This window comes from Paralichthys olivaceus, chromosome 9, assembly GCF_024713975.1.
Source record: "Paralichthys olivaceus isolate ysfri-2021 chromosome 9, ASM2471397v2, whole genome shotgun sequence".
Classification (NCBI taxonomy): domain Eukaryota; kingdom Metazoa; phylum Chordata; class Actinopteri; order Pleuronectiformes; family Paralichthyidae; genus Paralichthys; species Paralichthys olivaceus.
In genome coordinates this window covers 12829724-12969044 of record NC_091101.1, presented here as the reverse complement: position 1 = coordinate 12969044, position 139321 = coordinate 12829724, and the positions used below count along the sequence as shown (strand labels likewise).

General features: G+C 41.8%; 15 protein-coding genes across 23 annotated transcripts in view; 5 read left to right on the top strand and 10 right to left on the bottom strand.

Annotated features, from left to right (window-relative positions):
- The first annotated feature begins 8375 nt into the window (after positions 1-8375).
- LOC109640762 (alpha-1A adrenergic receptor-like) lies at positions 8376-19151 on the top strand. Its single transcript, XM_020104976.2, has 2 exons — positions 8376-9650; positions 17948-19151. Exons 1-2 carry the CDS (start codon positions 8669-8671, stop codon positions 18511-18513), a joined length of 1548 nt encoding a protein of 515 aa, XP_019960535.1. The 5' UTR covers positions 8376-8668; the 3' UTR covers positions 18514-19151.
- A 2830-nt stretch (positions 19152-21981) lies between these two features.
- On the top strand, positions 21982-22969 carry LOC109645699 (gastrotropin-like). The gene is made up of 4 exons (XM_020111365.2): positions 21982-22147; positions 22242-22402; positions 22489-22578; positions 22704-22969. Exons 1-4 carry the CDS (start codon positions 22081-22083, stop codon positions 22761-22763), a joined length of 378 nt encoding a protein of 125 aa, XP_019966924.1. The 5' UTR covers positions 21982-22080; the 3' UTR covers positions 22764-22969.
- Positions 22970-23900: 931 nt separating this feature from the next.
- LOC109645797 (gastrotropin-like) lies at positions 23901-24737 on the bottom strand. The gene is made up of 4 exons (XM_020111483.2): positions 24599-24737; positions 24357-24520; positions 24164-24253; positions 23901-24013 (listed from the first exon to the last, which is right to left on the bottom strand). The coding sequence occupies exons 1-4, from the start codon at positions 24663-24665 to the stop codon at positions 23960-23962; spliced, it is 375 nt and encodes a 124-aa protein (XP_019967042.2). The 5' UTR covers positions 24666-24737; the 3' UTR covers positions 23901-23959.
- Positions 24738-29150: 4413 nt separating this feature from the next.
- On the bottom strand, positions 29151-46695 carry ccnjl (cyclin J-like). Of its 4 annotated transcripts, none has more exons than XM_020107058.2 (6): positions 46311-46695; positions 45576-45687; positions 41669-41879; positions 33967-34266; positions 33696-33855; positions 29151-33191 (listed from the first exon to the last, which is right to left on the bottom strand). In XM_020107058.2, the coding sequence occupies exons 2-6, from the start codon at positions 45651-45653 to the stop codon at positions 32669-32671; spliced, it is 1272 nt and encodes a 423-aa protein (XP_019962617.1). In that variant the 5' UTR covers positions 45654-45687; positions 46311-46695; the 3' UTR covers positions 29151-32668. The 4 variants fall into 4 exon arrangements, with proteins under 4 accessions (XP_019962617.1, XP_019962700.1, XP_069387649.1 ...); XM_020107141.2 differs by having other exon boundaries at positions 45576-45684; XM_069531548.1 differs by having other exon boundaries at positions 46355-46691.
- Positions 46696-47773: 1078 nt separating this feature from the next.
- Positions 47774-50453, bottom strand: c1qtnf2 (C1q and TNF related 2). Its single transcript, XM_020109350.2, has 3 exons — positions 50266-50453; positions 49700-49957; positions 47774-49234 (listed from the first exon to the last, which is right to left on the bottom strand). Exons 2-3 carry the CDS (start codon positions 49947-49949, stop codon positions 48594-48596), a joined length of 891 nt encoding a protein of 296 aa, XP_019964909.1. The 5' UTR covers positions 49950-49957; positions 50266-50453; the 3' UTR covers positions 47774-48593.
- A 555-nt stretch (positions 50454-51008) lies between these two features.
- Positions 51009-56534, bottom strand: slu7 (SLU7 homolog, splicing factor). The gene is made up of 15 exons (XM_020104853.2): positions 56350-56534; positions 55967-56123; positions 55296-55449; positions 55128-55208; positions 54823-54987; positions 54387-54452; positions 54155-54286; positions 53906-54003; positions 53758-53825; positions 53298-53437; positions 52435-52596; positions 52243-52344; positions 52076-52153; positions 51670-51792; positions 51009-51578 (listed from the first exon to the last, which is right to left on the bottom strand). The coding sequence occupies exons 2-15, from the start codon at positions 56113-56115 to the stop codon at positions 51399-51401; spliced, it is 1698 nt and encodes a 565-aa protein (XP_019960412.1). The 5' UTR covers positions 56116-56123; positions 56350-56534; the 3' UTR covers positions 51009-51398.
- A 937-nt stretch (positions 56535-57471) lies between these two features.
- nsd1a (nuclear receptor binding SET domain protein 1a) lies at positions 57472-71893 on the bottom strand. Of its 4 annotated transcripts, none has more exons than XM_069531965.1 (23): positions 71427-71893; positions 70077-70939; positions 69701-69842; positions 69414-69586; positions 67510-69334; positions 67295-67419; positions 66789-67008; positions 66107-66210; positions 65930-65986; positions 65619-65831; positions 65443-65535; positions 65225-65348; positions 64917-65114; positions 63729-63908; positions 61601-61757; positions 61304-61509; positions 61108-61220; positions 60746-61015; positions 60499-60615; positions 60153-60294; positions 59959-60065; positions 59651-59846; positions 57472-59046 (listed from the first exon to the last, which is right to left on the bottom strand). In XM_069531965.1, exons 2-23 carry the CDS (start codon positions 70920-70922, stop codon positions 58205-58207), a joined length of 6450 nt encoding a protein of 2149 aa, XP_069388066.1. In that variant the 5' UTR covers positions 70923-70939; positions 71427-71893; the 3' UTR covers positions 57472-58204. The 4 variants fall into 4 exon arrangements, with proteins under 4 accessions (XP_069388066.1, XP_069388062.1, XP_069388064.1 ...); XM_069531961.1 differs by having other exon boundaries at positions 69414-69592; positions 71427-71845; XM_069531963.1 differs by having other exon boundaries at positions 66107-66204; positions 69414-69592; positions 71427-71845.
- A 937-nt stretch (positions 71894-72830) lies between these two features.
- LOC109647149 (UPF0461 protein C5orf24 homolog) lies at positions 72831-74779 on the bottom strand. Its single transcript, XM_020112931.2, has 2 exons — positions 74533-74779; positions 72831-74257 (listed from the first exon to the last, which is right to left on the bottom strand). The coding sequence occupies exon 2, from the start codon at positions 74252-74254 to the stop codon at positions 73586-73588; it is 669 nt and encodes a 222-aa protein (XP_019968490.1). The 5' UTR covers positions 74255-74257; positions 74533-74779; the 3' UTR covers positions 72831-73585.
- Positions 74780-75056: 277 nt separating this feature from the next.
- Positions 75057-78212, bottom strand: atp5po (ATP synthase peripheral stalk subunit OSCP). The gene is made up of 7 exons (XM_069531967.1): positions 78103-78212; positions 77769-77819; positions 77561-77671; positions 76406-76535; positions 75705-75817; positions 75484-75570; positions 75057-75326 (listed from the first exon to the last, which is right to left on the bottom strand). The coding sequence occupies exons 1-7, from the start codon at positions 78127-78129 to the stop codon at positions 75216-75218; spliced, it is 630 nt and encodes a 209-aa protein (XP_069388068.1). The 5' UTR covers positions 78130-78212; the 3' UTR covers positions 75057-75215.
- Positions 78213-79631: 1419 nt separating this feature from the next.
- On the top strand, positions 79632-83567 carry LOC109643848 (serine/threonine-protein phosphatase 2A catalytic subunit alpha isoform-like). The gene is made up of 7 exons (XM_020109122.2): positions 79632-79980; positions 80335-80544; positions 80938-81111; positions 81212-81301; positions 81730-81891; positions 81985-82103; positions 82217-83567. The coding sequence occupies exons 1-7, from the start codon at positions 79879-79881 to the stop codon at positions 82287-82289; spliced, it is 930 nt and encodes a 309-aa protein (XP_019964681.1). The 5' UTR covers positions 79632-79878; the 3' UTR covers positions 82290-83567.
- Positions 83489-93094, top strand: sfxn1 (sideroflexin 1). Its single transcript, XM_020108783.2, has 11 exons — positions 83489-83840; positions 85561-85730; positions 85810-85980; positions 86325-86423; positions 86539-86614; positions 86913-86998; positions 87100-87227; positions 87382-87431; positions 88213-88262; positions 90262-90309; positions 90483-93094. The coding sequence occupies exons 2-11, from the start codon at positions 85567-85569 to the stop codon at positions 90577-90579; spliced, it is 969 nt and encodes a 322-aa protein (XP_019964342.2). The 5' UTR covers positions 83489-83840; positions 85561-85566; the 3' UTR covers positions 90580-93094.
- A 75-nt stretch (positions 93095-93169) lies between these two features.
- Positions 93170-107479, bottom strand: atp7a (ATPase copper transporting alpha). 2 transcript variants are annotated; one of them, XM_069531966.1, is made up of 24 exons: positions 107204-107479; positions 106066-106196; positions 104300-104795; positions 103003-103779; positions 102564-102767; positions 102303-102466; positions 101896-102057; positions 101725-101801; positions 101320-101542; positions 100636-100869; positions 100416-100507; positions 100049-100176; positions 99371-99525; positions 99146-99280; positions 98724-98918; positions 98346-98528; positions 98013-98226; positions 97728-97874; positions 97444-97586; positions 96573-96776; positions 96055-96172; positions 95840-95942; positions 94884-95158; positions 93170-94566 (listed from the first exon to the last, which is right to left on the bottom strand). In XM_069531966.1, exons 2-23 carry the CDS (start codon positions 106183-106185, stop codon positions 94888-94890), a joined length of 4545 nt encoding a protein of 1514 aa, XP_069388067.1. In that variant the 5' UTR covers positions 106186-106196; positions 107204-107479; the 3' UTR covers positions 93170-94566; positions 94884-94887. The 2 variants fall into 2 exon arrangements, with proteins under 2 accessions (XP_069388067.1, XP_019958417.2); XM_020102858.2 differs by having other exon boundaries at positions 93170-95158.
- Positions 107480-108278: 799 nt separating this feature from the next.
- On the top strand, positions 108279-113832 carry fbxl3l (F-box and leucine-rich repeat protein 3, like). Its single transcript, XM_020106827.2, has 5 exons — positions 108279-108747; positions 109977-110345; positions 110623-110745; positions 110942-111113; positions 111877-113832. Exons 2-5 carry the CDS (start codon positions 109986-109988, stop codon positions 112518-112520), a joined length of 1299 nt encoding a protein of 432 aa, XP_019962386.2. The 5' UTR covers positions 108279-108747; positions 109977-109985; the 3' UTR covers positions 112521-113832.
- A 457-nt stretch (positions 113833-114289) lies between these two features.
- On the bottom strand, positions 114290-130676 carry atp10b (ATPase phospholipid transporting 10B). Its single transcript, XM_020103094.2, has 21 exons — positions 130079-130676; positions 126673-126877; positions 126246-126331; positions 125834-125940; positions 124861-124992; positions 124508-124635; positions 123930-124182; positions 123440-123639; positions 122292-122447; positions 121308-121824; positions 121074-121174; positions 120860-120986; positions 120575-120759; positions 118779-119046; positions 118318-118394; positions 118113-118238; positions 117824-118024; positions 117393-117473; positions 117176-117280; positions 116754-116941; positions 114290-115204 (listed from the first exon to the last, which is right to left on the bottom strand). The coding sequence occupies exons 1-21, from the start codon at positions 130486-130488 to the stop codon at positions 114898-114900; spliced, it is 3960 nt and encodes a 1319-aa protein (XP_019958653.2). The 5' UTR covers positions 130489-130676; the 3' UTR covers positions 114290-114897.
- Positions 130677-134901: 4225 nt separating this feature from the next.
- The window catches only part of gabrb2a (gamma-aminobutyric acid type A receptor subunit beta2a), a 30745-nt gene continuing 26325 nt past the window's right edge, over positions 134902-139321 (bottom strand). The window contains exons 6-10 of one of the 2 annotated variants that reach the window (XM_069532187.1): positions 139223-139321; positions 138792-138944; positions 137121-137365; positions 136518-136658; positions 134902-135404 (exon numbers count right to left, since the gene is read on the bottom strand). The exon at positions 139223-139321 is cut by the window's right edge and continues 39 nt beyond it. In XM_069532187.1, coding sequence (XP_069388288.1) covers positions 135048-135404; positions 136518-136658; positions 137121-137365; positions 138792-138944; positions 139223-139321 — 995 coding nt within the window. In that variant the 3' untranslated portion in view covers positions 134902-135047. The remainder of the gene's footprint in view (positions 135405-136517; positions 136659-137120; positions 137366-138791; positions 138945-139222) is intronic. The other variant, XM_069532188.1, reaches the window with a different exon arrangement.

Sequence of the window (139321 nt, the reverse complement as noted above, 5' to 3'; positions counted from 1 at the left end):
ATATTTTGAGTGCATCATTTGAATGAGTGGCTTTCACTAATTCATTTAACTCTGGCGGCACAGCCCCAAGTTTAGATTTATTTTGTTGCACAACATTGATCAAAATACAGAGATGTGCTTATTGTTCACCAATCAACTCACAAACATCTGCATTCTCCATTTTTTTCTCTTTTCATTTTCTTGATGAGCTTCAACACAAGACTTGAACTTGAACTGAATTTGACTGTTTGTCAATAAAGAAAATAAGTCCATGATTGTTGAAACTTCAATCACATCAGCTTAAGGTTTGGTGTCAAAGAAAGATGAACAAAGAAAGTTGAAATGCTATAATTTATCTGCTCTCTTCTTATTCTCATGTCAGTAGTGGAGTATTTTAGTTTGTCAGCTCTGTTTGTTCCACAAAGTACACACTCTAACACACACACTCCCAGGCGTACGTCTCCGTACTACACACTCTTTTATTACAACCTGTGCCAAATGTGACAATCAATCTTCAGTTATAAAGACAGAAAGCTGCTCAAACACACACACACACACACACACACACACACACAAACACACACACACACACACACACACATTCCTTTGAATAAAGCCACAAAATTTCACCAATTGCTGCTTACTTCCAGGTGGAATAAGATGGCGTTCAAAAAGATTGAAATGTAAAGTTATGGGCAGCTCAGCAGAGTCTTGAATGTCGAACCAAATTACTGAGTGAGGTTGCCACCAACATGCAATCTGATGGAGCCAACAATGATGGAGGTAACAACCTGTCACTGGGGGCTGCAGGGCTAACAACCTACCGCCTCCAGACGAAAGGTGACAATCTTCCAAAAACCTCTGCCTCATCAGAGACTACACATCCACTGAGTCGGTCACAAAAAACTGACAGTTTTACGAGGTATTTTGTGTCGGATCGGACACTTTATCGCCACGATCCTGCCGGGCAAACGCTAAAGACATAACAAGTCTCACTTTCCCCCAAAAAACCTCTAAGGCAATCATGTAATGGTTAAGGCTCACCACACTGCTAAAGTGTCAGCTCAGCAGCTTGCTGCAAATGTATAGCCTGGGCCTGTGCCAGGCCATTTCCAGCCTCAAGCATCAGTGGCCAAGAATCCCCTTTGATGAGAACACGTCCTACAACCCCAACTGCACACACACACACACACACATACACCCATGCACGCACATCCCTGTCCCATTACTGTTTTTTTGTCTATGTCAAACAACCTGTGCTTACAGACTGGTTCCGCAGCCATGAGCATTTCTGATGGGGTCAGCCAGGAACCATACGAGAGCTTTATCAAATTTAAGTGGTGCGTCCCTACCCTCACTGCTTCCAACTCCTTGTTGTCAATTATAAATAGTGGCTGGGGAAGTGCTGGACTTGCAGTTTCCCCACTGAGGGAGGGAATCATCTTTTTGCCAGCTGTTCATTTCCAGCAAGGCAGGTATCACATCAATGTGCGGCAGTAAATGCCCCATAGCATGGTGTATGTAACAGTACAGGCAGCCATCGTGACAGAGTGGGCAGATATGATAACTTGTCCGGGATGGGCAGTGATGTAAGGAGGGGGGAAGCAGACAAACTGAAAGCCAGAGAGAGGCTGAGTTAAAAGATGTGTTTCAAGCCATATCCCACAAGATAATCTCAATCATGCCTCAGGCTTGTAACAGAAAAGAGAAAGACTATTCATCTGCTCTTTTGTGCAGCCAAAACAGTTTGGTCTCCTCTAGCACACTGGCAGTCGAGCAGCATTGATGAAATCCATTTTCTTCTTTTTCATTACTCTTTACTGAGTGATGTGTGCTGCTGAGCCTCCCCCAAGCTGTCATGTAATCACCAGGATCGAGTTGTCCTTAAATAATTGTAGCACTCTGGTCCAAGATCCACAAGCACAACAGTCATTTTCATATTGTTCAAACCCGTAAGATTCGGATTGGAGAAAATCTAATTACATGATCCGATCAGACAGATGTAGTCACTGTGTCAACAAGACTGTTGCTGCCCATTTTTAAGTTTGAATGTGTATCCAAGCATTTCCAGAGGGAGGTCATATTACAGTGTAATCAACACATAACAACAACCCACAACTGAGAACAATAATGGAAGAAACTACAGGAACAGATTTACAATGAAATACATCATTATTAAAAGTACAATATAACGTTGGCTGGTAGGGGTCTCTCAATCAAGACGATAACAAAAGACATAGTAGGATGACATTGTGAATAAAATGTGAGTACACAAGTGAACAACATAAATAATATATGTCTATTTCTTTTTTTGACATTTTAATGTAAAACTTTTACTTATCTAGTGAAATACTGTAAAAGGGGGATAAGAAAACTAAGAAAGTGAGAAACCAATGCATGACCCTCCCCCCACCGTGGTTCACAGCAGTTAATGTGAAAAACACTTGTGTCTGGTTTATCCACAAGATTACCAAAAGCATAAAAACTCTATTCAGCTGATTATTATGGTAACAAAACTGCTCCTGCTGAAAAAACAATTCATCTCTCTCTGATATTTAAAATCAAATATCCTTATTATCACTGCACTCGCTCATAGGGAGGACAGGGAATGAGAAATGTAAAAAAACTGTGTGGTTGCTGTTCACATGCAGAGAAATTCAAAAGAATTAAAGGGATAAAGAAGTTGAGAAGGTAGTTCACGCATTATCAAGTATATTAAATGATAGCCGTGTACATGATATCCACTGACTCACATTTCCATTTGCAGCAGAGCACATTTACAGATGAGTATAAGCAGCTTCATAAAATATTAGCAATATGCTAAAATCAGCAGTCTGACTTGTGGTGAAATGAGGGGAAATAGTTTCTATTCATCTCATCTACATTTCAGCTGAAAGGCTTTGGGCTTCTTCCACAGCAATTTACCATCGCAATAATCAGCCCAGTGCTTTGGAATCTATCAGAGCTGCCAGACGAAGACAACTACGTCCATGGGAATGAAAAATTCTAACATACAAGGTTATTGAAATTTTTGTTTAATGCAAAAGACACAAATAAAGCAGCGTTGGTAACTGGTCAGTCGCTTTGAATTCAGGGATGTTGCCCAGCAATTCCCAGCAATTCCCAGAGGAGATTTTAACGTCACTTCTCGTTTTCAGAGACGATCTTTGGAGACTTGGACGGCTATATGGCTTTCTTGTCCAAGATATTTCATGATATCCCAAATACGAACCATTAAGCAGGAGTCCAATGTCTGTTGTCTGGGAAACAAAAATATTAGCTCGGCTTCTGTCTGCCTCCGTCTGGTGTCTGTGTTGTGGTCTTGGGGAAATGTGCAACCAGGTGGCTGAGCCTGTCACATCCATGAGCTGAGGTGTGAATCGTGAGCTCGCTCAGAGGAAACCAGATGGGATCTCCCTTGTTTTTACAGGGGAGAGGCAGGAATTTGAAGACTGAAGGGAACATAGTCGAAGTATAACACGTATGGAAAGTTTTATATATCAGCAGTAACCTGATATTAATAAATGTTTTTTAAGGTGATATTCATCAGATTGTAAAAATAAAATGAAAATACAAATTAATTTAAACGGTTCTGTCCATTTAGGGGCAGCACAAGAAGCACAACAACGAGTGGTTATCGCATTATAAAGTTAAACATATAATAAGTAACAATTCTTATTTTATCTTATTATAAAATGTCTAAAAGCCAGTCAGCTGTTTTTATCCTTCCATTGTTTGTATTGGTCGCTCATAATGGATCATGATCATTCATTGACGTTTGCTCTGTATCGTGGAAACTTTTTTAATACTTTACCTCATCCATTAACACGATCTACGCCTCAATTGCTTCAGGTAGATTTTCATCTGCAATAGTGGTATAGACAACAACTCCCATGATCCTACGCTGCTTCGTGACATCATCGAACAAGGGCTTTTGTTTTGCTATTGTTTTGATTGAGAGCCCCCTAGTGGCCAAAGTTACATAATGTACGTTTCAAAAGTCAAACACAAATGTAAACAGAGGTTTATTTACAGAACGGTGATATCAAATTTCAAAGAAGTTGATTGGTCAGTGGGCAGGGCTTTTATACTGGTTAGTTTACATGGTGATTTACCCCGATAAGCGGAAATCCTGCTTCGTAGTACAGGCCCCTGGTTTGATGACACTGTGAGGGATCATGGGAGATGTAATCCTCAATCCTCCCCCAACAAACCATGTGGTTCCCTGCATATTTTTCTTGCCAACTAGGTGTTTGGGGGAATGTCAGAAACTTAGAAGCTGAAAAAAAGGAATGGTTAACTTTACCGATGAGAGATTTGTTCTCTTATGTAAATGCAGGTAACACACATGGAGGCTATTTTTACAAACACACTTGAAATGAAACTTCCTTCTGGTGAGGGATAGCAAATGTGCAACGTATCCTGTTATTCTCTCCAAGACAAGTGCCTGAACGTATTGAGAGAAACAAACCTGGAAGAGCTAATTGTGTTCTCTATCTTTCTATCTTGGCTCCTTGAGTCTATTTATGGTCCTGACAAAATTGTAATAATGAACTAAGTAGATACGCCAGAGTTGCGGCATATTATGCAGCATTGTCCATGTATGGTGTGGGAGAAGCTACAGCCTGCACGTCCAGGTGGGCCACCATAGATTGGGTTTGTGTGGGCTTCGCAGTCAGCTTGTGCTTCTCTGCCTATTGATGGAATAAAACCATAACCAAAACCAGGAGTTTTACTTTAACATGTGAAAGCTTAAACTTATATAAAGTGTTGAGGTACTTTTTAGCAGAGAACTTTACTTTGACACTTTGATATTGCTGTATTGTTATTATTATAAGTAGTATTAGTATTAACATTAATATTAGTATTACAGTTGTCGTTAGCATTATTAGTAGTAGAAGTATTACTACTGCTATTAACTGGTGTTGCAATCATCATTACATCTATAAGTATCACTATTACTACACAACAAGTTACACAACCTTTAATGGTCTCTCCCTCTTTCTTCCCCCCCTCTTTTACACCTCTCCTCTCTCTACCATTTCTCTCCACCATTCCTCTACTCTCTTCCTAACCAATCGAGGCAGAGACACAGAGTCTGACTCCTCTAGTTTCTCCCTGTTGGGGGAGAAAAAAGGGACTTTTTTCACCACCGTTTTTCTCACCAAGTGTTTGCTCATTGTGGGAACTTCTCAGTTTCTCTACAGAGACCTAACTTTAAAGTATCTTGAGATAATGTATGCTGTTGGCTATACCAATACAACTGAATTGAATTTCGAATTATCTTTATCTAAGGATCTGAAAACAACACCGGTTGATTATCATGTGCTTCAGAGCTGATGATCAGTCAACCCTGTCTAAAGCTCAGTCAATTCATTTATTCATTTTACCACAGATCAAGCTGCTCTTACATCCGTCTCGTTTGTTCAGTGTGGTAATAAATGCATTTGTCTCCCTTGTTGAACTGAATAATGCTGAACATGTGGAGTCAATGAGCAGAGTATAACCGTGACCGGACCAGACTGAGCCCAGGCCTTGAACAGGAGCACAAGGTCAAACTTCTCACCTCTTAACTCTTTGCAGCAGGAAAAATATTTAACCCAGTTGACTGAACTCAGACAGTTTAATGCAGAAGATCTGGCCAGATAAAATGACATTAACAGATGTTTTCTACCATGATGAGATATGACAGAGGGAAACAAAAACTTCAGCTGTCATTTGACTCCTTAGAAAATATCTCACAGAAATGGGATCGTACAAAGAATAAACACATTTCTGGCATTACTAAAACAAAATAAGCAAAATTTGGAAATATCTTTATCTACCGCTTAGGGAAAAAACATCTTCTTTCTTATTCCCAGATTAATGTTAAAATGGATAAAGATAATAACAAATCACTGCTTAAAACCTGGAGCGATGTCTTCAAAAAGAAATTGCTCCACGTCTTATGTAATTTAAGATTTAAGATTGCATTCCCTGCCAAGAAGAAAAGTTGATCCTTTTGAATTTAAGGCAAATCCCCACCACTGAAGCGGACTGACAGACGGTGGACGCTCCTGCTCAAGTTGAGTTTCCACAGAGGGATCTAAGACTGTTCAGAGCACTTGGCAGCACGCTAAGCAGAAGCTTTTATGTTATTAGAAATCTCAATCTATTCAATCAAATGAAATGGGTAGTGAAAGGCAGTTCATCGCAGCACTGATGTCCAGACACAAATATGAACTGAGATAATTCCAGGAGGTTCATCTTTTAAGAAAGATGCACATAATACCTGAGTGTGGACATGCCTGTGTAAGGATTGAGACACAGTAAAGGAATGCGTCACATTTCAGGGATTTCTTGATTTACAGCTGGACGTCCCACTGAGCTCTTGAGAATCTAATGGTGTATTTGAAATAATGCAATAATAACTCAAACACAACAGCAATCACATCAGAGCTGAATTATCCAGTTCTTTTTTAATGCTGTCTAACTGTTGACCAATACTGACTTGATGTGTCCATAAAGCTATAAATAGCTATATATCATATATATTATATATGTTTTTTGTGTAGTTTTTTCAGCAGTACTCCAGGTATGACCAAACAACATCACTCAACACATGCAGAACACATCCTTAACCTAGCAAATAGAGACGTTTGTCTTCATTTTCGTACAGTACAGCTTTGGAAAGCAACACCACTGGTGATTCTTGCTACCTCAGCCACGGAGGTTGTGTTTTCACCTGCGTATTGTTAATGGTTTATTTTTGAGCATGATCACATTAAACTACTGAACCAATTTCCACCACACTAGGTGGAAGGATGGGGCCTGGACCTGAGAGGAGCCTTTTATATTTTGGGGCAGATATGGTTTAAGGGGCATATTATTTTCTGTTTCTTTTTTAACTATGTTTAATGACAAATAAATCATCTCTGTTTTTAGCAGACCACTCTCTTTTTCCTTTTACATGTCTGTTGTAAGAACTTCATGTGTAGGATTGTTCAACCTCAAAGTTGATATGTGCAGTTGTCCATTTAAATGGGACTGGGACTGTTTTTCTTACAGACCATTCAAGTTGCCCTATCCAAAACTACTGTCTGCTCTCACTTCTCTGTTTGCCTTGTGAGTTTTATGGAAATCAATACTGGTTAAATAATTTGAATTTCAAGAGTGGAAGCTGTTGAATGAATGTGAAGATGCCATTGAATTTATGATAGCGTTGCTTTTATCGTATCAGGTACATCATCAGTGATCAACGACAAACACAAAGAACAACACATTTACTCTGTGAATATTTTTTAGACAGACTTTCTCAATTTTGAGTTGCTTGAGTGACTGTGTTTGACAGAATGAAACTGTCAAGGATGAGAAATAATAATAAATAAAAAAGTAAAGCCTTGCAGTTTTGGTCGGATAAAAAATATGATGCATGAACAAAAGAAGAGGAGCTTAATATTAAAGAATGAAGAATAAATATTCAGAGCAAATAGTCTACATTTAACATGCTGATGTAAAATACACTCATTCAAATTCAACATCCCAGACCTTCATGGTTGAAACTGTCTGAGGAGAAAGAGATTATGTTTCTAACAAAATGTTGCAAATCTCAAATGTGCAGTGTAGTGGGTAAATAAAATCACTCTCAAAGAGTTTTAAAGATTCCTAATAAAACTGAATTTCTTCTTTTTAAGTCAATAATAAAAGTTGCCCCTGGATTTGTTTTTTCCAAGCATTGGTAGACCAATGTTACATCATAAGAAAGTTAAAATGCTCTTGAACAGGAGGAACCACAGTTTTAGGAGGAATGTCCATGTGTCTGAACTCAGCCCATTAAATCAGTCCAAAAGCTCAAGTCCAAAATGAGATTACTTAGAGGAACTCCTGTGCTTTACCATAATAGGAATGTACTTCAGGAGAAATACCTGTTTTAGGAGGGGCCATTTTTTTTATTTGATTTTCTTTTCTACTTATACCTTTTTGGCTTCAAGGTTTATGTTGCCTGAGCACATCATTTAAATCGTTAAATAGTTTCAAGAACCTCACAGAAGAACCTGGGTAGATCCTATTTCAAGGTTTATTTACACTGGAACATACTGTTTCTGGCAAAGCATACCTTCAGTTGAGTTTTGGTATTAACCTGTTTTTTCTCCTGCCAGTAAAGCCTCTTTTAAGGGACCTCAAGCTAAAGGAAAATACAGTTAATGTGCTTTTGGCAGAAAAGTAAGTGGATTCAAATTGTCCTGTCATTAACCCTCCCACAGAGAGGGAAATACAAATACAAAAGACCAGTCAGGCGCTTCTCCTAAAACCTTCTCCATCTCGCAAAGTTGCGCGTAAAATGTGACTGTGGAGTCACTGTAATGTAATGACGCGTCATCTGCGCTTCATAGGCTCGTATCGGAGTATGTTCAGTCAGTGTATGGCAGAGCTGTTGGAGGTGGAGAGGCGAGGAGGCAGGGGACGACTGCTGCTACCCCCTCACATCTCCTCTGAGCCCACAGGAGAGTGGAGGGAGAGGGACTACATGGGGACCGCTCGGCTGCTCAGTGCGCGGATTTCACCATAAACCACTGATTTGGAAATGCGAAGTTAAACCATGCAGACCTGCGCCATATAGATCAAGTTTATTTATGTTGGGTGAAGCTCTTCGTGTGAGTTGCAGTTCCAAGTCATCTGAAACCTGCTATGGAGGACCTCTTGAGTCAAAATGAGTCTGAGCACTGACAATGTCACAGCATTATGGAAAAATAGTTCTTCGTCGGAACTCGACGGGACTCCGGGCTTCTTCTCCCAGGTCAACTCCACCAACGGCTCCAGGGGAAACCACACGGAGCCCAGTGAGGTGGACCTCACCCGGGCCATCCCGCTCGCTTTGGTGCTGGGGGCTTTCATCGTGTTCGCCATCGCGGGCAACATCCTCGTCATCCTCTCGGTTGTGTGCAACAGGCACCTGCGCACCCCGACGAACTACTTCATCATCAACCTGGCCATCGCGGACCTGCTGCTGGGCACCACGGTGCTGCCGGTGTCCGCCACCCTGGAGATCCTAGACTACTGGGTGTTCGGCAGGATCTTCTGTGACATTTGGGCGGCGGTGGACGTGCTGTGCTGCACCGCGTCCATCATGAGCCTGTGCGTAATATCCATCGACCGGTACATCGGGGTGAGCCACCCGCTGCAGTACCCGGGCATCGTGACGGAAAAGCGGGCTCTGCTGGCCATGCTCGGCGTGTGGGTGCTGTCGGTGGTCATCTCCATCGGGCCTCTGCTTGGCTGGAAGCAGCCGCCGTCTCCGGACGACACGAGGTGCCCCATCACCGAGGAGCCGTTTTACGTGCTCTTCTCCTCGCTCGGTTCCTTTTACATTCCGCTCATCGTCATACTGGTCATGTACTTTCGAGTGTACATAGTCGCCAAACGAACCACTAAGAACCTGGAGGCAGGTGTGATGCGTGAGAGGATGAACTCCAGCGAGCTGACCCTCAGGATCCACAAGGGGTCCCAGGTGCAGGAGCAGGATCCCGGAGCCTCTTCTGGCGCCGGCAAGGGCCGAGCGCACCAAGCGAGGAGTTCCCTGACGGTGAAACTTCTGAAATTTTCCCGGGAGAAGAAAGCAGCAAAAACTTTGGGAGTCGTGGTCGGCATGTTTACGCTCTGCTGGCTGCCTTTCTTTCTCGCCTTACCCATAGGTAGGTTCCGTGGATCCGTTCTTATAATGAGTCTGATATTCTGTCAATAATGAAACTAATGTTTGGCCATTTGTAAAAACCTCTTTCCTCACAGCCCACTCCATTAAAATAACATTCAACTAGTTTTAGGGCATCTTGCAGAAAATATATGACAGTCCGGATGTCTGTATAGAAATTAATCTGAGGCAGTGAAAGACTGCTGCAGGACTTGTAAATCATATCTATAGCTGACACTAGGAAAGTCTCCTGGGCAACATTTACTTCTCTGAACTGACACCAAATCTCTGTGTGGGCTTTGATATACTGGAGTGGTGGTTTTATCCTGCAGGGATACAAAAATTACATCAGCCATATATTATTGCAGCATTCAATTTGCTTTGGTATTTCCCCGTCTTCACAGAGTCTGTGATTGTAATTAAGTTAGTTTTGCAGCATAGTTTTACTACGCAGATTTTAAAATTGGATCAACTGTGAGATTTTACAGTTCTGCACCATTTACTCAGTAAATCCAAAACACTGCTGACTGTGTAGTCTGTGAATCCAGGTCCCATAATAAGGGAGAGTCTGAGGAAGAATTTTTCTCAAGCTTATCCAAACATTATTAGTGTTATTGTTGCATTAGTAACTGAGTCACAGTTCATCTCTCCCGATGTAACAAACACACTGTTTGCCAAGTGAGGACAAGGTGGCCTTTCCCCTGTCAGTTAATCCAGAGGCCTGTAGGCAGGGACACTTTTAGATTTTTGGGGGCCCTAAGCAAAATCTTGCTTAGGGGTGGCCTCATTATTTCATTTTCATGAATACACATTGCAAAGTAAATTTAAATGAGACTTTAAATAACACATTATACCTCAGATTACAAATCTTTCTATGAGTGATGTTATGATAAATGATTTTATTTCAGCTACCATGACATAATCAGCTATTGTCACAAATGCTAACAAACATTATTCTCCGTTTACATACTGTTGGTATAAATACGAATTTACGAAAATCAAATTAGAAATGAGTGTAAAATAACCAAGCAATATGGCAATGTTATTATGTAGGACTTGGGATAATAAGGACATTGTTATATGTGAGCCACATTCTGAGCTGTTAGCCAATTGGAAGCGCAAGTGGGAGGAGCACCTCAGATGAGGTGACGTCAAATTTGACCTTGCAGAAAGCAGATGATAAAGTAGAGTATGATTTACCTGAATTATATAGTTTATGTATATTTTAAGATGTTCAATTTGTGACAGTGGGCAGTACCAGCTCTTCTTCTCTACTCCCTTTCTCCATCCCTTCATCCTGTCTTTTCATTTTCATCTGTGTCAGTGAAGAAAGTAGGAACAGGGACAGTGTCATGTGTGTTTGCAATAATAAAATATAATGGCCCCCTTAGGGCTAATCTATAAGAAATACAATACATGTACACTATATAATATATAATGAAAATAAACATATATAGGGGTTCCTTATTTTAAAAATGCAAATCAATCATTGTGACAAATTGAGATGAAAGGAAAGTATTTCAGATTTTTTTTTAAAAGTTTATTAGTCTGACATTGGTTGGATGTAACTGATGTTAGCTTGCTGTGTAGTTAGTTTTGACTCAAGTGAAACTAGCCAGCATCATGGTGCATAGCCTGTACCTAAATCTATTGGTCAGATAATGTCTGCAAAATAGACTTATTTCAATTTCCAAACTTGAATATGTACACCCCTGGAAGGAAACATGATGGTACATCAGGGCCCCTTGGCGATCACAGGGCTGTATGCACATGGTTAGTGTGCATTTAGCGAGAGCTCTGCTCCCGGTCCAGGCTCCCTGACGCCACTATTCCTGGCAAGTATTCAACACTCCACTGACATGGCTGTTTAAAAACCTGCAGAGAAAATTTAAATCAAAATGGCTGTGCCATGCTGTATTGCGGGGAGGAAGTTAAGAAAACATAAAGTCTTTATCTAGTGATGAAGGTTGGACGAAATGGGCTTAATGAACTACAAGCATGGCTGCAGTATTTCAGATCAAGGTTTTCCTGATTGCCACAATAACTTGTGGCACTGTGTGTTGTGACTGCAAATGAATATGAGTGTGTGTTAGACCCTGACTGTTTGCATTTTCCGTGGACACATGGGAATGTGTTTATGCCTCTGGCTCTAAATTGCAGCTCATCACATCCTCACATGGTCATACACACATTAGTACATGAGGCAGGATCACTGTACAGTGTCACATAGCAAGAATAACTCAGTGTTATTCTCAGACAACATTTGCAATTTTCCAAATTGTGATTTGCCGAGTTCTCAAACAGCAGGGGTTTAGGAGGGGCCGGTTTATGTAAGATTAATTAACAAAGTGCCAAGAAAGCTCCCGAGGTTACGTTTCTTTGTTCAACCTCTGCTGTAGCATACTAATGTACCATAACCTTACTGCATTTTTATTTTTTTCAATTTGTCAGTGGAATTGGAGATGCATTCAAGTGCCAGTGTGTAAGATTTAGGTGAAAGGGATCTATTGGCAGAAATTAAATATAAAATGTTTGTTTCATCTCAATTGTCCGAATGAAGTTTTCTTTACCCTAGAACAGTTCCTTTATATTTAAATACTTTATATTTACACAGGGAGCAGGTCCTCCTACTGAGGCCGCCATGTTTTTTTACGGTAGCCCAAACTGGACAAACTAAACACCTTTTGAGTTTTTATGGCAACTGAAGGCTACCACAGGGGAGGGTGAGGTGAGGGGTATTCAGCTGCAACATGCACCACTAGATGTCACTACATTCTACACACTGAACCACAAAGAAGGAAAAATATGCAAACAAGTTGAACAGTGATCTGGCGACAATGCAGCATTTGTACATCCACGATATCAGAGCAGGACACTGACACTGCTCTCACACTGAAGCCCCCTCTCATTCAAAAGGGGGTTTGCAGAAAACACTGTTGTTTCTTAGTGTTCGTGCCCCTGCTCACTGCTGTGACTAACGTCTGAACTGAGCAGCCTGAGAGGGCAGCGGCACTCTCCTCATGTTGCTCCCTCAGCATCCATTAGCCTCCACCCACAGAGTGGGATTTCCTGCCTCACACTTGTTATTACTCTGCTACTTCCTCTGCATACTGTCACTAATATGTAAAATGGGAGTTTCTGTGTGTGTGCTGGTGACGGTTGTTGTGTTTGGTTTGTGTGTGTAGTATTAATGTGTGTTCATGTGCATGTATGCACGTGTGGTCATATATGTTTTCAGTGATTGTGTCAGTGATGCTGCAGCTGAAAAAATTAAAATGAAAGTTATGCTGCCAGTAAGAGCCACTCACAGCATATGCAGTTTAAAGAAACATGTGAACTCTCACCTTCACAATCATCAATCTCATCAAACTGATTTGAATGCCATGAATACCTTGTTTTTGTATATTAATGAAAGCATGCAGCCACCGGTCCCACAGAATGAGTAAATATTTTTCAGGTTTTGAGTTTCATCATGTCTCCTTTTAAGCATTTAAGTTGGAGTAAAGAAATATATAGACACTCCACTCACATTACATCAATGATTTTAAGTCAGTTGGGTTTTTTTTGTTGACAAAAAGCAGCCCAAACACACACACACACAGCACTGTCCACCTTGACAGTTGAATATTATTTTGTCACTTTTTTGTCAATACAATCAATACAACTAAACCATAGGTTATTTCACAACACATTCACATTATGAAAAAGTGGCTCCATTAACACTGTGATAATAAGAGACGAGTGCAGACAGTGGACATACAGGCTTTTTGAGAAGCGGAAACTTTCCAGTTAATTATAGCAACCAAACACCACCATTGACACTTTGATTAAGCTCTCAAACCACGTCAAGCAGATCTCTATTAGTCTCTATTAGTACATTAAGTAAGGTGGTAAATATAATATATATGAGAATACTGTAAATGTGGTCAGTTTCTCAGTCCAAAATGTTTTCTTATCCCATTATAAAATATATGCAGATATCACAATAGTGGATTTTATTCATGTGTTCTCACAGAGCAGCTAAAGATAGTTAAAGCTATAAGATAAGTCCAAACATGCGTATTGTGCTTGTACGGTAACCTGATATTGACAATGTGAAATGTTTATTTTTGGTCTATAGTGGAGTCAAATTGGTAACTTAAGCTGTTTTCAAACATGATCTTTGAGAACAGGGCCCACAAATTTTCTGGAGTTTGTCTTTGACATGTGAAAAATGCAGCAGTAGGTTTTCTGGATCAGACGCATTCACAGCAACAGGTAAATGTCCGGAACGTTTAGGGAAAGGGTGGCGTCACATCCACCCCAGCTCTGACCCTTATCACCAAAAGCTCTCAAATCTTATTGTCTTTCCATTTGACATCAGCGTCTTCTACATGTTTGGTGCCTATTTTTCATCCTAAGATATTTGTATTGTTTTAGTTTTTTTTTTAGTTTTGCTCCCATCCAGTGTTAGAAACGTCATCAACACTCCTACTCGCTCGCTGTGAATTGTTTTGGACGTTTTCCTGCTTTATTCTCACATGGGCTCACTTGGACATTTTCCAGACATTCTACAAGGAGGCTGACAGGAAAAGTTGTGTAAATCCCCAGCATCAACTGACTCTGACATCTGATCACTGGAACAAGCAGTTGAAGTTTTTCATAACTTATTTTTTAATTAACAATTAATCTGCTGATTGCTGGAGCGAATATTCGTGTTTCAGACGCTGGTATCAGTCAGTGTTTTTAATTGAAACATTTTATTTATTGTCTTTTCCTTCGTTCTCATCTCTTAACTCAACCAAAGGAAATCATTAGTGCTCGGGGGATGCAGCGTGTTATTTCACTGCACACATTTTCCCGCGGCTCTTTAACACCCAGCACAGCCACTAATGTCCTGTGAAGGGCTCACATTTAGCAACTGGTGCAGGAAGTGAGCTCAAATGTGAGAGAAACCAACACTTGGAGGTGTTAACCAATTGTTTCCATGTATGTGTTTTCTGGAAGAGATACTGCGAAAGTGTGAATGTGTGCTTGCTGTGTGTATGGGGCTTTTTTTGTGGTTACACTGAGCTGGTCAGAGCTTGTGCCCTGGGGGTAATTGAAATAGTTTTTGAAGGGGGAAAATAATGAGAGTGCTAAGTGTCAAAGCAATGGAAGACAGAGTAAGTGGCAGAGCTGAGCTCGAGGGGCCATAGGGCAGCGGGGGTGAGCGCCAGGGACCCTGCGACGTCAACCCAATTTTCCTAAAAATAGCTTCATGCTATGGTTTCATTGAAAGCAATCTGCAAGGGTAATAACACTTCTGTCCTTTTAGATCAAGACATATTAATCATATTTATAGCTGTACTATGAAACAGTGTGTGTGTGTGTGTGTGTGTGTGTGTGTGTGTGTGTGTGTGTGTGTGTGTGTGTGTGTGTGTGTGTGTGTGTGTGTGTGTGTGTGCTCGTTCTACATGGCACAGAATAGGTATTGCTTCTTCCAACAGTGACAATAACAGGATGCCTTGCTTAGTTAAGATGTTCCTGCTTTCGACGGTGAGATGTGCATGTGTGTACGTGTGTACGTGTGTGTGTGCGTCCTCAGGAAGCAGGTACAAACATTTCTCTGAGCAGAAGCGGTGAGACCACCAACAATAACCCTCTCAACGTTATCTCCACACCTTTGTCTTTCAGCCAAGACCTTTGCATCCTCTGGTATTTATACTATGGGCTTTCAACATAAACACTCTTCACGGGACAAAAATGGAGCACATTCACACAGGAGCAAAACATACAAACGTGCCATATCTGTCGACAGGGAGCTGTTGTCACTCCGATTTCCTGCTCTTTTATCTGGTGCTGGTGTCGAAAACAGGCACTTTTTGTTCTGTGTGGGGGTCTCCAGCTGTTCAGGGACCTTTCCTGGGAGCCAGGTAGAGCAACACAGCTGTGTTTGTTCTAGCAAAGTCTGAATGCCATGTTATAGATAGATAGATAGATATATAGATAGATAGATAGATAGATAGATAGAGAGAGAGAGAGAGAGAGAGAGAGATAGGTGGGTGGGGGGGCGGACAGACGGGCGGACAGACGGGCGGACAGACGGACAGATAGATAGATATTATTATTATTATTATTATCTCTGTTATTATATATCATGGGAAATAGAATAACTTTGACTGTTTGCTCGATGTAATCTACAATTTTGTGGGAAATCTTGAAGATGTCTTTCACTTTTTGAAATAGTTCATGTACAAAATATTTAGAAGATTAATGAAGTTATTATTATTTTTTACTGCCACCACAGACAGGCAGACAAATGGTGAGTCTAGAATTACCACGTTTAAGTTCCACCTTTTTCTGACATCATACAGTTATGTAATCACTTTAAAGTGGCTCTCCAGAAGAGAAAATAACATGATGTGAAAATACCAGCCACTGAGAAGAGGCCCATTCATCTACAGTACAGGAGGCCAAGACACAACCAGACAGTGGCTGTCTATAGTTTTCTCTCACAGTCTGGCAGCTCGAGCACACACACACACACACACACACACACACAGCTGTATCTCTGCCATTTAGGAGCCACTGAGTTAAATGAACATGTGTTTTTATCATGTTGTCGCACAACCATCTTCATTTAGGTTAACCAAGTGAGTTTAGAATGTCTGTGTGGTACATCTAAGCACAAGCAGGGGCTATTTGAGTGCGAGCACATGGTTTTGATGGAAAACATCACAAAATACTCTAACACAAAGATGGTAAAAAAAACCTCATAAGTTGTAGATATAAAGACAAGCTTTGTTTTGTGGCATCAAACAGAAACAGTGATTATTTTAAAAATTATTTTCTGCTAATAACTTTGAAGAAACCCCAGTCCCTGTCTGCAACATTCCCCCCAAGGCTATAAACGATACAATGCACCTTGTACCGCTTACGATAATTGTTAAAGCTTGTGATCTGATATTCATAAGGAGCGGCAGCGTCTGTGAGCTCATAATATTTTAACAGAGGTAATTTCACACTTGAAATCCTGAGATTAGCATCCTCAGTCTTTTCAGGAACGTGAGATTAATTTACGAATGTTGGTTGGTGTCAAGAAACACAATTCTACTTACATCTGCCCATGCACACAAACACACAGTCCTTCTTTCTTTCATTATTTTATTCTTCAACACTAATATCACAGTTGCTTAATAATCCCTTTTATCCTCAGGCCTCCCTCTCACCTCATTAGCTTATTAGATGTTCTTCTTCTAATTCAGCTCGGCCGCAGTCGTAGAAAAAGGCACCACATGGACGGATTAATGCAGCTAAGCAACTAAACTCCCTCTTTAGTTTATCCGACAAATCTATTTGCAGATATTTTGCAGTGTTGTTATTTCTTGTCTCTAATTCCTACTCTGAATCTATTTGTACACACATGTTCAGCTGTGTAGCAGTATACTTGTTTCTGCACCATCTTCCATGCAGAGGTGCTGGAAAGAAAAGCTTGCTGTGGTGGTGGAACTTCCATAACCTCTCAGAAAATATGCTGCCACTTAATTTTCCAAGTTCAGCATCTCAGCTTTTCTTATTCGTCGCACGGTTTATTCATTCATTGAAATGAACTGTGAAAGGACAGCTAGACGTGCCTTTTGAAAAGGAAGCACTTTATCTGCTCATGAAGACGCTCTCAAGGTCTTTGCTTTAATGATGAACAATGTGTGGAGCTGACTGCTTCACATCACTGTGTTACCCTGTTATGCTTGGTAAATGCTGCCACCTACTGGATAAAATCAATCACTGACAGAATCAATAGGCTGGACTGATATGACACTGCCCTGATGAAGCACATTAAATCCAGATTATTCATCTATGTCAAGTATTTCCAACACTATATAACCATTTACAGCTTGTAGCAAGTGGCATTGATATTATTGTCAAACTTTAGGCATAAGAGCAGAAAAGCATATTTCTCAAAATGTTGAAGTATTGCTTTAAAGGTTCAATGTGTAAGATTTAGTTGAAAGGGATCTATTGGCAGAAATTCAATATAAAATAACCTTAGTGATGTTTTCACTAGTGTGTTTCATCTCAATTGTACAAATTGTTGTTTTCTTTACCACAGAATTGGGCCTTTATATTTAAAAACTTTACTCCACGCCATGTTTTTTACAGTAGCCCGGACTGGACAAACTAAACACCTTTTGAGGGGAGGGGAGGGTGAGGTGAAGATATTCAGCTGGATGACACTAAATTCTACACACTGAACCTTTAAGGAGTTCATTTGAGTTGTCACGAAGCTGGACATTAACCTTTGATTCATTATTTCCCCTCGCTCCACTCTCCTGTCTCCAGGGGCCTTTAATGTGAACCTGCGCCCACCTGAACTCCTCTTCAAAGTCACCTTCTGGCTGGGCTATTTCAACAGCTGCCTGAACCCCATCATCTACCCCTGCTACAATCGTGAGTTCAAGATGGCCTTCATTCGAATCCTGAGGTGCCAGTGTCACCAGCGCAAACGTCCCGGCTGGAGGGCCTACAACTACCGCTCCTCCAACTTAAGCTCCTCTGGAAACTCGCGCAAAGGCTCAGCTGACCACAACTCCAGCTGCTTGAACGGCAGCCTGCGCACTCTGCCGTCCTCTGCCAGTCCGAGCCCAAGTTACCTGAGCAAGGGCCTGCAGCCCTGCCCAGAGGGGGAGACACTGTACATCTGGGGGGAGACCACCCCGACTCCCTCCACGCCTAATCTGCTGCCCGGCAGCGCTGCAGACCGCCAGCAGAGAGCACAGAGGGGGGAGGTGAGAGGAGGTAAACAGGCCGAGGAGACCACCGGTGGGGTTTTTTCTTTCTCCTTTGGGAAGAACCGAGATAAGAGGGGGCTCAACCAGGACAGTACCGTGCCGGAGGACAAGGTGTGACTGCTGGGCCTCAATGAGCTGTGACTCGTTCAGCCCTTGTTGGGATTAAAGTCTCCCACACTGTGTGGATGTAGAATTTTACACAGGTTTGCTGTTTATGGTCCATCCATCAGTGAATTTTCTTTATCATTAGTGGTCAATGTTAGGTGAAGATAACTAAGTATTGACTATGCTGCTGTGTCACAGGTATTTTCTTCTATTTTTCTGTGTCTGTGGTTGACATATGGGTTTCTTTATTTTAGACAGTAAGAAATTAAAGACAGATCATCAAAACCACTGTTGGGACTGGAGAGACAGCGGTGCATGCAATCTGATTAAACAAAAACATCATCCAAAGGAAAAGGGACTTCATTCCAGAAAAGAACTGTAACACAACATTGTCAGCTCTGTAAAAATAATGGACATGACAAAAATAAAAAAACTGACTGTAAAATGTGTGATGAGACCAATGATGACCTTTGCTGTTCAGTCACTTGATATTTTCATGGTATGTTGTGTGAATATAGTATAACCTGGTTTATCTGTTGTGCGCACAATCATCAAACGTCATCGTATTTGTATATTGGATTTTCAAACCATTCTGAATATCAATATTGGGAATGTGATTAATACGTAAATAAACTTAAATAAGACTCAAACTCTTAATCTCTCTCTATACTTTCTGGATGTGAAAAAAAAAACTTGCATCATAATTTATTCCCTTAAGTGACTGATTTTATTTTTATGCTACCAAATCACACTTTGCACAGTAAGGTGAAGACATCACAAAATTATAGAAAAGTGAGAGAGAGAGAGAAAGAGACGGAGAGAGAGAGACAGAGAGAGAGAGAGAGAGACCAGGAACAGTTGTTGTATAAAATAAGTGAGTGATATTTATAGATGAAATTATGTTATTAATGAGAGCAGCACCAATTTATAAGATAACAATAATTGTTAAGTTATGTCAGAACTGGATCCTGCCAGAGATACATTAAGAAGTCAGACAGAGACAGCGAGAGAGAGAGAGAGAGAGAGAGAGTCAGTGACATGTACTAAAATTGATTGATTGAGTGAATTGATGGGTTCATCAGACTCCAGCGTGTCTGACTCCAGATCAGAAGGTTGTGTCTGGTACAAGTCAGTATCTGGATCTAAAGTGCTGATCCAAGCTATGAAACCAACCCTGACGAACAGAAGAACATGCAACTCCAAATCATTGGTTTGTGTATTTCCATCACATCATGAGCAACTTCCTGAACTGAGGTTCATTTCTCATCTTTAATGTTGACTCCACCTGAAGACCTGACACTGTAAGCATTTAGGTCTTGTCGGTTTATGTGATCCAGGCTCTTCTGCACGTTCCAGAAATATTTGGAACATACATTTATTTGGTTAGTTTCTTAGAAGCAGAGAGTTCATCCAGTCTGTGTTGCATAAAGTGAATAAACAGCAGGTTTCTTTGACAGATAAAGGAGTTCAGGATGTGCAGAATGGTTCTGTGGGGCAGGGTTGCCAACACTTGAATATATATAGAGAGCATTTATTTTCAAAACATGCATTTATTTTCTATTACACATTGAGCTGGAAGGGAGATGACTGACCTGATAAGGTCCAAACCTCCATTCAGAGGAGAGCACTTTGTCTTACAGCAGTTTATACAAATGTTTTCCTTCTACGTATGTTTCAGTTTACATTTTGGGATGAGGTGGCTACTGCAGTGCAAGGTGAAAGAGCAGTCAGCGAGCAACATCTCACACAGGCTTAGATTTCTGTATGTAAGACTCCAAAAAGAAGCAATGAACAGTTCAATCTCCCAACCAATCAGTGATTCAATTCTCCTTCTGCCCACCCATGTCCTCCTGGTAAGAATTCATTTCAGCCTGTTTTCAATAGCTCTATAGCTGTTCACCTGTTTCTGCTCCTCAAGATTCAAGATGTCCACACCGGGCGGCCATACAGTATAATGGTGTGAAAAACTGAATACTTATATATATATATATATATATATATATATATATAAAGATATATAAAAAAGATGAAAAATGAACCTCAGTTCAGGAAGTTGCTCATGATGTGATGGAAATACACAAACCAATGATTTGGAGTTGCATGTGCTTCTGTTCGTCAGGGTTGGTTTCATAGCTTGGATCAGCACTTTAGATCCAGATACTGACTTGTACCAGACACAACCTTGTGATATATATATATATATATATATATCTGTGTGTGTGTGTCTGTTCTTGTACATATATCTTTGTGAGTACCATTTTGAGACTAGAACCTATGGAGTGAGGAACTTTTTGGAAAAGTGAGGGCGACTGTTTCCTGGTTAAGACTTGGTTTTAGGGCTGGTGATAGAATTAGGTTGTGGTTAGGGTAAGACATGTAGTTGTGAGTTACACTAACGGTTATGGAATGCATTATGCCACTGAGTGTCCTCACTAAGATAGATGTACGAACATGTGTGCGTGTGTGTGTGTGTATGCTGAGAAGGAGGAGAAAAAATTAGAGTATGAGAGATGGTGAGAGAGATAAAAAAGACTTGGAGAAAAACAGATGAGGATGAGACTGTGCAAAGAGACAAGAGGAGACATGAAGAGGAGCAGCGATGTCTATCTATAGTTATGAGGGCCAATTCTGGTTCAATACCATCATTGTGAGGACATTTTGATGTGAGAACATTTTGGCTGCTCTTCACAAATTAAATTGGCTTTTTGAGGGGTAAGACTTGGTTTTAGGGTTAGGTTAGGGTTAGGGTTAGAATAGGGTTAGGGTTAGGGTTAGGGTTAGAATAGGTTAGGGTTAGGTTAGGGTTAGGGTTAGAATACGTTTAGGTTAGGGTTAGGTTAGGGTTAGGTTAGGGTTAGGGTTAGGATTAGAATACATTTAGGTTAGGGTTAGGGTTAGGGTTAGGGTTATATAGAGAGACATGCGTGTGTGTGTGTGATTTTCCCATTTGGCTGTAATCCACTTTTCATTCATTTATTAAAGTAACATACCAGCAGCAACAGCCTGTGTTTCTGCTGCCACTAACCGTGACATTGACAGACAGAAGAACTCTGGCACATAGTTCAAATACTAATTACTAGAGAACATACCGTAATTCACCTCGTTGTGGTTGTGGTGTACCGGTTGTGGTTCAGTAGTTGATTTTGTCTTGTTAGTTCAGACAGTTCTCGAGAAGAAACTTTCAAAGCCTCAAACTTCAGTGGCTCGCTGCAGTACATGGATTTTCATCCCTGAACCTCACAGGTGGAAAAAAGAGTTCACTATAGCTGAACATACATCAGCCCTGTGGGCTGAGCATTTTACTATATAATACAAGTCTAAACATGAAGAGGAAATCTTATCACATGACAGAAGTGCTGGAAGAACCTGAAAGGTACAGGGGCAGGGAAATACCTCTTGGTCCTATTAGATCAGTGTATTTAAAACAAGGTGACAAACTGTGAAAAACATTGCTGGCATTTCTCACACGAGGGGTGAGGTGCAACAAAAGGAGGAGAGTTTGGCAGTGAGTAATAACTGAAGGCCACTCCTCTCTTCTTATTGAACTCCTTCACTCTGTAACTCCTCTCTTTCACCATCATGGCGTTCACTGGGAAATATGAGCTGGAGAGTCAGGAGAACTACGAGGAGTTTCTGGAAGCTTTGGGTATTATGAGTGTTTTTTTGCAGATAAACGTTAGTTGTCATTCATTTAAGTTTGTTGACTGTTTTCATTTGGAATTTCGCCCACTCTGTGACAGGGCTTCTCAGCGCCAAGACCGACCACAAAGTGGTGACGGACGTGGTTCAGGACGGGAACCACTTCATCTGGACGCAAACCATCCCCAACTGGACCTGGTCCAATAGCTTCACTATTGACCAGGAGTGTGAGCTGGAGACGATGAAGGGCTCCAAATTCAAGGTAAGTTCATGACAGACGAGTTTTCATATATACCCAACCTGCACCACTAGTTTTCCTCTGTGACCTTTTCACCTTGTGACCTTTAGGCCACAGTCACTATGGCAGACAACAAGATTGCAATAGAGTTTCCTCAGTACAGCTTGACAGCAGAGCTGAGTGAAGATAAACTAGTGATGGTAAGAGTAACAGTCGCTCAAACTGTGAACACCACAATACTAATTTCATGTAACCTTAATGTGACCCAAATACAGGCTGCTGTTTGTTATATTTTCACTTTATCTTCCCCACACATGCTCTGTAGACTTGCATAACTCCAGGAGAGAAGGGTGTGACTTTCAAAAGAGTCAGCAAACGGATCTAAGGTTGCGAGACTCAACATGCAGCGGTGGAAAAGAGGCTGCGGGAGGCAGAGGAACACATCATGAAAATGCCTTCACCAGTTTAAAATAATCACTTCACCATGTGTATCAAGGAGCAAGTGGGATTTTCTTGTGCATTCTTTCACTTTTAGCTAAAGAACTGTAAAAGAAATGTTAAAAAATAAATAAAATAAACTATGCTGTGTTATCTGCTGTATTTCTATAGACCCTTCACTTGCAACAGTATTCCTCTTTGATTCAATAAAAATAAAGATAATAATGAATAAAACCTGTATTTCAGTGCAGTAATGACATTTTCTGAAAATTGGTTTCAGCTCAGTGATATTGAATTGATGATATTTCTTCTTAACTTAAACACATAAACACAAACAAAGGTTTAAACATGCCTCATATACCAGTTACTCAATCTGAACATTTATATATTAACAATGCCTGAGCAAAGATAATTTATTGTTATAATTATTATTTAATCTCTCTAAAGCCAATTAAGGAGGTAATGTTTTTACCTGTGTCTGTTTGTTGGTTGGTTTGCTGGTAAGTGAGATGATGCAATAACTACTGGACGGAATTTCACTTGGTAGAAGGATGTGGTACGAGTCAGGCAGGATGCAGATCAGAGGGCGGATTGTAGCAGAGGGATGAGTAGATCAAAAACTGTGAAAAGAGCTCCCATAAACTGTCCAACTTGCAATCTGTGATTTATTATGCTGCAAAGATTCGGTAATAGACTTTTATCAGGCAAACCCTTTCTTATTTAGCATTTTCACAGTTTTCCCATGAGGTATATTTAGGGAAGTGATATCTATGAGTGTGTGAAATGTGGTGCAGCTTGTTTGAATTTAAGAGAACTGTTGGGCCTTGGCCAAGGTAATGCTCTCTACTGAGTGTCATTCTAGTTCAAACTATTTTGGTCTAACTGGAATTAGCAGGGTTGCCAGTAGCAACTAAAAAATGTGTTTCTTAAAACTAGTGTCTTATAAAGCTTTTCTCATTCAGTGCTAATGAGCTTTAATGAGATCTACAGTTAACATAGATGAATTAAAGCAGCTGCCTGTGAATAGAGAGGCAAAGTTAACCCATCTCTGAAATTGTGCTGTTGAAAGAAAACAACAAACGCATTTTATTGTTGAGAGTTAATGATTTATTGTCTTATAATTTAATGAGATCTTAATTTGACTCATTTTGTTTTCTTGCTAATCATCTTGGTGGCTACTGCACCCACAGCTTGGACCTTAAATGAGAGAAAACACAAAGATGTTCTCAAAAGGCTTCGTCACACACACACACACACACACACACACACACACACACACACATACACAAACACACACGGACAAACACACATTCACCACTACACCAGCGTAAAGTCGTATGTGCTCACCTCGACGAGCTTGTCATTGACCACCTCAGCAGTGTAAAGGAATTTGGGAAACTGAATCTTCAATTTACCTCCCTCCAGAGTGACAGTGGTCTGAAAATTCAAAATGCATCATCGATCAAACTGCAGGTGGAAAAGCCAGTGTTTAGATGTTTAAAATAACTGCTTATACATTGGAAAATGACAATGAACTGACCTTGAATTTCTCGCCATCCACAGTTTGCAGCTCCGACTCCTTCCCAATGGTGAATTTGTTGTACCAGGTTTTATCCTTCACGGATTTAGTCACGCTGAACTCGTCATTCTGATAGATCTCTGTTATGATTTCCTCATTTCCTTGGTTTTTCGGGATATTAATTCCTACAGAGAAAATACACCATTGTTATCACATTTTAACCAATTCATCTTGCAAATGTTATCTAAATACAGGTTTCTCACCAAGAGCTTCCAAGAACTCCTCGTAGTTCTCGGTGCTCTCCAGCACATACTTCCCTGTAAAAGCCATAACGAATGTTCTCTGCTGACACTCAAACTAAATAACAGACCTGATCCTCTTTATATGCTGCATTTGTTCAACAGAACACGCTAATTTTCTGGCTGGGCCATTTCCATGTTTTCCCTCTTCAATCAAATGAATTTAAATGCCTGCCGGCCTGCAGTCAGAGTTTCACCTGTTGTGCCACTTAGTAGCAGAATGTTTCCATATGCATTTATATGTGGATTATTAAGAAGCACCAGCCTGTTCCTCAAGAGACTCAAGTACCGCAAAGTTACCATTTTAGCAGACAGCCATTATTCTTCGAGGGGTAGCCAATCCCCTCTGACACTGTGCCAGTGGTGGGATACAAATTAACATTCACACCTACGGACAGTTAAATTTACTCTACACTCAATCGTCTGTGGGAGGAAGCTGGAGTATTTCCATGCAGACACAGACAGAACACCCAAACTCTACACTGTACCACCGTGCTGCTAATTTACCAGGATGATTGGTTTCCATATTGACTGTGACAAAGTGACAATGAAAAATAAACTGATATGATCCAGCTCCATGTGTCTCCATTAGATTCAAGTTTTTAGTCAACCAGAAGGTGGGACTGAGAGGGAAACTCAAAATCTACCTGACCTGTCTAATATGTGAAGCAGATGCCAGCAACCATCTACATTATGTGGGTTATGTCCAAAACCTGCCCCATCTCTGTTTGTACTTTTTTGACACAAGTTCCATTGGTTGTGATATAGGCCCTCTTGTATAAATGTTATTTTGGGGTTATCTTCTGTTTCACTTGTTTCCAGTCTCCCTGCTCATTTACAGAAAATGGAAAATGGAAGTAATAAGTGGAAGTAGGTAATATCTCCATCTTACAACCAGCGCGATCAAAACTGTGATTGTACAAAAATCTGATACACCCTTAAAGGCCCCATAAAGAAAATGAAAAATACCTGGGACACATTAATGAACTATATGAATTGTTTCGCTGATTCAGAACTATGAAGTCACACCTCGACAGTTGATCTGGTTTAACAACTGTGTGCATATTTCTTATATCATATCAAATCTATTCTGTGGAGAATATCTAATCAGATAGTTGGTGTTACTGGCTTGTTTTTGATTTAAAAGATCTACCAGAATTAATGCATTAGGTCCAAATAATATTTACCTAATACCAGACAAACATAGCACGCCTCTCCATCATGTGGCTTGTTCTTTAAAATGTAACTGAGCTAATATCTGTCGATGATATTGGACGTTTCTCAGCATTATGAAGCCAGACATTAATGGCCGCAGGCGCAGGAGGCGAACAGGGCCGGGCCCACACGGCAGAATATATTTCAATAAATATTTGATCAAGGAGAAATCTGCCTCGGGAGGTTTTCTGGTGTCATGAAGCTAATATCATGAACACCTGTGTAAACTAGGCCTGGGAGAAAAACTGCCACTATCCTCCATTTATTTCAATAATTAAAAAACAATGAAAAAAATAACTTGACGAAACACGTGATATGTAGTGAAATGAAATGGCTGTTAGATTATCAGGCTAACATGTTCGTAAGCATTTCAGACAGGACAGTTTACATGTATGTGAACAGAGTAAATAAAAAACACAGTTTTAAGTCTATTTTAGTAAGAATTCCCTTTAATCATCATATTTGAATTTGATAACTTCTACAGCTGATCGTGTGTAACTCTGGTAAATCCACTAGTGTTTCACATCCTCCCCTCTGTCTCTGTTTCTGAAGAAGAGCGGCACTACTCCACTGTCACCACTGAGAGGCGTCATCGCTCCTCTGTAAAACACCTCTTCACATCCATCTGTTACTGTGGATCTGTTGGATCCAGTCTAAACTGCTAGAATCTCCAGTTTATACTGATTTATGATATAGTTCAAAGTCTAACTCACTTTTCTGTGTAACCTGAGCTTTTGTTGGATATTCACGCAAGAGAAAATGAAGTGTTCATCAAATGACCTGAATGTCTATTGTTTCATAAAACAAGGGTTTTCTGAGGTTTTAATGATTTTTAACATGTGACATCACACATCACAAAAAGGAGGGTGGTCGTTCTTTCTGTCATTCATTCTCCTGAGGACTGAATCTGGATTTTAATGACACAGACCTTTTTAAAGCTGATAATCAGTAAGTACAAGAAGTTGCAGACTAAAGAAACCAATGATAACAAGGATACTGTTAAATCCACTTAAAACTGTTTCCTTCAAATTATTTGATAAATGCCTTTTTAAATCAGAGACCTAAACCAATATCAAACATACATGTTACAGTTTTTATCATTAGATACCATATTATGTAAATTATAATGTCACAATGCTGTCGACAGGAACTGTATCAATAAAACAAAAATTTGTATTTTTATCTATTTGATCATTTAAGTTGACATGAGGTGATAAAGTACAGCTTCAATTTCATGGTGAGAAATTGTTCCAATTATACTAAAATAAATTAATCAGAGGATATTTGAGTATGAAAATTTCTAATTGAACTGAATTTTTAAAGCACAGAAATATTTTATTCATGTTCCAAGTGGATGTAAATGATGAAAAAGCTCTAAAAACCTGTTATGGGGCCCGAGGCAAAAATAAACTGCCAGGTTTCTTTTAACCCCCGATTCCTTTGACTAAGTGTTGTTGTGTGTGTTGCTGTGTGGTCATTTAATTGACTAATTAATTTAGGAGAATGTGCCACATAAGCACAAAACTGAAATAAGAAATCCTGAGACTTGGGAAATAAGGAAATAAAGCAGCAGCCACACAAGAACCTTGCACCAAAAAAAAATCAAAAAGGGAAAAAGAAAAGACGACAAACATGAATCCAGCCACATATTGGAGTAATTACTGAGTGTAAACGAAAGCTTACGTCTTAAGTTTATATATTAATTTACACTCAGCAGCCCGATCCCAAAGATAATGTTGTAGGTTGAGGCACATGCAGCAAGACCCCCACCACAAACACAAATTGAGCAGCCCACCCTGCACCCCCCACTCAACAGTATTCCAAATTCTTCCCCGAGGACACATTTGAAGGAAGCCAACAGCCTGCGACTTCAGCTCCACATACAAAAGCTTACAGGAGTGAGAGAACGATCCATTATTAAAGTGACGGCCCTGAGCACTGGAGCCTCCCTCCACCTCCTCCCTTTACAGATGGGCCACTGAACATTGGAGATCTTAAAGAACCCCCTTCTCTCAACATCTCAACATCAATACATGTTTGTACCAAATATTGTTTAAATCGTACAAATGCTATGCATGAGAAGCCACTGCCAAATCATTCTATAATCTACAATCACGTTAATTACATTTGGAAGTGGCCCATGTGGAGGAAAATTGTGTTTTAAGATATTCATCAACCAAGGAGGTAATGTTTTCATCTGTGTTTGTAGGTAAACAAGATTAGAATACTGGACTTTCTTTTCTATGAAACTTCATGGAAGGATGTGGTATAGGTCGGGGGAACCCCATTCAATATTGGTGCAGATCCAGGACCTTTTTCATCTCTCTTACTGTAACATATTGAGATATTTTCACATTTTGGTTGATTTTTCAGATTATAACTTACCGTAATGAAAAAAAAGTTTATGGGACTGATATTTATGAGTTTGTGGAAAATGGTACAGATCCAACTATAAATCTGGATCAATTGAATTTAAATGTGGTTTCATGGGGGACTGTTGGGCCTTGGTGGAGGAATGTGCTCTACTGAGTAACATTCTAGTTTGTTTGTCAGCAGGTTTACACAAAAAACACTTAATCAATTTCCATGAAATTTGTAAGATTTTCTGATAATGTCACTGATTTCCCTCAGGAATAATTCATGGATCTCTATGGAAAGAAATCAGACTTGTTTAGGGGACAGTCGTCTGTAAGTGTGTGTAATTTGGTGCAGCTTGATTGAATTCCGGGCCTTGTTGGAGGTATGTGCTCTACTGAGTGCTAGTTCAGAATAATGCTGATTAAAGATCTGTGAGCTGGGTTGCATGTGATTATACTAAAGATTTTCAACTCAATTCATAACAGAACAAATATTCTGTTGCATGGGAGAGAACAGAGCTCAGCTCAGAAATTTCTAAGAGTCCACTGTGCTGTGTCTAACACAAGGAGGGTGGTCTGTTTGCAAGAATTTTAATGAACTGTGTGTGAGCGAGAGCCTCATCGTCACTGAATAGATTTCTATATATCAAAATGCCATAAGACATAGAAAGCCCTGACTGAGCTGTGCAGGCGGAGTTAAGAAGCAGAAGAGAGACTTGAACTTGTTTCTCAAACATTGAATAATAACTTTGTCTTCAGGCTGAAAGATGCCACCTCTGGTTATAATATTCAAAGAGATTGGTGATGAAAGATGAAATAGTAGTTTCCATAGCATGTGGTCACAGCTGGAGGTTTGTTTGCTGGGTTTTATCTCTGGGGCCAACAGCAGCCATCATTTTCCAGAAAGCTGCAGGCACGTGAGAAGAAAACACACCCCTCAGAAACTCAGTTCACTGGTGTGGTTTATTTTTCCATGGCACATTATGATGAAGGAATTCATTCTATCATTCTGTGTCACATAAAACAAGACTACAGATTGGCAAAAAATCATACAAAAATATTAATTGGGTGTTTGTGGTGTCATTTCATTACTATCACATTAGACAAGTGTTGGTTTTTTGGTGTGGGTGACATCAGCACCTTTCGTGGAAGGAAAAATGCCCAGTAAATCTCTAGCTAAAACACAAAAGCATTCAGTAATAACTATCACTTAAAGAAAGTTGCTGCAATATGCAACATATTCATTGTGTTCAGAGCCCTCTGCCCTATAGAGGAAACCAAGCTACAGCAAGTCAAATCACACAATTGTCAAAAATAACTTAGAAAAAGATGAACCAGTGGTGCACACGAGACAGTGATGGCTGTGGTCAGTTTAAACAGGAAAACAAAAACAACTTATTGCACCGTTGACACCTCAGTGAGAAGTTGCTCATGGATGATCAGGAAAAGAGCAAGTTGAACTCTGAAGAAAGAAAAACTAGTTAACACCAACAGCATTTGTCAAGAGAATCGGAAAAAGCTTTAACTAAGGTACAAGGAAAACAAAGGGAATGTAAAAAAAAATGCAACAAAACTATACAGAATAGTTAGCAAAACAAAGGCATAGTATCTCTGTTCATATCACTGGAAAAGCAGATTAGCACGTCCTTTTCAGTGTTGAGAAAACAAACACATCTGGCTGTAAAACATCTGGCGATTCATGATAAAACCACTCGGAGTGTCGCATGGTTGAGTGGGCTTCATGAAGCGTTATCTAAGAGATGCACATGTCTGACTGTGAATGGCAGCTGCTGAGGACAAGGCTGTGATGTCTCGAGTCTACAACGTAAACAGTTTGAAACGTCAGTCAACTTCAGAACATTTCAAATGTGAGTAAAGAGAAGTCTGTGAGAAATTGTAACAAATATAAAAAAAAAATTGTTTCTTCCAGAACAAGCAAAAAAAACACAGAGCAGGTGCTGGTTTCCACTCAGTCTCCAGCTGAAATGGTGAATTGATTAACTGAGAAAAAAATATATCAAATTATTTAATTTGAATTTTACAGAGCCCGTTATTAATAACTGAAAAAATAACTGAAATATTCCTAAACTTTGCTTCCTTCCAATCAGATTGATGTACAGAACCAGCTACAGCTTTATTTACCAAAACGAGCAGAAATCCAATCAGGAGTGAACCCTTGGTCTCTATGCACAGCAGAAAGTAAGACGAGAGGGCAGCGCCAAAAAAAACTCCACAAATATTCAATAGCATCACTGCTGTCCAGTGTAGTCTCCAAATCAATACGCACACAAATGGTCTCCTCCCGGTCAGACTACAACTCCCACTTTGGAAAAGAGAAATAAATCTGTAGCTTGTTGTGTATTTTACTCTGAATGGAAGGAAGCTGAGCTTGTGTTTTAAGGACTTTTGGTGTTTTTAAGTTATGAATCCGTAACATCAGAATCTGTAAATATCTTTACCACCGTCAACCAACTCCTGTACTTTCATTTCCACACAGAAACATAACAAGCCGAAATGCACTGTGGTCTGACAGATATCACATGTGCACCGGAATCTTTCGCAGCATTAAACATTTTTTTGGGACGTCTCTGCACAGGGTCTCTTGAATTTTTAATTCTTGCTGAATCCACCTCAGATGAGAAAATTTCTGCTTTGTCAAATATGCTAGTGAATTAATATGTTTGAGATTTTGACCGTTTAATCAAGATAATAACCATCGATGCAAGCAACGGTTTGTTACGGCCCTACTTCAGTTAATGACATCCAGGAACCTGGGATGGTCATTCAAAGTATTGCCATGGTAACTAGTGAGCTACTGGCACCGGGAATCTGGATGTGTTTATGCTCTAACAGGAAGTGGACGAGTGAGGATTGCAGCTTTAGAAATCTTGGAAGCAATTACGGACGACTGGCTACAGACGTTTTCGTGTTAACGCAGCGAGCACAAGGTTGTTCCACAGCCATGCAAAGCGCACCATTTTGAGTAGTCAGCAGTGTATGGTCCAGTGATGAAGAAGGGGGACATTTCAGACCCCACAGATGCTGCAGGAGCATCTGCTTTAAAGCATACGAGTACAGAGTAATGAGAGGGCTGTGAATTCAGCCATACAACCTGAGCCTGAAAATACAATTACTATGAACAGGTACAAAAAATATTATTAACAAATGGGATTTTTCTATGTTGGTATAAAAAAAGCTACACTACTTCAAACAAAATGAATAATACAAATAAAAAAATCAAGAAAAAACAACAAGTCGTTATAAATAAAAGCTATGGCATGTTTCAATGGCATCATATTCAAGTAATCTTGTTAAAGTCCCTGATACTTAGTGGTTCATGTAAACATTGGAGTCATTAACACAGACACAGAACCAACAGGTCATAAGAAGGCAGCAGCAATTCATATGTACAATACACAACCAAAGTCCACGTCTCCTTCACCGCGCTGGTCCAGTCACATCTGTTTGTGTTCAACTCTTTGAGCGGCGGATGTTGGAGATATTCAAACTTTAGTATGACAAAGCCTGCAGCTTCAAGCCAGCCACATTATCACGCAGGTGTGTGATGGCTCTGCCACAAGGCTCGACTTTGGAGGTGGGAGAGAAGAGATGACAATGACAGTGAGGAGAGGAACGAGAAAGAAGAAGAAAAAAAAAATTACACCGCAGGCATTTTTCGAGCAGCGGACGTCACCTGCTGTGAACAAAACAATGAATTCTTCATCTCCTCTGAGGTCTTGTGTGGTGAGGAATTCCCAGAGGGGCCCTTCAGCTCTAACAGAGCTTGCGGACATTAGATCAATGTTTGCTGAAATTAATGACACGCAACCTAAAAATGTCAGTAACATGCATAGTCTTGTTTCTTGCAAAGTCAGCAACAAGCCTCTGTTTCTTCTTCCATCGCCTCTAAATGAAGGCTCAAAATAAAATTCCAGCCAATTTTTCTCTCTGAATTTGGAAAATTTTTGGGATGAGAAAAATGAAGAAAAGAAAACATGTTCAGCAGCAAGATATCCTTATCCCAGATACTGCTGCTCTGTGCACTTCTAAAATTGGCTCAGCTATCACACAACTGAGCACAGGCACTGAATGAGGTGGGTGTTCGATCACACTGCTGCTTTCATCTCATTCACAGTGATGACAGTCTACAATAACAGATTTAGAAAACCAGTTCAGAGTGTGGCAATTACATTGTTGCAATGCCTCAGTATTTCATGAGTCAGTGGAGCGTTTGTCACGACAGTGTGATGACTTCCACCGGGTCCCTCTTGCCTTTGGACCTCTGCTTGCGTTTGAGGCGTGTCTGTGAGATGGGCGGGGGGGCTGGACATGCTGATGGTGTTGCGGTGGCGACGGAGAGAGGAAGGAGGTCTGTGAGTGGATGTTTCAGGGTAGGGAGCTGGGTTGAAAGCACAGAAGTGCACTCCCGCGGTGGTTTGCGATCTCTCTCCGTCTCCTGGCGTCACCTGTCAAAGCAGCCAGCTGCAAAGGTGTGATGAGCTCCCAGGTAGCCCCCAGTGTAGGCCATACTCAGACAGTGCCGTGGCTCACCTGCGAGAGCCATCTGTACAGAAATCGGGCCCTGGAGTGGAAGCGCACGTGTAACCGGCTGAAGACCTGAGGTCAGGCTTGGGTAAGAGGGGAACCCACTGCCAGGAGTTATGGAGGGAGCCCCAGTTAGCAAACCCATCCTGTGGCCTTGAAGGAAATCCTGAGACATGTTCACCACGGGCCCCAGAGCCTGGGAGTCAGCGAGCGCTTGCAGATGGGATAGGGACGGGGAATGCTGGGAGAGGTGTGGGAAGCCATCAGGTTGAAAGAGCAGCTGCGGTGTGGAAGAGGTGGAGGACGAGGAGGAGGCAGGTCTCTGGATGGCTGACATTGGAGAGAGGTGAGAGGTCTGGGGATGAGACTGCAGGGAGGAGGGACGGTGGGGAGGAGTGGATTTGGTTTTGTTGGCTTCCTTTACGTCGTTGTCATGAGCACTGTGGAGGGGAGAGGCACAAACATTTCAGTCATCATCAAGAAGATGAAAAATAAATACTGTATATTTGGTGATGAATATCAACTAATCCCATTATTGTATTGTAGGGAGAAAACTAGACGTGTGAACACATCAGGGACATTTTCCTAGTGCTCTGATAAATCCATTAACAGGAGCAGAGATCAGTGTAAACCAACCCTTTTTACTCCCACACAATTAGTCTGAACATGTCCAAACAAATATACTTATAGAGGAGCAGACAAACAAACACACACTGCCTCCCGCTGCACAAAAAATGTCCAACTTAATTACAGCTGTTAAATACACAGCACATTATTGCACACAGTGTAATAAGCCTCTATGTCTTATAATGCAAAACCATGGCAACAAAAATACAGAGAGAAAGTGGCCTTAATGTCATCTACACTATGAGGGGCTCATCTGCCAGTCTGGCTTTCTGTTTGATTTATTTTCTCTATAAGTGTGTGCCTTGTGTATCTCTTACAGCAGCATAAGTTCAATGCACTGTGTGAGGTGGTCCCAGGTGTAGCCTGTTAGCAGATGCAGAGCTGTCGTCCAGCTTGGGGAAATCTGCAGGCAAATGCGAGAGGCTGCCACGCATGCAGCAGCCACCTGAGATGGTCGGAAACTCAGGAAGGCGTGATCTAGAAGAATCCAGAGACAAGAGTTTTATAAATCCTTTTGTCAAACTTACATCACACGCAGATCTGTTCATGAACAAACAAAGCAGTGTCACCCTCCACCTCTAGACCCACCTTGCAGTGAGACTTCCAGAAAGTAGTGAGTGTATTTGTCCATGAAAGCCTTGGTCTTGGAGAGGGAGGATAGCGGCCAGCCGTTGTACAGGTCACCCTCCTGCACAGAGGCATGGAGGTAGAAGTCAATAAAGTGGGCGGGTGTGGGCATGCACAGATTCCAGCCAAAGGTCTCCAGCAGCAGCAGCTCCATTTTGATCAGATCCTTCTTGTTGAGAACCAGATTCAGGCTGCACATGAAACCCAGAGAGTTCAGCTGCTCCAGTTTGGGAACCCGGTCCTCTTTCTCCTCAAATTTACCTGGAAACAAAAACATACAGCAGATTTTAGAGTTTACGGCAAATTTAACCGTACAAACAGTATCACAGCAGCAGAATGGGAGGTCATTGATTTCAACTGTATAATCAGTTTGAAACTCCTGAGCGATTTATTGTGCTCTTTTGAATCAATGTCTTGAATTTGAAAAATTCATTCATTGTAGAGTAAATTGTTAGATTTTTCACCATTTCCTAAAAATTGAAAGACTGCACAATCATTGAAAATATAACCTATCGACAATTGTCATTTTAATTGACATTTAAAATAATTATTAATTGCATCTGATTTGTTATTCAGATGAATTCTGGAAATCATATTACCATGTCGGACTAACTAATCAGCGAGATGTCAATCAGTAAAATAGTCAGTTACCTTAAAGGTCCACATGATGTTTTCAGTAGTTCGTTTCATCTAAATTGTATGAATTGTAGTTTTCTTTACCCCAGAAAAGGTCCTTTATATTTAAACACTTTATATTTACATGGAGGGGGTCCTCTCTACGGAGGTCGCCATGTTTTTTACATTAGTCCAGACTGGACAAACTAAACACCTTTTGAGTTTTTATAACAACTGAAGCTACCACAGGTTCTTTTTCATGTTTGGAAGGAGAGGGTGAGGTGAGGGGTGTTCAGCTGCAACATGCAACTTCAACACTAGATATCACAAAATTCTACACACTGAACCTTTAAGAGATTCACGACCCTGAAAACTGATAATAACATTCTCAAGTTAAAATGCCAGCTAAAAATGCCATAATTTTAAAGACAGATGTACAACCCAAACATCTGTACAGAAATTCTTGAATTGCTTTATTTCTATTTTACAATAAATAATATCTGCAGCCACATGCAGAAGGTTTATGGTCAGCTCTTGAGAGCCTGCTTCCACAGAAACTAACAAGTGCCTGCTAAGCATTAGCAATTAAGTTGACTATTACTGAACATCTGGCCATAAAGCTAAGCCATTACACTAACAAGCCTTGGGAAGCATTTCTATAGGCTTACAGAGCACAGGCTCTTACTGTGGATTACACAAGCCTGACTATTTTCTATGAAAAAGCGAGTAATCTCAATCCCTGAGATTTCTGTCCCTCTCACTTACTCCACATCCTCGCAGACATTACAGCAGTACCATTAGAGAGCCCCCTCCCCAATCGCCATCCCAAGACATACTTTCCATAGCAACAGCCCTGAGGCCTCAGGGGTCTATGTGGCCAATGAAGAGGGGTGACTCTGCTTTTAATCCACAGGTTCAACAGGCCCCTGCTCAGACTTTAAGAATGAGGGCGAAGAGCTGGGTGTCACGTTACACTGATAGAGGCTTTGCTCTGAAGCATGTGCCTTAACTGCTCACAGCTTCAAGTAGGAAGAAGTTGGAAAACAGTGTAGACTTACAATGGACCTGATTCAATCCCAGAACTGTAGCTCCACAGTTCCTGAATTGTTCAGAGTAATATTAATACAGGAGAATGCAATATTCATACATAGACATTTTTAATAAAATACCGGAAAATCATTAAGGGGACTTGTGTTCAGGGCCCCCTTGAAAACCAGATGATACATCAAGGGGTTAATCCTAATAAATAAAAAGCTTCAAATCATATTTGAAGTGTTAAGTTTTATCTTTGATCAAGGCCCAATTTATATGTACGGAGCTCAACATTTCACCGTTGAAAAATAAATATATCAATGCACCTGGCCCGATAGAGTTTCAAAATGAGCTGAAACATATTATGGATGTTTCTGTCTAGCTTCTGGTTAGACAGGGAAAACACACCTGATACAAACAAAGCAACACGTGAACATACAAATAAGCTCATACACACTGCTTCCAGCTGACAAAGAGCCACTCAATGGTTGTTGTAGAATTACTTGAGATTATATCCTCAGGCAAGGATTGAAAAGTTATGTATTGGCTTTGTCAAAATAAAATTCCAGCTGGGAAAAACAACAACCCTCTGTTGGGGAAATGCTTGGCCTCCAATCTAAAACCATGGCAACTAAATGTTATAAATAGGCCCTGTATTAACTTATCCTAACTATAGTTAGAAGTGGATCCTTCAAACGACGACTGTCTGACATGCCACATCTATTGTGGTTGTCTTTGATGGACCTCTTTTACCTCTTTATGCCTACGTCTCAGTGAGGGGGGCATCTTCCTACCAAGTGCGAGTTTTATCACAGATGTTGTGACCTGCCATTAAACAGAGCAGGAGAGGGGGAATGGTTGAGAGAGCATGAGGGGAGGGGAGGGGGAGATCTGCAGCCCAACAGGCTAGAGGGGTAATTAGCAGAGAGGCAGTAATGGCGTCTCTCAGACAGAACAGGAAGCACAGTGAAACAAGGCTGTTTAGGGCTCGTTGCACGGCCCAGTCCACACTTACCCCATTCTCTCACCCTCATATCCTCTGGATCAGGCCTCTGTCTGCTCCGAGACTGCTGTGTCCACACAGACGCTGCCATAAAAAGCCATCAATGCCCCCAATCTCCACACAACCCTAGCCTTTTTTGATCTTAAGGAGACAGTGGAAGTCAATCTCCTCATTATGCTCTGTGATTACTCCTTTGGTTTACTACTGTGGGTGCCTGTGCGCATGAGAGACATGGGATGCCCAACAGCTTTGAAAAAATGAAAAACAACCAACAGAAATTCAGTAGGCGTCTGAGCCACAAAGCGGTTTAACTCACTGTAAAAGAACTGACTCCAGTGCACATCACAGCCAGTGACAAAACAGTGCTCTCATTCATTTGAATGAGATGCCACAGCAGGAGAGCAGCCACAGAGGCCTATTAAAAACAAAACATATGGCCAAGAAAACAAAAATCATCCTGCTTCTACTTTGATACTTTTTCTGCAGCAAAATCAAACATCATCCAGTGTCAGTTGAATGTTTCAGACACAGGTGCTGATTGTGACTGAAACTTGGCATCATCATCATTATTATTGTTGTTATTCATATTATTATTTATTGATCTGTTTAAATCAGTTAATTGTTTGGACTAAAATATATATGTAAAATTCTGAAAAATACTCCCAACTGTTTTGACTATAATAGGGTAATTTAAGAGTGTTGGTCTGAGAAACTGATGAACATTTATTATTTTCCATTTTTGCTTTTGAAAAAAACTTTAAATTATTAATTTCCAGAGATACTGTCAGTGTTTTTTTTCTTGATTTTTTCATCTCTAGTGCTAATTTAAAACGTGAAAAACTAGAGTGCATTGAAATCTGAATTATTTTTAGAATTTAACTCTTTGTCTCAAAGTTGTATAATCCCATTTCAAAAAATTGCAAAACCTCCTTCAGTGTAATTAATCCGGACTTGATATGTATTCTATCTATCGCCCTGTAGCAACATGCAAACACCTTTTGCTGTTGTCCTTCTGAACGTGAATGGTAAATTCCTCTCGTGTGAGTTCAGCCTACCTGGAATGCAGGCAACTCGATGATCCTATCTGAAGTCAGCGAGCGGTGATGATGGACACAAAAAAAAAAAACAGCCTCGCTTTTTATCTTTAATCTACACCAGCAATCCTCTCCATGTACTGTCACTACAGGATGCTCAACCATTCTCACAGCAGCCACAGGCGATGGTGGTGAGAAAAGATGGGGTAAAAAGTGAGGGGTTACAGGTCAGGGGTTAGGGAGAGGTAAGGCTGGGATACAGCGCCTCCTCCCAGGTGTGCTGCTTAGGGAAGGAGGTGAGGGTGGGGGGTGGTTAAGAGCAATAGGGGCCAGTAGGAAACCTGAGAGGTGCGTTCTCACAAAGAGACAAAGAACCGTGTTTCTGCTGATCTCACAACACAGTGATTCTAGTTCATGTGTCAGGTCTGTGTTGTCAGACAGTTTCATAATCCCAAAAGAAGTAAATATGCATATATATTTATTTCTAATGTTTTTCAAACTGTTTTTTATCTTAATATCATCTTTTAACATTGATTGAGATTTAAGAGTAAGTTAAGATTTAAAAGGAAAAAAACTTTTTCTTTTTTATCTTTCACTTTACAGCTAATAGAGGAATTTCCTTGTTAAACTCTTTTATTTACTGGTTCATCTTTCATTGGGAGTGTGAAATCAGTCACAGCTCCATCACAGAATCTCCCTGGCCCTGGCAGCTCACGCATTGTAAGCCCAGGCTGACCCTTGACCCTTGATGCTAATGCCTGGGTGACCAGGGACAATCCTAGAAACCTGGCCCTGTGTGTGTGTGTGTGTGTGTGTGTGTGTGTGTGTGTGTGTGTGTGTGTGTGTGTGTGTGTGTGTGTGTGTGTGTGTGCATGGGGCAATGTATGGGCTCTTGCCATACAGGTGATGATGGCTGACACGGGGTATGTGAACAAACAGAGCCTCATGCATTACACAACAAAACACTAAATATTACTACATTTTGAGATGTGTGCCACAGTTTGTGCACAACTACACAACAGCTCCCCAACATAAAAAGATAAACTGGTGCTTTAGAAGCATTTGATAATAATTTATGATACCCACATGTCCACACCCATCTCTGCATAATTTCATTAATGTTGAGGGCTGCACATGACAACAGTTCCATCAGAATTACTGTCAAACCTGAGATGGGCATAAAAGTGGGAGTGGGTTCCCTATTCATCTACATTTCAGGGCACCCTGCAGAGTGGTTCACTTCTAATATGTCCCATTTTGCAGGCCACCTCTTCTCCCTCCCCTTCTACCCTGTTTAACATCAGCAGCCGACCTGGCTTTGAAGTACCGCTCCACTCATTTCCCAACCCCCCAGGGATGTGGGGCTGCTTTTACTGGCTGCCCTGTCCCAGGACTGGCTCTCTCCGCCTGTCCCTGACAAGGTGAGAGAACGAAGAGGAAAAACAGCCAGCAGCTAAACGCAGAAAGACCAGAACCCAGTCGGTTCAATGGCTGTGCGGTGGTGAAACATTGTCCATTCAAATAGGAAATGGATTAGACTTGAATGTGTATATTAATTAGGGTGATCAGGAGGGAAAGAAATCCATAGGTTTATCGCAAGGTTGCCACGGCAACCATCTCCTAATTTAGCAATGCTAGCTTACAGCAAGTCTCTACCACGAACACACAAACACACGCCTGCACACTCAACCTCCAGCCCTCAGTTTCTGCTCCCCTCCCCCTCTCTGGGAAGCGTCTGGCTGGTTGTCCTGCTTGCATTGACAGGCTTTTGTTTGAGGCCTGACTCGGAGAGCATATGGCAGGTGCCCCTCAGCACACAATCCCCCCCCTACCCCCAGGCTCTGAGGCCTATGTAAGTGTACTGTTTAGTGACTGAGCTTCTTGTGCGTTTCACAGGATGCTCTTTTTTGTTTTAGAGACACTTCGTTGGATCAGGTTCACTGAACAAAATAGAAGAAATCCAGCATGAATAATAAGTAACAGTGGAGACATGACAAATTAGATTGCTAGAGCATCTAACGTTCATTATCGAGATCCATAGACCAAACCTCACTAAATACATAAATACATTAGGAAGTGTTGCAACAACAACAAAAATCCATAGCACTCTTGTGCTGGCAGGCAGCAGAGACACATCGACAATGTCATTTACCATAACAAATAGCTGCAATATGCAGAGGTCTGTCTTCAGGGAGCAAGATCTGTCAGGAAGACTGATGTGATCACTGCATGACTTCATGGAATGTAACACAATAGAAACTTAAGTTAGTGGAGTGATTTCAAATGGTAATATGCAGTGTTTAAGAAGCTTACACTACATTTTTCAGGATTTTGCTTTCCTTGAAAAAATTGGGTTCTCTGGAATTAAGTGAGGTCTCTTAATAAGTACCTGACAGTCAATAACACTTGGTCCCTGTGGGTTTGAAAAACTGACAAAAATCTTCCTCTTGCAAATGAAAAGGAGCTCATCCACGAACAAACACATGCACACACAAGCATCCACAAAAACACACAGCCACAATGGAGTAACAGGATTAAGCAGTGACTGCTGAGAGGCACAAAAGAGGTGGCGATTAATTAACCGAGTGCAGAAGCTAGAAATATTTGAAGAAAGACAATGTATGTGCCTGTCAAAGGAAGGCAGAGGAATCTGGGGAGGCCGTTCAATAACTAGGCCAGATTCCAAAGCACCTCAGGACAGATAAAAACCCAAGACAACTTTGAATCAAACACCCTTTCAAGCCTTCATCAATCATGGCAGAGACTCCCTAGAGTCCTGGAGGAGTCAGAGGCAGGAGAGCAAAGAGGAGTGAGCCAAACTAACCGAACGCCACAATCAAAAGATTCAACAAAAAAACAGGATTAATACAGGAGAGTTAAAGAAGAACCTCTGTCCAGGTTAGGTTGAAAATAATTATATCACTCCATGAGTCAACTCTAAAAGCTATTCTTGGATCCTCGTGAGATTTCTTTTAAATAAAACCTCTTTCAAGTGTCATATTCAAATCTATCGCACCACAGAGACTACTCTGATTGCAAAGATGGCCTGTGTGCGTCTACACGTGCACACGCTGAGCCCTCCCAAGTGAGCAGACCCTGTTCCAGACTAACACTTTGACGTTATCATTAGTCTAATTACCCATGATGCCAAGGGCTGCATTAACGCACAGAAAACCTCTGTCGGTTAATCATGCGACAGACACAGAGACACTAATAACTAACACGCAACCCGCACCATGCATCAGCCAGACAATGATTCACACACCTGCTTTTGCAATAAAGCATTTTTCTGTTTCGCAGCAGAGAAGCATAGTTACTAGTCATCGCTGCAAACCAGTGTGAAATTCATACAGAAACACTGTTAGCTTGGGAAAAACAGCTTTGAGTACAGAACAACAACAACCAATCGAAACTGGCTTAAAAACAAAGAAGCATATTAAAATACAATGTTTCAACTCGACTGGTTTATATCCGTAAAATGCTTTTCGCAGGGACAGTCATTTAAATGATTACGCTGGTGTTTTCTTTAAGTATTTTCATAAACCAAATCCTATGAAAAGATCTCACTGAACAAGTTCTTCCAACGATCAATATTTTCAGACTTCCCCGAATGGTATATTCATCCCACCACATTGCTAACAAGGAGTCTTTTTAACACTAACGTTGCAGCATTAGCAGTGTAGCCGGAAGAGAAAATCATCATGGTCTCTAACGTGTAACTCAAATTAACCTTGTTAGGGGCCTTGTGGCATATGTGTATGAACCACAGCCACGGCTCCTTTTTTAGCTCAGTGTATTTATATTTCAGCTCTTCTACATTTACAGGTTATGATATAACCTACCTCTGAACTATAGTTTCCAAAGATACACTTTCAACACGTCTCAGAACAAAAAGGAAAATGAAGAGTTTGTAGAAAAGTGTAAAACAGAAACGTAGATGGATTCAAGGAAGAAGTTGGAAGGGTGTTTATGGACTTACTGGCTAGGAGCAAACAGGAGAGGGCGATCACATAGAGCTGCTTGACGGCCACATCATAGTGGTCCATGAACAAGTCCAGCAGGTAGACGGCCAGGTGGCGTGCTGTAGGACATAGCTGATATCGATTACTGAGGATGGCCAGCAAGTCCGCGAAGTACCGTCGCATGCCAATCTGCGGAGAGTGAGCCCGGTACACCGGTAACTTCAGCTCCTGGAGAGAGAGAAGAGAAGATGAATGAGAGGGGATGTAAATGACGGCAATGGGGGGGGGGGGGGCTGGGTGGGCAGGAAGCAGCGATGAAGAAACACAGGGGCTGTAAAAAATATGCATAATAATAGTAAGCAATGCACCTCTCCTGCTGACTGTGTTTAACTGCTTTCAGGAGAAGGTGCTGAGGTCTGAAATACTCATGTGAGGTATAAATCTAAATTTAACACAAAAAGAACTCATTTTATTCACCATCGCTGCATAGAACTGGAGCTAATCTGGGTCATTGCAGGGGTCTCGATGGGCTGAGGGAGGTGGTGGGGTGTGTGTGTGTGTGTGGTTTTTAGAGGGGGGGTATGGAGGTTGAGTAGTAGATAGGATTAGGTTTCACCCCTAGCACATCTCCTATTCATGTTCAATTAGCTGCATGTGTTTCAAAGTGGAAGGAAGATACTCGAGGGCATTAGCATTGAATCGGCCTCTCTCCAATCAGCTACAGAGAACAGGAGAGCACATGGCTCCGGTTTCAAAATCTGCCTCAGAGCGTGAAACAATGTACACCGAACTTACTCTGCACTAACTTTCCTCAGATCTTAAGCCGCTAAACCCAGAAAATGTTTTTGTTTTCAAAAATGTTTTTTTAAATGATGTGTTTTTGTGAATCTGAGTAAAAACAAGGGCTTTTGGATTTAATACGAGATTGAGGATTGCAGGATTAATCTCCTTTAGATCAAACAGTGAGGGGTCCTTATATCAGTGGAGTAATACAGATACACACACACACACATCGCGTTAGGGCTGTTGTTTAGGAACATCCCTCCCTTTAGCCTCTGAAAATCTCAATATTGGTTTAAAGCCTGAAACCTCACAGACACACATGCTACAGTTAGTATTCTGTGTAACATAAAATTCACTGTGAGGGTAACACTATTTATTTTGAACGCAACTGAGACAACAAGGATGCTCAGACTGACACTTCAATTGAATCCCAAAAATAAACAATACCCCCCCTCCCAAATCCACATATAGCAGCTCCACCCCCGGTGCCACAACCAACCACACCACCCAGTCCTCCCCAAACTCTCCTCTCCTCCCACTGCTTCAGATTCTGCCTCTGGTCCATCTGTCTGTCTCGGGGTACAAGGGCAGCGGGAGGAGGGGGCTGCTGCCGAAGTCTGGAGGGGCTCCAGGGGGTGGGTGGGTGGGTGGAGAGGTGCCTTTGTGGGGGACCCGCACCATAATTAAGGATTCCACAGCTGCCTCTGCCTGATTTGCATGTCTGATAATTTGCCACATGCTACACACCACCACTATCTCCCACATCAGGGCATTATCACTGCAGCAAACGTCATTAAGGCTAGAGGAGACTGTGGGGGAGCAGGCACCACGCAGGAAATGTTAACACTGAAACCCATTTCACCCTTCTTCTCAATTCCACAGAAGCCGAGGTGACCAAGAGACCAGAACCCAAAGCCATTTTTAAATTCCCGATGAAGAGAAAAGAGATTTTTCACATTTCACAGGAAAAGAAAATGTTGAGTTAAATTCAATTTTGGAATGTTTACTCGTATCATGAACTGCACTGGACCTGCAATAACTTTCACTGTCCTCTCTCATCTCATGTACATCATTTTGAATTACCTTAAAGAAATGAGCCCTGCTTAATGGTCCTAATTTTCTTCCAATCAACAAACCAATTAATTAACTTTATCATCACATAATAAAAATCCATGGCCGTGCTAGATTATGAGTCCTTGAAACCAAATATTTCAGACTTTAGTGGAATAACAAGATGCTCTGCTGTCACCATAAGGACGTAAAAGTCAGCATGTGGCAGAAGTATCTGAGGTATGATTAAAAAAAATTATATAATGTCAAAAAGCTTCAGTTACCTTCTTTATATTGCATCTTAAATTAAAACGATATCTATAAACAGGGAATCGCTTGAAAAGGTCTGTTAGACTGAATATAGTTGTATAGTCAGTTGTGTCTTCTACCAGTTCCTAAATAAAAACAACAAATCTTATCTATCTCTCTAATTAGTCTCTGGCATTTCTCACTTCAACACATGTATCGGATTTCTCTCTTTTCTAACTTTCGCAGAATTCACATGAGGACATTTCATTACAGAGCGTTAACTGCAGCGAGCCTGTTGCTCAGGATTTAAACGGAACTGCTGATATACAGAGATCAAACCCTGACATTAGACTGACGCTATCACACTCTTTCATTACGGCATATGAGGAAAGAGTGGGTGTGTTGTTTAGTTTCAATCTCTGCGTACAGATCCTCACTCTAACTGACAGCTCTCTCTGAGTCAGACACTGTCCAGCATGAGCACAAACTGTGTGTAAGTGAATGAATCATTGTGAAGCTCACAAATATCTGATTCACTACGGTCCTCTTTCTCCACATAGATACACATAACGTCTCTCGCACGTTCAGGCGCCTGACATCTCAAACCTGATCTGTATTCAGCTCCCCATGTGCTGAGCTGGCAGCAGAGCCTCAGCTAGAAGATGCCAGTCAAGTGACAGATGTCTCCATTAAAAAGGGGACACACAGGAAGAAATATGATCATGCTTGGAGGTTAATTAAGACATTCTCAATTAATGAGCCTTAACTCCTCCATGTAATCTAATTTAGACCATGTTTAAATAGACAACAGGCCCGTGTAATTATTTTTACTTCCCAACTTTTAATACACTGTGTGGTATATGTGGAACAGAGATGTCCTGTCCTGATTGCCTTATTCATTTTTCTTGATTAATCATAAAAATGTAAGAAAACATGAAAAGCCATCCGCAACTTCTGTTGGTAGATTAATAATAAATCTGAAAATAGGATTACGATTCGATTAATTTTATAATCATCATATTATTTTCTGGATTAAATAAATTAAAATGAACACAATCTTCTCAGAGCCCATTATGAATTTAACAAACGTCCAAAACCCAAAGAAATTTGATTTATTTTAATATAAGAATAATTAAAATAGTAATAGTAATAAATCCTTTTTCCTTTTGACTTGAAATCAACAATCTCAGTGTAGATGTAGTTTATTACTGCAGTTTATTTGTTGTTGACGATTTAACACACAAATTACTGGATGAATTACCAGAAAACTAGGCCGAAGGATGCTGTGGGGGTCAGGGAGGACTGAAGCTATAATTAAGTGATTAATCCACTCACCATTTAGCTCGGTCTAGTTTGGGTCCACAATAATATACGATACAGCAGCAAAACAATGATTATTATGTTGGTGTTGGGTAAAGATTGACATACTGTAAATCAACGGCTTTTTATTTCATGTGACTCCGTTTTTGTCTCACACACGGACATGAAAACATGTTAAAATTGTGAACACATAACAACAGTCTCCACAGTCAAATGGAGCAGTGCTCAACACTAGGGCTGGACAACATGGCCAACAATGATAAAGATACAAATGTTCATATCAATCGATTTGGATAATTATCGTGATAAATGTCACATTATTATTTTTTTAAGTTTAAAGGCGTATTTTAGCTCCTATGGTCCTTACAGGCAGAGAATGAATTTAAAAACTGTAGATCAATAAAGTGTTCCTCATTGAGCATAACACATGAGAAATACATCAACATATATTGAACTATTGTTATACTGCAGTTGTTGAAAGTGATATAGAGATAACCACTGTAGTTTAATCACCAGCCTCACCTTGATGCGGAGGGACTGATGGATATCTGCAGCTAGCTGTCCTTTCCACCATTGCAGCTCCCTCTCCATCTTTCCCATCCAGAGGAGAGTTCAAGAGTCAACTTGTTACCTGCTGAGACACACGAGTCCAAAACAAGACACAGATCAGACACTTGAGCTCAGTGACGAAGAGAAATGTGAGGATTGTTAGAGAATGAAGAGAAAACCAAAGTGAAATAAAGTTTTTTTATGAAATGGCTCATTAAAAATGTTTTTATTTTATTTCATTAGCTCTATGCTTGTGTGTGTTTTGTTGGTTGGAGCAAGGCTGCAGTTTGAAGCAGGTCATTTGAAAGAAATCTAGAGGTTTTGACAAAGTTTGCTAACATGTCGCTGATCTCACACAGGTCTGTTTGGCCGCATAGGCCATTTTCTCTGCTCGGGAATTTAAATGGCTCAGTTGAATGAGTCGCTGGACCACGCTACTGCTCCGATGAATCAATGCAGCTTCTCTCTGAAGCCACTTTCACACGATTGTTCACATTTACTAACAAACCCAACCCAATCCCATGAAGGTTATCATTCACAAGGCGCCTGCAGCACGAGACAAACAGTGAGGCTACACAACTTAACTGTCCTCACACACACACACAAACACAGAGAGTCGCCTCGCTTCAGAACAAAAACACACACCGACATAAAACCTCACAACCTCCCCACAAACACTCAGCTCATCCCCGCTACAGCTCAGCGAACCTGCTCAACTTTGCACCGCCGCGGTCCACACATGTGCCGCTCACCGCTCCGACGGGAATGTCCCCCCAGACCCTTTGTCTCAGTCCGACATCCTGAATGAGCGAACTCCACCTCGGCTCAACTTTGAGACGAACCTCCCGGTTTTAAATGCAAACTTAAAACCCGCTGGCAAGTTCGCCGAGCCGCTGCCACCACAGAGTCCCGGCGACGAGCGTCGGGTCGAGCCGTCTCCCCCAAACTGTTGACACTTTTTTCCCCGAGAGCTCGCGCTCCGCCGCTTCCTCTCCGCTGGCTCCGCGGTAACACAGTCGCCTCCTCGGCTGCACCAGCTGCTGCTGCTGCTGCTGCTGCTGCGGAGAGACCAGGCTCCTGCGCCTCGACGTGAAGGTCCCTCCTCCAGCCTGGGAGTTGTAGTCCTTTACAGGTCAGCGACGAACTACAAACACCCACACGCTGCTTCAGTGAACGAATTGAATGGTACAATACTAAACTACACACGTTTAAAAACAATAGAGTGTAGGTCGCAAGAAATATAATAATATAACATGCATCATAGGAAATCACTGAAGCCTATTGCTGCCACTTGAGAATAAGGAAACAACGGATCAGTGTCATATTAACATACGATGACTTATTATAAGAATATAAAACGTTTCACATTATATTGTGATAACCTGATTAAATAATTTCAACATGGTATCTCGTAAAAACATTTTCACTTTCAAACATAAAACTCTTCATGTTATAATGTGATAACTTATTGTTAAAACATGAAACCTTTCACATTAAGATGTTATAACTTAGTATAAAAACAGAAACTGTTTCACGTAAAATGTAATAAAATGACTTATTGTTGAAACACAAATGTTTTCATGCAAAAACATATAACTTTTTACAATAAAATGCAATAACTGTTAAAACATTAAACATTTTATGTGAAATTGTGATTAGTGTTAATTTTGAAACAATAAGTTATCACATTATAACATGATTTATTTTACATTATAATGTGATATTGAATATTTTTCTTTTTCCAGCATTGCAGCTATAGGCTTCTAGAGACAATATGCCTTTTGGGGGGACCAGGCCATTGGTTAATTAGCTTTCCAGCAGTGATGGAAGTGAACATAATCGTGGAGTTGGGACCAACTTTCTGAGCTGTATTTGATTTCTATTGTTAAAATGTGTGTGTTCAGTTGTTAGATGAGTAAAGAATTTAGATTAAGTTTAGTTCAACAAGAAAATTCAACCATTCATTGTTTTTAACAAGTCAAATTATTTACTTGTTACAGGCTTTACATTCCAGACAAATCATGTACATTTAAATAACAGCTTTGACTGTATTGTGTAAATTTTGTTTTCATTTTTACTATTACTGTTGTAGGTTTTATCCTGTTTTCATTTAGTTTTTTACTTGGGACCTAAACTATCAATAGTTTTTACCATACAATACCAAGCACCTGTGGGAAACATTTGACAGATTGATTGATTAATGCTAGGGATCATCAACTAAATGGACCTCAACCCGACCACACTCTTTTTACTAGACTGGCTATGAAATGAAAGGGAATAAAATGCAGAAAGGAAGGTAACAACTACAAACAGAATAAAATAAGACCAAAACGATATATTTACCATTTCTCATGTCATGCAATGATTGATTCTTATCTGAGTGGAATATTGTAAAGTAGGAGAATGATTTTGTCACAACCCTCCTGCTTCCACAAATGTGACACAGAATCGTAAGTATCCAAGTATCCAAATAATGAATAAATTCATTTTGTTGGACTGCAAACTGTCGTTGGACTGGAAATCCTTGGCATTGGGGAACAGGAGAAGCCATCTTTCAGTTATGCTCAGGTTTCCCCCGAGACCAGGATATAAACATTTTACTGATTTTAGTTTTATTCTTGTGAATTAAAACATGGCTGCATCACAGACTATGGTTCTGTGCCACCATTAAAACTCTTGGCAGTTTCACAGCTCCTGTAAACTGCATTAATCTAATGAAAAAAGCATTTTTTAATAATCAAGTTACTTCTTGGATTAATTTGTGAAAAGATCTTTTGTCAGAATTGTGATTTCACGAGTGATACGTCATTGCTTAGTGGTTTCCCAAACGTAGTTGCGTTTCCTCTGTCCTCGTGTGCCCCCTAGTGTCAGAACAAAACTTCAACACTTCACTGAGACCTTCAGCAGGGGACCTATTTTCCAAAATAGAAATAAAGTCAATAAAAACAGTTCATTATGAAATAAAGGTAAAGATTTTTCAGGTTTACAGGGTTAACTGTCATCCTTAGCATTTGCTTTGCTGTCAGCTTTATTGAGAAAGTCCTGGTCCGCATAGATTAGAAAGCCAGTGAAGGTGCTATCTGTCCAGAAAGGGTCAAAGAAGAGTCCGTTCTGTTCTGAGTAGAAGATCTGCAGCCAGACCTGGTCTCCCTGCAGCAGGTGGAGAACCGTAGAGCCAGATGCCACATCGTGGTTTCCTGTGTTTGCATCAAAAGTCTTGATCTTGTATTGTCCATTGTGCACCAGCCCGATGGCCAGGTGTTTACTTGCCAAAGTGATATCATAAGTGAAATAATAGACTCCAGGGATAATGCAGACAAATTTCCCACTGCTGACATTGTAGTGATTTCCTTCGTTCAGCAGGATCCGGCTGAAGCGGATGGGCAATCGCTCTTTGGGGTAGCTCTTTGTCATGGCCACGGAGAAGGCTGAACGGGCCGCTCTATCACAGTTGCAGCCTCCAGGGGCCCCTTCCTGGCCCACGTCACCCAGCTCTCCCTTTGGTCCTCGTTTTCCAGCCAGCCCTGGTGTTCCACGAAGCCCCTTCAGACCACGGGGTCCAGCCTTGCCGATAAAACCTTCCCGGCCTTTTAAACCAGGTTTCCCTGGGTTCCCAGTCCTTCCTGGATCCCCTGACAATCATGACAAAATTATGACAAATCAATGTTATTTGCACATTTTACTCACCACAAATATTCAATATGAATTTCCTAACAGAGATTAATAAAGTACTTCTGGTTCTGATTCTGATATAAAAATTCAAAGAATCATCAGTCATCAGTCAAAATGTGTAGCATGATAAGAACATGTTGCTTCCTATCATTAAAGTGGACCTGACTGCCAGTGTAAAATCATGATTTTATATTTTTGGAAAGAAAATTTAATATATTAAATAACTACAAAATGAATGTTATGAATAGTTTTTTCTTTCTGTTAGTTTTGGTCAGTTTTTCACACAAAGAACCACATCTCACATTGTGGATGTTGGAGATTGGGCTCTAATGGGGTGCATCATAGAGAACAGATATTCTTCTTGATTAAAGAAAATGAAAGAACTGATTCAAACACTACGATAAAAAAAATGAGTGGATCACTACCTCTAGCTCCCTTTTCTGCCTTTTCTCCATCCTTCCCATCAGGCCCATCCTTCCCAGGCGGCCCCATGGGACCCATGGCCCCTGGTGATCCATGGGCTCCTGGGTTCCCCGCAGGCCCCACTGGACCTGGCAGACTGCAAACCAGCTGGGAGGAGTGGATTGTGATGTTGCGACCTTTCTTGGATGAGGAATTTGTTGACTGGGGGACGACAACTGACAGCAAACAGAGGAACACACACATCTGGAGCATGTTGGTCACTGTGGAGTCACGACAGGAACAGGGAAAGTCATCGTTTATAACAAGAGATTTGGTTTGGGTGTCGTGTGCCAGTCACAATCACATAATGCAAGTGTGAATCAAAAACCCACATACACAGTATCCACAGCTGTAATCCAGTGTACTAACAGTTATCTTAATTAAGTTTAATAAGTTTTTTCATGCAATGACTGCATGCTTACAGAGCAAAATGATATGTTCCATCACGCAGGATTCAAAAAGGCAAAGAATGCAACATGTTATAACGCAGGGATCGCACCAGACAAAAAAACACAGATAAATAACTCACCAGTTTAGAAATTATGAGCCAATCACCATCAAAGTCCTTTCTCTGTATGTGAGAACACAGGCGTTCCTACATGACCTTCCAGTATCGGCTTGAGATAAGTATCTGAGAGAAGCACTGCAGAGTAACGTGCAGCCACAGTCCACAACATCCGCCCTGTTTAAGCAAGTACACTGCCAGAAAATGTTTTCACCATGATGTCATTGTATTCATGTCAGTGCAACTGTATTGCACAGCTGAAGCATCAAACTCATACTTGAGAAAAATAAATGGTACATATCAGACATTATGAAACATTAATCGTTAAACTTACAAGTGCAAAGGACAGCACGATGGTCTGCAGGAGTGTATGAAATGTGTTTGTGTTTATCTCAGGGATGCAGAGCCAAGAAAAGAGACATTAAAATGTTCCAGCTGTTGGGTGAGGCAGTGCCGAGTTCACGCGAGCGGAAATTACATCAGCGCTTCTCATGTTGCAGGTTTCTATGAGACGATACTGGCAAATTAACACACAAAACTATTCCCAGCGCTTCTTATATGTCTTGAAAATACAGAATATTTATCTTTAAGTTTCATAGAAGGAACATTTGAAATATATTAAAGAAACGATAGCAGAAAATATGTTTAAATATTAAAGATCAGTGATCTCCAAAGGCCTGGAAAGAATATTCAAAATGAGCACATTTACAGTGGTGTTGATAAGTGTACATTGTCCCTTGAAAACAATGACTTCTTTCATGACACAATGTAGTCAAATATATTTTATTTATAAAAATGCATTAATCCCAGTTAAAGTAATTCCTGAAATTAGCGTGAGGGTGGCTCTGCTTTGTTTTGGACTGAAATGTGTTTAAAAGTTGTTACATTTGTTTTCCATTGAACTGAATAAGTACAAAGAAAAGTACACATATTTACTGTCCTCTGTACACTGTCCTCTGACCCCCAGTGCCTTCAAATACAAAAATGAAATAGCAACACTTTTACACAATTTCTGTAGCATTTACACCCAGAGAGAAGTCTCCTGCTTAAAGTTACAAGTTGAAGGTTTAACGAATCCGAGACTTTCATTTCACCGAGCAACTGCTCTGGTAGAGTCCATGGGGAGAGTCTAGGAGAGTCACCCGGAAAGGAGGCGTTTAATGTCCAAGGAAGGATGCCATGGGATCATCTGGCCGGCAGCGCTTCATGCGGAAGGCCTCCAGCTCCTCCTCGGTGGGCGCCTTCACTTCCTGCAGGCTGGTGTACGGCCTCTTCCTCTCATCGATCTGCATAATTGCATCTATGTGCTTTCTATGCTTGTCCTCTGCTTCGAGGGCCTAACACAGAGAAAGATGTTGGAGGTCAGTCGCAGGAAAGAGCCAAAAGAGACACACACACACAGATGAACACAGACTTGTGTATTTTTACCTTCTTCAACTTCTCCTTCTTCTTCTCTTCGTCCTCTGAATCGCTGCTGTCAGAGCTGCGCTTCTTGTTCTTTTTGCTCTTCTTTTTCTTCTTTTTCTCTTTCATCATCTTATCACGATGCATCTGGTGAAAATACATGTATTTAATTATGATAATAATTATACATTACAATAACGGTGCAGTTTAGGTAGTTAATTTACTACATGCTGCACCTTAATGGATATTTATTTTACTATTTATATTTATTTATGAGAGTGCTTATTTAGTTTTTTTACTTTTGGTAAAAATGACACAGCCAGAGTTGGATAAAAACCAATAAAACCTGAGTTTTGTTTTCTGTTCCTTGTTTCTAATGTACCATTACACTCCTACATATAAGGAGATCTAAGTTTACGGCATCACTTACCTCCAGCAGAGTCTTGGGCTCTTCTTCCTCCTGTGGTTCAGTCAGACCCTCTTCAAATGGAACACAGTCTGTGCTGTTCTGTAGTTTTTTAAGAAAACCAGTTTAGGTTACAAAACGATCTTTAAAAAATGTTACAGATAAAGCGAGTGTGAAAAAATATTACTTACTACAGTAATTCCAGTCTCTCCTGTGCAGTAACTTTGTTTAACCATGGAGTGACAACACTTGTAGCCCCAGTAGCCGTCCTTCCAGTAAGAGCCCCAAATACACTAAACAAACACAAGAGCTTCTTTAGAATACATGGTGAATACAATGAAGGCAAAATTAGCAAAAGCCTTAGTCCATCCTGTCGCTCTCACCGTGTGGTTGTTGATAAGCACGTCCTCCTCGTACTTGGAGCGGACGACAGCCTTCTCTAGTCCTTTCAGTACAGCGCCGTGACGAGAGTACTCCACATAGTCCTCTGTCTGGGCCAGAAGCAGCTCCCGTGGTGGAGCGTTCAAGTGTTCTTGACCTCCATACTGATCGTCACACACAAAAGCACAAACACAATTAAGTCATCATACACCATTAGGGCTTAAAGAAATGTACTGAAATGTTTAGAGGTTAGCCTTCAACAGTAGTCCTACATCACATCAGATAAATGGACCCAAACTGTCACAGGCATTTCGTTTATAAATGCTTGTTAGCAAAAATATGGTTTGAGAGGTGTTTGTGAGTTTACGGTACAACAGACCAAAGAAAGGGACTCAAATCAGATAAATCTGCAACTGAGGTGAAATTGTGGAACAATATAAAATATGAAATTTTGCTTTTTATATTTAAAAGAATAATTTACAAATCTATTTTTGCAGACTACAAGTGTTAATTATTTTCCTTCGTTTATTTCTGGTGGGCAGATTCATTTGATAAGATTACAGACAAGCACATATGAACATTTGCTATAGTGAGGCCCATTTTAAATGAAAGTGTTTAAAAAAATTAATATGATGTGAAGTGTCTGTGCATTTCAAAACATAAAACACATGTGAGATTATGAGATGTCTGCTTCCATAATTGTCTGATATGCAAGTTTGACATTAAAATTTGTGGTACATAATGAAACCCAGATTTCATATTAGACCCTTATCCAACAACATGTGCGATTCCTTTCTCACAAAGTGTGCGGGCCTTTAGTTACCAGCCCGGTGGTTTAAAACAGAAGTTGATATCAGGTATTCACCTTCTCCAAGATGCTCTCCCGCTGTTGCTCCTTAAAGTCCTCTTTTTTGTCTTTGAAGGACAAGTGGAGAAGCTCCAGCTTGGTGGGGTCGGCCTGCAGATGAACCTCCGATCCTCTCTCGTAGGCCTCCCAGGCAAACACTGTCACAAGATGAGGCATTGACAATCACTATGGGTACATGTTGCATCTCTACACGTAAAATATCAATCCTCAATTACATTCATTTGTCACAAAGGATTGATAACCAATATTTAAGGAATCACTGCTAATTTTTAAAATATATATATATTTCAGCCAATATATCGAATTAGATTTTTTTTACTCCCTATCATCAGCATCGGCCCCAAAAAATCAGTCAGGGTCTAAATTACATACTTGGCATTCTTCTTGTAATGTCAGTGTTGAAGAGAGTGTAGATGGAGAGGAGTTGAAGTGGCTGCTAAGTGTCTCAGTGACTTACATTGCGTTTGAGCCATGGTGATTGTGTCCCCACTGTAGCGAGCAAAGTTGTCTCCAGCATACCCCACTCTGTCAGACACAGCAGGAAAGGTTTACAATGTGAGCCAATGAGAGGTGAGTGATCAGGAAACATTGTGTCAGTAACTTACTCATCAGGGTTCATGCCAGTGTTGGAGTACGGGTTCTCTCTCATAGCTCGAGTCTTGGGATCATAGTAGGCTGAGTTTGGATCCAGATTCCTCAGGTACTGTGAGAGATAGACATGAGTTCAGATTATTAACGAATAACGTTCCCTTGACACTCACTTAAATCGACATCTTTAAATGTGGACATTACAAGTGACCGAAGGACTCCTGTATGAAAGTGAAATACTAGTTCAGCAATCATGTGACTCTTACTTTAGCTGTGTCTTCTCTGATACGCAGATTCCTGACAGTAATTCTTCTTTTGGAGTCAAAGTTCTGACCAGGCATGTCAATGTCATCTGCATATTTATCTTCATCCTCATCCTCGCTGTCATGTTCCCACTCCTGCAGAAAAGGGATTAAAATTGTTAGTTTCCCAGGCAAGAGATTGCATTTAACTCTCGTCAATATAATCCCGTCCAACTACAATCTGGAAAAAACTTACAGTTTGGTCCAGTTTTCCAGACGCCAACTCATCCTGAAGTTTCTGTGCCTTCAGAGTCCTTTTGGCCTGAAAGACAAAGACAAATACAAACTCAGTATCATCTAGTAGTTGACAAATAAACAACAGCACCAAAATATAATGTTTTGAACCCCATTGTGCCGTCACACCTGATATATGTCACAGTGCCTGTAACTGAGCCTCGGTTCTGACTTGAGTTTGCCCACTGTAAACGTTGGATTTGTGTTTGTCAGATATCAATTTTATTGACATATACATCAATAAAATGTTTAGTTTAAAAGTTGCCTTGTCTCTAATTTGAATGTTTCAACACAAGAGCATGCTTGAAAGTTGGCAGAGATCTACGGTGTTCTCAACAAATCGAAGAAACAAATGCTCTACAGTTAAACCAGATTGAATTAACCACTGGTCTACTCACCAGGTCTACTTTGGCGTACTCTTCCACAATGCGCTGGTGTTCCTCGGGGTCGTAACCGTTCCAGCGATCCCTCTTCCCATCGTAGTCCAAATCAAGCAGGACCTGAGAGTGTTCATCTGGAGCTATTCCGGTGCCCGTGTACCTCGCTCCAACTTTTCTGGGACGCTGACGACACAAAAATTAAGGTCAGAGGTTATCGTTTATGTATGCAGATACAACATTCTAGAATTGTGCTGAATAAAACAAGTGAAGGTTAGTCTGTGCTGGAAGATAGGAAGAGATGACAATTGCTTTGGTTCCTTTACCTCCAAGCAGTCTTTCTTTTTATGCGTCATGGCACCACAGTTTTCACAAGCTCCTTTACGAAATTTAGTGGTCAAAGCATTCTGTGTGGAGACACACAATGAAGTTATTAATCTTACAGTTAAATTGTTGCAGCCACATGAAAGCTACTCATGTTTATTCATTCTCACCTCCTGCACTCCTCTCTTATACCACTCTCCAATGTTTGAGTATTGCGCCTCTTCTTCAGCCTGTGGTCTCTGATGCTTTAAAGTGGGCCTTTTAGACGGGTCGATGTACCATGGCACTGATGAAATGTACTGTGGGATGTGAGGGTTAATGTCCCTGGAGAGACAAAGCAGCACAAGCGTTCCACATGACTGAACAGTAGCTTCACAGTAAATATTGTATGAAAGTGTGTGAACGCGAACGTCCTAGTGAAACAGCAGGAGTGTTTAAAGTCTGTGGTCTTACACCCACACATGCATATTAAGACAAAAAGTTGACGACACATGCGCTGCGAAAAGTCACTGCACAATGAAACTAAAAAAGTGATGAACCTGGCTGGAGTTCAATGCTGTTTTATGGACTGCAGCAAATAATAAGAGCTAACACCGATATATTCAAGTACAACCTGGGTGCTGACGTGAATGCTTTTTACCTTCATAGCTGCTCCATCAAAACTCATACAGATAGGGGGGGGGGGGGGTCTAACGAAAGATGCAGTCGTGTTTCCTCGGGGTAAGTGTAGGTTCTGGTGTTAAAGGGTGCTTGGCACGTGAGAATATTGTAATGTCCAGATGCGACGCATGTAGGAACTCATCCATTTCTCCTCTCACTTTCTGTCCAGACACACACTTACTTGCCCTCCTCGTCCACCTCAGCTGGAGCGTTTCCCAGCTTCCTCTGCTCCTCCAGCTCCTTCTTCTTCCTCCAGTCCTCCCTGGTCATCTTCTTGGGCTCATCCAGGCCCACGATGCCCTCCGGGGTGGTGCTGGGCTGCTCGGTCATGACTGAACCTGCCACCACGAGTACACACAGAGTCACATGATCAACACTGAGAAGTGCTCGTCAGAAACATGATCTGTCTGGGGAATAGTCACTCTCCTGTCCTTTAACTCATGTTCACTCAGCATCGTGTGCATTTTGTTCACATACATAGAAGCTAAAACTGACCTAGCGGTTACCATTAAGCTAACCTAGCTGTTGACTCGTTATATATTGAAGTATTTAACAGCTTGTTACCTTAGTACGATCCACCACAGATATGAATATTTCAAACGTTGATTTTCCCCTTGTAAAGGTGAAGCTTTCCTCCGTAGCTTTTCAATCTCGTCGCTTGTGTTTTGACTAACGCATCTCCGTCGCCATTTTACACTCGACTACAGCTACGTCACGTCCTTTCTTCCTCTGCGGTGTCGCAATTAGGACTGTAGGACACAGCGACATCTAGAGGACGCAGGTGTTCCCACCATTCATATTTTTAATCTTTTATGCCTATATTTCTACCTTTACCTGAAGCAGTTGTAACAAACACAATTTCCCCCTGGGATCAATGAAGTATTTCTGATTCTGATATATCAATAGATAGTGTGGCACTGTGTGTGTTTGTGTACTTACATCTTGGTGAGGGCCGGATACTTTATTGTGTGAAGACGTTTTGGCCATGGTTTCTGGTTAGTACTAAGACTAGGTATATAAAATAAAATGGCTCAGGGAAGGAGGGAGGGAATGCATTATACTAATGAGTGTGCTCACTAAAATAAAAGTACAAGAATGTGTGCATGTGTTTTCACTGTCCTCCAGGCCCTGTCTAGAAGAGTGTGCCTGCATCAAAACATAGCCTGATTCTTTTTCTTTTGTGTGACAGACTACAGCTCGCTTTAATCATGTTTTACAGACTTCATCAAGTTGTATAATGTGCATCATGTAAAAGGACTGATAAATATACAATCTAGTTCACATAAAGCACCAGTCTATCAAAAGGGTTAATTTCTATTTCCTTCATCCAGACCTGGTAATTGTCTTGTTTAATGTGTGTGATTTCATGGTTTATAATCAAACACTGTGTGAGATCAGCAGAAAATACAGAGTAAAGAAGTTAAAAACCTTCAAGTCTCAGGTGGTTCCCAGCCATAAAAACTCAACCCTTCTGATATTTGACAGGGAAAGAAAGGAAAGAAAATCAAAAATCAATAATTAACCAAGTAACCTTTATACTCACTACATCCTGAGTACTGATACAGCTTGTTTACCTATTCACAGTATGAACACTAAAATATGACAGTAATTAGTTTATGATACATTGACTCCAAGATATCTTCTGCCATGTGTGACTGTAAAGAGAAGAAAATACTGGATACAGAGTGAATAAGTACTTTGATTTTATTCTAATTAGGATAATGGAACAGCAGTGATGGGTGTGAAACCAATGTTAGTGATGCATATTTAGGGTTTTGCCATTTTGTGGCATCATTTCATTTCTCTGCGATCCTGAGCTGCCTGTGTGGAGAGAAACAAGGATGAATTCATAGAATCTGTTAATCAATTAAAAGAAAACAGAAGAAAAGATTATCATCTTGACAATAATCATTTCAGTTGCGATGACTCCAGTGGGTTTATTTCTGTATTCCTCAGACACAGCAAACAGCCATCGTCATGTTTAACCGTAACATGAACCAGTGAGAACTCCATTTCTTTTATCACTTGTAATTAGAGAGACATGGTGAAGACAGTAACAACAACATGAGATGCCCTTACGGTGACAGTTTGGTCAGGTGAAAACTTCTCACCTTTTTTCTTACATTTCAAACATTTTTTTAAAAAAGGCAAAAAATGTAAACAATAGAATAAAAGATCATAACAGCACCAGACACAAATAAACATATCAACAGAAGTATAAAGAGACCAGGATCAGTCCTCGAGCCTCAGCACCAGTACACATCCACACGAGAGTCCAGCGGTGGATGAGAAGGCATGGTTGTACCAGAGTGAAGGCAGTGTTGCGTTCAAGTAGGTACCAAAATATCAAACTCTTTGTCCTTGAAATGTTTACTGAGAGTTTTTTTACAAGTAATTAAAAAGGAATGGATGGACTGTGTCATTTATCATCGTCCTCCACTCTCCCCCACTCTTCAAAGTCCTCCCCCTCCACCTCTCCATCATCATCTTCATCCACATAACCCCCCCAAGTGTCAAACACGTCCCCTCCTTCATCATCATCCTCCTCCTCCCTCTCCTCCTCGCCTTCTTCCAGCCGGTCACTTCCATACAGTGGTTCGTCCTCCTCCTCATCTTCCACTATCTCCATCTCCTCCATTTCGTCCTCCTCCTCTTCTGCCTCCTCATCATCGTCATCGTCATCATCGTCATCATCATCAACACCATCATCATCATCATCATCATCATCATCATCCACGTCTTCCACCTCTAACCCACACACCTCCCCGTCCTCCACCTCACCGTCCTCTCTCTCCCCCTTGGAGGAGGAAGGTGACGCTTTCCCTTCAGTCCTGTCTGTCAGGTACACCCTGTTGGAAGGGATGAAGCTGGAGGTAGCAGTCTTTGTGTTGATGTAGAGACGAGGAGGAGGCTCCTGCCTGCCCAGTGCAGCCTGGCTAGTAGGGGAAGAGACAGGAGTGGCAGCAGAAGAAGAAAAACTGGCTCGTCTAGAGTCTGGGGCCAGAGAGGGAGTGACAGGCACCGCCATGGCCCCGGGCCTCACAGAGGTCGTGTTGGGCACGTATTCACGAATCTCCCCTGGCTCTAGTGGGTCGGGACCACAGGGGTCATGCTCGCTGCAGGACAACTTGCCGTCCAGCTTGGAAATGAAGAGCATGCCTTCACGGTGCTCCTTACAGTAAGAGCTGGGACACATCTCACAGAACGAAGCTGCCTCTTTTCCACAGATGTCACACTGGTGCCATGGACACTCCCACCGCCCTGGAGATAAGATCAGTGAACAACAATGATTACAATCTTACAAAGCTCATAGAGGTTTGGTCAAAATCTGCTGATATGACTGAAAATTCCAAGACAGCAGCAATTCAACTGGCTGCAAGTTTGAAAACAGTCGTCTCCAGAAATAGATGCTGGCAGCAAATGTTCAGACTCTGTCTTAAAAGATAAATCTGGTTGTTCCATAATCTTTTATCCCAAATACAAGATGATAAATATTTAGATTTTTACTTCACTTTCATCCAAATTCATTCTTATATAATTCACGCGTTCATAGTACATTCATGATCATTTTATGACCTCAAATATCAAGTATTCATAAATCCTTATTACAAACAAACTAAGAGACACTTTTCATATTTTACTATTTTTCATGTAATACACAGCAATTTGAAAAGAGGTTTTCCATGTGTGGAGAACTGTTGGTCTGCTGTGTTTTAATTGTTTGAAATGAATCACTGCCTAGTGTTCTTTCCTCAAAACCACACAATGCCTGAGGATATTTAAAATTCGAGTCAGGCTACAAACCAATTTAGACTTAATAGTGCTACATTAGCAGTATCATACGAGTTGTCAGTAAAATACTTGCCTGCAGGCCTCTTGGCCAAGTTGAGACAGTCAGCATGATAGACCTTAGGGCAGCCAGGCTTCTTACAGGACACTATCTGTCCCCCGTCGCCACAGCTGAAGCACTCATCTTCTCTTTCCTTGGTCACTTCCTGCTTGGTCTTCTTTTTCATGCCCCTTCTTCGTCCCTCCTTCACCTTCTCTGCTGGCGGCTGGTTCTGAACAAAAACAATGAACGGGAGGTTTTACAAGTTTTACAATCGTCTGGATCATGTGGAGGGTGTAAGTGCGACCATTAAGCACTAAATCTGTTCAAATATGCTCTTTTACCTTTGGTCTGACACCAAGGAAACCGCTGCAGTTGGGTGCTCCACATTTACAGGCAGTTTTCCCATTGCCAAGACACTCCAGGTTGTAGTTGAACGTCAGCTCCACACCTGAAATAAACGCTGCTTTAGTTCTGTGCTGCAGATGCGATACATCAATGCAATAACCTGAGTTCTTGATCCTACACAAACTCTAACCTTGTGGGATGTCCTGTAGAGCAAACAGCCCCACCCTGGTGTCCCCGTTCACAGTCCACTTTTGGGTCTCACAGTTTGGTTGGCAACTGTGGTTCATGAAGCGAGCCTGGTTCCCTTTGGGCCCGGCATCAATGATCCGGTCCTGAAAGTGTAAAAGAAAATGTATATTAGCAAGTTTTCCCAACCAGTGAGTAAATATTTGTATACATAGAGAAAATATACATAGAAATGGACATGCTGAAAAAATAGATAGATATGATACAAATAGACATTAGGAGATTGCAGGCAAGTGAGTGAAATTACATATATTGTAGAAATAGATAAAAAGATGTAGATGTGTCAGCACCTTGTCCAGTGTAAGCATGTAGAAGTTACAGATGTCATTCTCCTGAGCGTGTCTGATCCTGGCTCGACATTCTTCTTCATCTATCACCTCTCCCACATATTCACTCACAAACGCTCCCTGAGAAGCACCAGAGATAAAAAAAAAAAAAAAAAGATAAATAAGACTGTTATGATGACGCAGGCGAATAATTTGATTTTGGCTCATGCTTTCAATTCAAAATCTTGCGTCCGATAATTTTCCAACGTACCTTCTTGATGTCTGACACACCGCGTAAACCCCAGCCACGGGACAGCGTCCTGAAAATCTCCACGGTTGTGTACTGGCGCTTTGTGAAGGTCTGGTTCTGACATCGCTCCCCCGCCGCACACACCTGAGGATGGCACTCGTACATCAGCATGCGGTTGATGCACTCCGAGTCGATGCCGCAGGGGTTCTCGTCAGAGGCCTTACAGTTGCAACGTGGGATCTCTGATAGGTCAGCCGTGATGATCTGCACCTTCCCGATTGGCCGGTTTACCTAAGAGACAGGAGCATGATTTGAACTTCTCTGTGAACTCATCTCAGGTCAGTCTAGATAAGCACAGTTGTATATTTGGTGATGCACAGTACCCTAATGTGTCTGTATGGAGGAGGTTTCTTGTCATTCTTTCTGTCCTCCTGAAGCTGCCGCATTTCCTTTTCTGCCTGGAGCGCTCTGAACCTCTCTGCTGCATCTGTCAGGGCTAAAAACACAGACACGATCTTTACTCAGACTATTAAAGGTACTCGAAAAAAGATGCATAAGAGTATTTTCATATGAACCTACCATTTTTGTAGACTGCATCTGCTCCCTTCCCCATTTTCTCAATGTTGTGAGTGTCACCCTCCATGTAAGGGAAGACTCTGGCCTGGTATGTCCACACAAAATCTTTGGAGCCAAAGAATTGCACTGGGAACTCTCCCACCTCATGTTTCATCCTCAAGATGTTATTTGGAACATCTTTTGCCATACAGACTTCTGCAGGCCACCACCTAAAGAGTTAGGTCAGGTTACATGAGCAAAAATAGGGGGTGAATCTGCTGTTTGCTCAGAGGCACAGGAAGGCAACTTATGTACCCTTACCTGTAACGTCCCCATTTGACCCACAGTATGTCTTTAATACGAGGCTTCTTTCCAGATTTGCAGTCATTGCAGAACCAGCTGCCCTGGGGCATCTCCATATTCAGACACTCCCTATGGAAAGCAGCAGGACAGGCTTCACAGCACAGCAGACTGCCCCCTACGAAATCAGAGCAAACACACAACATACTTATTTTTGATTTAGTTTAATGACATTTAAAAAAATCTTTTGTTGACTAATCATTTCAATACAATAACTGACACAAAGTAGACAATGACGGTGTCAGTTTAGTGTTAGTAAAGATGGTAACTAAGACGTGCTGTTCAGACCTGGTATTAAAATGCATCCCTAACGTCTCCTAAGATCACTGAGTGGATCTCATTTCTCCGCTGTATATGCAAATCATCACACATCTTTAGGTCTGAGTGATCGGATCTCAACCACTTGGGATCAGATCATACAGACCAGGTGTTAACTGCATCAATGTAAAATCATATCGTGAAGGTTACTGGGCTACTTTGTTTGGAGAAAAAATCTGTTTTTGCAAAATTAATTTGCCAAGTAGGAGCAATAAAGTGGAAAATAGGATGTGGATGTGTGTGTAACTTATCGTGCACAGAGCTCCAGAGAGACATGTGCAGCGATGTGATACGAGTCATTTAACAGTTTCACTTGAACTCATATTAAAAATAAATATAAGATTAAAGTAGTAAAAGTGTTTTGATGTGATGAGTGGGATAAGTGGATTTCAACATTCACAAGGGGGCAAGAGGCAAATATCTTAATTTGAGACACAGCACCTGTCTAAAGAGCATGTGGGTAGATGATTACTGAGCTTAACACAATATGACTATAAAACAGCACAACACAGATGACAGACACGTTGTAACCAGACTATAAAGCAAATGGGGACACTTGGAAACCTCACAGTAAGATATATGATTGCTGTCTCCACCTCGTGGTAAAAGCGAGCGAGATATTTGACTCTGATTTTAAGTAGCAAGGAATGATGGGAGTTTTAAATATTGGCATAGAAATGGACATCCACCAAGGGGGGTTTGTTTTTAATGCTGTCTGATTGCTTGTTGGTTGGTTTGCTTGTTTGCAAGATACAATGAATGACAACTGATTTTCCATGAAACCAAGTGGAAAGATGGGACTCGGGCCAAGGAGCAATCCACTTACTTTGGGTGAATATCCAGAAGTGGCAGAGGAAGTTTTTCAGCATTTTTGTTAATCAGAAAATAATGCATGGATTTTTTGTGAAAAAAACTGAATTGGGCCTATTTAGGAGGTGGGCACCTATAGCTGTGTATAATGTGGTTAATATAAGAATAAATAATTCAGAGTATTTGTTTGTTTGTTAGCAGGATTACGCAAAAACTACTGAACAGATTATCATGAAACTGGAAGAATGTGGCATGGGTCAGGGAAGAACCCATTATATTTTGAAGTGAATCCAGGATATCTTTTATCATTTTATTTAACGTTGCATCTGTTGAAGATACTGTTAGCAGCCAGCAAGAAAAGGTTACAGATTGAACCTCAAACTAAAATTGACTGGATCAATACTCGACAAATCTTCTCAGTAGAGAGAAGCCGTGTTGTGATCAATCTAGAGGCTGATAAATCCTTGTGATAAAAACGGACTGTGCTTGTGACTCCATGAGATAATTACTGATTCATCTCTATATGATCTGACATGTTTTTACACCAGCACAACATTTGAATGGATCAATCAGTCAATCAAAATGTATTTGTATAGCCCATATTCACAAATCACAATTAGTCTCATAGGGCTTAACAAGGTCCTGTCCTTAACCCTCAACAAGAGTTCAGAAAAACGACTAAAAAATATGCCACGTGTAACTGAACACATCAACAAAATAACAGTATTCACAACATTGATTAGAAGAAACAACTTGTAACATAACGAAAAGGTGTGTCAATGTTTTTGAGAAAATGTCTGAAAGAGCTGAAGGGAGCAGCAATGACAAATGAATTGAGGAGTTATTGTCAGCATTGGTATGTGAGTCGGAGTATTGTATGTCAGGCACTCTGTAATTATAGTACACGATCAGCTGCCACCACGATCAGGATGCATAGGTCAACAAACAAAATCAGACTTGCCTTCAGAGCAGACGAAGCACCAGCTGACGTTGATGTGTTCGTGGTTCTTGCAGCCTTTGCGGGGAGTGAAGTGGTTCGGACAGAGAAAACTGTTGTTAGCCAGCACCAGGCTGCCTGCGGCCATGCAGTTGTCATTGGCGTGATAAGCCACAGGGCAGCGCACACATCGTGCCAGTCGACCTAATATGAAACCACAGAGAAGCAAAAACGGCTTATTCCACAAACAACTGGACATTTAACTGGAGCTTGTAAGAATAAACCAACAACACACTGTGTTATCAGTCCACTAAATGCTTTATACAGGGCTTTAAATTCACTTTCACTCAAAATGTCGTGTCCCCAGTTCACCTTGATTGAATAAAATGTATTTCATCTTACAGGATCATCAGGAGAGATGCTACCACACACAGTAAAAGAAAGAAATGATCTCTATGTGCAGAATTTAACATACGTGTTATACTGTTTTGAGTAGTTACAGAGGTCAAACTGGCACAATAGGAGGTTACACACACTGTACTGCCAGAATCAGGAGCTTTTTCAAGTTTCTAAGGACTCATGAGCAAACATGCCAAAAATCTTTTGCTTAAAGCATCTTCGGTAGACATGGTAGGTATTGATATTTCTGGTCATCAAACTAAAAAATGTTTCAGTCTTATTCAAACTAACAAACGATGGTGTCAGGAATCTCAGAATACATGTTTTGAAGTAAACTGGAGAGAAGAGAAGCCTCACGTGTGACAGAACCGCATTAAATGCCACTCACTGGTACGTACTGTACTCAGCCGCAGCTTAAGCTATGAGGTCTGACTGTCAGCATGAACTGTAACAACATTATAGATGATAGCACAAGGGTTCGGGAGGCAGAGTGAGCGTAAGGAAAACATATGTGCAGACAGCTCTATGAGGAATAAAGGGTGCAATACTAACTAACTTAGAGATCTCTATATTATTAGGAAGAGTAATGTTTTTGGTTGGAGGCAAACTACAAGATGTTGTGATGGCTACAGTAGAATCTTTACCAAGCAGACTCCAAAGCACAAAGCATCCCTTTACTCTGACGAGTGCACTGGCCACAGACCTGAGCTCGAAATAATCAGGAAATGTGTGAGGCCATGAGGTCTTCCTGGCTCTAATCTGCATTGATCATTTCAAAATGTAATAGTTACGATGTGCAGCTCTGGAGCTTACCCTTGGAGCTGCAGACATTGAGGGGGTTGGTGATGTGGCAGGACAGACAAACATGCAGAGGGCAGCGGGAGCCTTTGTTGTGCGGCTGCGTTGCGGAGTAGGCCAGTATGCAGTCGGTATGGTAGAACTTCCCACACAGTGGTATAATGCAGCGCTTTACCCCCCCAGACTTCTTACACACAAAGCATGTGTGGACACCTGGAGGGAGCACAAAGAAATCTGAATTTCTAAACTCAAGTATGTAAAAACACACATTTTATGATCAGGCACAGATCTACACTCATGTCTGTCCCACCGTGCGTACTCACCTGCTTTGCATTCATGACAAAAGAATTTTCCCCTGGGAGCAACTGACAGACCAATACATTGCAGGTGAAAGGCTCCATAACAGTGTCCGTCACACACCAGCAGGTCTCCTGTCCTCTCACACACCTGCACAAACACACACAAAAACACATGATGAAGGATGCGTAAGAAACTGAGCCACAAGAAGAGGAAAAATAAAAATTCCAATAGTTTATCCCACCTGACAAACATTTTCCTTTAATGACGTTGCTCCGATTTTCCCTTTTACATCCACGTGGGAAGAGAGGCTGTCATTCAAACCAACAGACTGAACCTACGGAGATGAAGACAGAGCAGTTGTTACCCATGTTGTTGTCGTGTACAGTTTGTTTCCTCATTGATGAGCAACATGCACACCTCAGGTTTGGGAGTTAGTGTTCCAGTGTGAGCGTTTTGTTTCTCATCAGTGCAGCAGGCCTCCATCTCTGGCTCCTGCTCGGGGGTCTTAGCTCCTCGGGGGCTGGGAGTTCTGTTTGGAGTGGGGATATCTTCGTTCTCTGGGGGCTGGGAGGCAGCAGCTGGGGCAGAGGATGTGCTGGGTACAGGCTTCTCTTTCTTCAGAGACTCAACCTAAAACAGAGTGAGATTGTTAGGGATGATAAAACACAGTGTAATGATTCAAACATCATATTGTTTGGTGGGATATGAATTTGCTTTTTTTAATGAACCTGAGTTTTCCTGACCAACACCTTCAGCTCTGTAATTCCAACATGCCGCTTTTGCTCCTGGAAAAAAACCAGAAAGCAGATTATTAAAAAATGACATTTTCAGCGCTAGTTAAAAATATGAACCTGATTACAAACACACTATAACACTTATCTGTTGCAATCTCAGTCCTGACATACCTTCTTTTTAGTAGGAGCAGCAGACACTTCTTCTATGGTACATTCAAGAACCTTGTGTGACAGCTTCCTTGGCCTCTTTCTTTCTTGAATTGCTAACCCTGTGTCTACAACAATAAAACAATGAAATGATGCATTATAAGATCAAACAACAACAATTTATATTTTAATTATGAAAGATTTTAAATAGTATAATATACACATATTATGACTAAAGACATTTTCAGACACGAACTCTGGCAAATGTCCAGAACATTGGGTCTTTGCCTTTCACATATGAAGAATCCAGCAGGATATTGTCACAGGAAAATGTTCAGAACATTCAAATGAGGGGTGTTGGTAGAGCATGCCAGAGGCAGGATATCATTTCTAAATCCCGCCAAAGAAATCACATATTTAGGTTTAAATCACATCGACACCAGCGTCAGGTTTCATCAACAAAACTCTCAAATTTCTATGTCTTGACATTGTAAACTTTTATCTTCCATGTCCTGAGGTATTCTCCATCTCCACACCCACTCACTATGAATTTTATGACATTTTCCTGCTGTGTTCTTACATGGGCTCTCTCTGATATTTTGCCAATATTGGCAGGAAAAGTTCCCAAAATTGTCTGGAGATTTGCGTTCTCACATACAATCCCTTCGGAATAATTTCAGGCATGTCCGAAGGCAGCTTTATTTACCAGATTCAGGAGGTAGATCTGTTTCTTCTGGCGTCTCTGGGTCGAGGGAGGGTTGTGATGTGGCTGGAGACGATGAGGATGGTGGAGGAGAAAGCTCATCCTGAGATGGACTCGGTTCGGGCTCTGAAGGAGCCTCGGTGGGCCCCACAGGAGACGAGGCTGAGGTAACATTTTCTTGTGGGGTACTGCCATCGAGGAGTTCCATCATCCCTGATGCCTGCTGTGTACACAGCAAAACAAGACTGTACATCAAATTGGTAGTTTCCAGAAATATGCAAATGGAGTGAATAAACTTGGGGATTTATATTCATGGAGAAGGCCAACGGAGGTGGACAGGCTTATATATGATATTTGTGTCCTTAGGAAACAGGTTGCAAAACAGACTGTGATTGTGCTGTAAACACTGCACAGCTAACAGTTCAGGGACAAAATAAACACAATGAAAGATGTTGAAAAGAAGTGATTCCATTAGCTTTAAAAGGAAACTAAAAGAAACATGAACTTACCATTTTGGAAGATTCTGAGGTGTGTTTTTTTGATTTCTTTTTTGGAGCAAATATATGTTCATATTCCTCAGTTGACTCCAGGAGCCTTTTAGTTGGTTTCCGGAGACGTTTGTTCTCTGAATTCCCTGCGTAAACATACATGACATACATGTCACCCTGCTGTTCAGTTTTCCTTCTCAGCAGGACGAACCAAACAGCAGCAGTTTGTGTCTTACCGTCTGTGCTGCTCATCTCCAGGAAGAGCGAGTCGTTCTCCAGCCCCTCGATTTCCAGATCAAGATCTGGTGATGCCCTTGTGGTGTAAGACCCGTTTATCTCAGCAGACGCCTCGCTCATCACCTCTCCCTTACTATCAGCAGCCCCCTCAACCACCTGCCAGCGCTTCTTTGGAGCCAGGGTGGATTCTGACATCTTGACGAGGTAGCTGGCCGATGCATCAGCAGTGGCAGGGGGACGAGATCCGGGATCGGCTAAGTCGGCGTGGCCGCTGACAAACTCCCTGCCATAAGCCAAGTCAGCCAGGTCTGAAGAAAGGCCCGCTACTCTGGATTTCAATTTGGCAGGTAGTCTTTGTTTCCTACGCTGCTTGTCTAAGCTGCCGATCTGAGAGCGAAAAGAAAAGTCTTCACAGTGGTAGGTGTCAGCCATCATGATAGCTTTAGTCCTGTTCTTGGTTTTCGTCGCTGTGTTGTGGGGGGTTTTGTTTTTACCAAACAGGCCATTCTCTGTTTTGATCCTCTGAGTGAAACCATCACAAGAACCCCGCAGCAGGTCACCTCCTGAGGCAGCAGGGATGACCAAGGGCTCCTCCTTGATCAGGACCGCTGATGGCGGGACAGTGAGGGGTTTACCCTCTTTTTGTCTTGTGTCGTGCATGTCTTTCAGCAGCATCAGGAAGGTACTGAATTTATAATTGGAATCAGGCCGAAACACAGTGAGCTCACAGTCGCTGCTGTTGTTCTTCTCGAGAGATTTGAACATTAGTTCCTTGACGTCCTGAAAGGCATCCATTGGAGACAGAGTCAAGGGCGGGGAAGAAGAAGATAAATCCAGGACAACATTTTCTTTCTTGACTTCGACAGGATGCATGGTGGATACACCTGAGTCTGCACACTTGGACTTTATCAATGAGCCATTACGAATTAGTTTCTTATCAGGCTTCCTTGCACGTCTTTTTTGAGAGGGGTGATCAGTAGAGGACGATGCATTGTTAGGGTATTTCCTGGTAGGAGAGGTTTCAGTTGTGATGGGTGCATTATTATTAGGATAATTGTCATTGTAGGCATCTGTTGAGATTTGGCTTGTAGCCAGTGCATCTTTGAGATCTGTCTCTTCCTCTGCTTTCAGAGCCCTCGTCATAAGACGACTGCTGGCAGGAAGATTCGTAGAGTGCTTTTCAGCTGAACAGTACAACAGCTCATTACAGCTTCCCAAACTTTGCTCAGAGTTTGTATCTTTAGGCGTCAATTTCTTTGTTAAAATGCTATCAAGGGAATCTGTACATTGTTTGGATTTTTTAGTAAACTTTGTTTTAACTTTTGTTGAACCCGCTTCTTTTCTGTCCTGTACTGGAGACACTGCTGTGCGTTTAGGACGATGCAGCATTGGAACCGAATCCAGGTCAGCATAAGGGGAGTCCTTTGGCTCTTCTTTCAGTGCACAAGTTGTTGTATGAAACTGGTCCAACATGTTTGTGACAGCAGATGATTCCGTTGATCCTCCAACAATATGCCCAAATATGTCTGACAGACATTTCTTTTTCTTCTTGCAAACTTTGCTCTTGTTGGACTGAAGGCCAGAGTTTTTTATGAGATGGTTCTCACTTTCACTGGGGGGCTTATTTGGTGGTGGAATTAGGCTGGGGTCCACAGAGGGAGAGGGGGCCTCCTGTGGCTTTTCAGTAGGTTGCGGGCTGGGTACACGCTCCTCTCCATTCAAGGACACTGAAAGCACACTTTCAGTATTCCTTTGTCGAGCCGGGAGCAGATACTCAGCTTCTGCCACACTGACTTTCCACGCAGTCAGTAAACTTCTGGGAATCTGTCAAGAACAGAAATATAATTTAAAATGGTGCTCACAGCAGGTTTAGATGAGATTTATAGTTCATCATTGTATTTACCGTGTACTTATAGTCTTTTTCCTTCTGCTTCCCTCTCCGTCGAAGCACAGGCAACTCTTCAAACTGATGACCTCCCTCAAAAGGAGCGATGGCGTTCGTCGGGACCCAGGCACATTCGACAATCTCTCCAATTGTCTCCAGGAAATACATCCGACAAGGACGGGGATTGGGAACTGGAACTAAGTAAATTAATTATATAATTCCTTCAATTGTTATCGAGCTGTCAGGTAAAGGTCAAGTTGTGGGAAATATTTGATCATAAAATCCACATGTAAATCAAACCTCACCTTTCATCTTAGTGTGGTTCCCCTGGTCTGGATCACAGGTAACTTGGCATGGCCACCAGGGCCGTCTGTTGAACTTTGCCCACACCAAGTCTCCTTCCAAGTACTTCACTGTAGGAAGAGGCTTCTTCTTTGGGCTGTTGGACTAACAAGGACAATAACAATACTTTAATATTTGGATTTACAAAACTGCTTGCTCCCTCTGTATATATTTTTGAAACATCAATAAAAAAATATATATAATATGATGTACTGTTACAGGTCTGCAGAAAGAATACATTATTACCATGTTGACGGACATGCAATCCTACTTCCTCCATGGAAATAGGTAACATAAATAAACTGTATTAAGTATGCACGTCAGATGTTTTACACTCACGTTAGAGTTGGTGCCGGCTGGTGAAATAAGTCCAGGGTCAACAGGGGAGGCAAGTTCACTGTCTGATTCCTCACCCAAACTCCACCCATCTCTCATACTGATTTCTGGCAGTGCACTGGGGCTCAGTGTAGGGTTGAGTTCAGAAATAGTTTTGGACATCAGATTAAAAACAGTAGGTTTGTATGTTCTTCTGTCTACCCCTGTGTCACATGGGGTCTTACTGTCAGAAACAGATCTGTCCTGACTCAACTTTTGGGAGAGGTGAAGAGGCTCCAGGTCCTCACTGCTGCTGTGCTCCTCCTCCTCATCCTCCACCTTAACGTCACTACTGTCAAAGAGCGTGGACTCAAAATGCAGGTAGCCATTGGGGATGGGAGAACAGCGCTCCAGGCTGTCAGGACTTTGCGGCGAGAAGCCGTTTCTGTTCACGTCCTGCAGCGTGTCAAAAGCCTCCATATCATCATCATTGCCTGGGGAATTAGGCATCCGGACTGATGGGGCCTCAAACTCATCATCATCATCATCATCATCTTCACTGATTGGGCTTGCACAGTGCAAGTGGTTCCTTGGATGCAGGTCACTCTGGGGGTCTGGCCTGTTGACCACAGAGCCCAGGTCCTGCAGCCTCCTCAGCGGGCTGTAGCAGTGAGTTCGGTCCGGCTGATTGTACCCCTGTCTGAGACTGGAGGATGGCAGCTGCACAGCTGACGGTTGGTCTGACACACGCTTCACAATGCCACGTTGGTTTCCATAGGAAGAGCTCACCAGGCCATTGCGGGGCCTCAGCTCTGGCTGGCCTGAACCAAACACTGAGCCCCTAACAGCCTGTCTGTATGGCTGATTCATGTTGTCATGGTTATATCCTGTCAAACAAAAAGAGGCAGGTTAGACAAGGTTAAGTTTCTCAATAACTGAAACCTCTGTGGGATATTACAGTACAACATAACAAAGCATGTTGACAATCACACAAACATACCGCAGGATATGTGGCAATGATAGAAACCTAGAAGGGGCATATCAGGATGGGGGCTGCGCGTACACACAGTGATTCGCAGACATTGCATGGCCTCCATACTTGAGGCCGGTCGGGTGGGAAAAGACAAAACAGAGAACCGCTGGCCCTGCTCCTTCCTCACGTCTCATTCACCAACTCTCAGAAAATACAAGCCGCTTTGTCTGCTGCCTGTGGGTCATGGCGATCGCTGCCTGCTCCGGTGAATGGAGGAGCGCTGGGTGCTGACACACTCAGCCACCACTGAGACACACAAACAAGCTACAACCGCACAAAAAGAAGGAGCCGATCGCCACTAAGTTCACAACACGTGGAGGAGAAGGGGCGAAAACACTCACCATTTGGAGGTCGGTCACCGGGAAACCAACAATGGCTGTTTGGTGGTGTGGCACGGAGCGGGGCGAGGGGCTTTTCTCGGCGTGTGAGAGCGGATCTGCACAATCGCAGCTGCGGTGGCGGCGGCACTAGCAGGCCGAGGCAGGGCTCTCATTCTCTGCACCTCATCGCCTCATCAGCGGCGGCGGCGGCGGCCCTCTGCAAACACTGTCACTGCAAACACCAAACAACACGCAGATCTCCATTACGCTGCCACACTAACACAGCGGTGCCACAGCCCGGTCCCCTAAGCAGCCACATCGGTTTATTTACTACATCTTTTCCTCAGGTTTTTTTTAAAAAGCCTGCTGTCGAAGTGCCCTCGGTTAATGTTAAAACAAGCCCAGACTGACTGTGTTGTGCGGCTCAACCAATCGGCTCTGCTCCCAACCCCCCAGTCTGCAGAGGGCCGTGACACTCAGCCTCCGAGCACGCGCGCTCACACACACACACACACAGACACCAACACGCGCGCGCGCGCTCAACCAGGTGAAGTTTCAAACAGTCGCTTGGTGTATAAATACTATTTATGACTAAGATCACAAATGAATGGATGGCCTTATTTTGATAACCCCCCCTCTCTCAGTGTCAGCGCGTCTGGTTCGCTTTCTATTTCTACTCGGTTTCACTCGACTGACATGTGAAGGCCCGATGGTTTCTGCGCAGCGACACATCCGAGGAAACACAATGATGGCACGGCCTCTCCGGTCAAGCCAAGCTCCGTGCGCCATGTTGGCTCTGTGACATGAGGAAACAGGCCGCCAGGCGCTCGGGCAGAACAGAGGAGAAATGAGTGTGTCTGGGGCCGAGTGGTTCGCTCCGGTTAAAAAAGAAAAGAAAAAAAACACCAGTGGTTGTCTCACACACGGTTATGTGAAAATAATCTGGGGCGCAAACAAGATGGTACATATCCATTAATGCGCAAACGCAGGGCGCACGCACAATGGTGCCGCTGCGGGCCGGTCCCTGCTCATCAGACAAAGACCGTCCACTTCCACGCCGACCTGACAGCACAGGAGCTTCCCTCTGTGCACACTTTGCAGTCAGGATCTCAGATTGTTACGTATTTCAACCCCACGACGCACTTGAAAGCAGAAACCACAACGCAGATCCGAGTAGTAACTTATTCAGCCACCCTGTGGATCAGCCAGCGTTTCATGTCATAACAACAACCTGTGTTTGTGTTTCCAACCACTTCTGTTACCACACGGTTGGAACACGAGTATATAAAGGGAAGTATGACTGTCAATACACCGCAATTTACTTCACTAGGCAGTAAATAAACGTATAAATACAAGGTGACTGTTTTTGTCTTGGAACACGGGCCCTCTTGTGACTACAGAGAGAACTACACGCTGTGACAGAAGTTATGTGGAAAAGACCATTTTTTTTATTTTGGTTGCACATACACACTATCATTTATTACATATTCCACAAAGCATTTTTTTTTTTTTTTTACATGAAGTCATTTGTCTCCCCCTAATGAACAAGCATAACAACATACATGTAAATCTGGAAGTGCTTCTCGAGTGGGTTTGAGGACAAACACAGGCAATATAGATGATAAATGATAAAAACTATATTCACAAAGTGCAGAAATAACAAATACTGCGTTCGAAAGGGATATAATGCATCGAGTTTTTGCAGTTCGAGCTCGTTTAAAAAAAGGTTCCCACAACACAGACGACAATTACACATCCACATGTTTATGCTCAGGAAAAGATTTCATCGGCCGTTTGAACAATATTGCAATTTCATTTTTATAAATGTAGAAAATGTCACAAGAACTCGGCCATAGAAATGTCAAAGCAGAATAAGAACGTGTCACTAATCAGAGGAACAAAATGCTAGAGGGAAAAAAAAGATCCACTCTACAGTGAGGTTTGAACGACAAACTGATAAATACGTTTTTTGAATATACTTATTGGTGTGATGCATGCATCTCTGCCAAATTGCAATAGCATACTTCTGATTCAGTTCTTTATTATGAGAAGATGAATACAATGCCAAACACTTTACAGTGAAAACTCAGTCAGAGCCATTTCTTAACGACAAAGTTACTTCCTAGAACATTTGAGAGAAATGTTTCCTTAGCGTCCTCTGGCTGGATGCACCCAATGAACTATTCTCTGGACTCGTCCACTTTGCTACTGGGCTCACAGAGGTCTCTTTTCTCCATCATGGTGTACGGAAAAGGTGGAACATCACAGCCAGTGAAGTCCAGTTTCTTGGGAACACTGCAGTTGCTAAAGTCAAGTTTCTTGCTGCTGTCACAACCGAACTCCAGCTTCTTGAGCCGGGCGAGACTCTTGATGCTGCCGGGCGGCCTACCGGGGCTGACCTTGTATCCTGCTGCTTTGGTGGTACCAAGGGGCCTCCCCGGGCTGGTTTTGAACCCAGCTGCTCTAGTTGTTCCGAGCGGCCGTCCAGTACTCGTACGGTAACCGGCAGACTTTGTGGTGCCTGATGGTCTCCCTCTCCGTCCTGACTTCACTATGCCTTTCTTCTTTTTGGAGCCATCAGGCCCTGCAGCCTCACTGCCACGGATTCTCGCCGTCTGAGTCTGGAAGTCGTTCTGGGCGTCTTGCATTTGGCACGCCATGGCTTTGTGCATGCCCTGTGGCAAGGGGGCGAGGCCGGCGAGAGACAGCTGCAAGCTTGGGTTTGTTGGAGAGGGGTAGAATTTGTTGGACTGCGTGCTACATAAGTCAAAGTGGCTGGCTGGGTGACAGTCCTCTGCCAGGCCACTCATGCAATAGTCACTGTTGCTGCTGGTCACTTGATGCATCATTTTCTGTTGGAGTGCAGAGACATAAACATCAGGAGGAGGAAAAGCATCATGTGCATGTTGACAAACACAAAGGAACGCTTTTAATATCTTACTTTTGATGAAGCACACAGGCCTTTTATCGTTGCAACACAAAACATGAGAAACCTCAAAACAAAGCGAGGTCAACTACAATTGTAGTTCGCAAAAAAACTGAAGCATGACATGCACAAGATCAAATAGAAACACGTCCCATCGGAAATGCTGAACGAGTCTCAGGACATACAATGAATTGTTCGTACCTCATTTGTTGGTGGATGTTGGGCAGCAAAGGGTTAATTTCGACTCGTATACATTTTCCGTCTCTGACAACCACAACATGTTCGTGAGGCCGCAGCGCAAACTACAGCCCGGTGTCCAGCAGCATCGGGTCGGGTCGGGAGCGCCGGTTCTGCTGCTTATTCTGCGCTCATTTAATCCTTTGAGCAGAGGTTTAGATGAGAGAGGCAGCCATTTTCGTCTGGAAAAAAAAAATTAATAAAACAGGATGCGCTGACCACGCATGCGCAGTGAGGATTCCAGGAAACAAGAGGATCAGTCACCCAATGTGGTTGTGCAGAAAGAAACCGATTAAAACAAAGGCCGGACGGTAAGAATGTGGCTCTGTGGTTAAAGTTTATAAAGTGATGGTTCTGCTGCAGCTACACAACTGCTACACTGTCTCCAACTATTCTACTCACTAGAAAATAATTTGTCAATGTCATTTCTCACTGTCAGGAATATGAGATAGTGTCAAAGCAGCAATCATTGACAAAGAAGACCATACTTCATTTTTTTGTACTTTTTATTAACATCCATATCAATTTAAGCACAGACACTGGTTTTATGGAGCAACGGCAGTGCTAGGACAGGTAGCAATATACATTTATCAGCGTTTCCTCCGTTGGTCATCTATGATCTTCTGCAAAAATTAAGTCCACAGGACTTAAGTTTCCTTGATGAGCTTGGTCAGCTTCTGAATCTTTGTTTTGGTGGACATGTCCACGTACTTGTCTCCGATACTGACGATCATGCCACCCAGGATTGAAGAATCCGACTGTGAAGAGGTGACAAAAGTTGAAATTACAGAGTTGTTAAAATGAAATAGATGTTAATTTTCTAAATTGGAGTCAAACTAATTGGTTTAACCTTTTCTTATATCAGGATGAAGCAACACCAACTATAAAAACATGTGTAGGTTTCAGATACAGTACCTTTGTTTCCAGCTTGATAGTTTCACCCTTCGCGAGAAATCCCTTGAGAGCTACTTTCAGATCACTGAGATTAGCTTCATCTAGAGGCTGAATGGATAAACATGTTAGCATTACTAAACAATAAATCAACAGTTAACAATAGGGGCTGCTTACATGAGTTGTTTATTTTGAAGCATGCAAGATTTGCAGCAACATATCCTGCATGTCAACCCATTTCATACCTGAGCAGTGGTAACTGAGCAGATGACCTCTCCACGATGAGCACTCATCATTTTGCCAAACGCAGAGATGACATCACCAGTTAGAGTCAGACGACCATTGTCAGCTAAAACATCTGCACAACAAAAAGCAGGATACGTATGAGATAGATTTACCGCTGTCATGTTTTTCTTAACAATTGGCAGCCTTAAGTTAAAATTATACAGTGTACAGCACTCATGTTCAACATTAGTTCAAAATAAATACTGTCTGATTCCATTTATATTAGCCTCCTAAATGTCAAATAAATCTCCAAACTACAAATACAACTTTCTTGTTTTATTTAAAACCTTATAAACATTTAATGTTTGATGTGAAGGAATCAAATGAATACATTAATACAATAAAATTACATTTACGTTTAAGTGTATTAATTGATGATGTAAATATGTTGCATCGTGTAGCTTGACTATCATGTTTTTACCGCTCATGTTTATAAATGTAAGCGATATGCTAGGAAACAATTGGAGCTCCTGTAATCTATATACTGACCTAAATGAACTGTATCAAAAAGTTTTGTATGTTTTTTTATATGAACACTGCACTCAAAATAAACTTACTATGGTGTTTTTGTTGTTGTTACGATTAATATAATGCTATGTAAAGACAGAGGTCAAGGCATCGTAACTATGGGGCCATAATGTCCGGTTGAGTGACCACTCACTGATGAGGTTGATGGTGATGGGGGACAGCTTAGCCTTTGAAAGAACATCACCGAATGTCTTCTGCTTGACGCTGCGCTTTACATGAGGATTCATTACAATACCGGAAAGGTTGGGGTCCTTGATCATGGTCTGAAAAATAAAATGACACACAGCAAAAGGAGACTTGAGTTTGTGTACCAGAGAAAGGCAGCTTTGGTATGAAGCTGCTTTTTTTTTTTTTACAAAATTTGATGTAGGTCAGACTACAGTACAAAAACTACAGTGGACGTGATATGAAACTTCAGTTGTATTACAAATAAAAGTATCCACATCCTGTTGAAATTAAGTGTTGAAGATGGTGGGCAATAAAACAATCAATAATTATAATATAATATTTATTAATGGCAATAAACATGCCATACACATCTATATAATTCCTATGCATTGTGCACAGTGAGATGTAACACATTATTGATCAATTTCAGATTTGTAAAATGTTTGGCTGTTTATCAAGTGTTTTTATTCTCTGCTCATAAAGGAGTATAAATCCACAACCTTCACTCAGGAACAAAAATCAGTCTTTAAAGTTAAAGGACATAATGTGACATTTATCATTACAATTGTTGATGTCAGGTGATATTGACATTTGAATGACCTCTGCCAAGGAGGACTTGATTGACAGTTAGCAGGATTATGCAAAAAGAACTAGCCGGACTACAAAGGTATTTTGATGGATGTGGTATGGGCCAGTGAAGAACTCATTAAATGTGGTTGCACTTTCTTTGAAATTGTAAGATTGGGCACTTCTCAACATCATTGTTGATTTCTCAGAGAAGTATGTGTGTGTTGAGATGAAAAACGAAAGGAGGTTGATATCGATGATCAGAATAAAAATCTGCATCTTGTATATTTAAATGTGATTTCATGGGGGAGTCGATTTTTTCCAGTCCCTGTATGGTAACAAACAGGTGTAGAAACCTGCAACTACCACCAGTGTGTTGCTGAAAATAAAACGTGGCCTAAGCTCTGAGGCTTGTTTGATTTTCTAAGGGGCTTTTGGCAATAACTGATGAAAAAGGATAATCGTTGTTATAATTTTCACCCAGCACTTGTTGTGGTAAACACTACTTTCCTCATTCACTCGCGTGCCCTTCAGGATCTTATGTTTGACTTACAGACACTTTGCCCAGCTCCTGCTCCACTTGGTCCAGTTTGTTCTGCTTACTGGCGGCGGAGAACAGAGCAGTGGCATAGCGGCCCTCCACTCCATACACCTGGATGGGAGGCTGGAAGGGAATCAAACAGAGAGATGAGCTGAAAGGTCCCCACTAACTAACACTGTCTGTAGTTCTGTGGTTGTGCTCCGTGCAGTTTGACATTTACCCTGATCAGCTTTGATGCAGGTCTGACCACAGACGAGCTGAACTGACGGACCTACACATGAGAAGTCACATGTTATCATCACAGACACATCTGAACTGGAACGGATCGACTTTCGGCACGCGCTGTACCATGTACGTTGATGCAAGCTAGCGGGTAGGCTAACATGTTAGCAGTCATTCAAGTGCAATGTCTAGTGCGGGTTTCTTGAACACTTAGCATTAGCTGCCGGTCATCAGAGTGGATGTAAAATTAAATAGGTGTTTTTAAACGACAGCAAATCAAACAGAAGAACTGTAAAATAATCCAAATCCACCAAAATCATTGAATGTCTTACCTGCTGCCCTAGCATGAGTGCTGCCATTTTCTCCTACAGCTGTCCAGAGTAGAACGAGCCACTGCGCATGCGCATTTGACAGGAAGCAGTGTAGCTGTGGGTAATGTAGTTCTTCCTGCACAGCACGTTCTAAAAACCTTTTTTAAATCACTTCTTAAAACCCATTTTTATAGACTTGCTTTCATGTGATGTTGTGTTTTTTACTGTTTTTATCTTTTCTCATCACATTCTATTTATTTTCATTGTGATGTTATTACTGCTATTATATATTCAACTTTATACATATACCAGCTTTATATTTATTCATTTAATTGAAACATGGTTGTCTGGCCTCCTTGTCACATCCTGCTGATTGTTATTTATTTTATAATGACCTTTCTTGTAAACTCTGTATTTATAAAGTGCTATATAAATAAAGTTTCTTATTACAAAACGTTTTAAAAGCTATACATATATCTCTAGACACATTTTGTCAAGTGTCTAAATACTATAAAATACTTCATAAAGTGTTTTTGATAAACATGATGAAACGTTAGGCATGACTTACAGTATCTTATATAATATAATATTCATCAATACAACTGGCCCTTCGGTAGTTATTGGCTAGCTGACTGCATGAGCTCAATTCCATTAAAGTAAATACAAGTTACCTGTAGACCTCGATCGCTCCTTTTCACATTTTTCAGAGTGAGTTTTTCTAATATTGACAAAAAACCTTCATACTTGTCCTTTTTTGTTTTTTATAGAGCCACATGTATGTATGAATAATTGTACAGCAAACACACACAGCTTGCAGACCATGAGGAGATATTCACTTAATTTGATTTAAAAAAAAGTGTATTGTACTTGAATTAGAACTGGACTGATATGGATTTCTGGGGGACCAATACTGACACCAGTATTAGGGAATAAAACGTTCCAATACTGAAATGAAATGATAAATGCAAATGATTACAAATATGTTGGTATCAATTTCTTATGAAAAATAAATGTAATTGAGGCTCGATATTTTACATTTGTATACTTTATTATAAATAACTATAAATAAGTTAAAATTACTATTACTAAACTGAATACATATAACTTCAATTAAGAAAATAAACGTTTTAATCGAAAAAATAAATGCAGGTCATTTCTGCATTGTTCATTCTGTAGAATAAACGTTTCCACAAAGCGCATATTGGCAAAAATAAACAACTATAGGCTACTTATATTGCTCATGCCAGTCGTCAAAGAAAATCTTTAGGCGGGAGAAAATAAATGTAGATAATATATCTGTTGATAATTAGCACAGCATTCATTTTCAGATTTATAAAAGAAAGAAATCAAAACAGATCAATCGTGAATAAACTCGTTAGAACTGTTGAAATGACTGGAACAGTAAACAGTGTGTTTTAAAGGGCCCGGCAGTGTGCGCTGCTGCTGATGACGCACATGGGATGTGTCGCTCAGCCTCTGCACATCATCTGAGACTCTGTCATCCACTTTGTGACAACAAGGAGGAACAGCATCGTTTCTGTATCGTGTCAACTTCAACACTTCGGTCTCCATCACAGCTGCAGGGACGCAGGGCTGTTGACGCATTCGTTGGCGCACACACACACACACACACACACACACATATACAAACATACACACACCACACACACACGGGCTGTGGATGTCCGGGGAGCTGGAGCTGGGCCGACACACCGTCACCGACAGAACCAGCAGAGGGTTGTTTTTGCCAGACGAACCGCACGGCTGCTCGGCTCGCTACTGACGGCAAAAGCAGGCATGGACGACAAGTCATTCACCAAGGAGTTGGACGGATGGATCGAGCAGCTGAACGAGTGCAAACAGCTCTCAGAGAACCAGGTCAAAGTCCTGTGTGAGAAGGTAAGTGGAGCCGTCAGTGCCTATGGTCAGTGCCTGTCTGTTAGCTTTGGCCTAGCATTAGCTGTGGGTGATCTCAGTGCAAATGCAGCCTGGACTAACGTCAGGCATCGGAGAACACCATTTGGCTGCAGCTGCACGCAGTACATGGCTGAGGGAGCAAGAAGATGGAGGGGGATGACTGCAAATGTTTCCCTAGCTACGCCCACCGTTGGTGCCTCCTCACCACAGGAGTGCACTGGCACCACCAGAGCAAACTGCGTTATATCCTGGATGAATGATCACTGTTTGCACACTCCCACACTGCACCATGCCCTGTGTTATCTGATCATCTGCACCATCCTTCTTTTTCACAAGGCCAAGGAGATCCTGACCAAGGAGTCCAACGTGCAGGAGGTGAGATGTCCGGTGACGGTCTGTGGAGATGTCCACGGTCAGTTTCATGACCTGATGGAGTTGTTCAAGATCGGGGGAAAGTCTCCAGACACCAACTACCTCTTCATGGGGGACTATGTTGACAGAGGCTACTACTCTGTGGAGACTGTCACACTCCTGGTTTCTCTGAAGGTAAAAATAAAAAGTTGACTCGATTGGCTCTCAGTGGCCCAACAGTCCCCTTCTGAAGCCACGTTTAGATTCACTGGATCAGGATTTCTATTTGAATCTGCACCAAATTGGACAAACTCATAATTATCAGTCACTTAACATGTCAGATGCTTTCATCAAAATCGATGATTGACACTGAGAAATCAAGGAACATGTTGAAAAACTCCCTCTTTCACAATTTACAGAAAGAAAAAAAAGATTCTGCCCCCTTATCCAGATCCACACCAAAATCCAACAGGTTCTTCTTTGGCTCACGCCTCAACTCTACCACAATTGAATCTGTGGGGTTGTTTTTGTGTAGCCCTGCTAACAAACAAACCAGTATTTTTTTTTTACATGCATTTTGTTTTGCAGGTAAGGTTTCGTGAGAGAATCACAATTCTCAGAGGGAACCATGAGAGCAGACAGATCACACAAGTGTACGGCTTCTACGACGAGTGCTTGAGGAAATATGGAAATGCAAATGTTTGGAAGTACTTCACAGATCTGTTTGACTACCTGCCGCTCACTGCACTAGTAGATAACCAGGTGAGACTGTCACACCCACAGGTGGCCCCTGTGATGTACCCCATGAAGTGGTCTGTGACCGTGTCATCAATGTATTCACATTCATCCTTTCTTCTTTAAGATCTTCTGCCTCCATGGAGGATTGTCCCCTTCAATAGACACACTGGAACACATCAGAGCACTGGATCGCTTACAGGAAGTCCCTCATGAGGTAAATTCATGTAGATTACAGTTATTTCAAACTTGGAGATACCCATTATATCATTTTCTGACATATCCGGATATCTTAAAACATTATGAGGATTATTATTATCATTATTTATATCATAATCTGTATAATCATCAATAAGTTATTATATAAGGTCTGGGTTTAAAACACTGCTAATCGTAAACCACACAGCTCCTTACATTTAAATAGTCTTATGGCAAACAATGCAGAAAAAGATCATAGGTTCGAGCTTGTCAAATGTTCAGTTTCTATGACGTATAATTCATTTCTTAGAGTTTTGAATGGTAGATCAAACAAAACAAACAAATCAGAATTTGTCAATTATCTCTTTGGGAAATTTTATCGGACATTTATCACAATTTTAACAATTTTCTGCATGTTGACTACACTAAACAGAACTTGTGTTTCAGGGTCCCATGTGTGACTTGCTTTGGTCAGACCCAGATGATCGTGGTGGTTGGGGCATCTCACCCCGTGGTGCCGGTTACACCTTCGGGCAGGACATTTCTGAGACCTTCAACCACGCTAATGGCCTCACTTTGGTCTCAAGAGCCCACCAGCTTGTGATGGAGGTACTAATAATACTTCAAATCTTTCATTGAAGACACTGATGTTACATTATTGTGAATTTAAAGAAGGTAACATTAAGTAATCTCTTAATCTAGGGCTATAACTGGTGCCATGACCGCAATGTAGTGACGATCTTCAGTGCACCAAACTATTGTTATCGTTGTGGAAACCAGGCCGCAATCATGGAACTTGATGACACATTGAAATACTCATTGTAAGTAAAGGATTTTTATTATGTTGATATAAATGTGTGTATTATTACTATTATACCTATATTAACAATAATAATTTTTGGCGGTTCCTGTAATATAATTATTGTTTATGCAGCCTACAGTTCGACCCTGCACCACGCAGAGGAGAACCCCACGTGACGCGGCGTACCCCTGACTATTTCCTGTAAAGATCACTACAGGCTACAAAGGAGACGAGAAGCTTTCATTATCCCACGGACCAGAAAACAAACGTGTGCCATAATCACAATGAAACGAAAACTATCACATTAACTAAAGACCACCGTCCTTTCCACTTTTTCCTCTCTGTGCATGATGTTTTTATTGCTAGAAAACGATTGCTACTCTGAAAATAACAGTAACAGTACCTGCTGGTTTGTCAGGAAGACTGAATGAACTGCTGAGAATCATAAGATGTGTAAGTAATCTTTGTGTTAGGGCGTAAATGATGAGCGGAGTGTGTTGCCACATCATGGCACCCTCACTGCGTCTTTCACCTAGCATGGCCTCTAATCAAAGGTTGCAGTAAATATAATGTGAACTGTTTTCTTTTTGTAACTGGAGCGCAGCAATTTATTTTGTGAAGTTACATGATAGGGTTGGATGTCAGAAATGAAAATGTTCTCTTTGCACTTTTGTATTTATCACATGAGCGACTGCGTTCTTTTATACCCTGTTTTAGTGTAAGTAGCTCTCTCTCTGCTCTGCTGTGTCTGATGAGAGTTTGTGTATTTCATATAAGTAGGCAACACTGGTACAGATGGGATCAGTTGTAAAATAGTAATAACAAAAAAAAACCACTATATGTTTTGCAGCCACAGCCATACGAAATAAAGACTGAAGTTACTTCAACAATTGGAGGATTTCTATTCGATTCTGTTGGTGGCATGATTTCCTACAGCACTCATCAGCCACCACTAGATGGAATCAAACACCAGAAACAGCAGATGATCAGCTCAAATAAAAATAATCTCACTGATATGCAGGATTAGTGTGAGTGGGCAGGAAATTGGTTCATTTTATTGATCATATTATTTATTGTTTTGTATTTGTATTGCAGGGATTTGTGACATCATGATTTTGAAACATAAAATTGTCCAGACTGCTGGTTTGCATTATGTAACTTTAAGCAAGCCCAGAGTAATTTTGCTTTTTAATTGTGTAGTATTTTCTTATATAATGTTTATGTATTCATTGTTTTATGTATGAATTTATTCATATAATACAAATAATGTTTTATTTCAAAGAATTCTTGCTTATTCCACCAAGGCATTACAATGTTACTTTTAAACGTTGTGCACTAAGTCTTGCTGTGTGTGTGTGTGTGGAAACGCTGCAAAGTTTTACGAGTGAATAATGATATTACTGCCTGTGAATCAACGTGGCGACAATGTCAGAGCGTCAACGGATATGTGGTGTTCTGAAAATAAAAGCCTCATCTGAAGGAACGAAGAGAAACGAAGCCTCATCTGTCACCTCCAGAATGTTTGTGTCCGCTTTTGTAGAACAGAAGAAAACGATGCATGCACATTTCGTCCTCCTGCAGACTCCACATGCAATGCGGTTGTTTTTGCAGTGTACCTTTGGACTTTTACTTTCTCTGCGAGGTTCCTGACACTGGGGGATGTGCCTCAGTGATGTGCTGACGCTGCTGCATGTAAATCTCACTGGCTGCAGCCTTTCAGGGACACCTCTTGCGGACCGCCGGAGCCCACAGAGCAGTAAGTAGCCTGTCTATGCTTTTTAAAAAAAAAAAAATGAATCCACCGAGCCATCGATGCTTTTGTGAAACAACGGACGAGCGTGCATCTGAGTGCCAGACGAAGGAAGCAAGGGTCGGATGCGTTTTGGTTGCTTGCTTGGATGTGTGGATGTGGCAGCAGGCTGATACTAGTTGAATCTGGGGCGCACACAGCTGGCTACATGTCGGTTTGTGATTAATTAGCCGTGTCAATATGATCGATCTTTTATTTATTTTTTTTATTTTGGGATGAATGTTTTTTTGTTTTAATCGATTGATCCATGAGCAGAAACATCTCCAGTCACAGTCCAGATTTGACTGGTCTACGTCGGGTTGGAACAATTGGCCGCATCCAGTCACTGAGCATGTTTACCCTGCGACCACACACACACACACACACACACAGCAGCGTTTCCACGCTATAACAGATGAATGAATGAAGGTTAATATTCCTCTGATCGGACTCATGGATTCATGTGTTGCCCTTGCTGATGATTAGTTGTTGGTGATCTCAGGTTAATGTGTAGCCACGCAGGCTGCCTTTGATTGGCTGAGAGTGAGGGCAGAAGCAGCAGAGATCAAAGGCCGTTTGGATCCAAAGTGCACTGATCACCTTCCTCATTAGTCATTTAGCATGAATGTTAACATTTATCTGATTATATAGCGTCAGTCAGTGTCCTGCCGCCTCGTGCACGGATTCATTGGCTATGATCAGAGTAGGGGGGGTTGTTTTGTTGCCGTCTCGTGAGAACCCCATGAAGTTTAATTCAATTTAAAGAGACAGCACACACACACCAGACTTTTCTGTTTTGCTGTCAATCCAGCAGCCATCTTTGGTGCAATTTCAGGTGGAGTTTCATCATGCAGCTGCAGACACTTGCACAGACGCACTCTATTTCTGTGACTCCCCAGCCTCTCCCCACTGGATGCATGTAACAAATGGCTAAAAACCAGATCAGACTGGGTTACAGTGACCCCACACGTACACACATTGGGAGAGGAATGAGCATGGTGCAGGCACAGCCACAAAGCTCATGTTTTGCACAGTTCAGTATTCATTCATTGCAGACCAGTCATGTCATGTTGTGGATTGTAGATTAATAAAAACATAAAGTTGCATTCAAATCCTCACCAGTGGTGGCGATAATAAACCCCAAATGTTGCATAACCCACTGTTTGAACTCAGTGTCTCCTTCACAACATACATGCAAAAAGGAGCTTTGTCACTTTATCAGTGCTGGCTTTCAGCCCCATTGGTGGGGGGGTTGGTGTATGCCTATAATGGGGCTTTGCAATTTAGTGCTTCACAACCCTTGTGTCAGGTCAGCCATCACCATAGCAACATTATGTTGAACTAGAGGCATGAAATCCAGAAAGCAGTGTTTCTTTTTCTTCAGTCTTCCTCCACTGACTTGTGTCTGCAAAAAATAAAACAAGGGCTGAAGGGGCTGTGCACTCCTGTGGTGGAGCAGTACTCAGCCTGACACGTTGCAGTTATGAAATGCAGTATTTCTTGATAACTAATCTGTTGTTGATTTAGCACAATGGAGAAAGTGTGTTTTTATTTAGCGTGTTTGTCTTAGATTCTGTTTCCTAGGTCAATGGAATATTATGGAACCATAAAGCCTCATCCATAAATCCTATATGTCCCATTCACTGACAGCAACCTGATTGTTATTATATCATTATCCTTCCCCCAGATAAATATGGCAGCAGAGCTTTCCACCTCCATAAACATCAAGGAGCCCCGGTGGGACCAGAGCACATTTGTGGGTCGGGCTAAACATTTCTTCACTGTCACAGACCCCAGGAACATCCTCCTCTCCAATGAACAACTAGCACACGCGCACAAAATCATCACTGACTACAGGTAAACCACAGAGTCTCAATTCACCACTATACTGGAAGTCACTGCTGTTACTAGATGAATGATGCTTCTCTACCACCAGGCAAGGTGTAGTGTCTCCAGGGCTGACTGAGGATGAACTGTGGAAAGCCAAGTATATTTTTGACTCGGCATTCCACCCCGACACTGGCGAGAAGATGATCCTGATTGGCCGCATGTCAGCACAGGTTCCCATGAACATGACGATCACTGGATGCATGATGACATTTTACAAGTGAGAACTTGTTTTTGTTGTTTACAGTCAGACAATGGATGACGTTTTGATATGTGGGAAAATTATAGGGATAACATTCAATCTAAAAAAAATACCTTGGCTGACATTATTCCTACAAATTGAAATATTAGAATGTATGCTTTTGAAAGCATGACTGAAGGTGATATCTGACAAGGAAGATATTAGTTCAAACCCAGAAATCAAAATTTTCTAATTCAAAGTCTATTTTCATACTTTCTAATGGAGACCAGCATGTTGGCTGGAAAATTCAGATGCAACATAAGGTTTTCTGCTGCACCTTCACACTGTCCTGGATTATGACTTCACTGATTGAAATCTTGCAGGACCACTCCAGCTGTGCTCCTCTGGCAGTGGATCAATCAGTCTTTCAACGCAATAGTCAATTATACAAACAGGAGCGGCGATGCTCCCATCACAGTCAGGTAAGAGGCAGACATGTTGGCACTGACACCGGCTCATATTAACCCTTCAGTTCAACGGTTTCTGTGTGGACAGTTTTTTTTTGTGAGACGTGACCGGTGACTCTTCTGTTTGCAGTCAGCTTGGCACAGCTTATGTGTCTGCCACCACAGGCGCAGTTGCCACCGCTCTAGGACTAAATGCACTAACAAAGGTATCAGTTCATCTAACCCCATTCCACATCTCATTTTAATGTATTGACCTCAGCCACAAGCTGATGCACAAATAGTCTCTTTGTCATAGAAAAGCCACATTATGTCCAGAGTCATGCTCTGTAATCAGCACGCTGTCATGGTCGCTTTTAGTCACTTTGTGCTGTACATCTGGCAGAGAGGCCTTCACGTGAAACATGTGGAATTTAACCTGAATTAACCTTAGACTTGTTCTGGTCTGAAAGGTGAAACAGCATTACCAGGTTTTTCATCTCATGTTTTTATCCCTCCTCTCTTTAGCATATCTCACCTCTGATTGGACGGTTTGTGCCATTTGCTGCTGTAGCTGCCGCTAACTGTATCAACATCCCGCTGATGAGACAAAGGTAAAGGAGGCGCTGCACTCAGCAAAGCACGGAAGAGTTGCTTTTTAGAGGTACTAAATTAAATTCCTCTGATTTTTGTTTTCTTCTCTCCTCGTCCTCAGAGAACTTAAGCACGGCATTCCCATAACAGATGAGAATGACAACAGGTTAGGAGAGTCCACGAAAGCTGCACAGCAGGCCATCTCTCAGGTTGTGGTCTCCAGAATCCTCATGGCTTCTCCAGGAATGGGTATAAACATGTTTCAGACTAATGACAGCTTTGTTAAACCCACTCTGACAACTGAAGGCATCATTTACTCAAAAACTAAATTCAAACTCAAAAACCACCAACTTTTCAAACTGACTTTGAATTGAATATGCAGTAATCATCTGTGTCTTTTCAGCCATTCCTCCATTTTTAATGAACCACTTGGAGAAGAAGGCCTTTCTGAAGGTGGGTGTATTTCGGAATTAGCTGTTTCTCCTTAAAACACAAACCACAGAGGAATGTGTTTGCTGCAATAATCTCCTCCAACAGTTCCGGTTCCACTCATGCACATAACAAGGCCCAACAGTCCCCTTTAATTACAACAAGCCTTGTGTCTCAGGCCACATGACGGTTCTCAGCTACACGTTGGTTGTAGTTACAGGTTTCTAACCTTATTTGTTACCATTCAGCAGCTGCAAAAAGCTCCTGTGAAAACAGATTCAAATCCACTTTTTTATTTGGATCTGCAAGAAATTGCAAACACTCATTGATACCACCCCACTAAATACAGTATGTCTGAATTTTGTTCAAGATTCACAGAAAAATCTCTGAGAAATCAATGAACATGTAGAAAAACGCACCAATCTCACAACGTTGAAGATAATAAAAAAGAATCCTGGATCTGCCCTTTTGTCGAGATCCGCACCAAAATGTAGTGGCTTCATCTTTGGCCCATGCCCCATCTTTCCACCAAGTTTCATGGAAAGATGTTATTTGTGTAATCTTGCTCACAAACCAACATTTCAAAGCATAACCTGCTTGATGGACATTATAATTTAAACTATAACAAAAGTTTTGGTTTAATGGTGGGAACCTGATGTTCTACACTGTCTCTGCCACTTGTCTCCTCTTTGTAATCACACATCAGAGGGATAAAAAGCACTGGGGACGTGAGGCCACTCTGGTAGGGGAATTCACAGCTGCCTTTGTGCCTCACATTCATTTTTTTTCTGCCTGGTCTTTTCAGAAGTTCCCATGGATGAGTGCACCTATTCAAGTCACCCTGGTGGGATTCTGGTGAGTCGACAGAGACGGTCCACCCGATGAACCACTGTGTCAAATTCCTTTGAAATTTCAACCTCATTTTTTCCCCCAACAACGATATGAAACCAGAGTAATCCTAAGATTTCTATCACCAAACGTTTTTGTGAGGTGTCTCCAGAGGAACGTTTATTTTGAACGCTAGATGATATCAGCTCTCTCAGCCTGTCTCACTGAGTTTAGACATCTAATCTGTGGATCAGTTATTAAGTTGTGTTAACAGCAGGCTGGTGATGCTTTTCAAGAGTTCCAGCGATTTAAACCAAGATGCCACAGATCCCATCCTACATTTTCTGAAGAATTTTACATTTACCCCTCCACGTATGGCCGTAAGCAGTCCAGACCGACTCTGATTGTGGTGTGAACAAACAGATCCCAGTGCGTCTCTAGTGCGTTCACACTTGTTCTGAGAGCTGCATGTTAATCTTGTGTCTGAACACGGCCACTCTCCAGCTCCTCTTGGCCTCCAGTGACCCTGAATTCAGAAAATTCAAATCACATGGAACATTCTTTCACTTCTGCTTCCCTGAGATGACAGTTATGTGAGCAGCACTTCCCGCCTTAAGTGTGTCCAGTTGCCAAAGTACTGATTGACGGAAAGACTCTGGTAAAAATAGAAATACTGATTCAACTCTTTTACTCAAGTATAAGTAAAAAAAGTGCAGGCTCTGAAATTGTTCGAAAGCAAAATTTTTGAACTTAAATGATACAGGATGCCTCTTCTGATAACTCGGCAAAATGAAAAAACTTGTAGGCTAAACAAAATAGGATCGTTTTCCTCTTTTGTGTGCAACCTGCACAGAGACAAAAAAATCACTGGACACAATCTAGTTTTGCTGCCAAATCTCAGACAGAATAATGAAGACTGAACTGAACCGTGGTCCTGCATGAGCAACTGGATAATTTTTTACAGGGAACTCGGTTCGGCCCCGCCGGAGTCGGTCACGGCCCTGGCGGAGCCCAGGGAACACGCTCAAACTTGACTATGCAAAGGAAGTAAAAGTCGAAACAAGGTTTCTGTAAGTGAACCTGTGGAAGGATCATTACCGACCTTGGTCAACCACGGCAACACGAACAACCTGCGGACGCTTAGGGTCTCGTGCTGCCCCGGGTCTGCTCGTCTCCCGAGGCAGGAGTGAGCGAGAGGTGCTCCGTGCTTAAAATGCATAAAACAAGTAACGATCCAGTTGTAGCGAGTAAAAGTAAAAAGTCGTCAGGAAAATAAATACTCAAGTAAAGTACAGATACCTGAAAAATCTACAATAACGAGGTATTTGTACTTCGTTACGTTCTACCTCTGCTAGTTGCACAGTTGGACGCACTCTTTTTCTACTGGTGAAAAAAAAACCAGTAAAGTCTTTTATCTACGATGGGAACTCACTCCCTGGTCAAATGACTCTGCAGTGGACATGTTTTAAGCGACTCCTCGGATCAGCAGTGATATAAACCCACCAAATTGTAAAATGAGAAAGTTGAACAGAGGCAAACTCCTCCACCACAGTGGGTTAAAAAGCCTGCGGAAACCTCCTAATTCTGGTTAAAAGAAATATTGGTTAGACAAGAGAGAAAAATGTCCATCAATGTCCATTCTGTTTCTTCAAATAGTTAATGATCATCATCATTTTACAGTGAAACAGGGAGAAGCAGCAAATCCTCACATTTAAGAGGCCGGACGCAGCAAAGTCTTAAACATTTGTGGTTGAAAAATTACTTGGACCTTTTACAAGACAGAAAATATTCTGGAGACCCTCGTGTACAACATGTCCCCTAGGACAATTTGCAATAGCCTATTTTCAAAGCGAAACGTTGTAGAAAGATATTAGATAAAGATTCAAATTGTTGCTGATTAACCTTTGATTGATCAATCAACGAAGATTTTACTGTAACCGCACTATTGAGCTGACTCTTACTCATTGGGTGTGTTTTAGACCAAGTTTGGGAAACGATGTCACATAGATATACTTCTGTTTTTCAGCCTGGTGTTTGCCACTCCACTCTGCTGTGCGTTGTTTCCCCAGAAGAGGTGAGTAACGTTTACAGTCAGACACAGGGAACCAGTCAAGAACATGAACTTTCTCTAGATTAAAATTTGCAACGTTTGCAGGATTCTTTTCCTGCCTCAACTGTTACACAACACACCCACAGTGTTCATGTCTGACCCAGTAACTCCTGCCTTTCTCCCACTCCGTGATCCAGCTCCATGTCGGTCAGCCGCCTGGAGCCCGAGCTGCAGGAGAAGATCCGGGCCAGCAACCCAGGCGTGGAGAGGGTCTACTTCAACAAAGGTCTATGAGTGCGCGGCCCACTCAACCAAACACTGCCATAGCACAGCTGCAGGCTCGGTCCTCGCCTCTCTGCCAGCCCTCCTCATTCAGTGTGCCAAAGTTCAGTTTGTGTCTCCTCATTTCCACCATTCAGATGGATATTTCTGAGGACTCCCTCTCTGGGTCAGTCACTTTGTAACGATCTCTTGTCAGTGTGATTTTTATTGTAAATGCTAGAGAAGATCTTCTCCAGAAGAAAAGTATAATGTGTATCGAGACAGATTTATATGATAGTTATAAGTGGACTTTTTTTTTTTTCAGTGCAGGTTTTTTTTTTGTGTTGCCGCCAAATAGTTTTCATTCTCTCCTACCTAATGTTGGTTTATTCCTTACCTGCATCACAGTTGATCGTAAACACACCGGAACATTAAAGACGTCTGCAGTTCATGCATTTGCCAAATGAGTTCTCTGATAAAGAAAAAAAAAAAAAAAAAAACTTCTGTCAACGATTACAACCTCTGGGTCATGACAGTGTGACTCACTTTAATTCATCTCATTTTACCAAATGAGTAACGTTCAGCATCTAACCATGAATCTAAAAAACTATTCTCCAGGGAACCAACCAATAAAATGTGACGCTATGATGGTGGCAACCATTTAGGGACTAACACGGTGCTATTCAATGTCTTAATAATCAGTGTTAATCATACTACCTATTCTGCTCGTTAAACTCGCATGAACAAACCACTCCTCACACGAGCATGGTGGGATTTAACCACTGATTCTCTTAAAAACAACACAGTCGCTCCGAGGCTCCGTTCAGGAAAGCCGAACGGTGATGACCAGCATCGCTAGTGACAATAATCTCAGTAAAACACGCTCTCGTTTCCATAATCCATGGTTTCCGGTATTATATCAGGAGCTTCTGATCACAGACAGTATTTGATCCCACTAACATTGATCATGTCATTCATGCTTTACTCAAGACTTGTATGGTATCTCTCTGCTGAAGCTTGATGCAGCATCATGAGAGGTTCTATCACACAATATGGCCCATTTTACATTGTGAGAATTTGATCCTTTTATTGTTTTAAGCTGTTGTAGTGCATTTATATGTACATGTCTATGTTAGATATGGATTACAGTATTGGGAATATATCATTCTAGTATTTTTGAAGAGGAGAATGGTACAGAGAAGGATCCTATGATATTCCGTGTAATATTTACATCTACACGTTAGAATCCTGTGAAACATGATGATCGCTCTGGTCTTATTCTGTGTGAGGAGTGTGGATCTCTCAGCTTAAACCTTCATCCACGACCTCCTGCTTTGTTTTTCATGATGTTAAGATAGAAATCCTGGCATGTACACCTCAGTTATTACACACAGTTACATCACTACCACCGGCCTCGGAGCTGATGCAGCAGGTGCAGTGTGATGTTGTAACTTTTGTTCCGTACCTTGGCCGCAGTAGTCAGTGTTCACATGATATTGTCAGTCTGATAAACAGTGTTGTATCAGCCAGAGTACCAGATTGCATTCATCCCAAAAGGCTGCCATCATAAAGCCGGAGGCCGTTCGGTGCCGCATTACAACCAACTGTATTTTACCACGCAACTTTAAACGGTAGGCCTGTTTCATATCAGAGAGACTGTACGGTGACACGCCAGTTTTATTACTAGACCTTTTTAAATCAGGGATGAGGCTGAAAAAGATGGACTGAAGCCACAAAGCTCATGAGAAGTATTTAAATCTTTAAATTTAAATTATTTTTAAATGTAACTAGGACCCAGTGTAGAATTCGGTCCTTTCAATGCAAATGTTTACATTTCAAATTTGAAATCATTAACGGCTTGTGAACATTGATTTAATTGCATCTTTTGCTCATTAGTGTGTGATTTCTGTAAGGTGTTAAGTGTTTAATAAACTGTAAATCTACTGATATATAAATATATATATATATATATTATATATTGCTGTAAAAGTAACAATTTCAATTGGTCAGTGTTTCCAGAGAGATAAGTTGGAGGCGGAGCTGTTCCCTGTACCGGTTTGTTATTCAAGTGTTCAAGGTAACTGAATGTAGCGTTTTTCCATTTGCAGACGTTTTATGGTGCGTTAAGTCAAGAAAAGCACAATATTGTAACAGATTTAAAATGATGCACATTTTTAAAAGTGACTGAAGCTGTTCAGTTTCGTGACTGTGATGCTTTTCAATCATCAGTGATGGAGTAAGAGAAGATGATTAACACTAACTTTACCATTTATGGTTTATGTTATTTCTGAGTGTCCCTTAACCTCTGTGTCTAATGAAAGCAAATTTCCCCTTAATGTATTAATAATACTTACTTAACATGTTCACAAGCGTCAATCTACCAAAACAAATGTCACTACAGTCAAAGTGATACAGTCATGAAAAAATAATTAATTTGAATGAATATTTTTAGAAATGATGACAGAAAATTGTACTTGATTGTTTTGCAGTACACTGGGGTGATGTAATGTTTAGACTAACTGGATGAAATAAAGTTGATGAAATCTTGTATTGGGTGTTTTTTTTTATGACCAGCACGTGGCTCAACAGCACCACCGTCTGGTTTAAAGTGAACACAGCAGGGTGACGTTACAAAAGTGTTTTATTCCAAGGCACATAATGTTCATAAGAACAATGAAAGATGGCAAGCATTGACTCACTTAATTTACCTGCACACAGACTGAATGGACCTTTTCACCAAGCCATGCGCAAACACTACAGATCGGCATCATGATGCTCAGAAGCTGTGAACACAATGCGGAAACCACAGGACAATCTGATGGCTCTTTTCACCACCAGAGAAAAACACAAGTTTGGACACAAACAGTCATGGAAAAGCTGTACAAAAGTGATTCTCTACAGCAAATAGGAAGCAAAAACATCTTTGAGATCACTTTACAGCAGGAAAACTAAAGCAGGTACAACTCGATCAATTTCAAGATGTGATAGGTGTGATTCAACTGTACAATTTGATTTCATGAAAATGTTGTTTCTCAGTAACTCATTTGGTGGAGCTGTTGGGACACAGTTGTGTTTAGTCTGATCCAGTTGTGTTCCCTGCACCTCTGGGTTCAAGGAACAACAGCATGATTTATAACCATCATACGAAAAAAGCAGAAATGAAGAAAGTTGAACAAGAAACTGAACAACCGCTGACTGCAATGGCAAAAAGAACACACGCGTTTACGGTTCAGCCTTTTCATAACACAAACCTTATGTTTGCAGCAGGCAAATAAAGTAACCCAAGCACCAACAATGTCATTCATATGATAACTTCTGCTCGACAATGAGTAATGTTCACATTCACTGACACACAAGTTGCATGATCAACTAAAGTTGCAGAGGGACAACACAACTACAGAAATCAATAACCAGAGTCTTTAGTCGGCTTCACAATTCACAGTCGGCTCTTCCTCTCTGCGTTGACCATACCTCGGTTCACACTTTGTGCACTTTGTGTCCAAGGTAACATCTGTACTACCGTGTTATCTTTGGAATGTGTTGGACTTTGCCGAGGGGGCATTTCAATTGGCACTTGGGTCAAATTCACATTTACATTTCACTTCACTGATATTTTGCACAAACTTCGGTAACAGGTAACAAGTCTTCTTAAGACTGAGGTTTTATGTCTTTGCTTGCTCAGTAATTAAATATTTTGGGAGACTGAAAATAAAAATTGGCATTTTGATTCAATAACTTCATTGTTGCCACAGAATATAATGGAAAAAAAAGATAAATAAAGGTAACATAAATACTCTGGAATAGGATAATACAACAGTGTTATTATAATCTTCCACTTTAGGAAAATCTGTTAAAATATAACTCTGTAGCGTCCACTCTTACAAGCAGCACCACTGTTAAAATGTCTTTGGATAGATATTAAAGATTGTACTTGCAGGTGACCACAGTTGCAGAGCTGATCATCACTCCGTTTCCTGGATGCGGACACCTGCTTCAAGGCTTTGAAGACGCTTCATGCCCCTGTACACACACACAGTGACCAAAGTGTCAATGTGTCGGTGCCTGAGGGCAGTCCCCTCAACAAAAGATAGTCTGCAACCGAAGGAGGACAAATGACCCCAGCATGCTCTGAAGTGCATGTGATCTGCTTGGTCAGCTAAAAGAAAACAAGGGGCAAATAAGCTATCTTCAAGTCAACAGTGCTGCCCTGAGGCACCTACAGCAGATGGGTGGGCCACTATTCAATAGAACCATGTTAGCGAGGCCTAGTGTTGAATTAATGCAGTGACTATCTGCTCCAGCTCACTAAAGTCATTGCAAGCCCACGTGACGCTTACGTATTCAGCAGAACTCCTCGCTCAGCGCCTCCCCCACCAGCAGTGAGTGTTTGTCCGGCTCACTGAGAACCAAACTGTTAAGGGAGTGCTTGTCTGACCGCAGGGAGTTGATCGAGGCCCGGCTATAGGTGACGATGCGGTCCAGCAGGCTGAGTTTGGGGGAGGGACGACGCACGTCACCCATGCCGATGTGGATGCTGACGTCAGACAGGCTGCCCTGCCGCCTGCTGTTACCCAGTCGTGCCTCCAACTTCTCTGCACTGGGTTTAGTGTAACTGGAAGATAACAGAGAAAGACAAATGTGGAATTGGATTTGGAAAATGTTTTAAGGTGCTTTCAGACCCACTGAACTCTGAATAATCCCCTGACATTCTCCGGAGCAGCTGTATGTGAGAATACAAATGTAGTCAGAGCCTCAGGACTTTCTCCGGAGTTTCTCCTGCCAGCCTCCGAGTGAAAACTCTGGAGAATGTGCGAATTAGCTAATTTAAGAACACAGCAAGAGATCCTCCACAGGATTCGCCGCAAGCATGTGGGCGTGTTGATGGCGCTTCTAACACTTAACAGGCGCAAAAATAATAACAAAAAAGAAAGAGAATACATATTTCTCTGGCTAAATAGAGGTGAGACACTTTTAGTAAACATTTATGGACAAAGATGTCAAGAGAGCTTTTGGTGATGAGGGCAGACGCCAGTGTCAATGCCGTAAGGCAAAACACTTGATCTCAGCAGAATGAATATGTGGCGACCTGCCTCTGTCTGCTGCACCACCCCTCACCTGAACGCTCCAGAGTTCTGTGTTGTTGTGAACGTGTCTGAGTGGAGAATCTCCTGCTGCGTGGTTCATATGTGAAAGGCAAATTCTACGGACATCCTCCAGAGTTTGCCTGAAAACGGCTTTAGATGATTATTCTCAAGGGGAGAAAAACTAAATTATTAATAAATTTCCTTTTTACCATTTGAGTAGAAGAGAGGACAGAACCACAGAGACAGACGACAGTGCCATCGCAGCAGAGCCCATCCATGGCTGTAACACCAGACCAAAGGGGAGGAATATGCCTGCGTAAAGACAAAGTTCATATAACTGCTGTGGTCAGAATTATCTTCATGATCATTGTCAGTGTTGATGATTTGATTCAAATACATCTCCTAATTGTTTGCAGTCACCTACCAGCAGCAATAGGAATGCCAACCAGGTTGTAGATCAGAGCAAATATAAAGTTGATCCTGATCCTCTTGACAGTCTTCTTAGAGAGGTCTATACTAGCCACCACATCCAGGAGGTCGTTCTGTAGACAAGACCAGAAACAAGAGGTTACATGAAAACTAGCAATATCAGATAATTAAGAAAAATAATCATTTGTGTTATTCTTATGGTTTCAGTGATGACATAATACTGTGTTGTATACTGTACGTTTACTGTGATTCTGTAAATTCACACTGCCTCTGTGCTGCCAGGCTGAAATGTCACAATTGCCATTTATGAAACGAGTGATGCTTAAATCAGAGAAATGAATCAATAACAAACTTTAAAAAAAATAATATTAAAAAAAGAAATCATAAAGACCTTAACTCAGACTTGAGGTGCTCATTTTGTTTTTGTAACAAGTGTTTCAATCTCTATGTACTTGTAATGTGTGATAATTGTATGTCTGAATCATTGTTCTATTCTTTCTTATTTTATCTCACCCTGATCAACACCACATCTGCTGCTTCTATGGCCACATCTGTCCCAGTTCCTATGGCGATGCCCACGTCAGCCATGGCCAGAGCGGGCGAGTCATTGACACCGTCACCCACCATGGCGACTCTCTTGCCCTGCTGCTGCAGCTGTTCCACCTTGGCCACCTTGTGGGAGGGAAGCACCTCAGCAAACACCTTCTTGATTCCAACCTGGAGACAAGCACAGACCGACAACAAGTGAACATGATGGATTCTTAATGCACTAAAATGGAAGGACTATAGTGTTCAGAAAATTGTATACTTTTATATCAATATTGCTCATAGTTCCTTCTCATCCTCATGTATTTAAAATGTGTTAAAGTTTGTATAAAAGGGCAGATTATCACTTCAATAACTGTCACTCTGTCAGGTTCCATCCATAAGACAGTTTGAATTTAAAGCAAGTGTTTTAGCTCCTTGTCAATGATAATCCCCACCACACCTGAAAACTCTTATCACGTGACCATGAACCTACACATACATAAACAGGGAGCAGATTGTGTCTGCAGCCGGTTGCTTGATCACAGAAAATACTACAAATGAGAATCAATAATGATTAAAAGTGTTCATGACATTTTGCCCTCACAGCAGGGAGTCAAGTCGTGACTGTTCAGTAAGCAAATGCTGGTGACTGCGTCATTTTTTCCAAGCATCTCCACTTTTGCCCATCTATAACAACAAAGCAGCCCCTGATTTTCAAACTAAAATTTGTCCAGCAGCGTTAAAATACTCCCTAGTTATAGGTGCTCGAAAACTCGGGAGCAGTGTGAATGTCAGGAGTTAATGTAGCCAACAGTGATATGTTTTAAAACTAAAATGTAGTGGTGTTTCTTTGTACCTGAGCAGCAATGGCCCTTGCCGTCTTGCTGTTGTCTCCGGTCATCAGCACAACTTCCAGACCCATGTTGGTAAGAGTGTGTATGGCAAGATCAGCCTCAGGTTTCACTGTGTCAGCAATGGCTATCATTGCACACAGCAGGTCTACGCACAAATACAAATGTTTAAAAATAAAATATTTTGTCAACATTTGTTTTAGAGAAGAATATAAATCTAAACAGTAAGAAATGGAATAAAAGAAATGAAGAACATTTATGAGCCTTGCACTAAAGCTGCACCACTTACCATCTACAGCTACTAAAACAGCAGTGCGTCCTCTGCGCTCATGCTCCATCATGGCCTCATCTATATCAGGTCTGACCTGCAAGCAGTTCCTCCTCATCCACTCTCTGTTGCCAATCAGTACGACATAAGTGGCTGTCTGAACGAGGCCTGAACACACAAGTTAGACAACAGCAAGGAAACATTAAGGTATTGAGTAAATTCTTGATAGAAAGTACACGATCATGACATATAAGTACTTCTGTTGGATGCACGGCCATAACAAAAGGATTCCATTTCCCAACTTACTCAGAGGCTGTGGGTCCATGATGAGTGGATGGGAGCTGGTGGTTGTTCGGGTGTCACTGATTTGAACGAGGACGCTGTTCCGCTGGTTGTTGTCCTCGCTGTCGCTGTCCGCCTGTTTCAGCAGGGTCTCTGTGTTGCTGACCTGACAGCTGATGCCACAGCCCGGCACCGCCTGAAAGTTTGTGCATGTGCCAAGAGACTCCGTGCCAAGCTCCTGCACACAGAAAAGGATGTTTGATATAACATGTTACAAAGCTAGAATATGTAGAGGAATCACCGATCTTAGATTTCAAGAGAGTGGAGTGTGGGAGTTAATTCAAGGTAGAGACCAACCTGTTTGCAGTACTTGGTGATAGCTGAACCCAGAGGGTGTTCACTGTTGTTCTCAGCAGTACCCACAATGGCCAGCAGTCGGGAACGAGGCATCTTGTTCCCCTCCACAACTATCTTGACTTGGATAACCTTTGGAGCACCGTATGTGATGGTCCCAGTTTTATCAAACACCACAATCTGGACCTGTACGTAAAAAGGAGGTACGATAGAAGTGAGCAGGAAATACTTTTTTAGGACTTTTATTCACAGTTACATCTTTACTAATATGTTCCGTAAGCTTGTGAATCAGAGCCTGTGTTTAAAATGACAGATGGTCTGTTACATAACTGGCTGACTATACACAGTATCAGGGGTGTCAGAGTGTCATCATTAACACACCTTATGTGCCATCTCAAGTGGCTCTCCTCCTTTTATCAGAATGCCATTTTGGGCTCCAACTCCTGTGCCCACCATGACAGCTGTCGGGGTTGCCAAGCCAAGGGAGCAGGGACAGGCGATGCATAACACTGTTATGGAGGCCTGGAAGGCAAAGCGAATCACTGCCTCGGACCTGGAAATGCTCTTGTCGTAACCCTGGGGGGGAGGAAATGGGGCGACTGAGCGTAAGATTCACTTTTATCTTCAACGATGAGAAGAAACATGATATAGTATGAGCAACATCATCAGATGCATTAACAACACAGACATATTAAGTCAGGGTTTTTTTTATCAGTAAAAAAGAAATAGAGAAGAACAGATGTCATTTCCTGATGCTGCACTAAAGAGATGGTTAAAACAGTCAGAGTGAAAAGGTGACTCACGGGAAAGTACATCTCCACAAGTGAGAAATCCAAAAACCCAATGATGATCCAGGCGACCAGCGTCAGGAGGGATATGCCAACAATGAAGGGTACAAAGTAGCCACTGATCTTATCTGCATACTGCTGGATGGGAGCCTAGAAAATAAAATTTGAGAAATGACACACCTTCCCAATCAATGTTACCCTACACGCAGGACGATACGGTGCGGAAATTGCATAATTCACCTTTGAAGTCTGAGCCTCCTCCACCAGTTTGACAATCTGAGACAGCGTTGTGTCCATGCCGACATGTGTAGCACTGACGAGCAGAGAGCCGTTCTGGTTAATGGAGCCTGCAATCACAGTGCTCCCTGGCTTCTTCGTCACTGGCATGGCCTCACCTGGAGAGACAGAGCAACAGCTGCTCAGAAACACAACAGAACATGGCAGCAGCGGGAAACAGGAGCTGGTCGTCCACAGTAAATACTGGTGCTTTGGAAGAAACTACAGCTCAAATAATAGCTCAACATGTTTGATGGTGCTGGCAATTGAAAAGTTATTTTTTGAATGAATAATGATACCAACCAAGTTATAATTTAAAGCCAACTGTGGTTATGGTCTGAGTAGATATGGCAACAGCAGTGAAGAATATTATGTGGAAATATGGAACTAGGAGTTTATTCTGAAGTGAACTATGCAAGTCGCTGATGTTAAAATGTTCAGATTCTCGTCTCATTCTTTTATAGAAGCTTCTTTCAAATGGTAAAAGAACTAAAAGACACTTCTCAGGAAGGAATGTGTGAAAAAAATGGATTGCTTACACTGGTTCACGTCACCTGAATATTTACATTTGAGCATATTTTTTACACCACACACATATCAAGCCAATAACAGTTATTTGATCTCTCAGTCAATGCGACAAACCTGTGATTAGAGACTCATCAGCCATCGAGTGTCCTTCAATGACCCTCCCATCTACTGGAAACTTCCCTCCGGGGACGACTTTCACCACGTCACCCCTCTGCACCAGCTCAACATCAACCTGCTCCTCACTGAACAACAAAACAGAGATTAAGTCTGTGTACCAGGTGGAATTGACCAAAATATTTCTGCTGCTCTTGCTGTGGAAAATAGCTCGCAGCTTGTTTATGCAGAATATGCAGTGTTTATTATGCCCGATCAGACCTTTGTAATGACATTTAAACTTTAAATATTTGCATTTGTTGTTATCTAAAACCAACTTCAGATATGAAAGGTTGTAAGAGACAGGGTGAGTGTAGAGAACTGGTACCTGAGAATGGACAAGTCACTGCTGAGAGTGACCACTGTGGCCTCGGTAGCTTGCAGAGACATAAGCTTGGACAAAGCCTCAGACGTCTTGCTCTGGATGGAAGATGTGACACACAAAACAATTTCTGACCATTCATTTAAAGACAATGATAATTTTGAAAGTAGATTTAGATGTCATATGTAATAAAAATAACAATAATGATAATTATAATGAGCTAAACCTTAGCTATCTGTTCTAGCCAGCGTCCCAGCGAGATGAAGACGAAGAGCATCGGTGGCGTGTCGAAGAAGGTGATGGGGTTGATTTTGGCCTTCTCCACCATGGCCACTATTAGGATGACCAGCGAGTAGGTGAAGGCTATGGAAGTAGCCAAAACTATAAGCACATCCATGTTGGCAGATCGGTGTTTGACTGCTTTGTAAGCTTGAATGTAGAAGTAGCGACCTCCGATAAACTGCGGAGAGGAAAAACAGAAGCTTTTATTTGCTTGAGGTTTTTCATTCAGACTTCCTCACCTCTCCTGAAAAGACTCTTTATTCTGTTTCAGATTCATGTTCACAAAGCGCACACAAGACACCAAAAAGTACAGTTGTAGCGGTCATTAGACAACCTCAGGACTTCACTGTAATGTCGACCATTCCAGTAGATTTCTTCAGTTTGCATTTATCAAATAAGTTTTTTTTATCTCTTCTAAGGAAAACAAATTGCATTTGGAAACAAATTATGATTCTCCACGTCAGTATTCATTTCAAATTCGATTACCCATTTTAAACTACTTATTTCCTGAAGAACAAACATCATCAAATTAACTGCTGCTGTCAGACAACAAATCCGTGATTCGCTCACTGACTAAAGATGTGCTGCTGAAATGTTCCTGGCTCTGCAGTCAATCCTTCAGATTTACCTGCACAGGGACACAGAAGAGGAAGGAGAGGAGGTTCATGATGGAGAGGCCTGGGAGCAGCTGTCTCTCCAGGAACATGGTGGAGTGGTAATGGTTGCGGTCCTCCACCGTTGCATTGTGCTGATGTGAAGCGTTCATCTGGTGGTCCATAATAATCATGTAGGTCATCATGCCCATCACAGGCACACAGAAAATCAAGCTCACCAGGAAAGATTTCTTCCACCTGAAAGATTGAAAATATTTGTGAGTTTGAGATTCATTTTAGTTTGTATTTTACCAAAACCCAAAAATGTAACATAAATTAAGTCAGAATCACTCTATAATAAATCAGGCCACAAATATCCTGCAAAAATAGTGCATATACACTAAATGACACAAGTCACTGCATCATCACAAGTTACTTACTGTCGTATCTCTTTGCTGTGGTCCAGGTGACTGGCAGTACGATCCCTCTTTACCAGCGATGCTTCAAACCCAAGATTCTACAAATAAACATCAACGCAATGATCAAACCAACCATTTTGTGATTTTGCACTTCTACTGTATGAAGTTTCACAGGTGAGGGAGGAATAATACCTCTATCAGCTTGATGATGTCTCGTGGCCCTATAATTTCCGAGTCGTACTTAAGGTGTGCTTTGTTGGTTGCCAAGGCAACAGAGGCATAAATAACCCCCTTTTCTCTCATAAGGCTGGATTCAATTTTGTGAACACAAGAGGCACACGTCATTCCTCTGACCTGAAAGAAGGTGAAGGGAAGCAAAAGCAGAGAAAGGCACAAAAATATATTAAAGAGGGTCTGAAGTGAGTCAGAAATGTTTAATTTCATCCACTGAAGAGGAAGTTGCATGTCTTCTCAAATATGATTGTTGTATACCATTACAGCATGTTTATGGATTTCATAAAGTGGAAATGTTACTATGTTCAATTTGCCTTTTTAATACAACACTCACATCATGTTACTGCAACTTTACGCCAACTCACCACTAGTTCTAGGTTTCCGTCTGAACCTTCATAGTTCTCCATCACAGAGGCAGTGAAGCCCAGCTCTTTCACACACTCGGCTATCTTCACAGGATCGATGACCTCCGGGTTGTAACGCACCTCAGCTTTACTGGCCATGAGTGCCACCAGAACAGAGTAGATACCTGGACAACATTAAAGATTTTCTCTTTAGCGCCTAATCAAAGCAGTGAGATGGAAAAACATTATTGGAATAAGTCAATATTTTATGCCTTTACAGACCAGGTTCATTCTTCAGGTTTCTTTCGATGTTTGCCACACAGGAAGCACAGGTCATCCCTCCAATCTGAATATAGCATTTAGACTGTTCTTCTCTGTTGCGTCCTTCCTTGTGTAAGTCACTGTCCATCTCAATATCTTTCACATGTGCTAGACTTGAAGACTTTGTGACATGGGGATCTGGTGAAGGCAGCAGTGAATTGGTGGCTGTGGAGAACAAATTATAGTTATTAAAGGGAAGCCAAATGTGCAGTTAGCTATGGAGTCTCATCCTTGAATTTCAAGTACCCTCACTGGCAGATTCAAATGAACAGAAGCTGCCTGTAGGAAGAGATGCTTGGATGGCATCAAAGTAAAGCTCTATCTACAAACAATACTATTTAAACACACAAATAAAATGCTTTTTGCACTGACTCAACTATTGCACCATCTGTCCTCTTACCAGGTAGGAAGGCGTCAAAGCCCATGTCCTCCACGGCCTCCCTCAGCTCCTCTGGTGTGGTCAAAAGGGGATCATACTCAAAGATCCCCTGGTGATCAGCCAGAGAGACCTGTGTTGACACCACGCCTTTCCTTTGAGAGATCATGCCTTCGATGGACTGGACACATGAGTTGCACGTCATGCCCTCAATGTGAATATTAACTACAGACACCAGTGGCTGGGTAAAACAAGGCTTTGCAGCAACAGCTTTGGCCTGGATTGCTCCTGCATTCCGAGGCGATGATAAGGCAGGTGAGGGCGATATGGATACAGGACTGATTGGGCCAGTGGAGTCCCAGGGTTGAGTTTTGAAGTGTCCTGGAGGCAGCGCCTCAATTGCCTGCTGCAACTGAGGCACTGTCACCTTTAGAGGATCATAGCAGATGGAAGCTTTCTCCTTCTCCAGAGAGACCTCCACAGAGGACACACCAGGCAGCATGGAGATATTGTCCTGGATATTGACCACACAGGAATGGCAGTGCATGCCCTTGACTCTGAGCACGACAAGTGTTATGTCTACGAAGATTTCGGTCTCCTCTGAAGTCTCTGATGGTGAAGACACAGATGGTTTTTGAGAATCAACTAAACGTTCAATTTCACTGGGTGACAGCTGCAGAGGGCGGGGCTTGGATTTGACAAAAGCCTTGAAGCCAGCCACGGCAATCTGGTCGATGATGGTTTGGACGGTGATGAGGTAAGGCAGGTAGACGACTGTCGCTTCCTGAGAGTCTAATACAACTGTGGATAAGTATGACATGAGAAAATGTTAATAAAAAAAAATGTCACAAGCACAGAAGGAGACTAGACATTAACAGATTATGCAGATGTTTCCATTCAATGAGGCACAAAAATAAAACTTCAAACCTACTAGCTGAAGTTTAAACATTCAGGTTGTTATATATATGTCACTGTCATGAGGATAACTTTTCAGTTTGAAACTAGAGTGGCACTTAGTAGAGTGCATACCTCCGCCAAGGCCTAATTTATGCACAATGACAATACTGTACTCAGCAAATGTAATCCTATGTGTCTACATGTCCCTCCTTACAACAATGCCAATGAAAGGATTTCCTGAGTCATGGTCAAATCCCACTGAGCAATCTGTTGGCAATGAACCTACAGAGACACACTAACAGGACACCTGTGACCTGAAAGACAAGCTTTCCACATCGTGCAGCAAATGTGTTAGAACATCACTTCTAGCTGGATAGTGAGGTAAAACCTAAATACAAACTTATTAACAGGTCAAGAGTGTCACCTTTGATCTTTTTAATCCCTTTCAGTTTTCCAATCTTCCCTTCAATAGTGCTGGTGCAGGAGTGGCATGTCATTCCTTCGATCCGTAACTTCAGCAGTGCCACTTCTCCTGACCTGCTTTGAGATGGAGACACATTTGGGCCTTTCTGCACAGGACTGCTGGGTGTGGGGATCTCCGTAGCTGACAGGCTGGCCACCAACTCATTCAGCTGCAGGGACGAAGTCAAGGAGGGAACATAGGTGACAGTGAGACCCGTCGGAACCTGGCTCTCTCTGACTTCCAGGACTCCCTGGACCCGGGATAGCTTCTCTAAGGCCTCCTCTTGAGCTGCAGGTGCCAGGACTGAGGTGGATACGAGCTGGGTCTCTGTAGAGACCGGTGTGGCTGTGACGGACTGCGATTCAAAGCCCATGTCCTCGATGGCCTCTGACAGAGACTCTGGATTCTGTTGGTTGTGGTCAAATATGACAGTGGCATTGCTTTGCTCTAAAGACACCTGCAAAATAAAAGTCACATTAGGGGTTTCACTAAATCACTAAGGGGAAAAAATCATACTCAAGCTAAATCCACTGAGCAATCAACAACTCCATTTAAGTGTATTTTTGAGAGGCTAATAACCATATTAAACATAAAGATACTGGGGGTGACTTTCCTTCAACATATTACAAGCATTTGTAGAATTATCTCATAAAACAGCAGATATAAAATTAGTCATACATTAACCATTTGATGCAGGTTTTAGGCCTTTGCCAAAGTCCAGCATGTTATTACTGTCAGAATGTTTATTTCAATAGTTTACTGTGGACACATCCCTTTTATTGATTGTATAGCAAAGAGTACAAAGAACATCCTTGCCTCATGTGACTTTATATGCTCTTGAAATTACCTGTATATTGTGAACATACATGAAGCTTAACATTATAAAGAGAGTCAAATTTGTCCAAGGCCTTGTTAAGCTTACGGCATGTTCTGTCAACAGAATGACCCTTAGCTCTCCCACTTCCACAAGTAAGCAAACATGTGACACACTGCAGGGATCACCAGACTGAGCTTTAAGTTACAAATCATAGAGTGGGGTTAGTAATAAGTGATTGTTCCTGCCTGTTGGATTAACCATCTTTCTGAGAATGAGAAGCGAAGGAAAGCTGGGGATCAGACAATAACTATTCTATATGCTAAAAGAAAAATCAATACACTCCTCCCAGATCCCTTGTCTTTATAGATTACCATTAAATGAACCAGACATTGGATTCTCTTAAAACACAAATTTGATTTCCTGTGGGAACAGACGACTGCATTTCGACCTGCTGTCACAGTCCTGGAAAGGGCAGAGCTCTATCTGGAGCACACTATTATGTTATATTCTCATTTAACCACAGCCAGAGGGGTAAACACACAGGAAACAAAACAACAGGCCTCAACTATTGTAATTTAGCTCTTATGCTTGTCTAATGGCTAAAGTGATTGATTGTAAATCAGACCAGCTAGTCCTGAGGGAGAAGGACTGTGGGATTAATCAAACTGTATTACCCTAAAATGGGCAGGAAACTTTATTAATGCAATGATCTATATATATATCTGCCTTGTCCACATGGTCAAATAAAGACTGCACCATTAGAACAATATGATTTCAGATCCTGTTTTTAACTGGAAGTAGCATTCAAGAAATTCTGCGTCAGGAAATTTTAAGAACTGCACCTAAATATAGAAAAACAGTCAAATGCTGCAAGACACAAGACATGTTTCTTCGCAAACAATGCATTTACCTTTATATGTATCACTCCTGGGAGAGACCCAATCCTCTGCTCTATGGACCGGACACAGGAGCCACAAGTCATACCCTCCACCCCGAGGGTGACTGAACTCAGACTGACTTTCTGTGTCATGGTTGATTTGTCTAAAAGGACACAAGGAAGCAAAGTATATTGTTGTTGATTGTTTTTCTTGATATCATCACAGAGTGATGATGGTAAAAGCCCCCTCTCTCAAAACAAACTGAAACATATCATTTTAAGATAGATACTGGGAAAGAGCAGTAGATATGTACAAATTTGTATTATGGTAAAAGTAAACCAAGGATTAGTAAAGTGTTTTACTAGACAGATACACGGCAGGTACACAAGACTTGGCAAAGAAACAAATAATAATCCTGTTTAGTACAAATGTTTGGAGCCATGACACTTCTCTGCTACTATTCCTGCCTCTGGCTCAAACAAAACAAAGCTTCTTTGTACATGACGAATAAGAAAATGTAAAAGCACTAGGGTGGGTCACTAACTTCATGTTTGTTTGCATAAAAGTAATGAATTGATTAACAAGGCAGTGATGTTTAAAGGTTCAGATCGATCTGTTTGTGTTTGACATGATTTAACTTTCATTCAAACTAAAACTACCTGCATTTCAGAGTCGCGCTGACAGAGAAGAGACATATTCTGGGACATTTAAACTCAGATATCATTACTGCCTTTCATGATCATGACAGGGAGCAGGAACAATACTTTAGCCACTGGGTCTCCATGACCAGAAACAGCCACAAATATCAGTCTGAGACACACGCTGACTATTAACACAGAGAACAGACGCCAGACCTGCTAAACCTGCTATTTAAACACAAAGCAGTCAATGACAAGCTGAAGATCTCAAACGTTTCGTGCTGCTCTTTACCGTGAATGTAATTTAGCCAGGGTTAGGGCAGCTAACAGTGAGCTAACTTGACTCAGCTAAACAGTATGTTAAACTTCAAGTCAACTGTTGCCTGCTTTTTGCTAAACTCACTAAACTGTACATTTCATCTGGAGGACGTTCTGGTGTTCACAAGGAACTTACATCGATAGTAAAACGTGTTGCCTGTTCGAACGCACAGGGAGTTGAGGTCAGGATGAGAAGAAAAGTCCCAGCTCTTACCTTACTCACGAGTTAGCTGCAGGCTGTGGACATGGGCTGTCAGGCGCGGTGGCTAATATTAAGCTAGCACGCTAGCTAGCATCTTCGCACTGCGTTACAAACAGCTACGTGGAAGCTCGCCGACATCGTGCAGTCTGCGGGGAACAACGGCACCGGCCGGAGAAAGACTTTCCCTCCGCTGGTTCCTCTGGCTCCAGCTCCGGGAGGTGTTTTTGTTTCTCCTCCTGACGCCGACGTGACCGACGGCCGCAGCTCAGAGAGGCGGAGCCGCGCTGTGAGCCACAAGACCAATGTGCTGCCCTGCGTGCGGTCTGTCAGGCTGTGGCGCATTTACATGGAGCCTGAACACCTTCATCGTCAGCCAGTTTACCCACTACACATGTTCGATGCTTGAAAACTGTCCGGACAAACTTTGTCATATCGTGCTTGTGTGAATAAGTCAATTGGTAAATCTTAAATCTGAGCCCTCACAATCAATGCATTATTATTTGACTGATACTGAATCTATATTATTCTCAATCCCTCCCTGCTGATGTGGATTTACCAATATTAGAAGTATGATTAAAAATCACTTATTTTGATTGGTAATTAATTCTGTTTAAAAATATAATTGTTATTCAGTGACTCTAAATCACTGAATGTGTCATTACTCTGGACAAATAAGCCACAATTCATTTTATATGGGATTTGTGTAATCTCCTTCTTTTCATGAATATTTTTCTGCCCTAGTCATTTTTCCAGTAGCTTTCGTGTCTTTTTTTTTATACACATTGTGTACATTATTGTAAGATATGATCCTTTTAATCAACCGGGCAGTAAATATGAATCACTGAGAACTGAGAGCATCCTGTAAAATATCTAAACAAGATGATACACTGATTCTTGTCTTTCTCTTCTTTCATACCACACTTCCACACATCAGATATGAGCAGAGGGCACAAGATACTCATTGAAAAAACATATTTAAATCCTATGTATATATTTTTTTGTGTGCATACATACATACATACATCTATACATAAATACATATATACATACATAAATACTTACATGTATTTGTATATACTTTACTTTCTCTTTCTCACACACACACACACACACACACACACACACACACACACACACACAGTGACACACTGACCCACCTTCTCACAGCATCCTGTGCTCTGCTCATGACAATAACTAATACTAAATCCGCCACACCGGTGTAAGTGACTGAGTTCCAGTTAATGTGACTCTGACCACTGGAAGCAGAGACATGTGTCCCTCTCCTCGTTGCTGTGGCTGCACCATGTCGTGTCTCTGCATGCACGGTGCTGGGTGGAGATGCAGCGGGGCAGGTCCATGTTTTCCTCTGCTCACGTGTACTTCAAGCTGTCGCTCAAGCCGAGAGGAGAGCCCATTACGGGAGCTGCCCCTGCTGTCCTATATCAGCATCAGCCAGCATTTCTCCAGTCATCTCCAGCCATGCTTCCACGTGAACGCAGATGAAACACCTGCACACCACACAACCGAGGGAAAAGTGATTTGAAGTCGTTATTCATGTAAGTAACTTTGTTTTTATTGACCCGTGCACTGTGTTTTGTTTACGTCTATATGGAAAGATCACATGAGAACAGAGAGAAATAAATGATTGTGTTGTGTTATATTGTGATGGGACCAGTTGTATCTTATAACAAAACGTCCAGTTTACCAGTTCAGTTCACCTTTCACAGCTTCCCCTCACTGAAACATGTTAATAATAAGATCATATATGTATAATAATAATTTTGTGGAAGTGTTTTTATTTATTCATTTATTTAGTTAGCCACTTGTGTTTTTTCAGACTCGATCAACATGTCTGTAAGCAGACTTTCCAAGCTCTGTACTTTGGAGCCTTTAGCTGAAGCCCAAAAGTGAAGATATTTATTGAACATATTTAAATGATGAAATATTTAGATGACATCGAGGGAGATGAGGTGGAGGGTTTAGCTTGGTGGTTCATGCATGTCAATAGATGACTTCAGTTTCTACTGTGACTGAGGGAAAGGTTTGCTTCAGTGAAACTGGGAGTGATCTCAGTAATGAGGCTTCGGCATCACTTTTATTTTTGTCAGCCAAGTGTCTATGAAGTGTTTGAGGTGAGTTTCACATCGTTTATATATTAATTTCAGTTGATTATACAGTATTTGATTTCTCCCTTCAATGCAGGTTGTGTCCACTGTGGTGATTTTCAAAGTGAGATGATCGGTTGTTCTTGTTTTGAAATACAACCCTAAATTTATTGCAGTTTTGCCTGTGGTTAGGAAAAGCATAAAAGTGATGTTTGGAAAAAAGTTCAAGTTCTACAGCAGCCAGGTTATAGAGTGAGGACTTTCACATGAATATTGAGATGGGCTCTGAACTTGAATTAAAATGTGCCATGTTAGATACAGTGAACGAGAGCAACTACCTGCAACTGATTCAGATCAGGATGATCTTGCTAATACAATTTAAAAAAATACATTCAGTATGTTAATTACATGCAGGGTTAATATGATTATTAAAAGTATATCTGACATCTGGATGTAACCACCACACTTTTTGCAGGTAGTAATGGATAAATGATTCTAGCTGAACTGCACAATCCACCAGAAAATAGTTAGCTTCTGTAGACCTAAGTGGGAGTTTACACTATCGTCTCACTTTACTTTCATAATATTCTATTTGAAAATGCTGCAGATGTTTAACTAAGTATAAACTACTGTTGTAGCTGTAGATTTAGAAATATTTCTGATCCATCATGATCCTACAGTGTTTCAGAATGAAGCGAGGACGGACAGGTTTCAAATCAAAGTGCCCGACCTTCTCATGCCACGAGAAGAGGGCTAAGAGACAGAAGCGGGGGGCGTCCAGCTTTGCCCTGTCTCCAGCAGAGGACTGGGGTAACCTGCCCCACCACGTCATCCTGCAGATCTTCCAGCATCTGTCCCTGATAGACCGGGCCAGGGCCTCGTCCGTGTGTCGCCAATGGAATGACGTCTTCCACACCCCCGACCTGTGGAGGAGGTTTGAGTTTGAGCTCAATCAGCCTGCCACCTCCTACCTGCGCTCCACTCACCCTGACCTCATTCAGCAGATCATCAAGAAGCACGCCCAGCACCTGCAGTACGTCAGCTTTAAGGTAAAGGCCTCCCCTGCTGTCACCCATTTCCTCCTCTCTTTCCTCTCCTCTTTCCTCTCCTCCATTTTCACAACATCGCTGCTTAAAAAACATTACCTACCCTCCTTAATCCAAACCATCTGCTGCACAACCAATCATGATGCATCAGATGTCTTGGCATTAGCAGATTTACACATCGAGGCTGAAATTATTCTAAGACGTCTATCTTTCCCATCTCTCCTTTATTTTATTTTTTTTTTCTCTCCGTGTGAATGGTGAATCACTGCTGGTAAATCAGGTGGACAGCTGCATAGAGTCTGCAGAGGCGGCCTGTGACATTCTCTCCCAGCTGGTGAACTGTACCATTAAGACCCTGGGGCTGATTTCCACAGCAAGGCCCAGCTTCATGGATGTGTCTCAGGTAAGATGCTGCTTCTTTTACCGCTGCTCTATTTGTTGCACCCAAGGAGCTGGGTGAGTCACATCAGGTATTTTCAGTTGCATGTACAACCGCAGATTGTTTTGTACTCCCCCCTGTCGTCGACTGTATCTTAATGGATTTATTTTTTGCTTTTTGCAAAAGAAATCTTCTGACCTGTCTGCTTGCTCCTCCTCAGGCTCACTTTGTGTCTGCACTAACCGTGTTGTTTGTCAACTCCAAGTCCCTGTCCTCTATCAAGATTAATGACACCCCAGTGGATGATCCGTCCTTGAAGGTGCTGGTTGCCAACAACAGTGAAACGCTCAAGTTGCTGAAGATGAGCAGCTGTCCTCATGTCTCCCCTGCAGGTCAATATATATATATATATTTTTAAAGGATTTTTTTTGTTGGGCTTTTATGAGTCAGCATAGAGAGTACAGGGAACGAAGAGAGAGAGAGATCTGCAATGATACGTGGCAGATGTCTCATGCAGGGCTTGAACTGGGACACTGATGTAAGGTAAGTGTCTTAGATTTGTAGGCCACAAGAGGGACCCATGTAGTTTTACATTGTGACCTTCTAATAGCAAATGCAAGACAAATACATTTATAAAAAAGAGTGAGAGTCAATCATGCCATGCTTTGAGCTAAAATATTAATGTTAACACAAACATTGTATCAGTGATGACGCTAACAAGTTGATATTGTGTGTAGCATGCTAACATTTGCTAATTGTAATGAAACATGACTGAGGCTGATGTGAATGTCGTTCAGATATGTGGTCAAACAACAAACATGTTGAAACTTTGATGTGACGATGACTGCGGAAAGTGAAAGTGAAAACATAAAGTTGCAGTCAAGATATTTCATTTACTTCAACACATATATTAACACAATAGAAGAAATTAGAAAAAGGCTCAAACAATAATGAAATAAAATTCTTTTTTTCAACATAATAATTTTCATCAATACTCATTTCCCTGGAAGAAAAGCCAGTAGGATTCATCCTACACGGATCACGAACAGCTGATGGACTGACCCACTGAAATCACAGTTCTTATTTGAATTCTCATTCATTTCTGATCATTTATTTTTAAAAGGATATGTTCCTATTCTCTCTTTCTCTCCACAGGTATCCTCTGTGTGGCAGATCAGTGCCATGGCCTAAGGGAGCTGGCATTGAACTACCACCTCCTCAGTGATGAGCTCCTGCTTGCTCTCTCCTCTAAAAAACACGTCCACCTGGAGCACCTGCGCGTTGATGTGGCAAGTGAAAACCGCAACCAGACGCACTTTCACACCATCAAGAGGAGCAGCTGGGAGGCTCTGGTCCGACACTCGCCCAAGGTGAACATCGTCATGTACTTCTTCCTCAACGTGGAGGAGTTCGAGCCCTTCTTCCACGAGGAGACTCCCGTCACCCACCTGTACTTTGGCAGAGCCGTCAGCAAAGAGTTGCTGGGCCGCATTGGGCTGAACTGCCCTCGGCTGGTGGAGCTGGTCGTGTGTGCCAACGGGCTGGAGCCCCTGGACGAGGAGCTGATCCTGATCGCAGAGCGCTGCAAGAGCTTGACGGCCATGGGGCTCAGGGAGTGCGAGGTGACCTGCAGTGGCTTTGTGGAATTTGTGAAGATGTGCGGCGGCAGGCTGACTCAGCTGTCAATCATGGAGGAGGTGCTGATCCCAGACAGCAGCTACAACATGGAGCAGATCCACAGCGAAGTGTCCAAGCACCTGGGCCGCATGTGGTTCCCTGATATGATGCCCACCTGGTAATGAAATAATGACTTTCATGGACTAACAGTGTGTCCACAGTTACACAGTGTACTGTGGAACTGTTGTAAAGCTTGTGTTGTGCTCTTTTTGGATGATAAGCAGGTGAGACACAGGTTCTCTGTCATCAGTGTTCTTGGCGGGCTTTCTAGAAAATGGATCACTGGCTCGTTCTGATACTGTCACTTCTATTTTTTATTTCTGTCTGTCTTTCTCGCAAGCACTCAGCTTTCTTTGACACATAGATGTCTTGATGTGAACTTTTGGACGTGTTGTTAAACTCTTTCATGTCGTGAAGGAAGGTCTGAATTTGCAGTCGGTCACAGCAACCTGCCAACCATTGTGTGTGAAGGACATGGATCTGCCATCTGCTGGCTGCTCATGCTAAAAGAATCAAACTGTATCATTTATCCTGAACAGCATCTCATACCAGATCTTATCTTATCTTATGTTATTTACTCTCAGTTTGAGAGCCAGACACCTCGCCTGGACAATAGAGAGAGAACAAGAGTTTCCAGTTGCTGTTGTCACTGTCAGAACAAGCATTACACATTCTTGTCTATTTGTGTTTGCATGAGTGGAGACATAACTATTTCATCCTGACCTACAACATTTCTATTCACCTTTCAAATGCTGGGCCGGTTGTTATTTCTTTTGAAGGCTTTACATGGTGTTATAATGCGCTGAACTCAGTTTGAGACATTCAAGTGTCTGATTCTATCTGAACAGACGAGAATCAGTATTACTATGAACCTTTTTTCACAATTGACATTGACTTTATATCCATTGAAACTTACATTCACAGCTTATTCTCTACGCTTATAGACTGAAGTTAATGTCAGTCCACTAAATATGTCCAGTTATTCTCCAGAATGAGATAAAACCCAATTAAACAACAAAAATGAAACTGTTCTTTCTTCTAAGTTGTTATTAGAGGTGATCATCATTAATATGCAGGACATGAAATTAATGACATTGATATTTATTGAAGAGCCATTTTAAGCCTTTTTTCAAAATGATTGTTTCTGGTGTTCTTTATTTTTTAACCTTCCTGTTAATCGAGGAATCCTGGCTGCAACAGGTGACAATCTCAAGACTTCATATTTTTGTGTTGTTTTTATATTTTATTGTGCCAAATATCTGTTAGTCATATTTTCTTGTTGCATTATTTTTTTCTACCATATTGTAGAAACCATATTAACCCAAATGTATTTTAAGCAAAATACTACCTAAAAAACAGGCCTACAGTATGTGGTGCTGCATTGTGCTACGTGGAACATTAAAACTGTAAAGGTTGTATTTATGCATTAAATGTAAGATATGTATCATGTATGTTTACATGGTTTTCCTGTGTGTGCAGCAGTGATAGGTTCGCTCAGGTCTGCTTCAGTGTCACTGCCACTTTTTTTTACTCATGCTTTTAATCCGCAGTAAAAATGTGGTTGATTCACTTGTGTGTTCTCGTGGATCAGATGCAATGAAGCCTGGTCTGATGTGTTTTTCTGACTTTGTCCCATTTGACCTTTCTGCAGCTCGTCGTTTCCAGCAGTAGAGGGCAGCAGTGGTCTTACTAGAGGCAGTGGGACGTTATATAAGCAGAGCTGCTGCTGCTGCTGTATAATGAAGTACCAGCATGCCAATGATAAGTCAGCCCTTTTAACAAGTGGATTCGGCTTGTGCACACTCCATTTCCATAAAAAAAGCATCAGACTCTGCAGCTCAGGAGCCTTCACTTTCTTTTGAATTTACCTTTTTACTTGTTACATGTCACAGACATACACTCACAGGCACATTGGAAGGAAACAACATTATTTCTTCATCTATTCCTCAAATCTATGAGTCTTACAACCAAACTAATCACAGGCCCAGCCTATAAAAAGACATATTTTTTCATTCAGGCAAATTAAATTGAAAAATCTGTGAAGCACATGTCTGCCTCAGTGACAGGATGCATTGTGACTGTTTAGGGTATCTAGGTGAGCGGAATACATTAAACCAGCTAAGCATTTTGTTCTGGGAAAGTGGCACTTTTTTGGAGGGGTGGGTGGCATAACTAATTGGGTTACCACCGCTCTCAGAAAACCCATCAGGAAAGTAACAGGCTTATGTGTTCACTGTGGCAGCTTGTTATGATGAGTGTAAAGAGGAGAGGGCCTGCCTGCTTTTTGTCGAGCGGTTTATTACAAAATGAACGCATCACCTTAATCGATGATTAAGAAGTCGAAGAAGAAGAGGAGGAGTGATTCTTTCTAACTGCATTTATGTAAGACCACCTCTCCCCCCCCCACAAAAGGAAACATTACACTGGGATATCTCCACTTATGAGCCAATGCAGATTATTTACAATTTTCTAAATAAATAATCATACTGCTGTCCCCCGTCAAGTTACCAGCACATTTTTGTTACTTGTGTGTTCAGGCCTCTGATAGTTTGTGATGACATTCAGTGCAAATTCATCCTCCGTGATTTCAGAGGCAGTAGGAGACTGGGGATAAATGTCCACAGGGGTCTCCAGGGTGGGAGAGGGTGGGGTAGACAGCCTGGAGCGTTTGACATACCCTCCGCCCCTGAAGCCCCTCCACTCCTTGATCCACTGGTCCCTCGAGGACGGGTCCAGCCGGTCCAGATGCTTGGCTTGCATGAGCGGGGAGGGGGCGATAGAGTTCCTCAGCACGTGAAACACGTACCTGGGGGAGAGAGCATGGTGGTGAGAAAGTAGGCCAGTGAAAAATATGCGGCCCTTTGATGTAAATCAGAGCATTCCCTCTAAATATCAGCACTTTCAGACGCATCACCAAGCGAGAGGAAGACAGAGCCGTGGTGCAGTCATTCCTGACCTTCACAATTAACATTATTTATTAAAATCAGCCTCCGCTGTCTTTGCACCTACTATCTCAGAATTTAATGATCTGCACAAGTCAACGTGTATTCCTAAATAATACATAAATGATATGATTATAAGGGTAAATAGGTTTAAACAGGGGCAGAGCGTGTCTCCCAATCTTTCTGACTTAATCCCTTAGATATTTACTATTCTGATCCCTCATCATTGGTTATTATCTGTGTTTTGAGACATATTTTTGCGTGCTTTTCCCGAATGACCTTTAGCGTCCTAAATAATTAAATCCTCTGATAATTAAAAAACAGGTGAACTTGTATTAAACAGAGTTTTTTTTTTTCAAATTGCAAACTGCTCAGTGTGCAAAAACAATATTCAGATTAATTGATTGGTTGACCAACTGTTTTCATTTCATCAGTTAATTGTTTGAGTCAATTTGCAAAACCCTTCACTTGTACCAGCTTCTCTGATGTGGGGAGATGCTGTTTTTGTCTAGAAACCGATGTTTTGTGCGGTTTATATGACAAAGCAAAGCATCTGAAGTCACTAGCTTTGTAAAAGTGATCGATGGATTCTTTTGAGAAATTTTAAGACAAAATAATCATTAGTTGCTGCTTTAGTTACATATGGTCAACTTAAAAAAGCACCACTCTGACATATCTTACTTGTTTCCTCTATCAGTGAGATCTCTCACATTTTGTCTAATAAATTGAATATCTTGGCTGTGAATTAAATGTGTAGGCTGGCAGCTATTTATTTCATAATTTGTACATATACCAGGGGAGAAAAGTGAGGAGAAAATAAGGAAAACTGAAGGAACTGCTGCTTACATGCCCTTGAAAGATGTGTGATGGGGGACGGTATGTATGACGGTATGTATGTGAAAAAATTGAGTGCAAGGTCTAACACTCCCCTTATGAAACTACATTTAAATTCACAGGATCCAGATATCTATTAGGAACTATGCCAAATTACACACACTCATTAATAACAGTCCCCTTCACATGTCTGATTCATCACGATCAATGAATTATTCTCTGAGAAATCAAGGAATATGTTTAAAAATGCCCTTTCTCACAATGTTAAACAAAGTACAAAAGATTCCTGCATCTGCTTCCTTATCTGGATCCACACCAAAATAAAACAAATTCTTGCTTGGGTCATGCCCCCCCCCCTCCACAAAATTTTATAGTAATCTGTTGAGTTGTTTTGCACAATCCCGCTAACACACAAAAAAACACTGACAAAAACAGTATGTCCTTGGGGGTAAAAGAATTATTAGAGAGTATATTCTCCATAGAACATTAAGGAATCACATATTATAGATTCTGTGACAGTGACAGTGACAAGACCATGTTGATCCCCCCTCTGTTTCCAGAGCGACGGACTGATCGTACCTGGGAAGCAGAGCCACCACAGTGGTGATGATACAGATAAGGTAGAACATGGGGTCGGCCATCTGGCGCTGGAGGATCCAGTATGGGTTGGACGGAGGGTTACAGGTGATGCAGATGGCGCTGTAGGCCAGCGTCACGATGAAGTACACCGCCACACTGCCCAGCATGATCACCCAATGAACCACCGTCTGCAGATCAGATGCATAGAGCGGCAATAAGGTAAATTGAACCAATAACAATCCTTTCAGTGGTTCTGGTGCATTTCTTTGAAAAAGGTGGATAATGTTTTAAGATGTTATACAAACGACTGTGTAATAGCCTACAAATGCAGACTGACGGAATGTATTCAATGAGAGTTTTGGCTCACTGGGGGTTTGTTGTGATCCTATCTAGAAATAGATATCCATCAGGTCAGCACTCACCCAGGTTTTGATCTCTATTGACAGATGTAGCAGGATGGTAAATAGAGAGATTGTGTTCAAAGGAGTTCCAAAGGTAAAAACATCAATGTCTGAGTCCTGGTAAGCCTGAGGGAGAAAAAACATAAACACATGTTGTCAAATGTGAAACAGAAAATGGAATAAAATAACTCAGAGGATGAACCATGACAGACGCATCAAGTGAAACTGTTTCTCTCACCAAGTATGGAATGAAGAAGCAGATCAGACTCTGATAGAAAGCATCGAGAATGGAGATCCAGAAAGTCTTTATGTTGTATTCCTATAAAAAGACATACATATTAGTATGAAACACAAAACAGAACAACAACCAATCAATCAGGAGCATAATGATATAAACATGTAGCTATTGATCAGATTTTTATCTCCACCATTTAATGAGGTGATGTCATCTTTGTTTAGAGGCAAGATTATGCAAAAACTACTTGACCGATTACCAGGGAATTAGGTGGAAAGATGTAGTATGGGTTAGAAAAGAACCCATTAAAATTTGAAGTGAAACAGGATCAGGGGGCAGATCAAGGAAGTTTTTATTTATTTCTTTAATGGGATTTTTTGATTGGCCTAAAAAGAACTGTTGGGCCTTGGCGGAGGTATACAAGTGTCACTGACCCCTTCACCCTGTCCAGTCCTGTACAGTTCAGGAACACCTATCAGCATCTCTGCAGAGATGTCTTTGTCCATTATCCCGAACATGATGGGCGGTACGGAGGTGAAGAAGAGGTTAAAGAAAATCATCAGCCAGTAGTCGATCATGGCCGTGCCGGAGAAGCCGCAGTAGAACTGATACCAGAACAGGAGGTTCACATAGGCCTGAGGAACACACAGAGCTGCACGTGATTAGATGGAAAGTACGTTTAATCAGCAGCAGAGCCTTCAGATGCACAGTGACAAGACTCACCACATTCTTATAGAAGAAGTAAATGATCATGTTGGCCAGTCGTGTGTGGCACCAGTGCCCATGAACCAGGAGGAGTTTTTTCAGGTGTTTGAAGCGAGATATAGCGAAGTCACTTGCCATGACAGCCTTTGGGTGACAAACAGGATCATTATATGTCTTGGACAGTGAGAGGAGTGGAAGAAAACACATTTTCAAAGCCCCAGACCTGCATGCCCTCCTGACCCGATATCCCAATGCCGATATCAGCTGCTTGGATCATGTTGACGTCATTTGCACCATCACCTGAAGCAACAAAGAGGATATCAGTTCAATAATATGTTAGTCTTTTAAACTGCAGTTACATTCACTATTTCACTTTTTCCAAATGCATTTATTTGGGAATTTAATATGAGGTTTATGGAAAACTCTGCATGGGGGTGAAAACAAAACCTCCTTGGTGGAGGTATCCAGAACTCTTTTCACTTTCTCATGATTTCCACGACTCAGAAGACGCACAACAAAAGTTGTTTCCAAGAAATCTAATATTTTTTAACATCCAGTAGTGAGTAATAGATTTTTGCTGAAAATTGGCCGCAGATGTTTCATAAATCATATCATCCACCCAGCTAGCTTTTCCAGGATTACCAACCCTTGCTTTAAACGATTAGCTCCACACAAGTTTCTCACCAACAGCGAGGGTCATGACCTTGAGCTTCTCCCGCACTAGCTTCACCACGCTGCTCTTCTGTAAGGGTGTGACTCGGCAGCAGAGCACAGAGCGGCAGCGTTTCGCCAGGTCCACGAAGCGGTCCTGCAGGTCCGAGGACAGGACCATGGCCAGGGTGCGTCCGTCGATCACCAGAGAGATGTCTGGGGTCGTGTCCACGTTGCGAGGGTCTTCTCCGTACCGCCTCACCTCCTCCAGAGTACAGTCCAGGATGGATGTACAAATGATCTGGAAAACAACATCTTCATTTTCACAAAGCTTTATAATGCAGAGCTTTATTTGGAAAGGATTTGATCATTTAGAGGAAATCGAGAGAGAAATACAGATATAAAGTTTAGTTGGTTTTATTGGTGTTTTGTGACAGTTAACTGAATAAATCTGAGTCTCTTCCTCTGCAGGTTGTGGAGTTTGCTGGTAAAAGACATCACTTATGCTGTGGAGTCATGTTCATGATGTCTGAGTGTAGGCAGTTGCCAGGCTCTGGTCCCTTCACACCCATCGCTGTTGTCTGTAAATAACTCCTGCCTCTCAGCCAAAAGGAAAAACTAACAAGATTTAAAAAATGGGTCACATCCTGTTTTTATCCATCTGATCTTTCTAATGCTGACTAAATTTCATTAGGTGTGGTTGGGTGATAATGGTGGGAGAGCAGCCCTCAGGTGGTCTGGAGTTACAGTGGTAAAAAAAAAGTTCATTACCAATATGCCTTCACTCTGGATCATGAGAGAAGGGGTATTTCCTCTGAGGATTGAATATTAGACTGGCAATTAGATATGAAAGCATGAGGCATTGTGTGGAGGGTAGACCGCTCCATTCATCATCAATGACTGGTCCCATCTGAGAGTAGTGCAGCGGCCCCTTTGTTCCAGAAAAATCCCCCTGTATCCGTTAGAGCTGACAGGTAATATTGGTCTATTTGAGGCCGGGGATGATTAGACATGGTCAGGTTGTTATGAAGGGCTCATTCCTGTGCGACCAAGTCTTTAATGACCTCAGAGAAGCCGGGGGACCCCCCACACCTGACACCTGATCTCTCTCCGATCCAAATGTGAGGCTTTGACCTTTAAGTTAAAGTGGTCAAAAAGATGTGGCCACTTAAACTGAAATGAGACGAGCTCCGAGTTAAAACCTCTTGAACTTGCTGCTTGGAAAACACGTGGTTTGTCTTGAATAGCCCATCAAAAAAAAAAAAAAGCCTGCCCTGAAATATAAATCACGTCTTACTTCAACATATTTAAAAAGGCTGCATTTGTGTTTCTTGTTTTCTTTGATTTGCTAAATTCACCCATCTCTATAATTTCATGTGTCTGAAATTTAACCTTGGAAAAGATATTTTGCCCTTTGACCTGTTAGATCTCAGCCCTTTCTTAACTTCTCTACACTGACCCCAAAGAACAAAGAGTTGATTTGACTTCTTATTAATTTGAAATCTATTAAATCTGTCTCCTTCTATTTTATATATTGCTGAATCAATATTATTGTCACTTTTCTTTTTAATAACTTAGTTATATTTGTATTATAATATGTTGTGTCTTATTTGTTTCTATTGTACTTAATGTATTTAAAATATTCACTTATTTATTATTATTGATATATGATACAAATATTTAAATGTATTTTGTTTTTTATCTTGAAGCACATTGAGTTTATGTCGTAAGAAATATATCAGCGACACACTAACATTTATCATTGGTTGCAAGCAGCAGCTCTGAATCCACCAGTCAACCTTCAGAGATGCAGACAGCGTCCTCCTCACCTTGTTTTTGCAGCTCATGTTAATCACCAGGTCCTCATCTTCCAGCAGCCTGCAGGCATAGCCGATGTTGACAGCTGTCTCCGGCTTGTCACCGGTCAGCACCCACACCTGGATCCCTGCCTCCCGCAGCGCCACAATGGTGTCTGCGGCGCTCTCCTGGAGACGGTCCTCGATGCCCGTCGCCCCTACAGGAGGAGATATGTCCATAGTCATCTGCTGTGCTCATCACACAAACTTGCAATATGTTTTTACTTGTTCCTTAAATGAATAACTGATGTATGTTACCCAGCAGGGAGAGGTTTGTCTCCAGCTGCACAGCATTGTCCATGATGAGCTCCTCTCTGTTTTCTATTGCAGCCTGAGCTCTCTGTCTGTTCAGTGACCAGCTTGCATATGCTTTGTCACTCACAACCTGCAGCACACACAGAGAAAACACTAAACAGAGCTCGAGTTGTATAAGAACATGATGCTGGTGAATATAACGTATATGATTATGCACCTTCTTTGTGATGCAAAGTGTTCGCAGCCCTTCTTTAGCGTAGCAGTCAAGGTGATGCTGAGTATCAGCTGCTATATTCCTCTTGGTCCCACGGAGGTGCTCTGGAAGTAATAAGACAGGTGTATTTATATCATTTCATTTTGAGTTATGAAGAGGCCCCGGGAGTCTCAGTGTTGCTTAATGCATGTGAAAAATGTAATGAAAGTGAGTGAATGTGCTTCCACTGGTACACACCTGCATACGGTGTGCCGAGCAGCTCCATGATAGCATAGTCTGCACCTTTAGTGTACAGCACACACTCTCTGGTGATTGGGTGACGCACCAACACAGACATTCTCTTCCTGTTGGAGTCAAAGGCTAAGGTGTCCAGCACCTCAAACACCAGGTCCTCCCCAGACGGGAGCCTCACTGTCACACTGTCAGGGGTGCGGGCCAACAGAGTGAAGCCATATGCATTGGCTGCGTACACCAGGGCGGCCTCATCCGGACTCTCCGCCTCGTAGCTGAGATTATCTGAGGACAGAGCATGGACCGCAAGTGTTTGGAGCCCATTGGTGTTTCCAGTCTTCTCATTCTTTAAAGGTGGATTAAAATCCTCCTCTACAACTAAGTCCTCTGAGAAGAAACGCTTTTGCTTTGGTTTGCGCTGCCTCGAGGTGAAAATGTGGCAGAGAGAGCCGGCTCTTTTCACCAGGCTGGATATAGTGTCCAGAGGGTTGCTTGTGTGTCTGTGGTGTGGGAGCCCACTCACCTGAAACAAGGAATATTTTTGTCATGAGATTATTTTTACCTACACACACACACATATGAAAACACAGCAGACCTCTTAAAAACCACTGTCAGCTATTTTCCACTCGTTAATTTCAAACTCAAGGGAAAACACACTGATTTCTCCGATCTGCCAGAGCTCAGAGCAGCACAGTCAGGAGAAACCAGGGCTCAGATTAATACTGTGGCTAATTTAGTGAAGACTCAGATCATTTACAACCGGGCTTTAAAAATGATGGATATTTGTGCAGCTGATCATAGAGGAACCAAATCATTTATCAAAACTGTCACAATTAAACAAAATATCTGAGGTCAAAAAGATTTCATAGATTGCAGTTTAAGTTTGCACGTTGAGAATTTCGTCAGAACAAATCCTTCGTCCATCTTTTTGTTCCTGACTGCACTTCGTCTGTACAACCCATCCACAGTCACAGCAAACTGAGCCCTCACCCTCTGTCTCGGAGCTGTTGCCATGGAAACCACCACAGTGTTGCAAATGGCGAGAGCCAGAAAGAAGTCCATGTAGGGATCTATCAGCCGGCCGCTGCTGCACTCTGCCCCGCTAATCTGCTGAAGCAGCTTCCTGTCTGGAATCACCTCAGTTTCCTGTTGGAGTAGAAAGTTAATCACTTTGTTAATTAAAAGCTCACGCTGATAAACTTGTTCTTGCTTACACTCGCCTTTCACTGATTTGATGCGACAGGACTGGGAGAAAGTTTTAAGCTTTTAACCTTTTCCTCTGGTTTTGTTTTGTCGAAGCACAGACGGAACGAAAGAAAAGGAAAATAGGACGTTTTCATTCATAGAACATTTCTGCTCTGTTAGAGACACAGCATGAGGAGAACTAAAGATGAGCCCTGTGCTGCCGTCTTCTGTCTCAGTTGGTTCTTCCAGGACTTTGCGGACAAAAATAGACACAGAGATACTGTACCTGTATACTAACAATGACTAATCTATAGTGCACGTTTACAGTTAATGTGACATCAGTGCTTCGTGCCAAATGGCGCCCAGCAGGACCATATGTCCCGTCACAGACATAGGGGCAGCTTTGGGCCAAAATGCATGTGCTCATCACAGACACCTAGCAGCTCGGCCATCTGCAATGGGCACTGGGACCACGAGGCCTTCTGACACAAGGAGGGGACAGATTTGGGTAAACAAGTGGCAGCTTGAGGTCCTTTATGTGTGGAGTCAGACATGAAATAATAACACGTAAGGAGGGGGCTCTTATTTTGAAACTGGACCGGGCAAGTTTTAAATATCAAATTAAATAAATTAGTATTTATCCTAATGACCCAATAAGTGGAGACAATTTGAAGGAAAGAAACAGAACCAATATTCCATCAGGTGGGAGTACACCTTGGTAAATCTACAATGAAAATCTGTGACAAATGGATTTTGTCTTCATCTATATTGAAATATTTTTTGTTAGCTTTGTGATCAACTAGCAACCTGTCAAGTTTGTCTCCCAGGGGAATGAATGGACAATGTCTGAGCTCATGAGCTGTCAGGTGAGCTGATGACCATTAAACCATAACCACACCCCACTGTGAATGAAATAATCGGCGTCTTCTTCCCTTCCTGAGCGGTCATCTTACCAGCGGACTACTGAAGGCTGCATTTGTCTGGGCATTTCCAAAGAACCTGCTCTTGTGTCTGCTGCAGGCTTGATGTTGTTTGTCTTCAGGGTTGTTGTCCTCTGAATTCAGTGACCATCCAGTGCGTGAGGGTTGTGGCCGCTGGTTGAAGATGATCTCCTCCTCTGACTCCGGTTCATCAAGGACAGTTAGACGTATTGCTGCAAAAATCCCCAAAACCATGTTGATACGTAGAATAGACACTGTCTATGGCCTCTATGTCAGGTTATGTTCAAATGTGGAAACCTTGGATCTGCACCAAATAATCTATGTGAAATAAAATAAAACGTAAAGTTTCATGGAAATCCTTCAGGTTTTTGTATAATTTTAAAAGCAAACAAACCAACAGACAAACAGAGTTAATACATAATGGCCTGAGTGCAAAGCAGTACACGGTTCTTTAACCGCGCTTTTTTATTTTTTAAAAAAAAGTCTTTAATTGAAGTTTTACCGTTCTCTTTGTGTGAGTACTCGGTGCCCATGATGGAGCATCGGCGAAACACCATTTTGTTTTCAGTGAGGGTGCCAGTCTTGTCTGAGAAGATGTATTCAATCTGTCCCAGGTCCTCTGTGATGTTCAGGGCCTTACACTGCATGCGACTGTCAGTCTCCTCATCGTACAGATCAACGTCATTGGTGATGAAGAAAATCTGACCGATCTTCACCAGCTCAATGGACACGTACAGGGAGATGGGTATCAGGACCTGGAGAGGAGAGGAGAGGAGAGGAGAGGAGAGGAGAGGAGAGGAAAGGAGAGGAAAGGAGAGGAGTGATGGGAAGTAACAAACGCAAAAGACAAAGGGCAAAGATAAGAAAAAGGAAGTATGTCGGGGAAATGCGAGGAGAAGAGATTGCCAGGTGGGATTAAAAAAGAAGAGAATGAAGAGGAAAAAAGAAGATGGATGAGAAAAGAGGGGGAAGTAATGGAGACAGGAGGAGGGAGAGGAGTCATTTAATGATTTTCATATTAATAAAAACACACTGCCTTTAGTCCTGATTACTCTGTGACACACAGTCAGACTCCTCCACCTGCAGCAGGATGATCATGGTGAAGAACATGTAGAAGCCAGACAGAGCAGGACTGTCCAGGTGACCCGTGCTTTGGGGGACCAGGTAAGGGGGCACAGCGGGCAGCGCCTGCAGCCATAAGAAGTGACCTGCATGTGGGAGGACAGAGGGATTAATCACAGCGAGCAACACGCAGGGAGGAGAGCTATTTTTGGCGCCACACCTTCCCCCGTCTCCTCCCTGAGTTTGGGCCTGTGGCCAAAGAGTTTTTTTCTGGATTGAAAATTAAACATCCCCTCATAAATGTGAGAGCATTAATCATGAACCAGTCAGCAAGGTGGTTTTATAGTTAAGTTATGCACTTCATCACTGACCTACTGCCCCGATGAGACACATGACGAATAGAAGAATGACGCAGAAGATGACGTCTATGTTCAGCTTCCGCTCTAGTTTGCTGCGCTTGTACCTCGGCCCGTTGTTGTTGAGCATGGACTTGGCTTCGTGTCCTAAAGGTGGGTTCAGAAGGTGTTGATTCAATTACCAGCAGGCATGTTACATGGTCAGTGAACACACAGAGAAATGAATTCCAATTTATCTTCAAACATGACAAAAGAGCAGAGCTGTAGCTTTGATTATAGACGCTGAGGTCATGTCCTCTGTAACATTCAGGCAGATCTGATGGCCTGATGTTTTGATATTAGGTTGGTCCACCACTTTGGTCCAGCCATGGAATAATATTCTATACAGACTTCCATGGTCCCCAGAGGATGAATCCTTGTGACTTTAATGATTCTCTTACTTTTCATCTTATATTTCCAGCAGATCAAAGTTGAATTTAAATGAAATTAACAAATGTATCTTAACATTATTGGGATGGATTGTCACAAACTTTGTGCAGTCATGGTCCCCAGGGGATGAATCCTTCACGTGACTTCAGTGATCATCTACTTTTTATCAAATAACTCCAGCAGCTTAAAGTTTACACATATCCAATGAATGACTGTATCTCAACATCAGTGATGAGGATGAGTCATAGTAATCCAAGTAATAGGTGTTCCTATAACTTTTATTTAATTTGATTGAAAGGTCAAAAGTTCAGTTTGCCCAAAACTTTGTTTATGACTTAATAACTGTTAGCGAGGCCAAAGGTAAGACTTGTTTCATTGTTTGCCATGACTGAATTTGTAAAAACACTTATAGCATATTTGATTTTTTTTTAAACATTTGTTGTAGGGAGGTTGGGGTTGTGTTAAGGAAACTTTGATTCATGACGTCAGCCCATGCAGGCTATGGCCCTGAACAAAAACATAGCTCAATTTAACAGCAGCTGGAAAGTAGAGAATATACCTGCATACACCACAAAGCCCACAGCATGGTCCGTGTTTCTCACTGTGCAGCCTCGAAGCAGCAGACTCTCCAGTCCAGCACCCACCTTCTGTTTATCAGGTTTCTCTCTGCAGCAAGAGAAAGTGAGAAACCTCCTTTGTACTGTCAGATCGTGTTAGATATTCATTACTTCTTATATATACAGCCCATTAGCAATTCTCCTGCTTTACGGCCATGCTTGAACAGCATGGGTAGACCATCTGTAGGCATGTGGTGCCTGAGGAAATCGATTATAGTCTATTACAGCCACAATAATGCCTCTGGTAGCATCAGAAAGTGCATCGAGTGGGTTGGAATTAGTTTTGCTCAGCTGCTCTGAAAGGCTCAAAGAAACTGTTTGGGGGTCGGCGTGATCTGTGTATTTGATACTCACACATAACACTTGAAATGATTCAGATTGATGTTGGGCTTCTCGCACACTATGATGCTGTTGAAGCTTTCAGGTTCAAATTCAGGATCCTGGGAGGTGAGAAGATGAAGTCACCACAAGACAGACAGAAAGTTTTTGAATGTAACGGAACGTAACCTGAATTTCAAGAATGACATAATGATTATTTCATGCAGCAGTGACAGCTATGGCTCAAAAATATTCATTTACAGGACGTAAACGGTCAGGAATGTTCTCTATGTGTCACAGCTGTCTTCAACATATGAAAAGGAACTGCAGTTACACTAAGTCATAATAGGTGCATGTCACAGTTACCGCTAATGTGTGTTAAATGCAGTAAGGAGGCGGAGAAAAGGTGAAGCAGCTGTGAGGAAAGACCAAATGAAAGCAAGTTATGGTAAATATGCCTCACTGAGATGCAGACGCCAGGCACCACCCTCCTCTGCTTCAGATTGGTCTCTCCGTCCAGATTGGCCGTTTCTATGAGACAAACGCCATTGGGGTCCGATGTGTACAGGAGCAGGAGGTCTGCTGGGACGATCTCGTTGCAGACGATCTTCACAAAATCTCCCACTCGTACGTCCTTCCAACGCCTCTCCATAAACTCTTTCTCTGTCCTGAGTTCAGAGGTGTCAGATACCAACAGTCATTACAGGCAGCGTTGTCCAAAGACGAAGTCCATAGCAATATCAGCATTATTGGTGTATTTGGTCAGTGTTCGTGCACTTACAACTCATCCAAAATTCAGATGAAAGACTTTTAATCAAATCTCAACAGCCCACATCCCCACTGTTCTTAAATCTTTACACTGGCTGCTTGGGAGCCACAGTACAGACCAATACAACTCTGCGAGACCCCTGAGATCACTGGTGGTCTGCTCGTGATGCGCAGGGTAAAATCAAAACATGAAGAAGAGGCTTTCGATCACTATTCATCTCAGCCCTGGAAGCCACTGCCTGATGGTCTTAGGAATGCTCCATCCAGTGTAATTTTTGAAATTGCATTTAATAAAACTATTCTGCAAGATCATACCAGCACTGGTAATGGACTCTGGACCCATCATTGTATTTTATTGTATTTAAAAAAAATTATTTTACAAATTTCTATCGAGTTCATTAATTTTCCCCCCTCAAATTATTTTTAAATTTCCATTCAGATTTTTCCTTTTTTTTCCCTCGTCTAATTTACCTCTTTTCTTCCACTTTGAAAAATCTCTTTTATTTAGCTTGAGAATTGTTTTAAACTTGACTTTTTCATTTTCAAGTTGATCTGTTTTAATCTTGTCTCTGTGTTGTTTTAATGTCCCTGTACAGCATCTTGAATCTACCTCTGTGTATGAAATGTGCTTTATAAATAAAACTGCCTTGCCTTCATGCGGTCAAATGAAATATTAAAAGAAAAATCTCTGCAAAAACTTGAGCGATGAAATGAAAATATCAGTGCTTCAGGTGTGGTAAATACGTTTTACAGCGAGGTAACTTTTACAGGAATAAACTGTTCCAGAGTCGAACACATGCTTTTTGGTTTGAACTTTTACATCAAGCTGCCTCACCACCAGTGACAGAGAGCTGCAGGTATGCTGTCCTGCATGTAGGACCTGATTATTGGGTGGCGGCCACATAACACCACACCTCGACCCAAGCAATGCAGTAAGTGGGTGTGTGTGTATTTTTAGAGCATTGTATTTTGACTATATACGTGTGAGGTTGTACAAATATTTTTTCTGCTGACAGGAAAGATCCATTTCTTAAAAGTGTGTTGTGTGCTTTCACGTCACAGTCTCAGGTACACCCCAGGCACGGCTGAGATTTAAATTAATTCCACTCACATCTCTGTATAATTCCTGTCTAAAGGCTTTTCCACATCTGAAAGTCCATGTCTTTGTTACATTGTTCACATTTGATCGAGTTAGTTTTGGTTTCTGTGGTTATCAAGATATACTGCTCTATCTAATGAACATAACATTTTGATATAAATAAACAAATGGGATAGTATGTGTTAATTAATGAGCTTAAGAGGTGTTGATAGCTAAATGTTGTTTGCATTTTATGGCCTTGCTATTTCTTTAGCTAAACGAACTAGCTGCTTCATATTTAAATGCATAGATATAAAACAGGTATTATCTTTTCATCTCAACTATTTGCAAGAAACCAAATAAAAGTATTTCCTTGTATCCCACCTGCATTGCACAGCAATATTTCTCTTTGTCTTATCATCCGATTCTTCCATCAGATTAATATTTTGTATATTAAGTTGAACACAAAAGTGATGATGGATAGACAGATCCTTCTTAATGGACCTTTTAAACCTGATAATATGCAGAATTTCCATACAAAACAAGTATTGATATAGTGACATTCATACATGGTGGAGGAGAAACAACCTTTAAGGACAACAGACAGGAGCAGTCTGTCAGTGAGATGTGGAGACTGGTTTTAAAACTGACAATGACATACAACAGCGTGATTAACAGCTGGCGTGTTTCGTGTTCAGTGCGCTTGAGCTCAGGTGGACTGACAAGAGTTTGAGATTGAGACGAGATAGATACGATGACACTGAAGATAAGGCCCGTCATGCTCAAACACACTTCACACCTCTGTAAAAGTAACGTGGGTGGTCGGTGATGAGAAATATACATGCGTGGCATGACTAAGAGTTAAATCCCTCTGTTCTGACTGTTTTCCATGTGAGCTTTCACATGAACTGCAAGGTTAAGTGGCAGATTTACGAGCACTCGTCCATCATGTGTGTTCAAAGTGGTTTCCTGTTGCTGTCAGACAGATAAACTTCACCTACGTAGAGAGAAAGACATGTGAACTAGTCTGTGTGGAAAACCCAAAATGTATTCTCGAGCCTCCTCTTGAAACATTTGTATACTTCAAAGAAATCCCAGCCAATCGATTTTGCTCTAATCTTTACAAGCCCAAAATGAAGCTTTAGCATGCCCACCCAGCGATCGAGCCACGAGAGACAGCGAGAGATGGCGAGAGCATGCTCATGACTCAACTGCTGTTTATCTGATTGCGTGAGGCAGAGACGACTAGTGTCCGCTAACAGGCCCGGAGGGACTGACGTGTTCGCTGAAGTGTCCGAAGCTGCTTCTGGAGTCTGCACTTCAGGCCACCTGGACCCTATCGCCACAAACACACTCACACATAAACACACACATACACACGACGCAGGCTTTTATCGCCCTGAGCTGAGACTGCATCCCTGCTGTTGACCCTCAGTGGGCACTTTATGTGACAGGAAGCAGCTGCTGGTTAATGATGATGAAGCCTTCCAGAGGTTTGATCTGTGACGAGTCATCATCAGAGGAGTCTCCATCACGTCATATTCAGAAAAACAAAATCCCCTCCCTTCTATCTCATCTCCAATATCCCAGCAGTGAAAGGGTTGAAAATGACACTGTTCATCCTTGTTGTGAATTATTCATTTTCTCACCAGTAATTCAAAAATAGATAACCGCTAACCTTACTGTCTTTGCTGATGTAACACCCAGATGAGGGTTTCATCAAATGTGCACAATGCGATGGAGAGAGATATTGTTGTGCAGCTCTTCAAAAGAGGAATAATCTCCCACACATTTTCTATTTCTAAGTCAAAAATTCCCACGGGTGCTGGAATGCAGAGGAGGTAAAACACACACAACCGTGCGGGATCTACACACTCACACAGACATCAACACGCTGGGTGATAAGAATCACAAACACAAATGTGGAGGAACTGTTAATGCACCAACAGTGCTTCCACTCGCCACACTATGCATGTGGCAGCACACACTATACTCAGTTCGTGACGGCCTTTGAGTCGTTTACCTGCTATAGATGAAGCACGGTGTGTTGTTGAGCTTCCTGTCTGACTTGTACCTCCTGAAGTCCTCCCAGGCATCCTTCAAGGCCGTCAGAGACAGGATGACACAAATAGGAATAAGAGCTACCTCGGGCTGAAACGCATTCACCACAGGGACAAAGTTCAGAATAGCTAGGCCCACGAAGTAGAGGTTGGCCAGACGATGGAACTGCTCAAAGAGGTTCATGGGGATGAAGAGGAGCAGGGTGTATTTGGTGGTCTTGATGGCGTTTCCAAGAAAGTAGCGGTTGGGTTGCTTTGCCTTCTCTAGTCCCTCATAAGGCAGATTGGACACCAAGTTGCGGAGGTCCTTCTGCCTTGCCCTCTGACCTTCCAGAGCATCCCTGACCACAGCCAGGGGGCTCCTCCACGTCATGGCTGCTCCGTCTGTTTTCCTTTTGCCTCCTCTCACCAACTTCTCCTTCCCATCCTCTCAATATCAATCACTGTGGGTCGAAGAGACTCGTCTCTGGTTCATCCTCTTCCTCAGTGTTACAACTTCTGTGTGAGAGTGCGAGGCCTAATGCCAAGTTAAAACTGCACACCAAGCCCTCGTCTGAGTCCGCCTCTTGCGTTGACAGGTATGTTTGCATTCCTTGAGTGAAGCTGTTGACTGTCCTCATGGAGGAGGGAAATAAAGGCAGCTAATTACACTCACTCATAAGCTGTGAGTTCTGCAGTGACTCAGCTCAATTAAATTTTTCCATCAATAATTTCATTTCAGTAGAAAGATTGAACCAGTAACACGATTTCAACCTATCCTTAGTAGTCCCTCAAGCCGCAGAAATGTGAGTCAGTGATACCTGATAAGAGTCTTAACTGCCATTGATACTTCATGTTGATGTTGCGCATGAAATTAAATACTCAAAATGTGCTGATACACTGAAAAAAAGACTCAAATGAGCTGACGGTCCAATATTTACAGCTGATAATTGGAGCAGTTGGGAATGAGGAGATCTGAACTGAGTCCACAATGTTGATAAATAAGGAAGAGATTAGTTTCTTCATTTATGTGCATAAGAAAATCCTGTCCCACCTACATACTGAGAGGTCAGAGGTCAGGGACAGAAGCCTACGCAGTGGGCTAGGAGGATTTCTTGCTAATGGACACTCCAGCAGAGCAGGTGCAAAATGTTCATATTTACACACTGAGGGTAAAAACCTATGAGCCTGCTACCTCCACAGAATTGGGTTGATGGTAAATAGACTGCATTTATGTAATTGTTCCATTCTTATCGATTTCTCAAAGCATGAGTACAAGTCACATTCAATCATTCTTACAGCGCTTCAATATGCAGCACTTTTTCTATCAGAGACCATTCAAACATGTCAGCACAGCCTGATCCAGTATCTTTCCCAAGGACACTTAGGAACCGCTGATGCTCTCTGGGTGAATGGATGTGCTTGCATGCATGTACGTGAGACTCTTCTGTGTGATGCACCCCAACAAAGCAGCTTCTTACACAGATGGTATGCATGTAGGATGCCTTCCACTTCCTCATGTTGACATATGTTGTCTTTTCCAGAGCAGGCTGCTGAACCAGTTTAAACAGGACTGATTTGTACTGGGTTGCTCACTAATTGTGCTTGGATTCAAATGTACTCATTTAAAGTCATAATTATGTAACTACATGCACATGATTTGTGTTTGATACCGAACAGAAACAGCTTTGGAGAAATGGTTTTCAAATGGAGATGGATGGACATGTGATGGACATTTTAAGGACGCCATGCACAGAATTGCAGGTGACTTATCAAGTTTCCGCTTTTAGTCCTTGAACAGATGACACGGGTTCATCTCTCCTGGCAGCTCGGCATGTTTTTCCATCAGCGACGTGTACGGCAGGGGAGCAGCGTGACACGTGTGTGCTAGACTCACCCTCTCACTCGTCCCAGTCAGCTTTGGCTGGGTTTGGTTTGGCTGGCACGCCGACTGCACAGTGGCGCAGCTGTGAGTCCACACTGCGCACACACACTCACAGGGAAACAAAAAAACACTCTTGCAAACAACACACACACACACATGATTCCATAGAGCAGAGGTCTGTACATTCCTAATTACTCCAGTGACATGGAAACACTACAAAATAAAAAGCATCTGCCTTTCCCCCCCTCTCTCACATGTCAACACTAATGCCCTTTTTGAGAAGAGGAAAAGAGAGAGAACCAATTTAGCACAAACCATCTGTCTACCACAGTGAGATAATACATCTGTTATACTGAGGGGGAACAGTAATGTAGATATGATAATTCTTGAGGAACTTGGAACAAGATTACATGTTGCGTTACATCCATTTTCACACCACTTTGCTTTTTTTATTTGCACTCAAAGTACTTTCTCCAATAAGCGTCTCTCTCTCTCTCTCTCTCTCTCTCTCTCTCTCTCTCTCTTTCACACACACATCCCTCTCTGTGTTACGTGTTATGTTGCCCTCCATTTCTTTCTGAGCTAATGAGTAAATTCCACTGTGGCATATTCAAGGTTTTCTGTGTCTCACATTTCTAATTCATATATGTCCATCAGCTTTTTCCACAGCTAAAACATTTTCCCTGCATTGGTATCTGCTCTTTTGTGTTCTTTCGTTCCTTTTATTTGTTCAAAACCAAACATTAGCTGCACATTATTCCCTCGTAAGAACAAAATCCCACTTTAAATATTAAATATTCAGTGTTTTGCACCATCAAATATTCAATAGCATCCATTTAAAGGCTGTAACAGTGGTCAGGTCAGGAAGCGAGTGCAGAGTGCCGTTACTATGCAGAGCGAGGGGAGGACACATGGAAAATTTGAGGCGTCGATGGATCGTTCTCTTTCTTGCCATTTATTTTCTTCTTCTTCCTGACCTTATTTTCTGACTCCTGGTGCCAGTGGCACAGAGTTGAGTCCACTGAGTGTGTCCATATCTATGACCCTCTGCATTAATGTCCCTTGAGGCCAGGGCAAGCGCTCGACCCTGCTCAGACCCTATCCGAGTCCATCCCAGCCCAGACCACTACTGTGGCCTCTGACTACGACTCCACCGCCTCTCCATCTAATATGCATCAAATTGTCCCCAGCTGCAGCCCTCACATATCTCTATTCACCCCTACATTTGCTTCCTTCACTCGCCTGCTCTCTCTCCCTGTGTCTGGTTTAGTTGTTCACTCGCTCGTTCAGACACTTAATCAGCCATGAGCTCGACAGTCAGCCATCAGCCTCACAGTCATGCAGAACACATAAAACCGCCAGCCGTGTACTCTGTTATTTAAGTGATAGACTGAATTGAGTTTTAATTGAATTTAGATACATCCTCATAATTGCTGACAATCATTACACAAGATATTTACAGTCATTATGAAATATTACAATTGGAATTTACAGAAACTTTGTACAAAATATGCCTGACTTCAATGCCTGGATATCGGGGTCCTTGTTAAGTTGTTTCTGGAGAACAAAACATTGACCCAAAAGTCACTGGTGTCTGGAAGTGCTTTAGTATCAGCAAGTAGATGCTTTTAAAGTCCTTTAAAAAGAAAGAAAAGAGAGAAAAGTCCAAAAAGTACAGAGTCAGCAAAGTTGTGAATTGTGTTTTCTTTTTTTTCCTCAGTTAAATTGCTCTTTTCTCTTTTTTTTGTCTGAATGGAACATTTGATCTGTAATTCAACTGCAAAAACAACAACAGAGAACCATTTAAATAGAATAAATTTGTAATATTTACACAATAATGTGAGTATTGATTTATAAAAATGAATCTTCTCTTTTTCTTTAAACATGATTTATGTTTATCTACAGTTTTTTCAAAACAGAAACCTAATCACAATGGAACGCATCATACTTCTATCATTCAATTCTACTGATGATGATTGTGGATTACCATATTTATGCAGCAACTCTGGTTGCAATGAAACTCAGCTCATCTATCAGCAATGTTCTTACACCAGCTTAAGTTGTGTTAAAGCATTTCTCCACCTCGAAAGCTCCTCACACGATGGCAGAAAGTACAGAGGAGTCAAATGTTCTCTTAAAAAAAAAAAAAATCACATGGTGAAATGGACTTGATTCTGTCAGCACAGCAAAAAGCAAAACATAAACTTGACCAAAGTGTCAGTGTCCAACAGTCCCGCTCTTTCACTGGATAATAAAGGACCTTCAACAAAACGAGGAAGCATATTATGTTCAGCATTAGCCCACAGGGATGTCCAGAGAGTAGAGCGCCCCCTGCTGTCCACCTGGTGTCATCCAGCGATGCTCAAAACCACTCACCCAGTTGGGCTGTGCCAAACCAAAGCTGCAGAATGGTAACTGTCACACTAAGCTCAAAGAGTAAAACTAAAAGGCTTTTGCGCTCCATCGTCATTATGACCGAGATGCAAATGAAATCAAACATAAGCATGCTTTTAAAGGATGTTTTTGATATACAGTAATTATAGGAAAATAGACTATCAAGGATGACTCCTTTAAAATCATTTATAAAGCTTTCCTGGATGCAGACAGCTCGGCTACGAAGTAAATAGATACTAAACAAAACAAATCCTTAAAGTATATGCAAACACAAGCATAAATATTTGATCCACAGAGAGTAAGCTACAAATGACAAATATTAGTGATATATTGAAATTCTGGAACAGGCACCATTTCTGTCTTTTTAAAACTTGCTCTTCTTTTTCGAGTGTTTGTCAGTCGTTTTAAGGTGTTTCCCAGTTCCTAAAAAAGTCACTGCTGACTGAAATGTTGGGTGCTGCTGCAGTCCATCCAAAAGTCTTTTGCATTCTCCTTACTTTTTTCTAAAATGAACCAGCTAAAAACGTTGGTGCACTGTTCATCTCTCATTCTCTCACTCACATCTCTCACCGCTCTTTCTTTATTTCTCTCATGTCCCCTAAAACCCTGTCTCCCTTCCCCTCCCCCCTTCTTTGCATTGCCGCCATTAGCTGGCCACCTGGACGCTGCCGGGTTTAATGGACGTAGTAGAGCCAGTAGACCACGTTGAAGAAGGAGAAGACGGTGGGGAAGATCATCCTGGACCACTTGTCAATAGAGTTCACGTCGGACAGGTCTGGGATGTTCACCTTGAGCTGGGAGGCCCGTCTCCGTAGGCGAGACTTCTTCTGGGCGTGGCGCTCCAAGGCGCTGTGGCCATAGTTCTGGCGGGCCATGGCTGCCCTGCGGTACTGCAGCGTCGAGCTATCATAGGCCAGCATGGTGTTGCGGGGGTCGCCGGGTGCTCCCAGGCCCCGGGAAAGATCCCCGGCACCACCCATCTCATTCTTCATTTCCAAGGTGCTGAACAGGATGTTGTCATCAGGAGTCATCTGGATGTAAAAACAGGTGGAGCCATGAGAAGTTACTGCCAAAGGGAAATCTTAGAGTGTCTTCAAATTCTAGTAAAACTATAAACAAGTATAGCTATGATGATCTTAATAATTATTCACTGTGTAAAAAATACTGATGAGGTGCTAGAATGGGCAATGTAAATGAGTCAAAAAGTGTTACTTACATGAAGAATATTTTAAGCACTTTAAAAGCACTAAACAGATTATTGATCATCTGTCAATAGATATCTGAGTGAAAATACGACCACAAGACTATGAGGTAACATTCCTGGAAGAGCACAACGCACTCCACAAACTAATTCTCATGGAGAAATCTTCATTGTCATCTCAGAATTTCAACCAGGGTTTGGTTAAAATTCTGTCGATTCACAAGACAAACTGAATAAAAAAGAAGAAAGCAAAGGAAACAAAATGTGACAGGAGAAGGTTGAGAGAAATAGTAAAGGACTTTGCAAAGATGGAGGAGAGGCTAAAAAGGTTCGGGGCAGGTCAGGAAAGACGTTGTGGGAAGTGAATTCGGATCAACATTTCTTCATCCATAGCCTGACTTCTGAGGAAAAACCAGCCTTAAATCCAATCCTGTCCTGCTGCAAATGGAGCCCATTTGTATTTTGTTGGGTTTATGAAGCGAGGCCACTTTGTTGGCACTATTCATCAAACTATAAATGATCTCTTTCGCTTATCTCACGATCCTTTTTTTCAATTTCTTCACTTAGTTGTAAGAGATTCATCAATTGCCTTTGAGATGTGCAATATTTTTGTCTAAATTATATTATCTTAAGAGAAGCAACTGATATTTTCTTTTTTTCCTTTTTTGCCATATTTGTCAGTTCCCAGTAATTTAGATGCACAGCCCAAGTCAAGATTAAAATTAATGCCTGCAGAAATCAAACTGCTAAGCCATGTTTGTCAGGAAAATGCATGAAGAGCAAACCAAGAGAGGGAAAAACACAATGGTGGGAGTGATGATCAAAGTTGCCTTAAAAATCTATAGAAATCAAAGAAATGCACAAAAACTACAGCATTTTCCTCTGATCTGGGTTGATTCAGATTGATGACATTGTTAGTTTTGACTTTCAAAACCTCCAGTACCTTATTTCTTTGCTCGCCTAGTCCTAATGCGGCATCGTCCACAAAGATGGGATCCCACATCGAGTCATATGCGTCAATTTCCCTCTGTTTCATTCTGGCATACAGAGCATCATCTCTCTGAACTACATTTCCCACCAGCCACTGCAAGCATACAAAATCAGCACTGTTACTTTGGGGAAATCGTAGCTTGCCACACTTAGAAGAAAAGGGTGTTTTATTTTTATGTTGCTGTTGTTCCTGCAACTTTAGCAGCTGAGTCAGATTTAAAGGGAAGGCTGTGGCACCGCAGCCAGAGAATTTTCCCAGGCGCCTTGCCCTTTGAGAGACACAGAAATATGGAGATAAAATAAAAGCCAGTCATTGCTTCTGCATTCACTCTTTCAGATCCTAGTCGGAGTAATAAAGTTGATACAAAAGGCTAAACCAGTGAGAAACGGAGAGCTAGAGCAGGAGTAAAGAGTGCTGATAAAGGTAATCAAGCATTGATCACAGCATCACATTGACCTTGAGAGGAGAAGAAGTTATTTCCTGCCACAGAAACAAACAGACACATTTACCGACACAGCACAGATACCTTTAGAGGAAGTTCCCCTGCACATGTACCTTGTTGGGGTCGGGTCTCAGCTTCTCGTTATTGGCCGTGGCCGCTTTCTCAGCTGCCTTCTTCTGCCGCTGGGGGCCCTGACCGAAGAAGATGTAGTTGACGAAGGCGTACTCCAGCAGGGCCAGGAAGACAAACACAAAGCAGCCCATCAGGTACATGTCAATGGCCTTCACGTAGGGGATCTTTGGGAGCGTCTCTCGCAAGTGGGTGTTGATGGTGGTCATGGTCAGCACCGTAGTGATCCCTGGAGGTCAGCGGAGTCACATGTTTAGAGAGAAAGTCCAATTTTTAGACCCTGTGCATTTTTAACATCATCTGTATGTTAAAAAGTTTGCCTGTAAAAAGCATATATTATATGGCTTTAGAAATGTTGATGAAATTCATGTTCAGACATTCATGGTCTTCAAAGGATGGATCCAGATGATCTTGGTGATCAACTGACTTTTCCACTTGCGTCACATTTGGTTGACATTTTCAGTTTTTTAGAAACTGATTGCTTGTTGAATGTTGAACGAACATTCATGTCCCCCTGAGGATGAATCATGTCAATTTTAGTGGAAAGATATTGTCCAGTACCCTTGACATATACAGCACATGTGAGCTTACAACAAACACTGTGGACCCATATGGATAAAAAGAACACTCGACGCCTCCTGAGACTGAAACTGTGTGTGTGTGTTTATGTTTGCTTCATGAGTAAGGTTTGTATCCGATCATGAATTCAAATGGACACAGAACAAACTGTAGGCGATATAAAAAAGCACAGTGTCACTGTTAACATCTGCTATTAGTCACAGCACGATTCACCTGTTTTTCTTTTTTTTTTGACATGCACACATTGTGTTTGATACATTAGTCATCTGCATGCACAATATGCATTTGGTCAGATTCACACGTATTATAAATAACCCAGCAGCCAGCAGTGTCACTGTAGCATGGAGCCTCATCTCTCACTGGCTGCACTCACTTGCTGCACGTTCTCAGGACGCTGAGAGAGGGCATATCTTTAAATCACGTTATACTGCGAATGCACCGTCTGGGGCTCCAACCCGCATGTGTCCCACTTCACAAAACAAATGGTGTGTGACAACAACGACACACATAAAGCTCAGAGCCATTTCCTCTGCTGCTCTGTGCTGTCATACCGTAGTTAAAGGGAGCTTTGTGGCATCTCATTTTAGTATCAGTGGTAGTTTGACATTGGTGAAAAGCATTGACTCTAATGTTTAAGGTGCATTTAGGCAAATGTTGCCACTTTTCATCTGGCTGTAATTTACTGGGATGCGGCTCTGATAAGCTGGGATCTCCGGCCAATGAGAGCCTCCGATAGACAGACAGCCAGAGAGAAAGACGCTTCAAGGTCGAGCTGCAGCGGCTCCCGCTCTGCATGAGTCATGCATATAGTCATCTCTGAACAACAGACATTTAGCCAGGCAGCCTATCACACACTGCTATCATTCAGAGCTAATGAGAAAAATAGTAAATGCTGTGAAAATAAAGAGTCAAAATAGAGACCAGGCACACGACAAGACACAGTAACATGTGGATGTGAAGCCATTATACATGTGAAAGGCCCTGTGAACATTAAATGGCTCTTTTTATGGTCTGTTATCATTTGGCTTTGGGTTATTTCCCTGGGTCACTGTTCAGCAGTGGCGAGGCAATCCTACCCAGGGCCACTCTGGCAGCTGAGGCATCGTAGTTGATCCAGAAGGAGACCCAGGATAGGATGGTAATCAGGATGGAAGGCATGTATGTCTGCAGGATGAAGTAACCAATGTTCCTCTTCAGTTTGAAGCTGAGGGACAGGCGGGGGTAGGAACCTGAAGGAAGCACACAGAGATAGAAAAATGGGATAGAAATAGATTTTCCTCAATGACACCCACTAAAAGCTATATTTTCCTTGACACGAGGGAGCCTGACATATCCGTCTCAAATACTGACGTCTTTTTGCATGTATTTCAATGTTTTGAAAAAAAGAGCAGATCATGTGCATTGTTTAAAATAAATGTCCCCTTTCCAAATAAACAGTTACTAATGCAACATGAACACCTGCTAATACAAATGAAAAGGACAAATGACAAAGATCACTGTCATTTACCTGTAGAGAAGACCACGTTCTTTGAGATGAGTTTATAGTCGACGATAGAAAACTGAGGCAGCTCTATTCTGTCAACTCCGGACACAGCTCCGTCTCCTC

Excerpts from the sequence above, each read along its gene's own strand:
- LOC109640762 (XM_020104976.2), top strand. The coding sequence starts at position 8,669 with ATGAGTCTGAGCACTGACAATGTCACAGCATTATGGAAAAATAGTTCT. Across the intron at positions 9,651-17,947 it reads CTTTCTCGCCTTACCCATAG|GGGCCTTTAATGTGAACCTG; the intron begins GTAGGTTCCGTG and ends TCCTGTCTCCAG.
- LOC109643848 (XM_020109122.2), top strand. The coding sequence starts at position 79,879 with ATGGACGACAAGTCATTCACCAAGGAGTTGGACGGATGGATCGAGCAG. Across the intron at positions 80,545-80,937 it reads CACTCCTGGTTTCTCTGAAG|GTAAGGTTTCGTGAGAGAAT; the intron begins GTAAAAATAAAA and ends TTTGTTTTGCAG. Across the intron at positions 81,892-81,984 it reads CCCACCAGCTTGTGATGGAG|GGCTATAACTGGTGCCATGA; the intron begins GTACTAATAATA and ends CTCTTAATCTAG.
- LOC109645699 (XM_020111365.2), top strand. The coding sequence starts at position 22,081 with ATGGCGTTCACTGGGAAATATGAGCTGGAGAGTCAGGAGAACTACGAG. Across the intron at positions 22,403-22,488 it reads TGAAGGGCTCCAAATTCAAG|GCCACAGTCACTATGGCAGA; the intron begins GTAAGTTCATGA and ends TGTGACCTTTAG. Across the intron at positions 22,579-22,703 it reads GTGAAGATAAACTAGTGATG|ACTTGCATAACTCCAGGAGA; the intron begins GTAAGAGTAACA and ends CATGCTCTGTAG.
- fbxl3l (XM_020106827.2), top strand. The coding sequence starts at position 109,986 with ATGAAGCGAGGACGGACAGGTTTCAAATCAAAGTGCCCGACCTTCTCA. Across the intron at positions 110,746-110,941 it reads GCTTCATGGATGTGTCTCAG|GCTCACTTTGTGTCTGCACT; the intron begins GTAAGATGCTGC and ends GCTCCTCCTCAG. Across the intron at positions 111,114-111,876 it reads TCCTCATGTCTCCCCTGCAG|GTATCCTCTGTGTGGCAGAT; the intron begins GTCAATATATAT and ends TTCTCTCCACAG.
- atp5po (XM_069531967.1), bottom strand. The coding sequence starts at position 78,129 with ATGGCAGCACTCATGCTAGGGCAGCAG. Across the intron at positions 77,672-77,768 it reads CTGCATCAAAGCTGATCAGG|CCTCCCATCCAGGTGTATGG; the intron begins GTAAATGTCAAA and ends ATTCCCTTCCAG. Across the intron at positions 75,818-76,405 it reads CATCACCATCAACCTCATCA|ATGTTTTAGCTGACAATGGT; the intron begins GTGAGTGGTCAC and ends TTTGTTGTGCAG.
- sfxn1 (XM_020108783.2), top strand. The coding sequence starts at position 85,567 with ATGGCAGCAGAGCTTTCCACCTCCATAAACATCAAGGAGCCCCGGTGG. Across the intron at positions 85,731-85,809 it reads AAAATCATCACTGACTACAG|GCAAGGTGTAGTGTCTCCAG; the intron begins GTAAACCACAGA and ends CTCTACCACCAG. Across the intron at positions 86,424-86,538 it reads GATGCTCCCATCACAGTCAG|TCAGCTTGGCACAGCTTATG; the intron begins GTAAGAGGCAGA and ends TTCTGTTTGCAG.
- slu7 (XM_020104853.2), bottom strand. The coding sequence starts at position 56,115 with ATGACCGAGCAGCCCAGCACCACCCCGGAGGGCATCGTGGGCCTGGAT. Across the intron at positions 54,004-54,154 it reads TCAGAGAAGACACAGCTAAA|TACCTGAGGAATCTGGATCC; the intron begins GTAAGAGTCACA and ends TATCTCTCACAG. Across the intron at positions 51,579-51,669 it reads AGAAGGAGAAGTTGAAGAAG|GCCCTCGAAGCAGAGGACAA; the intron begins GTAAAAATACAC and ends TCTCTGTGTTAG.
- LOC109645797 (XM_020111483.2), bottom strand. The coding sequence starts at position 24,665 with ATGGCTTTTACAGGGAAGTATGTGCTGGAGAGCACCGAGAACTACGAG. Across the intron at positions 24,254-24,356 it reads TGGATGGCGAGAAATTCAAG|ACCACTGTCACTCTGGAGGG; the intron begins GTCAGTTCATTG and ends TTGAATTTTCAG. Across the intron at positions 24,014-24,163 it reads TCAATGACAAGCTCGTCGAG|GTCCAAGCTGTGGGTGCAGT; the intron begins GTGAGCACATAC and ends CTCTCATTTAAG.
- ccnjl (XM_020107058.2), bottom strand. The coding sequence starts at position 45,653 with ATGGGAAAGATGGAGAGGGAGCTGCAATGGTGGAAAGGACAGCTAGCT. Across the intron at positions 41,880-45,575 it reads ATCAGTCCCTCCGCATCAAG|GAGCTGAAGTTACCGGTGTA; the intron begins GTGAGGCTGGTG and ends CTCTCTCTCCAG. Across the intron at positions 33,192-33,695 it reads TGCATTGAACTTATGCTGCT|TGCTCATGACAACGACGTAA; the intron begins GTAAGAGATACA and ends TCCCCTCCACAG.
- atp7a (XM_020102858.2), bottom strand. The coding sequence starts at position 106,185 with ATGACACAGAAAGTCAGTCTGAGTTCAGTCACCCTCGGGGTGGAGGGT. Across the intron at positions 102,058-102,302 it reads ACGGAAACCTAGAACTAGTG|GTCAGAGGAATGACGTGTGC; the intron begins GTGAGTTGGCGT and ends ACCTTCTTTCAG. Across the intron at positions 98,919-99,145 it reads TTGTGGAGATGTACTTTCCC|GGTTACGACAAGAGCATTTC; the intron begins GTGAGTCACCTT and ends CCTCCCCCCCAG.
- nsd1a (XM_069531961.1), bottom strand. The coding sequence starts at position 70,922 with ATGAATCAGCCATACAGACAGGCTGTTAGGGGCTCAGTGTTTGGTTCA. Across the intron at positions 66,211-66,788 it reads AGATCTACCTCCTGAATCTG|ACACAGGGTTAGCAATTCAA; the intron begins GTAAATAAAGCT and ends TTATTGTTGTAG. Across the intron at positions 65,115-65,224 it reads TTGTCATGAATGCAAAGCAG|GTGTCCACACATGCTTTGTG; the intron begins GTGAGTACGCAC and ends TGCTCCCTCCAG.
- atp10b (XM_020103094.2), bottom strand. The coding sequence starts at position 130,488 with ATGACGTGGAGGAGCCCCCTGGCTGTGGTCAGGGATGCTCTGGAAGGT. Across the intron at positions 121,175-121,307 it reads GCTCGGCACACCGTATGCAG|AGCACCTCCGTGGGACCAAG; the intron begins GTGTGTACCAGT and ends TATTACTTCCAG. Across the intron at positions 118,395-118,778 it reads GGTCATGACCCTCGCTGTTG|GTGATGGTGCAAATGACGTC; the intron begins GTGAGAAACTTG and ends TTGTTGCTTCAG.
- LOC109647149 (XM_020112931.2), bottom strand. The coding sequence starts at position 74,254 with ATGATGCATCAAGTGACCAGCAGCAACAGTGACTATTGCATGAGTGGC.
- c1qtnf2 (XM_020109350.2), bottom strand. The coding sequence starts at position 49,949 with ATGCTCCAGATGTGTGTGTTCCTCTGTTTGCTGTCAGTTGTCGTCCCC. Across the intron at positions 49,235-49,699 it reads GGCAGAAAAGGGAGCTAGAG|GGGATCCAGGAAGGACTGGG; the intron begins GTAGTGATCCAC and ends CATGATTGTCAG.